The following is a 123,166-nucleotide window of genomic DNA, read 5'->3' as shown; positions in this document are numbered from 1 at the left end:
GAAATTAGTGTCTTTAAAACAAAACCCAGAAAAAAAACAACAAAAAAAGCCACCTCATATATTCAGATTCAGGAGAAAGCAAAGCTTCTATAAATGTGTTCATATATTTGGCATCCAGTAACACACTTCTTTTCTTAGACCACGGCCATTACTTCCTTTAAAACACCTGGACTTTCTGTGGTATTCTGAATACAGCATGTTCAGCTAATCCCCAGTCAGGCCACATCTCTCTTGATAGACACTTTAAGCTCCAAAAAGGATATTTTCAACGAAATGACAGCGATACAGAGCACAGATTTGCAAATGCTTCACAAACCACTCCCAGCTTTATCTCCATTCTGCAGCCATGAAATAAAGTGGCAGCATTTGGATCAGCATCCTTATCCATGAAATCCAGCTTGACTCTGAGCCCAATAAGCTGCAAACAGAAGGGGCACTCATGAGAATAGGGATCCAAACATATCACTCTGAGCAGCTGTGAAAAGGGAGAAGCAGTGATGGGGTTGACTCCTCTTGCTCAGATGAACTTCCAGAATGAACTGTAATTGCTGTTGGGTTTGGATGTAGCAAATCATGCAGAGCCATGCCTGAAATAAGCAGGTTTGGGGCTTGAAGATGGTTCATGTCAACTCTTATCAATGTAAACACAGCCCATCTGAAGAATGCAGGGGCAGTCAAGCATAGTAGCTAGGTTCTTCTCCTTGCAAAAGATACTGTAAAATGTATCTCATTCTTTGCCTGGAAATGTCCTGCAAATCCAGTCCTTGCTAAGCTTTTCTTGTTAATGCATCTCCCATCAGAAGCAAGTGTATGTCACACAAACATAAAATGTGTTATGGTGATCCTCCATGTCTTCTTCTGATGTGATTGTCCCCAAGAACCATACCTGGGGACTTCTGGGATGAAGCGCTTGTTAATTCTAAAAGCAGCGTGTGACTAAAAAAGGCTACAATCACAGAGCTCTTGAATTGGGAACAAAAGTTTCCTCATAATTGCATATCTTCTGGATGGTTCTAGGCTGGGAAACATAGCTGGGTAGCATGGATAGCCTCCAGATAAAAAGCTGAAATTGGCTATTTTTATATGAAACATTCCCAAACCATGAATCATCTGAGGTTTCCCCTCATCACTGATACTTGAGTACACACCCTGTGTTACCTCGCAGTATGGGACCTCACAAAGCAACAGCAAGGGCAAGGAAAACAACGTTAACATTTGTTCTTCCTAATTGAGAAATTTATCAGGGACAGAAGGTAGCCAACAAAGAACTTTTCTTTGGACTTCAGCCCTGGATTTTCATTCTGCCTGGCTGAGTGTTGCATTCTGTGTCATAATATATGTCCTCAGCTCCTCAACCCCTGACATTCGGGCTGATTAAGTCCCAGAAGGTCATTGGGAAACATAGCAGAAGCTTGTAACATATGGTGCTGATAAACATCTCAGCATCAGAGATAAGGAGCTGGTCAATGTAATCTTAGGAAGCTCAGATTTGCTTGACATTAAACTGTACAATGTAAAGCCTAATCCCTACACAGATTTAATTAGCTGTTAAACGTATCGTGTTCATGATGAAAGGTGTTCTGGTAACCTAGGTATTCACTGACTGCCACCAGTTGGTTCAGATGTGAAGTATCTTTGCCTTGCAGCTTGTTAGGATGACATGTTATGGTGAATGATGCCTGCTTTGTAAGCTTTTTTTGGAAGGGACAAATGAATTCGATTTCCAGACCCCCAGCTGTAGTGTCAGACACAGCCTCTGGTGCCAGGAAAAATGGCAATTCTGTGTGGTTTCCTAACTCTTGGTCAGAAAAATACTTTCATGAGGGTGGAATAAATGAACTGAGGTTTATTCTGCTTTCCAGGGGAAGCTGAAGCTGTCCAGCATCACACAGAACTGTTTCCCTGGACACTGTGATGTTTTCTCTTTCGGTGTAGTCATGCTAAGGGGCATGATTAGCAATGGTTTCACAAAAGTGAGTGGAAATGTAGCTGCATTTCATTTTTTTTCTCTTGGTCTGTTTTCCCACCACAATCAGAAGCACGACTGCAAAATGTTGTATGTAAGGTAGTTTTCGTCTTGCCAGGCTAAGGGGTTTAGCAGCCTGGACTTCTGCCCGTTGCACTGTTGCACATTGATAGTGTGGTGCACAGCAAACTCCGTGCTGCTGGCATCAAGCTCACTAGTAGAAAGCCGGCTGCAGGATATCCTCTGTATGTGCCAAAGTAACACCTTCAACTGCAGCACATCCACATGTGCAGCCATAGGGCTGCAAGCCATGTTTGGTTACTGGAGTTTCTCGTACAGTGGGTGCATGATTATATCTGTCTCCTGCACTGTGATGGCAAAGAATATGTCATATTTCATTTCTTTGGTATCAGAATGTCATTACTAAAATCTCTTCTCAGACTCAGTTGAGGCTGGAGGTTGCAGTTTGTTTTCCACCATTTGTTCCCAGTATAGTAGACCCTGGCTCTGTGGACCCTACTCAACCCCACAGCTGATGGGGACCAGTGGGCAGCAGTGGCCTTTGGAGTGACACTCTGCCTGTACTTGGTAGTGCTGCACTGGCATGGAGCAGGGGAGAGGAGCAAAAGGCTGAAAGGAAGTTTTAATAATTGTATGTGTCCTTTTCAAATATGCATAGGTCCTTATACTGGAAAGTTGTTCTTCAGCACCAGGAACTGAGGAAGAGCAAAGGGGAATTGTCTGTTAAGAGAGCATCAGGTTGTGACACCGTAGGACTGGAAAACCAGCACTGCTTATTACTAGTCATCTGGAGGCTGCTTTGCAGTCCATATTTCATACAAAAGTAGGGTCCCTAAGGGTTACTAGAGTTTCACTTGAAGACTTGCAGAGCACATTATTTATTACTCTGTTCACAATGTTCAGGCTATGGTTTAGGATCTCATCAGCTGGCCAAGGCATTTGAAGCATCAATGGACCCTCACATTTAATATCCTTTGACAGATTTTCCACTTGCTTTTTGAACCCATGTAAAAACCCTTCACACCTGCAACATCCAGCAGCAAAAACTTCTTGCATGCAGATTTTCACTTGATGACCCAAGTTATTTTCCCTTCAACTACCAAGTTTCCCTACTAATTTTCTCCACGTTATTTAGGATTTTGTGGACAGCTGTCCCCTCAGTCCTTCCCTTTCAAGACAGAATATTCCTAGCCCATAGTAATATCTGTTTGTATCTCCACAAACTTTTACATAGGGCCCATTGGTGAAAAGCTGACATTTGCTTGGCACAATTTCCAAGCAGGTCTCTGCAAGGTAGCCGGCTTTGGGTGGGAGGAAGGAGGGTGTGGGACAGTCAGCAGAGAACAGTGCTATGTCAACCAATTGGCGCGACGGATGTACCGCAGCATCGGCAAACATCAATGTCAAGATCCCACTTTGCTGGCATCTTCTCAGCATTGCTATTTTTGGCCTGTGAAATGTCTCCAAGGGTTGGGCTGAACTCATCTCCCGTGTGTGCAGTGTCGTTCCGTTCCCAGGCTGTTTGCGCTGGCTCCTGGCTGGCTGCGGGGAGGGATAAGATGCAGAAAGCAGAGGCTGCATGGCTCAAATGCGGCACAAACAGGGGCACCATTTACCACTACAGACCAGCAGAACAGAGTGAAAGCAGGACCTATCTTATCAGTTACTTACTGAGTTAAGACTCTGGGGTATAAAAACTCTCTTTAAACTCTGGATAATACCCATAAATGGAGCCCTTAGGAGATAACTCTGCAAGTGGAACTTTTTGAGTGCACTTATGTGTAGTTTTATATTGCAATCACAAAGTCATCTTTATATTGTCTGATAAACTTCTTAAACTGGCAACAACTATTTAACATTACAGTTTAGTTAAGTACTAAAACAGCAGGGAGTGTGCAGCTAAAGCGATGCAATTATTAATGTATGGTTCAGTAACACTATCAAAACAATGGCTTTGGGCGTTTTAAACCTCCTCTCAGGCTAATGTCACTAATTTTTCAGAAGGATTATTCAGTTTTATTAGCAATTTGCATCTCAGTGTAATTATATGGATATTAGAGAAATCAATATTGTATAATGTAAAATCCCTTAATGGCTATACAGTTTGTTGAGTCTGTTACAGGAATAGCTTTGAAGTCAATTTAAGGAGGAATCTTTATAATTCTGCTGGAATTAGACTTTGCATGGTGAGATAGATGTCTTAGATATTGAAGAGAGGATTGCAAAATCTGTCCTTATTCTTGAATCTTTGCATTCAAGTGACACTTTTAGAGGTAGACTACAGAAAGATCATTGCTGTATGTTTCAACATCTTCCACCCATTATGACTTCTAATCTTCATTAAAATTCCTGACTACTACATGGCTTTTAAGCAAATTATTATATTCATTATGTATGTTCAAATCATCATGCCATAAACATGTTTGTCACCCATTCAAAAATTCACTTATCTAAGGTGATATAAAGTGGAGAACTGTCTGTCACAGAAGTGTTCGTGACAGATTTCTTATCTGAATTAATGAAGTGAAATTCTTTTCCACAGGTTGCTAGTATTTACATCAGTTCAGAAAAATGTGAAGCAAATCAGTGGAAGAAGAAAGCATTCAGATGTACTAAGTATAAAGATTCCATCACAAGTTCAAGGAATGTCTGAGCTGCAAATCACGGAAAACTAAGATAGGGTATTTGGGAAAAGTTTTCTGTGCACTTATCCTGCTCTTTTACTCTTCCTTAGGCTTCCACTATCAAATACTAAGGTTTCTGTAAGGGTGCTTTGGTATACTGTGGTATGATCCGCCTGAAGTCTTTATAAGTTAACTTGTAAGCTGTTACAATCAACTAAAATACTGGCTCAACAGATTAATTCTCTGCAAGAGTTACAGAGTTCAGCCTGCACATAAATGATCATAAGTATGTACTTTTCAACACACACTTCAACTGCTCTGCACTGAGTACTGTGTAGGTTAATAAAGGCAATTCTGCTAAAATTGTTCCAGAGCGTCCTGAGCCCTTGGAAATAGAGCATGTCTCCAAAGAGAGAATGCATGTATGACTGCAGCCTGAGGTCTGATTTCAGTGATGTTTCAGCACCACCGTTTACCAGCTGCAGAGCTTATACCTCATGTCAGTGGCTCGTTGAAGAGTCGTGCAGCTTCTGGGTGAGAGACTTTAAACCCTGATTTTCAGCCTTTTCACTGCAAATAAACAATGCATTCCTGACATTTCAAGTACACAGTCAGAATATCCTCAGCTCCAGCAGGCTGCTGACAAGCTGTGCACAGGAAATCTACTACAGCGTCAGGAACTGATGGGTTTCCTACTCATTCTCAACAGATTGACTAGTGCTAAATATATATATCCTGTATTTCCACACAATCTTGGTAAAGAAGTCAACCTGTTTACTCTTTTTTTTAAGACAGAGAAAAACATAAGGTGAATGTAAAGTGGTAATTAATAAAGCAACATCTAAATCACATTTTTCTTACTACTCCATGCTTCTAGCTCAAAGTTTGCTGAACGCCACATCAAACCATGCTCAGCAATGCACAGAGAGGGAAAACTCATTGACATCATTAGGAAGCATGTGTAGCTAGTAATTTTACGAGGAAAAATTTCCTGGAGACTAAAGCATGGAAGTGCTAAACAATTGCTGAAAGTCCATGAGATGTAAACACTGTTTACTTTGGTGTCTTTGGATGTTGCCTTGCCACATGAACCTTTAGAAGATACTCAGATATAACAGCCTTGGGAAAATCTCCAGTAGCAAAATGTAGCTAGACATAATGAGCTCAGTCCCGAAGCTCCTGGGACTCACACATCCACAGCTTGTCTGCAGACAAATAACTGTGCTGAGCATGAGCCTGAGCAGAAAAGCCGCATCATATTTGAAGCTTGGCATCTGGTGCAGTTGAGCACCCAATAACTGTCAGTATTGCTACAGGTCTGTCAGCCCATGCACAGCAGGTACATGAGAGTTCCACGGATCACATGTGGTTCTGAAGATACGTGTAATGCGTAAGGGTAAGAGACCTTCACGGCAGTGTAATGCAGCAGTTAACCTGTCTGATTCTTCCAAGCCTTTCCCATAAGAAACCAAGCAGACAGCCTGATGAAGCTGCACTCTGCAAAATCCAGCTCCTTGTTTCAGCTTACTCTTCACTATGTATGTGCTTTTCCAGCAAGCCACTGTCTCACTTGAAGTCTTCTCCCATGTGAGAGGTATGATACGAACTTGTAAACAAACTTCTTCTGCAAATATTGCTGTAAGTTTGGGGTGGGGCTCCAGCAAATTTCAGAAACAACCTACTTTGTTCCCCCTTTAAAAAGACTCTACCTTAGAAATATAATGTTAGACCTTAGGTGTTAACTACACAAATAGATTTTTTTTCCTTGCTTATTCCCTTGTTTCACATACACACCTTTCACATACACACCTTAATATTTCAGTCATCCTCAGCACTATCTTTAAATCAAGGCTGTATAAACTTGGCCTACCTTTCCTTAGTTATTGCTGGGGATATATGGAGATGCAAGTAAGACTGATTGGCATTGCAAAAGCAGGAGCTAATCAGGCCCTGCGAAGTAGTGTTTACTGTTCTGCTAGGAAAGCAGCAGGGAAAACTCAAGTTGCAGCCTGATTTCTCTAAACTCAGCCCTCTCAGATCAGGCAGTTTTAAAATGAAATTTATTAGAAGAATATGTTAATAGCACTTGAGATTGGAATAAAAGGGAAAAGCAGACAGGTCTGCCCTCTGAGCCTGGAGCCAGCAAAACTGGACTGGCTGCGGCGCCTGCTCCCATGGTCAGATTTCTTAGTGCCTAATAAGTCACCAACTCTGTTTGAAGCCTTCCCTCAGCACTGAAGTACGTATATAAAATGATAAAATGGAAAACTAATGGATTAAAATGGTCAGTGGATTAAAGTTGCTGTGGAGGCCAGGAAGGGAGAACAGGAGGACAGTGTGGTTATATTAGAGTGATTTCCTGCCTGGGGTCTGCAAGAACCATCAGGGCAATGTCAAGCAAAAAGTTAAATGCTGTACATAATATGCCACAACCATTGAATACTGAGGTTTAGAGAACACAGTTTTCTCTGAAATTCACTGGATTTTTGCCCTCATACAAACCTCCTCCCTGTGAGGAATATCACCCCGCAAAAGGGGCTGGGTGAAACTCTGTCTTCATTGAAATCCATGAGTGTTTTACCTTTGATTTTAATCCTGCAGAGATTTTAACTTGCTGCTGTCTCTGCAAGATCTCACAACCTGTGCATAGAAAAATCACTTTTCACTGGTCTCACAGTTTCTGAAGCCCATGGGACAGTATCTGTGGAAAAAAACAAGGCAAATTAGACAACAATAACCCAGGCTTCTCCCTACAAAACAGCAGAACAGCAGTCCGCTCCCTACACAGCTAAAGGAAGCAACAAGCCAGATGAGGAAGGTAAACTTGGGATCTGAAAGGAAAGAGTCTCTGGTATTTATAAAAGTCAGAGGTTCACACGGAAACTTAGTTCCAGCACTGATCCTCTCCAGTCTATTTCAGGACACGCAACCCTTTCTCAGCTCTAGTATTTGACTCATTAGGGTTAGAATATTTCTCCTCTCTTTAACTCTTTGAGTGGAAAACCTTGCACTGATTTGAAACCATATTGACAGCTGGAATACACAAAGTGGGAGCTAAGCACTGAAATCCGTTGCCTGAATTAGAACAGACAGAAAACTAAATCACAGCTTTAGAATGCGACCTCTAAGTGATAGATCCATTTTACTCATTGTGGTCTTCCGTGATTAACAAACCCATGGCATGGAAAAAGAGAAACTGCCAGCAGTGGGTACTGTGTTGAAGTGCAAGGAATGCTGCTGCATACTGCATTTCAGATGTTAATATCCTCTGAAGGAACAGCCTGGGTTGCATTTAATGCCCTCTCAAAGGATCATGGGGCAAATCAGGATGGAAAGTACTGCAGAAGGCCCCTAAAGCAGGACCAGCTCTGATATCCAATTGAAGTGTACTTCACCACCGCCTTCATGTCACTGGTAGAGATGTTAAACATAAAAGGTTCCAAGATAGACCCCTGTAGGAGCCCATTTCTTACCAGCTTTTAGGTGAAGGATGACCCATTAACCCTCTAAGCCTGATTATCCAACCAGCCTTTTAGTCATCTAGTTATCCAGCCATCCAGACTGTGATGTCCTAACTTAGGATACAAGAACGCTTCTAGTCTCAAAACCCTTGCAAAAGTCAAGGTAAATGACATCCACTGTTCTGCCCTCATCCACAAAGCCAGTTATTTTATCACAGAAGACAATCAAGTTGAGTAGGCATGACTTACAAATGGTAAATCCATATTAACTGTTCCAAATCACCTTCATACCCTTACATGCCCAGAAATATCTTCCAACCGCAAGAGGACTTGCTTCAACGTTTTCCCAGGAATCAGAGTGAGACTAACCAGTCTGCAGTTCCCTGGACTGGCCTTTTGGCCTATTTTGAAGATATGTAACTGAAGCATGTAGCACTTGCTTTTCTCCAGTCATTAGAAAGACTTTTTGAAGATGATAGAGAGGGACCTTGCAGTGACAGCAGCCAGTTCTCTCAGCACCTTCAGATGCAGCTCATCTGGTCTCTTTGTGGCACCATCTTTTATTTGGCAAACAGTTAGATTCTCTACATACTGATTGTTATGTTACTGTACTAGTAACCTGCAGTAGAAGTAACAGTATTGAGAAACAGCTAAATAGGATGCTAGAATTGGAAAAACATACACAAAAGGATTTCCATTGTGACAGTGGATGAATGGTGCCAAAGACTCAGTGACTACACTGTATGTGGGGAGAGGAGGTTTTGAACTGTTTCTGGTTAGGTATCATAGCCTGAATGCCCATTAGTGGCTGGGACATCAGTTGTGTTTCTAGAGCTCACCTTTCTGTCCAGTGTCACCTGAAGGGACCCCAGTTTTCACACTCTACAACAGTGCCCCAGCATGACCAAAGTGTTCACCCATGGGGAAAGTGGAAGATTTGCTTCCCTTTAAGAAAGGAACAAAAATACTGATGTCAATGCAGCCTGAGTTACCCATTGTGAATATTGTTCCTGACTGTAGGAGTTTCCATATCACTGTTAGTCCAGGACCCTCTCCTTACCCAGACCCTTTCTGAGACTTGTTAATATAAGCCTTTAGCTTTTCTCAACAAATTGGTTTGAACTTTCTAACCTCAAAGGTTAAGCCTGAGACTCAGTGAGTATCTCGTATTATCTGTCTTTATAAACTAGAAGAGGGCCTGTGTCATTCCAGCTGAGGATGTTTGCTCCACTCCTGGCAGGATTTTAACATTGCAGGTTACACCTGTTTATCATCTGGAATGAGAAAAGCAATGTGACTCTCTCTGTAGCAGCACTGTGTTTATCTGAGAGCTCAAGCTCAGGATCGTGAGAACCTCAGGAGACCATGTCTCAACTTGGTATCCTGATTTGTGGCTTCTAACTGTTTGTTTTGAAAACAGAACTGTCATCAGCATCCCTTGAAAACAGAGCTCTGGGCTTTAGCTATGTTGTAGCAGTCACTTGATATTACTGCTAAAATGAGAGTGCATGTCAATGTTAATTGAGGTCAGCGTCAGATGTGTTTTATTGGCTCCTGATTGCTACCATTACAACTGTTGTTACTACTGCTTACCTTTCTATAACCTCCTTGCTCATCCATTAGGTAATGTATCAGTTAAGCAGGTTTCTTTTCATTGTACTAAATGGCAAATGAGAGATAATAAGAAAGCTTCTGCTCCTTGAGATAAATGGAAGTGTCATCATTTCACCAACATAATACCAAGCTAATAGTGCTGAAAGAGACATTATAGCATTTCCCTCATTACAAAAAAAAAAAAAAAAGGAAGAAGGAAAAGAAAAAAGACAGGATTATGCACTTATATCAGTCCTAAAACTTAAAAGCTATACTCCCAAGGGGGAATAAGGGAGAGGGGGGCACCTGTCAGCACGATCACCTTGAGCAGTACTGGCTTCTGGTCTCATGATAAGCACGTTTCTATGCTTTGACTTTAGGAAAGCAACCTAGTTTCTGAATGCCTGAAAATAGTCACAGGGCATATGCATTCACAAGTACATTCAGGTATGTCATAGGGAAATTGATATGTAAGTAGCACGATGTGTTGGACAGAAATGCTGGGGACTGTCAGACCATTCTAAACCATTCCAGGGAATCTCAAGCAAGATCCTGAGATAGTGGAGGAACAAGCTAACATGAGTTAACAGGAACCCCATGAAGTTCAGCAAAGACCTGCAAAGAAACAAGATGTTCTTCATTCTGATGCAGTAACCCCACACAGCAGCATGGGCTGGGACCAGTTTTATGGAAGAAGGGGAATTTGCTGGATGAGAAATTGAACACAAGCCAGCAGTGAGGAGATGCTGAGGGAGCTGAGTCGGTTTGCCCTGTGAAAGTAAAGGCTTAGGGGGACCTAATTGCTGTTTTTAGCTACTGTTATGGCATAGAGAGAAGTTAGAGCCAGGTTCTTGCAGGTGAAAGGACAAGAGGAAATAGTCACACATAAGACCAAAAGACATTTCAGACAGGTATAAAGAAAAACTCTTCACCATGAGCACCGAAGCAGGTTGCCTAGAGAAACAACTTTACAGATTTTACAGATTTGATAGAGACAAGGCTCTGCATAATCTGATCTGACTTTGAAGTTAGCCCTGGTTTAGGCAGAAGGATGGACTAGGTGACCCCCAGAGCTCACTCAAATCCTAAATTATTCTATGACTAAAAGTTTAGGTTGTACTGGGAAAATATTTCTGTAGGAAGCTTTCCATAGAACCACTGTGTAAAAATGAAACTATTTCACATGACCATGTGTGTTTTGAGATGAAACTTCTCAAAAATCTCAAAAATCTCAAAATTGCATTTGTAAAATTCTGAACTAAACTAGGGCGTGTTATTTCAGTTGTTACATTATCTGTATAGTTTTTACAAACTCATACTCCAAGTGTATACATATATTCTATTGTAACACTGAACTACTGTGGAAAGGAATGTAATTCTACATTATCAAATTACTGTGATAAGGTCTGGCTGTTGTTTCCACATTCACACCATTTGGAGTATTTTCTGCAAAAATTTACAGACTTTTAGTTATTTTCTGAGGAAAACAAAGGTCATATTTCTCTGCAAAGGGGCAGATAGATCTACTGTCATCCATAAATTGTACACTAACTCACAGAAGTGACAAAATGTATCACATCAAATCCATCTTACTTGTATGCTGCCTCACACGGAAGCCACCCATTTTTTTGTTCCAGAGAGAAAATCTCCAGTAAGAAAGCTACTACCACCAGTTGCTTTCAATTCTGATCTCAGTATCATCTGAGTGATAAAAGGGATGTATCACCTCACTGAGGCAGGAAGTCTTTTTCTGCTTCATGATTCAGAAGTTATGCCACATCCCCTTTTGATGAATTTCTCCAAAGAAATAGGATCTTCTTTTGAATGAGCTGTTGAAGTACCAAGAATCCATCCTTAACGGAAATTATGAACTCGGCCCTTCGTAAGCAGGGAAGTTCGAGCAGCTCTGGGTTTTGTGTACGGCATTGGCACTCCAGCTAAGTTGAAAGTGGTTCCCAACACTGTGTTCCTCATTTGATAAAGAGGATGGTTTCTTTTCTTTCTGCTCTTGAGAACTTGCATTTACCTGATCATCTGGTTTTGCTTCCATTTTCCTAAGCCAAGTTCCTGTTGTGTTTTTACTCTTTGTGGTAGTTTTGATTTGTTTCAATTTAGTTTTCAAAATTTTATAAAGCAACAAAAGAGATGGATTTTGCAACAACCCAAATCACATTTGCAGGGACATGATGGAGTTTGAAATCACGCTTGAACGTTTACTTCCCTGTCCCTGGTAAGTAAGGCTGAGAAGTCACCAGCCATGGGCCCAGGGATGGAGACAACTAGATTAAGAAAATTATGTCCTTCACCTCCTGGATGAAGTAAGGACAGTAAAGATGAGGAGGCAGGGTAGCAGATATGTTTCTGCCCAGTTGTCTCTATTACCCAGAAAGACTGGAGGAGTGCAGTGAAAAGAAGACAAAACTCACAGTGATGTGAGGGCTGTCTCCTTGTGCTGTCCAAGCTGAACTTTTTAGTTAGGACAAACTCTCCAAGATGCTTGGGAAAAGATTAAAGAAGTGTAAGAAACAGCCCTCTCAGTCCCTTTCCTCCAGCCAATTTGGGTAGTTGGAAACCTCATGTTCTTTTGCATTTAGTGTCTTTTCCTTCACAGCACTGGAAGTGAATTAACTGAGAAGTGCGACCAGAATAGAGTTCACTTTGGCTGGTCAGGGCTTTGTGTTCTAAGCAGCAGGGACAAGTCCCAGGAACTGAGGGGTTTGAAATGAGATGTGCTTAGAGGGATGAGGTTTTAACACTGAGCAATGTTCAAGCACTTAAAGTATAAGGGTTCATAGACTTCCACATGGACAAACTGATTTTGCCATGACCATTTGGGTGTCATTAACACCCACTTCATCTGTCCTGGAATTAAGCTGCATGCTTTTAAAATAAAACACTGTGTTTACCTTGTTAAGAAAATGACTGGCAATGTCCTAATCATGAAGTGTGATATTTTCACAGGAAAAAGAAATAAAGTTTGACTAACAAAACCTTGCAACTAATGACAAAAAACAAGTGGTTCATTCACAGAACAACTGAGCACAGCTGAAAAATGGCATCTTAAACTGATCTGTTGAAAGACCTTTGGAAGAAGAATATCATCATTCATCTTTGCACGTCTTTTGACTGGAGTTGCCTTAGGGATCGTCTTTCAGAAGGAAAACAACCTTAGCATATAAACCACTTTGGCCAATGTTTATCCAAGGCAAAGCATGAGGACACAACTTAGGTGTGTATAAACAGTTAATTTCATGGGGAATTAGACTGTATTTCAGGGATCAACAGGACAGCAAAGTACAATGTGCTACAAGCTGCCTTTGAAACTCAGAGAAGTTTTAGCAGAATATGTAATGTTATTCAGAATATTTATCTTTGTAGTCATTTTTTCCACTGTGATATGAATTTTTACCTGCAATGACACACAGCAACGAGTGAGGCAACAGCAAAAATGATAGGAAGTGTATAGGAGGTGTACTTGTGCAGGCTATGTCCTCTCCCACTTTTCACAAGTGAGAAAAGGAAGTGCAGAGATTGGAAATGGCAGGTTAAGTGCACGACTGTTCTGGCAGCTGAACCCCACACTAGTGTCACCTATCTCAGCGACTGAGTGAAAAGACTCCCACACACCAAAATTAATGGCATATTTAGCAATGTTTGCAGACCATCAGGTTGGAAAGCATCAGAAACCACCTTGCCCCCAGTGGTGAAAAATATTCCCACTGTAGAAAAAGTTGCATGAGAAATGTTTTCATGCTTCCTCTCAGGTCTTCTACATGGGCATCTTACTGGGACTAGAACCCACAACTGCACAATGGCCAGAGGGAAACTCAGAAAATTCACTTTCCTTACCTTGAAAAACTTGAGAGGACTTGAGTGAAAACTGAAAGAGGAAAAATGTTTAAGTAATACTAGTATGATGTTTTTAAATGAAATCTGAAAGAAAACCTTATGTTTAAAGAAATCCTGTACCTCTTTCAGGGAAAAAAATACCCCTCATTTTAATCCTTCCCAAACAGAAAACTACCACAGCATTAATAACATTTATATTGTGGGTTGGTTGTTGGGTTTCATTTAGCAAAACAAAAAATGTATTTAAGATATAATCAGTAGACAAGATTTTGTCTGATGGGACATATATTTTCAAAGTGCATTATGTATCTCCACCTTTTCTTAGTAACAGAAGAAATGGATGAGAATCAAATGCCACCTCCAGGTTTTGCCTCTAGCTGCTCTTTTTCACTTGTAAGTTTGGGAACTTGAGAAAGTGAACATCGAAAGAGCACGCAATGCAATTGGGAGCATGACTTTTCTCTGCCTGGTCTCTGCATTTGGATGACTGCTATTCATTGGGCATTAACCCTCTAGTCTGTTATATAATCCTGATTGCCCTGTTTTATAGCAGGTTTACACTGTGTTTGTTTGCTATGCCTATGCAATAATAATGGAATACCAAGAGAAAGTACACTTTCCACTTCAGCCAGTGCTGAGAGGTAAGCTTTGCCTGCTGGAACCTGCAAGTGAGCTTCACAGCTTCAGAGAAAGAGCTGCTCTCCCCATTTCTGAAGGTGAACTTTCCATCAAGGAAACTGCCAACAGCCCACAGTTATCCACCAAAGAAGCTGTCCTGTGCCTTTGAGCTTCAGGGCTTTGACATGAAACTGCACATGGAAACCTGCCTTTTACTGGCTGGGAACTGATAACGACAGTGGAACACAAAGTTGTTGTGGTCTTAACAGCTTCTGCTAGCTGGGGTGCCATGCTGTAAAATCATATCGATAAATGAGTTGGCCATATGTGTTTGGATACATAGCCCTTATGTGTGTTTTAAATTGGAGTATAACCTGTAGTTTTTTTGTTTGTTTATGGGGTGGTTTTTTCGTTTGCTTTTTGTTTTTTGAAATCTCTATCATTTCCAACAATATTCTTTGTAGGGGATTCCCCTGGAAATGCCCAACTTTTCAGACTGACACTTACTTCCCCAGACATTAATTATCCAGCAGAATATTTACCTTGCTCCTACGTGCGACTTTTAAGGCTAAGATACTTCTTTCTGGAGGTTCTGAGATCAACCACAGCCTATCACAGTATATTTTACATAGAAATGCATCACACAAAATAAATAGAATCAAAACAAAGTATAAAATTTAACATAATTTTTGTATTTCAGTCAAATTTCAAGTAAAACCAGGAGCTGATTGGCTCTGATTCTGTATGATAGGGCATTTAACGTGAAAAATAAGTCAACAAGACCATCAGGGTTCTTACTTCCAGGAAGCAATCTATTTTTAAAATTAGAAATGTCTTCCTGTTTTCTTTTCTCCAAGATTTCTCCAGTTCATATGAAATTCAAAGGTTTAAACATTTATGTTTTTCCTTGGCCATGTTATGCAACGAGGGAGAGAGGTCAACATTTGTTATTTATTTTAAGAAAGCTTCTGCTCTCTGTTAACTGAGCAGGATAGCATTGATAGGCTTTGCGGTTCACAAATATCACCCTTGTTCTAGGTGAAAAGCTGCTGCTGCTAGAAAGCTCGTGCACCGTGTGTGCATCTCGCGTACGTGGGATACATGTTCTGAGACTGAGAATGGTCAGGATATCTACTGATCTGCAATTAGATTATCTATGTTATTATTTTTAGTTCTTATTGAATTGTAAGCAAAGTGAGCTCAGAAAGAAACCATCAAATGGCTCCAACTGAGATCAGTGATAAACAACTGTTTTTCTTTTCACACAGCAAAAAGCAGAGTAAACACAGCCCTAGTTTGCTCTGGTCATGATGCTTGTTATAGGGCAAGAACATCCTTTTCTAATTCTTGCAGACTGCTGCAACAGGCAGAAAGCAGAGTGTGTTTAGAGAGACTTCTCCAGGCTTTATGCAATCTCCATGGCAGCTGCAGCACACCCTGGGGGTAACAGGGAAACAAAGAGAAGTATAGATACTCATGGTTGCATGAAGAGCAACCAAGATGCCCATGTCAGGATATAGCTTGATCATCCCTGGTTTTGCTTTGCAAGGTACCTTTCTCGGTGAGCAGGTGCTGTAACAGTTTCTGAAAATGGGTTAGATGTTTTGCTGAAAATTGCCTAAACCACTTTTTAAAACTAATCTTCATGTTTGCATTTGCCAGTGTACTATAACTGCTCCTGGACTATGTTGCAAAATCAGAAGCCATAATGCTATTAAAATGGATTTTTGAGTTCACCTCTTCACTGAGTAATGTGATGTCTGATTTTCAGCCCCAGTTTTTGTCAGAACCCCTTATTCTCCAGAAGATCTTGCATGTCTTGTCTTATGACTACAGTGTTTGCTGTTGTTGCGCATTGTGTACTCAGTAGTGAAAAGCCTACAATTGTGCTTTACATATCCAGACTTAACTGTAAAATCTGATTTTCATACCTTTAGATGCCTTTCTTTCTGCTCAGTGTTTGCTTCAGAGAGTGTTTCTGATGCTCCATCGTCTTCTGCCTTTTGACCCTTTCTTTATTTTTGAAACTAAATGGCTGCCCATTACAAACAGAATTTAATTGTTTCCTGGTTCCTCGTGCTTTTTCATGAGTCATACCAGAACTGCTGATTCTCAGCAAGACACAGAGCTGGAGTTCCTAGGCTCATCATGATCTGCACCCATCTTCCTTGCTAGCACCTGCTTCCTTTTCTGGTGCACTACTACAACAAAAAATGTAAGCAACATGGCAAATTCCAGAGCCATTTGCAGTCATCTGGCATCCATCCACTGACCTTGGTCCATAAGCTGAAGACCAGCTGAAAGACTGTGAGTTGATTCATTGCCAGTTTATCCTGGAAATCCTTGGTAGCTTTCTTATCTGCTATGAATACATGACTTTGGTGGTCCTCCAGCAGCTCAGGTAAAGTCATCCATTTCCCTCCCAACTGTAAGCCCCCAATGCCTTCGTCTTCACTCTCAGCTGTTTCAGCTGTTTCCCTCAGTTGCTTATTGTGCTGGCTGCCTCCAAGCCACAGGTTGATGGTCTGTACACCATCCAGATGATTCTGTCTGCCTTCCAGGGGACTATTCTGCAAGACCATGAGAGGTGCACCATTCATGCAAAGGCATTGACAGTTGTTCCTATCTCTGTTAATCTTCCAACAGAATACAATGAACAGAGATTAGCAAATTAAACGTCTTTAGGAGTGACCTTCATAATGGAACAGAGTGCACACATCGCTAGTTTACAGGCAGTACAAAATCACGAGGGTGCTGATACACCAAATCATTGTGCTGCCATGCAGAGGGACCTGGACAGGCCATAGAAATGTCCTGGCAGGAACTTCCTGATGTTCAGCAAGGGGAAATTCAGAGTCCTACACTTAGGGAAGAATAACCCCAGACATCAGTACAGGCTGGGGACCAAAGGGTTGGAAAGCAGTTCTGCAGAGATGACCTTGAGGGTCCTGGTGGACACCAAGTTGAACACCGGCTAGGAATGTGCCCTTGCAGCCAAGAAGTTCAACAGCCTCCTGGACTGAACTGGGAAGAGTAGAAAAAAAGGGGGAAACTCCCCTCTGCTCATGACTGGTGAGAGATATCTGGAGTGCTAGAACCAGTTTTGGGATCTCCAGTACAAGAAGGACATGGCCATACTGGACTTAGTCTTGCAAAGTGCCATGAAGATGATTAAGAAACTGAAGAATCTCTCATATGACGAAAAGCTGAAACAGCTGAGACTCTTCTTTCAGCCTGGAGAAGTCTCTTTGCTATGTGTATATATATACTTGGTGGGAAGGAGTAAAGGAGAGGGAGTTGGGCTTTTCTCGGTGTTGTCCAGTGCCAGGTTCAGAGGCAATGAACACAAACTGAAAGACAAGAAACTGAACATCAGGAATCACTTCTTTACTGTGAGAGTGATCAAGCACTGGCACAGGTTGTCCAAGGAAGCTGTAGAGTCACCGTTGTTGGAGATACTCAAAACCTGACCAGGCATGGCTGTGAGCAACCTACCATGATCAGGGGAGTTATACTGAGTGATCTCCAGAGGTCTTCTTCAGCCTCACCCATTCTGTGATTCTGTGAACTTTGCAGTATCTGAAGTGGGATGATCCAATCTATCTCCTTTCCATGGTTAGAAACAGATTGGAAAACAGTCATAATAATCATAAAATGGATCTGATCCTTTATTCTTGTGGATATTCTTGTTATTTCCTGGTGCTTCCATGTTTCTAGTCTGTGTCAGTCAGGTTGTTGTCCTTGCTTTTCCAAACTGGGAGTGTTGCAAACGGGCTTCCCATTTCTCCAAGAGCTTGTTGTTTTTACCCATGCTTTAAAAAAGCACCTCAGGCAAAATACCTTTTCTGTGCTATTTATGTGAATCCTTCAGATTCTGTTTGAAAGACTTCTGCTAAACAGGTCCTTCTTTAAATTCATACATCATGGACCAATTTTAAGGTATGTGAGAACCTCTACTATTTGTTCATTCTTGTTTCAAGAAGACCACAAAGTCCTGTTATCTTTCTACAAGAAACCAGTCACAGTTTTTTACACTAGCTAATACAAGCTGAAGCTCAGGTCTCCCCAGGAAGAGAAAAACAGGGAATGCAGTCAGGTATCAGATATAATCTTGGTTTCTCTCAAGAAAAACGAAGCCCCTTTTTCCTGAATTTTACTGAATTCAAATAAGAAAGAGATTAGATCTTTCACCCAGAAGTCCTTCCTCAAACATAGGATTCCTTCAGTCGACTTAACTGCTTCTGAGAGCAGTGATAATGAGGTGTCTATTGCTCCTGCATCTTTATTGTTAGTACCTCTTGCCTTTCTGCTGCTTTTCTCACAATACCAGCTCAAAGAAGCAATGCCTGGCCCTTGGCATTGCTAGGTGAGCTCCTAGGACAAACATATGAGGTGAGCCATAGCAATAGGTCAATGTTTTTATTAAAGCATTCTGTGGGCTCCTGTTTTGCTAGCAGCTGCTTTGACCTGAGTGCCTAGAAGAGTTTGATGGCTTCTCTATGGTTTTCTTCCATAAGACCAAATTTAGAGAAGTTACCCAACATACAATAAGGCGTACTTTGCTATCATGGACCTGGGCTTGACAGACTCTGGATTTGGTAAGACCCGGATGTCATAAGCAATGCTCTATTCTCTGGACCTCACCTACGCATGTAGCACCTGACTGTCTCTGGAGAGACTGCCATTTCAAACAAGAAACCACTAATGACTAAATATACAAAGCACTAATGATCAGCACAGATTCACTCCAAAACAAAATACACTGAAATACCAATTATTATGCAATAATATGAATTTTCTCTCTTTTCACTGTTCAGGAACTTGCACTGTAGAAGTAACCTATGTCTCTAGCTGATTCCAAATAACTGACCCCTAACTCCAAAGGTGTAGGCACTGTCCATGGCTATTTAATACAGAAAACCACTGTGCACTGGCATTTGCAAGCATGTTTCTGTGGCTGACATTCTCTGCTGTATGCATTAATTTTTAATTCCTTCACTTTCATTATCTGAATGTAGTGATTTTTCCATTATATTTGTAAAGGTGCAGCCAAAAAAAAAAGTATGAAACAACAAATGGCCACTGGGCAGGAAATGAATCACTCTGGCTTTGAATGTGCTAACTACAGATACTACAAATATACAGAAACACTTTGAAAACTTTCCAAGGACAGTGCTCTGTTAAAACTATAACATGTATTCTGGGGCTCTGGATGTATTATTACACAACTTCTTGAAAACAGAAAACAAGCAAAGCACACAGTGAAAAGCCTGAGGATGTGTTTGGATGGGGACTTTTGTTTCAAATGGGTTGGTATCTACTACTCTCAAACAGCACACTATAGCCAGATCTCCATTCTCCTTCCTAGGAAGGACTCAGCAGACTGCTGAATGAGAGTCAGCTTAACTCTTGCCAGAGAGTTTTCTTTCTGCACATCAGTCTCATCCCCACAGGGTGCTGCAGTAATGTGTTGGCATGTTTTGTCAGAGAATATGTGACTATTTTTTTCCAAAAGGAAAGTAAGGGATTTCTCCATGCCCTGCTGTGATACTTGGCATTTGTCAGAGCATGTCTTGTCAGTTTCCATCACACTGACAGTTTACATAATGTTTGCAGTTTGATTTGCTTGATGAGGTCCCACTTGCTCAAGAGGGCTGAAGATACGCAGTTAAGATCAAAGGTTGTTTCAGAAACTTTTCATTCTTCTCTATTCCTACGTTGCGATCAGAGCAGAATATAAAGAAAAGCTGCAAACTGTGGGCAAATTCAATCCTAACTCATCCTCTTTGATTCAATTTAGGTGATGGGAAGCACAAGCAGTTTGGATACAATCAGTTACTTCCCAGCATGTTACACCATGTCTTCAGTAGAGATTATGTTTATTTCATTATCTTTTTAGGTATATGCAGAGGGTTATCTCAAAATCAAATAAAATATTGACTTTCTTTTGGATACTTCTTCATTGTGACTCCTTTTTGAGCTGCCCAGATCTGGATAATAGGTGACTTAACCAGGGGATAAAAAAAAACCCAACAAGGTAAAACATCTGTGGTTCATTTTTAAAACATCATAACAAACAATATAAAGTGTGAAAGTTCATGCAGCTTTATTTGAACAGCCTACCTCAGACCAAGCTGGCTGTATTTCTTTTCCTTCAAATCACAGCACAGAATGAGGTTTGTCATAACCATTTGGCCTTCAGCTGGGGCTGCAGCTGGATCAGCTCTCAAATGTGGAGTTGCTGAAGAGTCTGTTATTTGAAATAAGCCCAAGGGAAGAAAAACCAGTAAGTGACAGCTGTTACTGACTGTTTTAAAACTCTCTTTAATTTTAAAAGAAAATTTTAAACACAGGTATTTTGGCCATGTTTCAGACACCGGCTTGGCAACAAGAGTAAGGAGTATGCAGGTTTGGTTGCTAATCCAGGATAATGGATGGTCTCCCTTCCCCCTCTGACTGCATGCTCCTCTGTCACACAGAGTAAGAAGCACTGGGTGCTATCTTGGGTTATTAGACAGATAAGGCAACATCACTGTAACTTGTATCCAGCTGGCACTCCTGGCTACTCTGCTGTATGCAATGGTTATGATGCCTCAAGGACCTTAATGACTCCTTTGTAACCAGTCTGGCTCTACTAATGAGCTGTAGAGGATCAATACTTAATGACTTGGTACATATATGAGAACCTCAAGTTTCACTGAGTAGTATTTGCATGGAGTATGGCCAACACAAGAATCCAGGCAGGTGCAATGTGTTGTGCGTGCCTTTGGGTGCTGCTGCAATGTTCTCTCTCACCCATGGCATCCCTCGACACAACCAAGGCGAGCAGGGATCTGTCATGCACCACATTCACCTTCACTCTTCATGTGTGGCTATTTCTTCTCCTGAGGGTGCTACTGCCTTGGCAGTTCCCAGAAGGGGTCCAACGCTAGTCTGAAGTCAACAAGAGGTGGAGAGCTCACCTCTTACCAGCAGTCTGCTCTCACTGATAACTACCCTTGTTCAAACACTGTGATCAGACATGCATAGCTTTGGCTTCCAGCTGCCAGCTCTTGCTATACCTCTGGGCCCTAGAATTTTCTCCCTGTGAAGGCAAATTCACCATAATAAAATCACCTTTCTTTTTTCTGTTTTCCTTCTTTCACTGCAGTCGTCTTCTGCACTTTCCCCTGAACTGCAATGGTCCTCTTAAAATGTGATCACAGACCTGTACATTGCCTCCATTACCTCTGCTTTACACAGAGAAAAATGGTCCTTTGCTGCATCTCCATTGGTTATGCCTTCATATTAAACCATCTCTGTTAATATGTGATCTGTCAATACGTGGCTGCTGTAGATCAGGATTAATTTTTGTGCACAGTGACTCCTATAGTATCCTTAGGTACTGAATCATCTGAACCCAAGGTAGCAAAGCAAGGTCTTTTCTTCATTTTATCTGTTAGGTTGTGTTCAGCACATGGAAAAAAAAGGCACTAGCTTCAATCTCATGATGCTGATAGGGAAACATGCAGGTGTAAAGCTTTTAGATGTACGGATTGTGTCTCACTTCCATTTTGAACAGTGCTGTGGGAACTTATTCTGCTTCTGTGCTCTATCATTAGAACATAGACAAAAGAATAAATTTAACACTAAATAATGGGACCAATGATTCTTCATCAGGTGCTTCACATTTTTCTTCCATAAGATCAAGACTGTGGCTTGTTGCTGTGATCCCAAAAGTGCAGTGTGACAGAAGAGCTCAAGAAGCGACTGAAATATTCCAAGATTTATAAAACTTAATGTTATTTCTTGCAATATGGAGACCTTGCCTGGCCCAGAAAGAAATACTTAGTGCTGTATGTAAGACTGTAGTTGGGTTTTAAGAGGAAAAAAATGGATATTTTCTAAGTGAGGTAGTCTTCAAATAACAACAAAGTGGAGGTTATTAGTTCACATCTCATCTCCCAGCAGAGCATGCACTGTAGGCACGTTTGGGTCTGGTGCTCTCAGCAGGGATTTCCCTATTGGTAATGCAAAAAGAGGAGATGGAAGGTCGATAGAAGGTGGCAAATGTAAGCAAACAGTAACTAAAGGGGAAATTGTCTGACACAAAGAACAGTGTCTAAATGGAGTTCAATCTCTGTTGTGCTTAAATCCAGGTATATGATACTGAACACTCATATACATGGCTTTGAGCATGTATATTCAAATGTACATACTCATATACAGGAAGGACACTCCAGAAGAGTCATAACAGTCTTATACATTGCACACATTGATCTCCTGCCTAGCTTTGTGAAGCCTTCAGTGCCTTTTGTCCTCTCAGAAACCCCTTCACTCAGATTTCTCCTAGACTTTTATTACACATTTCTTCCTTCTGATACATGACATCAAAACTCTAATTATGCCATCAAGAGATTATTGAAGAATGAAACAGGTAATAGGCACAAAACCAGGAGAAACTCTACTTGGATATGGTAATCATAGAGATTTAAAACTTCACAATCTGAAGAAGTGTTTCTCTCTCAACCAGATGTCTAAGGAGTGCAATGAGAAAACTCTGATCTGCAAGTCACAATGTAATTCATAGAATCACAGAGCAGTTTGGGTTGGAAGGGACCTCAGAATCATCCACTTCCAACTCCCCTGCCATGGGCAGAGACACATTCCACTAGATCAAGAGGAAGCTCCAAGCCCCCTCCAATCTGGCCTTGAACATTTCCAGGGACGGGGCAGCCACAACTTCTCTGGGCAAACTGTGCCAGTGCCTCACCAGTCTCATAGTGAGGAACTTCTTCGTAATATCTAATCTAAAATTACCCTCTTTCAGTTTAATTCCATTGTCCTACCACTACACACTCTTGTAAAAAGTCCCTCTCCAGCTTGCTTGTAGCCCCCCTTTAGGCACTGGAAGCTGCTCTAAGGTCTCCCTGAAGCCTTCTCTTCTCAAGGCTGAACAACCCAACTCTTTCAGCCTGTCTTCATAGCAGAGGTGCTCCAGCCCCTCTGTTCTTCTTCGTGGTCTCTTCTGGACTCACTCAAGCAGGTCCATGTCCTTATGTTGAGGGCCCCAGAGCTCGATGCTGTACTGCAAATGGGGTCTCATGAGAGCAGAGAAGAGGGGGAGAATCACCTTCATTGACCTGCTGGCCACACTCCTTTGGATGCAGCCAAGCATACAGTTGGCTTTCTGGGCTGCAAATGCACACTTCTGGCTCATCTTGAGGTTCTTGTCAGCCAGCAGCCCCAAGTTCTGCACAGGGTTGCTGTCAAGAATGGGTGGGGGTGGTTGAAGCAATGGAAGCAGAGCAACTGGCAATGCAGAGGTAAACCCATCTGGGCTGCTGCACTGTGGAAAGATACTGCTGCCCGGGTGGTGAAGGTACACCATGTAGATGCCCATGTACCCAAGAGTCAGGCCACTGAGGAACACCAGAACAACCAACAAGTGGATAAAGCGGCTAAGATTGAAGTGGCTCAGATGGACTTAGATTGGCAACATAAAGGTGAATTATTTTTGGCCAGGTGGGCCCATGACACTTCAGGCCATCAGGGCAGAGATGCAACATATAGATGGGCCCATGATCGAGGGGTGGACTTAACAATGGACACTATTGCCCAGGTTATTCATGAGTGTGAAACATGTGCTGCAATTAAACAAGCCAAGCGGTTAAAGCCTCTTTGGTATGGAGGACGATGGTTGAAGTATAAATATGGGGAGGCCTGGCAGATTGACTATATCACACTGCCACCAACCTGCCACGGCAAGCGCCATGTGCTTACCATGGTGGAAGCAACCACCGGGTGGCTGGAAACATACGCTGTGCCCCATGCCACTGCCCGGAACACTATCCTGGGCCTTGAGAAACAGATTTTGTGGCGACACGGCACCCCAGAGAGAATTGAGTCAGACAATGGGACTCATTTCCGTAATAACCCTATAGACACTTGGACCAAAGAGCATGGCATTGAGTGGGTATATCACATCCCCTACCATGCACCAGCCTCTGGGAAAATCGAACGGTACAATGGGCTGTTAAAAACTACACTGAGAGCAATGGGTGGGGGAACTTTCAAGCATTGGGATACACACCTACCAAGGGCCACCTGGTTGGTCAACACCAGAGGATCTGCCAACAGGGCTGGCCCAGCCCAGTCAGAACTTTTACATACTGTAGAGGGGGACAAAGTTCCCATGGTGCATATGAAGAATTTGCTGGGGAAGACAGTCTGGGTTATTCCTGCTTCAGGTAAAGGCAAACCCACTCATGGGATTGCTTTTGCTCAGGGACCTGGATATACTTGGTGGGTAATACGGGAATATGGGGAAGTCCGATGTGTACCTCAAGGGGATTTGATTTTAGGGGAAAACAGCCAATGAACTCAATTGTATGCTGCTGCCTGCTGTGTAATACTGTTATAGCCCATCAACTAGATGTCTTCAGGTCACCAGCAACTAGCCCTGACTTCCCTCCAACCATCATCCCAACAGAGAATGAACTTTGATAGAACCAGATGAGTTCCGCAGTAAAGGAACGACCAGCATCAGCAGGCAACGATCCAATACTGCACACAGCCTTTCCTGCCCTGAAAGACTGTTACAAGGGATGGAACCTGACATCATAGACCGAATGGACTCGACAGCATTATAGGGATTGGTCCATGCACTAAGAAAATGATCTTTTTCTCTTGGTCTGTATGTATATGGACGTATATCTGTGGGAGGGCGATGGTGTATTGAAAATGTGGGATCTGAGCATGACGTGAATGGTATGGAATAAGGGGTGAATAATGTCCTGGGTTCAGCAGTAGCAGTCATGTTTCTCCTTCTTGGTAGCTGGTGCATTGCTGTGTTTTGACTTCCAGCCTGGGAACAGTGCTGGTGATACCGATGTTTTCGGTTGTTGCTAAGTGATGTTTACCCTGACTAAGGACTTTGTGGGGCTCATGCTCTGCCAGGGAGGAGGGGAAGCCATGAGGAAGCAGAGACAGGACACTTGACCCAGGCTAGCCAAAGAGGTATTCCATACCACAGCACGTTATGCCCAGGGTGGGGGGTAACTGGGAGTTACCCAGAAGGACAGGGGCTTCTGGGTTGGACTCGTTTCTTGGCGGGTGGTATTGTATTCTCTTCCCTTGTTATTTTCTCTTATCGTTGTTGTTGGTGGTAGTGGTGGTGATTTGTGTTGTACATTGGTTTCTGGACTGTTCTTGTCTCAACCCGTAGGAGTTGCAGTCTTTCTATCCTCCTCCCCATCCCTCCGGGAGCGGGGAAAGGGAGAGCCCAGGCCGGGGGGGGGGGGGGGGGGGGGGGGGGGGGGCTTGATTGCTTCCAGCCTGTCACTGCTCAGTGGGAGTGAGTGAACAAGCTGTCTGGCTAGGGGTTAAACCACGATACCACTCTTCACCCAACTTGTAGGGATTGCTCTGACTAGGTGTAGGATCTTGCATTTCTTATTGTTGAACTTCATGAGACTGGCATTGGCCCACCTCTCAATCATGTCAAGGTACCCCTGTATGGCATCCCTTACCTTCAGCATGTTGACAGCACCACTCAGCTTGGTGTCATTGGCAGACTTGCTGAGGGCACACCAATCCCACTCTTCATGTGGCTGACAAAGATGCTGAACAGCACCACTCCCAATTCTGACCCCTGAGGAATAACACTCCAGCATCGACCTGTTGACCACAAGTCTTTGAGTGTGGCCACCCAGCCAATTCCTTATCCACCAAGTGGTCTGTCCATCAAATCCATGCCTCTCCAGTTTTGAGACAAGGATGTAATGTGGGACAATATCAAACATTTTGTACAAGTCCAGGTAGATGATGCCAGTCACTCTTACCCACCCACACTGTAACTCCATCATAGACCAGACTTGAGAAGCATGATTTGCCCTTGGTGAAGCCATGATGTTTGTCACCAATCACCCCTGCTGTGTTGTCCTCCAATAGATATCGGAATGGTTGAAGTCCCCCATGAGGATCCGGGCTTTGAACATGAGGCTGCTCCTACCTGTCTACAAAGAGCCTCATCTGTTCTGTCTTCCTGGTTGGGTGGCCTGCAACAGACCCCACTGTAATGTCCCCTGCCCCTGCCCTCTCTTTCATCCTGACCCACTCTCAGCCAGCTCCATGTCCAACCCATGCACTCCATGCAGTTTATCTGGTCATCGACATAGAGGGTGAGACCCACTCTGCATCCCCACTACCTGTCCTTCCTGAAGAGTCTGTATCCTTCCCACTACATCTCCATGATGCCAACAAGATCATAGCCTGCAGGTGCGTGCATGTCTCTAACTCCTGTTTATTCCCCATGCTTTTGCATAGAGGTCCCTGGTGAAGCTGGTGTGGCACCTCAACTCTGTGAAAAGTAAGCAGGATAAGTGGATCAGATTTTGGGGGGGAGGAGGGGGATGTGAAATTGACAATACTTAATGATCAAATTATGACTGCCATATTAAGTCATTAGTTAAAACTTATTTCGTCATGTATTTTAATCCAAGTTTATATTGCATATATAGCAATGCAATATATATTTTTATGCACTACATCAAATAACATTTAATAAAATATCTTAGCCGCTGTTATGAAGCACGAAGCGTATGTAATCAAAATACATAACATAATTAAACTCCTTAATCTAGAAGAGAAGATCTGCAGCTGCAGTGTTGCTGCTCTTTAATAAAGACAGACTAGAAGCATTCTCATCACCACGGTGTCCCTTTGCTACGTTTTCGTCCCCCAAGGAAAATGATGTCCAGCAAAGAAAGCTTTCCTTGGTGTTGCAGAGCCATCTAGTGTCGGAGGGACAGGGTTCCCGCAGACATAATTTCTTTCCATTTACTCTTAATTCCCCAGACGTTTCCCCATTCCATCTTTTAAAATTTTTATCCCTGTTTCGCAGGCTCCTTTTTGCTTTCTGCATGAACTTCCTTTCTCTCCCTTTCCTTTTCAGTCTTTAGGAGTCATAGGGCATAAAAGGATTACCCTACACCTGTACTCAAATGATGGTAGGTCCAACTTACTGTGTTTGCTTCTTCCTTAGAATAGAAAAGCTTAAGAAACAAAACCCTGAGAAATATAGGGATGGAGAGAAACAAAGATGCTTTTATTGAATCCCCTGCAATACCTATACCAAGATACAGGCTAGCCCTAATAGATCTTGGTCTATCCTATCCCTAAAGACTTCCAGACCATCCCTATACCAAAGCCAGGAATTTATTTTCTCTATAGCCAGCCTTTCCCCTATGGTTACACATTTTCACTAGGGTGGTTTTCTCTCAAGTCTAGCTTCAGTCTGCAAATTTAGGTGGCATCTTTTTGTCCTGCCTTGAAAGAACCAGGCATTTGACCAGCGCTGTCTTCGTTGTAATATTTGCCTGCTGGTGGAGGCACCTCCTCCACTGCTTTTTCTCTGTACAAAACAAGTGTAAATCTTACAGTCCCTCCTGCCCACTGGGGTTTGCAGGACCCCTTTGCCATGCTTTCTGCCAAGGCTTTGCTAATGCAGCATCAGGACGGCGCAAGGACTGCCAGTGCCTCACGAATTATATAGCTGGTTCTGATGTTCGGTGGCCACCCAAGGTCGGGTAGAAACAGTCTGAAGGACTGCAGGACCTGCAGCACATAGAGAGAGGGTTGAGTGCAGGGTGCTCAGGAAAAAAAGGACTACAGGGTCAAAAGGGAAACATTAGGGGCAGTTCCAGGTAGCTCATGAACACTGGTGGCCACTTGAGTCAGGGGAGTAATACATCTAACGTAATAAATGCACATTTCTCACTGAATGTTTTAGTTCACTCTATACAAGATAATGCTTAATTATTCTAGACATGGAATAAAACTGTCATTTAACAAACTAGCTGGAGAACGGGTTAGCTAAACGCAAGTATAGTTTTATTTTGTGACTTGTTTCAGGTAACAGCAAGGGTTTATTTAGATGTTGGTTCTGGGTCTATTAATCAGCAATTAAAAATGAATAAAAAGTTTGGAGCTAGAAAGCTCTCCTATTTCACAACTAGGTTTGCCCGCATGACATTCACCTACTGGTGATGCATTTGTATGTGTGGTGATATATATTATTCAATATGACCTGCAAAAGATAGGCAGCTCTACCCTAAAAAGGGCAGGGCCTCAAAGGGATGCCTTTTATACTCAACTCCATTTAGAGCAGATTTCAGTGATCCACTTTGGAAGTGGTGAATAAATAAATGACAAACAAGCAGCCATCCAAGAATAGGGGCAAACATAAACACAGAGTTGAAATAGTCTGACAATAGGAGGGATGCAATTACTTACACGTACAAACATCCATACTAGGTAAAGAATGGCATTTATCACCCATGCCTCTTTTTAGGATTCTGGAAATACAACAAGTCCAGCAGGACTTTGAAAGTAATCTAGCAGAAGGTGGGTAACCTCAGATTTCCACTGTGATGATTTATTTTTAGGCTGGTTTCCTAAGAAACAAAGTATGTGTGATTACACTGCCTTTCTCCCACTAATAGCTTCTGAACCTGCTGGCCAGGTTTGATGGAAGGCTAGCAATCTCCAGGATATGAAATTCCTGTGTGTTCCATGAAAATCAGTGACTGGGTGGAGGAGAAAGACCCATCTCCATGGAGAGACAAGTCATCAGATGAAGTGAGCTGATCTTGGTACAATTTGGTCCACCAGCTGGGAAATAAGATGGTACTGGGCAGACAATAAAGAAATGTGTTCACATTGCAGACCCAGGCACAGCACAGCACTGGCTGCTGCCTTTTGGGGCTTCATTGTCCAGTTGCTGGTCAGAAACTGGGTGTCCCAGGAGGAAAGGAAGTATATGAAACAGATGGTGGCACTGGAAAGGGGAGCTCCTGCTCATAGGAATATGCACTACAGTTAATGTTGCTGGTGAATGAAAGATGCTGCACCCTCTACAATGATGTAAATAAGATGTCTGCTTCCTCCTCTGCTATTTTACAGAAAATTATAATTTGGTTAAATAAAATATCTTAGATTTGTCTTAGCTTTTATTTTTGTATCAGCTACTCATCAATCAGCAATTTTATTAACTGGAGACTGCTATTTTAGGAAAAAATCACCCATTTGCTTATCTTAAAATAAAAAGTGTTTGTAAAAGCCTTTGGCTCACAATAGCATTTAGGACAAAAAGTACCATGGGAATGGATGTGCTTTCAGACAGACTGACAGAATACATTAACAGGACATACAGTGGCGCTTTGCACATCTGCCCACTGGAGGCCTCCCTCTCTCAGTGCGCCCGTCACTCCTTGGGAGAAAAGAGGTACCACAGAGGTGCCAATGACCTTGGTAATACAAAGCTGTGCCAGTTATTGCCTGACAGGATACACCAGGAGATGAAAGTCTCCATTAACTCCAGGCCTTTCTTCAGAGGCTGCGGTTTCACTGAGTTATTGGGAAATAAGAAGTCTCTGCCTTTGAGGGGGTTTCCTATTTTGTTGGGGTTTGTTTTTTTGTGAATTCCTGACAGTTCAGGCTGGAGTGAGGTAGAAAAGGTACTGTTATATCCTGCCATGCTTTTTCCTTCATTAACATCTTGTGGAAGTAAGATCAGAAAGCAAAGTTTAAGACCAGAAAACAAGGTTAAACCACAAGCTATTATCTATGAGACCCTAATGAAGAACTCCTTGCAATTCCCAGACAAGTGTACGGATTATTACAAGGATACAACCAAACCTAGTGTGTTTTCCCCCCTTATTCTTTCCCATCCTTGCTTCTGTGGCATACCTGAGGGGAAATGTGATTTATCAACAAAAAATCTGCCTTCTGACATTTCTACATTTTCTTGCTTTGCTTACCCGTTTTCTTACCCATTGCTGGCCAGTCCCAATCCCTCTCTACCTTCCATCCTTCCTACCTTCTAAAAGTGGCAGGGTGTGTTTGACCCCTCTACTGTTAATACCAGGCATTAAAAGCCTGATCTCATCATGGTGCCAGAGTTTCCCAGGAATCACATCTGGCTGACAAGCAAAATCTGTTTGGTCCAAGTTCCTTACAGACCCACCAGCTGCAGCTAGTCAGCTCCCTTCCCCTTTTCACACCAAGGCACAGTTTTCAGCGCCAGCATCACACACCTCTGTGCAGACATGAGCTGGTGTAGCTAGGACAGCAGTTCACCCTGAGTTAGGACACTGTTCTCTTTCCTCTATACCTGAAGGCTGGGTCATGGCTCTGTGATGCAAGGAAGTCTGATTAGGTCACATGAGATATCCATCAGCATTTGAACAAGTCTTGTTTCCCATGAAAAGGAAACAATGACTGGACTAAGCAGGCTATAGTCTTGTGCCCTTGTTCTCTATGGGGTACAGGGTAGATAGCAGGGGAGAGGATATGGTAGCAGATCACTGCTCCTTTTTAGTAATAAGCCCAGCAAGGGAAACAACATCTTTTGTCTTTCAAACAATGTCAACAGCTAATTCAAGAGAATTACTGCAATATTGCCCCATGCAGTGAGTGCTCCCTTCTCCCAGTACACTGGAATGAAGCAATTGTTTCTGAATAAGCATGTCTCACCAGACCCTGTGTTTTTCTGAATTAATAAAGAATTATTGGCAGCAAGTTTCTCTGCCATTCTTTTGGAACCTTCTAGCTGCCACTCTGCAGCAAGGAGATAAACACAAGACCTAGGATCCTCTCACAGCTTTCCCACTGACTGTATCATATTCTGAAGATCTAGAATAACACAGTAGATAGAATCCAGTGGAACCGAGCTGCACTGCAGAACTGCCAAAACTGAGGAACTAGCATGAGGCACTGCCACTGCTTCTCTTATGCTGCAGGCTTAAGTTGCTTGGTGAGTTTTGCACTGCCCTTCAACATTTTTAAGCAAACGAGCAATTCTCAAGCATTTAAACTTCAGTAAATACAGAAGACTGAAAGCTCTGATTTTAAAACTCTTTGCTGTGTTATACACAGCAGAGTAGTAGGAGAGAGATGACTCCTACCTGACTTTAGGTGCTCTGAGGCACATCTACATTCCAGCTTGGTAACTAAGCACCCTTTAGATTCAGCAGCATTAATGAAATACAGAGAGCAATTACTCTTGCCTAAAGTAGTCAACTAGATTTGGCCAGGTGAGCTGCAAGACCTCAGTTGAGGAAATCTTCCCTGGCGGGATGGGCACCTCTAGGCACCAAGTTCAGATACAGGCAGATGCCACTGTGGTTAATGTCTAATGTCAGGCAAGATGAATGCAGTCCAATATCTAGTCCCTCCCTGAAGTGACCAGGTACAACTGTTAAAAGAATAGTAAAGAAGATGCTATTAGTAACAACCAATACAGTGCCAGAAGCTTTTCAGAAAGAGTCAATTTCTCCCCTACTCATTGACAGAAGTAGGAATCAGAGAGCCTGAGAATACCAACAAAACTCCCAGAGAGCTTAAACAGAGGAAACTAAAGGATTTGCATGACCATCAGAATTCAATTATTTATAACCCACTGGGAAAGCATGTTCCTCCAGCAGCACTCATGGCAGACCTTCAATTCAGAGCTATTCAGTGGAGGTGAGCAGGGATAGGGAAAGGAAAGGGAAGGCAGACAGCACATGAGCAGCAGCACTTGCAACCTCGGTGAAGGGACATGGGTCTGGTGGTGGGATGATGAAGACTCTGCCCACTGACCATACCCAGCCTCAGGGGGGTTGCCCAGCGTTAGGTGCTGCCCAAAACACCTGCATGGTTCCCAGGAGCAGTAGTACCAATGTGCAGAATCCTCATTAATAATAAAGAGCAGTTAGCTTTTTTGTCTCATAGGGCTGTACTTTTCATAGTCACTCACTAGTTGAAGTTCACCATTCCTTTCACAGGCCACAGAATCCTTGAAGCCCTTTCTCAAGCATCGCCTTCCTTTTCTTTCTGTCTCTGTTGGTGGAGGGACCTCCACAAGGCCTGAAGTAGAGATGCTCTGTGGTCACAAGCTGACAACAAAACTTCTTTGTGAAAGAACTGTGGTTTTTTAATTAGAAATCTGTCATTTGTGCCCTGCTTTAAAGAAAAAAAAACACCAAAAAAAAAACCCACCAAAAAAAAAAAAAACAACAAACCAAACCCCCAAAAACCCACCCCAACCCAAACCATTTATAAGTGAACTAAATTAACTGAGGACCACAAGTTACATACACATATATGTGTGCATGTGCATATTCTGAATCTGGAAACATTCTTCCTCTGTTTCCTCTCCTGACTTTTTTATATCCTAGCAGTGAATAATTTAAACATTACTAAACTGTCCATGATCATGGAATTACAATATAACTACAACTGGCCTGAACAGAATGCAGATATTTGTATAGATCACTTCTGTTTGTATATGACGTACATCAGGAAGTGTCCCTAAAACAATACTCAGTTCTGGCCAGATTTTGTTTTAAGAAACAAGTGGCATCAGACAGCATTAGTGTATTTAGACTTGTTTTAAACAATAGCAAGAGCTTTATTTAAGGAAAATCAGTCCATATTGTGAGTAACACAGCATGACTGTAGCACAGCCAAACCATACCAATTCAAAGCTTCCCTCACTTAAGCTGCCTCATAGGTTACAAATGTCAGATGAATAAATAATTCTAGCCTGTGTTTCTGAAGCCTCATTTCTCTGTGAGGAGCCTCCCTGAGTGAAATGCTAAAGAGAGCTGTTCAAAGATTTACATAGGTCAGGATGTAAATCTTGGGGGAAGTAACAGATTTTTCTAAGGAAAGAAACAGGAAAAGGAAAAACAGTAGCTTTCCTTCTTCCGAGAGGGGGAAACAGATAAAGGGTCCTGGTGGCTCTTGCCAAGTCCTCACGCCTGCTGTTCTGCAACAGTCCTGCCTTTCATAGACCATGGAGTAGCAGCCTTTCATTATTAGCAGAGAATTAACTGCTTTTTCCCATTTATTTTTCCTTTGAAATTATAAAAACTGGCTCCTGGGAGAAGCTAACACTTCTGTTTGCTGTATCCTGCCAATAATGATCAACCAGGAGCATTAAAAAGCAGAAGCAGTGATACATTTTGACTTGGCCTTTTTTCCCACTCTCCTGATAATTATCAGCCTCTGTGATTTAATAATTAAAGTTAGAACGTTAGAAAGAGCGAGCACCGCCTGCCCTGGAGCTGTGTGTCACGGCAGCCTGATGTCCCCAAGTCCCTGAGGCCAGCGGGCAAGAAGTGGTGCGGCACTGACAAAGCGAGACTCCAGGAAGGATGCTTTTCCTGAGAAGCCCTACCATCTTGATGTCTAGGCACTTTCCCACGCAGGATGCTTCAGTAGAAAGTTCATCCAAATCTGCTTACAGGCAAGCTCATCTCTGTAAGGCAGATGTATGTAAGCCAGGAAAAGGCTTTGGCTGGCAAGGAGGGTTTCTATTGAAATAGCGAAATGTTGACCCTTTGCTTGTCTAGTTGCTCTGAAATCTTCTACTGGTGAAACATGCTGCAGAAGGTAGAGAAAGGAGTCTCCATCCCTTCCCAGATAATCAACGCTTTTTGTGATCTCAGGCTTCCAAAATACTTGTTATCAGTTTATTATAAGCCCCCAGACAGGCCAAGGGCAAAGGCCAAGAAAAGATTGCAGTGTTCAAAGTGAAGCTCGGTGGGACTTTAATCCAAGTTAAAGCATCTCCGAAACTTTGCTCCTCGATCTGTGTCCAGTCAGGTTTGCACTGCACTTCTAAAGCACCTCACTTTTTCCCTGCACAAAATGGGAGGTCAAGTGCCTAGGTCTGGGCTTTGCATTTCCACTCTGTATGTTAGCCAACATTTGTCCTGCAGGGGTATCTCTGCTGCTCCATTTCTGGCGCAGGCTTGGCTCCTGCTGCCCTCTCCATTCTGTAAACACATCTTGGCCATTCCTCTGCTCTCTCCCAAAGTTTCTCGGAGCCTGAACTGTGACTTCCAGCTCCCTCTCTCCTGTGTGCTTTCAATGCCGTGTGCGTCTCAATCCCTCTTCACACTTGTGAAGCCACTGCTTCCGGTGTCTTTGTGGCAAATACAACGCAGGACCGTGCTCCTCTGTTAATAACTGGGCGATGTGCAAGCCCTCAGCTCCTCAAAGCACAAGGAGGAGTTTTTTAGGTGCTTTGCAATGTTTTCTTGCAAGTTTGTGAACATTCTCCCGAGTGTACTGATGGCCTTGCACGTTTCACAAGCTGCAGGCAGGGGGATTTTGCAGAAACCTCCTTTCATACAAGCTCTTGCCACAGAGAGGCAGCCTTCACCACTAAGACAGAAAAACATACAATGAATGGGAAAGAGGAGCTTTGTAGGAAGCATCAGCAGACGGAATAATAGTTTTCATAACCTATGAAGGCAAAAAGAAATTCTATCTGTTGCGAAACGACAGCAGTGTCTTTGCAGCAGCTGGTTCTCAGGGCCACAGCAGCAGCAGTACCTATCCTGATGATCGTTTCTGTGCCCTCACTGAACAACTTGAGGGATTCCTGAGCCCACCTTCTGCAGCCAAAGGACCTTGTTGGTGGAGGCTACTCAGTTCCAAGCATGGTGAGCACTCTAAAGAGAGCATGCATAATGGTTTACATCAGGTAGGGATTTAAAAAAAAACATGAAATGCAGATAAAGATTTTGTGCCTTATATTAAAAGAGGACTTGCTGGTTGGTTTTGGTGTTTTTTTCCCTAACTCAATATACGGACCTTTGTTCCTTCAGGTTTTCTGTTGCTGTTGTTTTTGGGTTTTTTTTTTGTTGTGTGGTTTTTTTTGGTTGTTTTTTTTTTTTTGCTGGGAACTCTGTGATATCAACATTCCTGAAAACAAAAGTCTTCAGCTCTCCACCTGCAAGTCAAGGATGTTTTTCTATTAAAATCCTAATTGTATCAATGAGGTTTATTCATTGTTTCAAAGCTACTAGTAACAATCAGCATGCTGATGTTCACTGATTAAGAGAAGAAGAAAAAAATCCCCTCTAAGGTAAATAAATCAACTTAAAAATTATCCCTTTCTGCAAACAGCAGCTGCACAGGAAAAGGAAGACTGTTAGCCATCTTTCACTGATGTACTAGGCTGATCCAGTAGATGCGTTTCAAGTACTCTGCGGCTGCAAGTTGATATATCCTACACTCCACAGGAAAGAACCATGCAGGAAAACACACAAAAAAAAAGGCAGAACAATTGTGTGAACCAAACGCCCCATCTTATTCTGAAAACATCTGGGCCTCTGAGCATTTCATTCATTCATTTGGTTTATTTGGTGCAAAAGCTACCTAAGCATCAGCAGGCTTAGTTAGTAATAGAAAAAGCAAATGGTGGTATAGAGGTCTTTTGCCTTTTATTCAGTAGCACATGGACTCGGAAAACAGGAACCGCTCAGGGGCTGAGGCTATGAAGAGATTCTTCAGTACGGGGCAATATGGCTGCAATGCACAGTGCTAGGATTATGGAGGGGCTAAGCAACGTCAGGAGTTTTAGAAATACTGGTTTGCGGAGAGCCTTAGTTCAGCACAAAATATAGGAATGTTGAAGAAAAAGACTACAGGGGTGAAAGAAATAAAAGGAGGATGAAATGCAGGCTCAGAAAGCCTGGAGTGATTTTGGCACAAAGATCCCCAAAAACCAGGATTTTACCAGTCACGATATCACAGCTTCTGACATCTGCTGCCCAGCTCAGCATGGGATTCTGCTTCAGTGCTGAGGAGTGTCCTGCAAAGGGTTAAGTGATGAAAGAGCAACTGCTTCATCTTATGTAGATAACACAACAAAGCCTGGAAATGCAAATGCATTCAGAAAAAGCCTTTGAACATTTTTTCCCCCCTCTCAAAGTTGTTACCTTACAGATGTTTAAGGAAAGTCCTCACTGTTTACCTTCGACTGTTTATTACTGCAGACGTCAGGAGTGGCTGACAAGTTTACATAAAAAATTCCGGATCTTAACATTTTCCCGGTTGTTACTTTTCCTTTTCTGCTGCTTCATCTTTACAGAAGAAAGGGATTAAAGTGATGTGTTTTGTCACACTTTTTCCTGGGCTGAATTAACCCTTGGCCAACAATGACAAGGAAGATAGCACACCTAAATGGAAATTAACTTGACAGCCCATAAACATAAGGGCCTGTTGTTCACTGGATTTCATTTTAATAGGCATTAACAAGGCTTTTGGGTTAAGTAAGCAAAGAGAACTAGCCCTGAAACTATCATTTCATTTCATAGCCCTTTTCACAGGGGTTAGCTATAAGTCTGAAAGGCCTGTGAGGCTTCATCAGTCTTTTTAATACAAATTGTACTGAATCCATTGCAATTCCCTTTTGCTTCTAAACTGGCTCAAACAAGTAAACAATATCCCTTGTGAATCCTTACATTTCTCGGTAGGTGTCAAGTTTTTAAGGAGAAATCTGAGGTTGGAAGGGCGCAAACTTGCTCTGTTTCACCAAGGGTAGAGCCTACCTACTCCCAGATCTTAAGTTAGTGATAATTTTTATTCTACAAGGATAATTTTGCATTATAGAATGTGAAAGCTGCACACACAAGCTTAAGGAACAGTTGAGCCCCTCCTCGAATTTCAGGCACAGTTTGTGTCTGGGCATGCTGCAGGGATACTGCTAAGTCAGGGCTGAAGAATGGTGGTCAGAGGGTACTGATGTTAGAGCATGTGACAGGAGGATAAATTCAGTGGTGCTACCATGTTCACTGTTCTCATGCTTCTCAAAATATTGAGTGGATGGAGTTGCATGATTGATAGAAAACTATTTTCCCAGCGAGTCACGATTCAGTCAGCCTTGCTTGCATCCTTTTCACCTGCACTCCTGCAATTGCTCATTTGTATAGATATCTGTGAAGAGTCTTCTCTTTATGGGTAAGTACTATTTACACATAAATGAATGTATTGACACATGAACAAATGGGTTCTCAGAAGCACAAGCACCCTCTGTCTGGAAATTATTACCCTGCTACCCTACACATACACATTCACTTGATGAGAACATGACTAGAAAAACCAAATGTAAAACATGCAGGACATCCAATAAATGTCATTTATGTGTCCCAGTCAGGAAGGAAACCATCTATTTTTAAAACAGGGTTTTATAAATATAGCCAAATGTAAGGCATGCTGTAAAGAGGACAAGCAGGAATCAAAGATACTCAGTGGCTTTCCTGGAGCATGCAGCTTGTTCACCATCCCTATTACTGGCCCAGACCCAAGTAGAGCAGAGCCTTTCTAACATCCTGTTAATGTTGCTTCTGCTCTTTTAGCTAATATCTTCAACACACCAACAAAAGTCTGTAGAGATATGTAGGACAAGGCTTAGCACTTCTGCTTGGCTCTCCTGCAGATTTCTGACTCATGAGCAGCAAAGGGGTTGAGAGTGGAGTTTTCTGTGTGTCTGCCTCTTGCTTTCGTGCATAGACACTCACAGAATCTTGTGGCACACATGAACCTCAGCATGGCTCTTCCCATGCTGGGCCAAGATAGCGTCCCTCCACTTTCTTTCCTAATTTGAAGAATTCAGAAACACCCAGATGGATTAACTCGTCCTAGCAAAATCCCAGTGTAAGCACCTGTGCCTTACAGCTCATTCATCACTCCCAAGTCTCCATCTATATCTCCACTGGAGGATCCTGCCATGCAGCTCCTGTAAGAAGGGTGTCCTCCAGGGAGGTACATGAGCAGGATCCTCAGACAGCAGTGTTGCCTGAGACTCAGGAATAAGAGAAGCTCAGTGCCTGGACAAGTCTATATTTCTGTGCTAAAGAACAGGAATGTAAATATTGTGTTAAGATCTTGTGTTTGACATCGGTGATCTCAGCAAAGGGTAGGAGAAAGAGAAGAAGGAGATTGTCAGGAAGAAAACAGCAGTGCTTACTACCTGGAGGTTTCTATTTCAAAGGTTTTAAAACATACTTCATTTGTTATTTGCAAAGTTATATACTAATTAAAACATGTACTGAAATATTTATTAAAATACTGCATCTCTCTCTTGGATCCCTCTCTCAAGCTGACTTGGAACTCTTACATTAGCTTTGGGGGTTTGTGTACAACAAACAGCCCAGAGGCTTAATTTTGTGCAGCACTTCTCAAAAATCTATGACTGCAAGCTGTGCTTCAGCAGAATGTGTGGTTGAAAGGTAACAAGTTATTGCTGTTTTAATGGTCCTATCACATGGGCATATAAGGCATGGGAGGTAATCAGTAGCTGGTTATTAAAAATCAATTTAATCCAGTGTTCTACAGTGCGGACATCCACCATCATAACTAATGTAAATGATTTAAATTTCGTTATGAATCTCCTAATACATGGATTAAATGTCCTGATTTTTTTTCTTGGAGCAGCAATTCCTGGAAAATGAGGACTTGACATTTTTGTGGGAACATTAACACATTTCTGTGACTGATAAAAAGGATATGGTTGTTGTCTTCTTATTTTCCCACTTTGAAACCATTCTTATGATTTCACATCCTTTAACAGTGAATTCACTTATTAGTGAATTTTTGGGTTTCTGAGTCCCACCTGCATTAACTACATGCAATAATTAGCAATTAAAATGATGCTTGTGTTTTAAGAGGAATTTTCCACTCTTCCTAATTTGAAGACTTGATTTTATTATCTAAATTACAGCTATAGCCCATAGCATGGGCTTTTACTGGGGCTGTTCAATAATTATGTTTTTAGTATCTGTTTTCAGTAGCTTAAAAGACCATTGAATTTCAGTGTGTTTGGGGATGTTATTTTCTAGTGTGGAACTCAATCTTCCCTGAACAAATCCTGAGAGAGTCTGGAGAAAAAGAGGACATGTTTGCTGAAAAAAGATGGTGTCCCATAAGAAAATTTATTGTCTTCATGCTTTGAAACAATGGCTTACTTTCATGCTCACAACCCTGCCATGTTTAAATGGCGTTATTAAGATGGCAAACGCATGCAAAAGGTCAGAAATGCCAGAATAAGGACAACATATTTTTTGGGGGGAGTTCTTTGTATGTTCTGATGTTGACCCTATGGACAGGATCGTGTGCTATTTCTCTGTAGATGTTACATCTTGCCTAGCAAGTTGCTTTCATGTGACTCAAATGCGCCTAATTTAGTTACAAATACTGGAATAGAGGAGGTTGTCCGCTGCAGAACAGGAGAGAAGCTTCTCTTGTTATGCAATGGAGTGGACACCTCTTTTCATTATCATCACAAAAATCCAGTGGTGTTACACCTTTGTGTCCTTCTTATTAGCCCACACAGTGCTGTGGAGGAACCATTTGCTGTGAAATTACAGGTATCTATTTAATGCCAAGAAGGACATTTGGTATTCTAAGAGCTGGATTGTGTCAAGGTAAGTGACATTTCTTTCAAAGCTATTCTAGATTCACATCAGTGATAGTTTGAGGAGAGGTGAGCCTCAGTTACAGGCTCCTTCCAGGCATTTCTGCAGCCTCAGGGCTCCTTGGACTCATGTGCTCGCCACAGCTGTCTCCTTTGGACAAGGAGCAGACACCATAGCCAGTGGCAAGATCTTCTTCCCCTTCCCCAACATCCCTCACATCACCAACATTATCAGCCCTGCAGCTGGCTAAGGACTGATGCAGCACAGGATGTGTTCAGTGGTCACATACCAAATTTTTTTTCCCCCAAAAGCAGTCTCAGACTGATCTCCTGTCTGAATATCAAACCCAAAGCAGATATGTTTATGCAGGAATTGTGTGAGCCTCATTCAGAGCCAGTTTGAAATGCAGCAAGCCCATCACCTCCAGATTGTGTGGACTGTGCTACTGCTTCTGCGTGTGTACACTGGTTCTTAACTGTATTTCTTCATTGAGGACTTTTTGCCTTGTGTAGTTAAATAGCAAAAAAAATGCCAAACTAAACAGCATTACAAAAGGTACCAAAATAAGACTGCTTTCCAAATGCCTTGTGATTAGGACAAGAAGTATCAGCAAAGGAAACTGAGGTTAAACTTTATTCCTTTCTTTCTACCCATACAGTGAAGTACTTCAGTATTTAATGTAGGAAGCTGTGGAAATGCCATCCTGGAGAGCTGTAAGGACAAGTTAGCAAATACCTCCCAGAAACAGGTTAGGATTTGCAGATCCTGCATGGGGGTCACACATCATCCTCCCCATGGCCACTGAGATTGTTGGTGGTGTAAGAAGGTGTAAAAGCTTTAGCTTAACCACTGCACTGTGCTAACAGTAGGCACTAACAAAAAAAGGATAACCAAAGGTTTTTTTAACTCTCTTAAGATCTCATTTCAGATTTTAAGTCTTAACAGAAGAAAGAGTGAGAGTTGGCTCACACCGTCTTGAGGGGACAAATGAGCACAGACAACTCGGCAGACAACGAACAGAAGACGTGGAGCTACTGAGCAGGACAGCTTGATGCCAAGAGCGAGCAGGGAGCTGATGTGCCACCAGCTTCATCTGAATATTCAGGAAAGTTAGCTAAACGGTGACACCTTGTCCTGGCACATGTCCCTATCCTCTCTTGTAAAACAAACCCTGGCACACAGCACATGTCGTGTCACTTGCCTTTTTACTTTTGGAGGAAGAGCGAAAAAATTCTGCACATTTGTGAGACATCTGCATTTAAAGCCACAATAGCAGCGAATGTAGATGACTGTGCCCTTCAAAAAGAAATATCAAGGCATATTTTCCCAAGTGCTTTGTGACCTATCCTTGCTAGACGACGGAGTCGAAAGATCCACAGACACACAGGTTAAGGCTGAAGCCTTGCATAAACATAGGACTTCATAGAGGCATCTGCCGCACTAGGCAAAGATTTCAGGATTATGATGCATAAAAGCTAGTGGTAACCGATATGACAGAGATTTAATAATGCTCCTAGAATTGCCTGTGTGCTTTTCCTGGCTGTTTCTGGCCTAGAGGAAATGCTTTCTAGGACAAGGGTGGTGTATGTGAATCATCAGTTCACACCTGCCAGAGATTTTGTGGGGGAGCCATGTAAAAGTGGGATGAATTGGGGAAGCTGTGGTGCAAGGTGGCAGGCACAGTAAGTTCAGCAAGTGTGGACGAAGGAGTGAGCTGTTCCAGGCTGGGTAGGACACAGGGAGGTTGGCAGAGGAGCAGGGCGCCTTTTCAGAAACAACTCAGGTGCAGGTCTTGTAGGGCAAAACAACCTCTTTCTTAGTGCAAAGTGAGGGTTGTGGGGAGGGTGGCAGCTTCAGAGGAGCTCATCCAGAGCTGAGTCCTCTTTTGTCCCTGTCCCCTGTTTGCACTTAGAGACATGGAAAGTGCTTGGCAGTGCTGTGTTTACCCTCGCCCAGCTCACCCAGAGGAGCCCAGGCAGCATAACAAAAACACCTCCTGTAAATCCTCCCTAGCACCCTTCATGTCCATGCTCACCCCTTGGCACTGCTCAGGTTGCCTGAGTGGCTAGCATGGTGGCTGGACCATGCCCAGGACAGTTGGTCCCAGAGCAACTGGAGCCTGCCAGCCCTACAGCAGTGGCTGCTGAGCTGGTGTGGCTGCAGTTAACAAAGACTGAGCTCAGGAGCAAAGAGCGCATTTTCCAAGGGGATTATATGGTAATTAGTGGCTTGCCTCCCCGATAACAGTATCGGTCATTGTAGCAGGCACTGTGCATTAGCTGGCTTCAGATAGAAGTTCCTCTTGCAGGTAAAACCAGAAAAGGTGATCAGAAAGACAGACTCTTCAAAACTTGTCTCTGGCTTGATGAAGCAGGTTTTTCTCTAGTAGCAGGTAATTATTCTGCGGAATATAGATTTTGTGAAACATCACCAAACACTCACGAAGGCTGAACTCTAAAACCTCACATTAGAGACACTGAGTTCAGGCTTTCCCTAGAAAAAGCCCTCTGGATTTTTATCCAGCCCAAATCCAGGCGGAGCAAGTATCCACATTAATCCATTCAAGAGGGAAGATCACAGCAAACATGTCATGACAGCGACTGACCTTACAAGAATGCCTCCTTCAGTATGGCAGACTTGTCATAGGTGCCTGAACATGAAAAGTATTTGTTATTTGGAACTGCTTTGCTGTGACAAGAGTTCACAACATACTTGGGATCCTCAATTGCTCTTCAACCTGAAATCCAGTCTATTCAGCAGAATTCAAGTAAACGCTTCACAGTAGTCATTTTCAAATATCTGAGCTGACTTGGGAAAAGCAGGATCGAGCTCCCCAGTAGTAATTTCTCAATGGAAATAGAAGGGAATTACTTTTAAGGAAAACAAATAATTGTTTTCAGCAGGTTAATAATGAAAAGGATTTTAACCATGCTGGAGTTTGTGTTGTTAGGTCTATTAGATATTAAGTGAGAAAGGTTGCGTAGCGTGGCTCCATGTTGGGACAATGATGCAGCATTATCCTTGCACCCCTCTGTTACAGCTTTAAAAATAATCTGCGGCCTGCACCTCAAGGCAGCTCAAGACAAAGGGTCTCAGGGAGCTGGAGATAAGCACCGTGTTTTATCACTGCAAATTTGTTCTGTCTCCTGCCTGACTCAAATAGATGCAATCTAGACTGGAGGCCTAATGTTCATGTAGCTTTTGATGTCTTTCTGACTGTGTAAAGAGACTGCAAATGGAGCATAAGTGTAATTTATACACGCTATAACCTCACTTTTTATTGCCCCAGTGGAAACTTGCTAACTGTGAGACTCAGGCCCAGAAAGTTCACATTAATTCAGGCATTTGTTGTTTCTTCAGAGTGTAAAATGGCAGTTGTACAGCTGAAGATCCCAGTGGCAGCACCAAAGCTTCACAAGGGGGAATAAACAAAGCCCTCAGTGTTCAGAAATTACCACAAGAGCCAGTCTCGATGAATCTGCTGATCTCCCCTACATCCGTCAAGCAAAGCCGTCTCAGAGAAAAAGCATCTGTTTGAGAGTTCTCATACATCTGACAGCTCAGGAGGTGACTCAGGCTGGGGAAGGGGGCTCTTGTAGTCAAGCTGGATAACTTTGGTCAATACCAGCTCAAAAAGAGCAGAGAGACAAGTGAGAAGAAAAAGAAATGTCCCCATTGTTGCAGCCGCGCCGTGTGACACGGTCATGCTGCTTTCTTTGCCTCCCCCCCAGACAACCTTGGCTTTGAGGTGTTTTGACTTTCCTGACTGTGGAGCAGGCAGTGCCTTTGGGCTGCACAAAACTCTGAGTCCACACTACCAAGGAGGGATCAGTGCTGGGCAAAGGCAGGTGGTGGCTGCTCACAGCCCACAACTGCTGTGCCAGGCAATGCCTTAGGGATCATGGCACTTGGTCATTTGGTGTCAGTAGAGCTACGATCTGTTTGCATTTGCTGTACCCAGACCGGCATAACCTGGAGTGGGGAGGAGGAGCTCCATGAGCAAGGGAGACCCATGCAGTCAGCACAGAGTGAAGGAGCTTTCTCGGGTCTGATACTGCTCCCTTTAGAACAATCATCTCACCCACCTTAGTCTTCTGTACCAAAAATGCTGTTCACAATTAAAAGCGGTTCTTAAAGGCATGCAGGCTACCTCTGCTGTTTAACAATAGATAGTAGCAATGCATAGATAACTTCTATTTATCTTCTTAATCTTACACTAAGCTAAAAATGTGTGTTTACATTTAGGATTTCTAAATATCATGCTTCTCATGTGTGCTTGATTCTTAATGATCTCCTGAATAATTCATTCTAAAAGCCTCTTTATTTTCTTCTCTCCAGTTTAATTAACCTCTTGGTGCAGTCAGTGAGATTTTTTCCATAAAAGCATAATGCATTTTGCATTAGAGTGTAACTCATGCTGGAAGAATTTGGGTCCAGCCACCAAAGAGTTAATAGCAGGTTCTGACTTAATGCCATTTTATTATGGATGATGAATAATAGCAGAACATTTTCTTTATGTGCCTGAGTGCTACCTTAGGATACCCAGGAAAGAGCACTCATCCTGCCCAGCACCCTTGGGCAGATATTGGCACATGGCTGCCACCTCGCTCTGAGGCAAGGGCAGTATCCTGTGTTAGTTTTCTATGGAGTTCTCCCTACTCTTCCCAAAAGGCTGAAGAAGGCTCCCAAATCTACACTGATCCTCTGCCAGAGCACCAGGTGACAAATGTTAATGGGTGATGTGACTGCAATGTCAGAAGGCTCTTGACTGATAAGTGGTTTTGGGTACCCAGGTAGAGCCTTTCCAGATTCCTACCATTGGACCCCATTGACCATCTCATCCAAAGACTTGGACTTCATTAGCAGAAAAAATCATTTCTTTGCTGTAAGTTGACAGTGATTACCAATAACTGTAAACTAAAGCTTTTTGTTCGAGGAGCTAGACTGCTTTCTGCAATGAGAAATACTTTTTTGCTTTGCAAATGGAAGTCGCTGTGTGGTAGTGGACAAGTCTATATGAATGCCTATGTATGAGGGATCTTCTAATTTCCAACATACCTTCTGTTTCAGGGTTTCTAACTGCAAACTCACCTGCCTAATTTCATGAAGTCTGGGGGCATTATTCTTTCTTATAGGAGATCTTAGGAGATTTCGAAGTTTAGGAAATGGAGATACAAAGCAGTTAAGAAATTCATCCCCGGTCCTGTCACCTGGGTGGGGACAGCAAAAGGAATCTTTGCTTCCTCACCCCAACATGGTGCTTTAACTACAAAGTCAGCTTTACTGCAACACATCCCCTGTGCTCATATGTGCCCTCGGCTGCTACATGGGCAACTCACATCTACAAGTGCTTCAGAGGGAGAAGACTCTCTTGACGTCTTCTGCCATTTATTCTGTCTCTGAGTAAGTTTCCATGCCTCTTTCTTGGTAGCTAGTTGTACATGACAAAGTCATGCTTGGGTCCTCTTAGTCTTAGTGCAATTTATTCACAGTGGACCAGCCAAGCATCACTTTAGTCCTGTGGTGAGGGATGGCACGGCACAAGGCCACATCAGGCTGTGCTGAGCTACAACCCAGATGTGCAAGAGGTTGCAACAGCAAGGAGCCATGTTTTTCCCTCGGCTCGTGAAAGATAACCCACCATTAGATAAAAGCCCATCTCCAAAGACTAGAAAGTGAGTCCTTAAATAGTCAAATGATTAAGCCCCAGCTGTTTTGGTCTGGACTAACTATGGCCAAGTCTTTGTCTGGGAAAAGTGACATGGGATTTAAATCAGCAGTGCACTGTTTCAGGAAACAGATTCTCTCATGTTGTTTTACTTCCCCCATAACTATTGTCCAGGTTCAGATTGTAAAAACATGCAGTGGCAGTTATTTGCTGTTAATTATTTGATCCTTTCTTAAGATCCTCTTGTGCAACCGCTTCGTTATGCAATGAAACAGCAGCAGGTTGCCACACACCATGCAGACGACGAGGAAGCCGGCCATACCTTAGATAAGTGGCAGGGGTTGACAGGGCAGCAGGAGCAGGGGGTCTGGGCGAGGGGGGACAAGGGGAGGGCAGTGTTTCCTATGCACAAGCCACACCAGCGCCTTGGCTTCCTGAGCATCTGCAGCTCACAGGACTGGCAGGCCTCTCAGCTTGCCCTGTAAAGGCCTTTTGCTTCCTTTATGCTGAGACCAAAATATCATAAACCACTTACATTATGCAACAGGGCTAAACTGAAACCGCCTGGGTCAAGGGTTTCTCTTCTCCCTCTCTCCTCACATACACACACATGTAGGCACACATATCCAGTCTAAAGAGTGCACGGTAGTGGTGGTGCTTTTCACAGTGGCTGTATATAATGGTGAGAAGAGATGGTCCAGTTACTATGTTATTTTTCACATAGTTTGAAATTTTTTGTAGTTTCTTTACAGGACCATTTAGACATTTATTCTTTCCTCTGTGTACAATGCAGCTTGAGCGTTAGAGAAGCAACAACTGTCTCCATAAGAGAAGCAATGGCTGAATTATTTTGCTCCCAGTGGTTTCTGAAGACATTTCATAAAAGCATAGGATCATAGAATGGTTTGACTTGGAAAGGACCTTAAGATCACCTAGTTACATCCCCCTGCCATGGGCAGGGACACTTTCCACAGGTTGCTCAAAGCCCCATCCAACCTGACCTTGAACGCTTGACAGGGATGGAGCATTCACAACTTCCTGGGGCAGCGTGTTCCTGACGGGAAAGAATTTCTTCCTTATATTTAACCTAAATCCCCCATTTAAGTTTGAACCCATTCCCCCTTGTCCTATCACTACAATCCCTAATGAAGAGTCCCTCTCCAGCATCCCTATAGGCCCCGTTCAAATACTGGAAGGCTGCTATGAGGTCTCCACGCAGCCTTCTCTTCTCCAGGCTGAGCAGCCCCAACTTTCTCAGCCTGTCATCATACGGTAGGTTTGAGTGGTTTGTATCCCAGCTTTCTCCAAATATGGATGAAAAGCCAACACTTTTAGAGTCTCTGATAGTGCAGACTGCAAATTGTCCCCTGCATGACCTCTGGGGCTCACAAAGGGACAGAAATGGCACTTGAGCAGCTCCATTCCTTGTGATTTGAGGGAGCTCAGAGAGGGGGTCACAGAAGCTGAGGCTGGGCTGCCTTTTGCTGCTTAGGCTCTCAACCAGAAGGGTCTTTCACCTTGTCTTGGGCAGCAACTGGCAGCGGTACGCCAGCTAGAGATGGGGAAAGCCTTACTGCTTTCTGTCAGGTGCTCTCTTCTGGTATGTAAAGCCTGGTTATCAGCTTATTTAAGGAGAAATTCGAAGGATGGGTTTTATCTGTCAAGCTTTAAGTAATGTGGTCCCTGAGCACCAGTGCCTGCCTCTTTCCTCATAGGACACCATGGCCAGCCTAGGCACACATGCTGGGAGCCAGGTGTTTCACAGGAAACTTGCTGGAAGGCGGCATCTCCAATAGCCCTTGGTACTTGCTCAGCATGAGAATCAGCCCTACACTGAATCTGTGGCTCTCAGACCCTATTTCTGCAGCTCCCTCCCTGGGGAGAGAGATGATCCTAGTATACACATGGTTGCTTTTAGGCATGGGCATTTGTCCAAGTGTATAATGCCAGGGTTTAGTTTATTAGGATGCACATATATTAGGATATAAAAAGGCATTTTATTTTAATGTATTTTACTACATACCTAAATGCTTCCAGCTCCTAAAATTTACCTGAAGACTAGTTTAAAACTTTTTTTGCACTGTATATGAAGACCATCATACTGCTGCGCAAAAGAGAACAAACTCACAATGATGTCATGATAAGCTGTCTCTTGGTGTGTCTCTTCAGTAATTTTTGGTACGACCTTTTCTAATAATGCACATAAATTCAAAAAATTACTATCCTGAACTGGAGCTTCAAAATGAAGAAAGCATTCAAAGACTGTTTGTCTCTGAGGGCTTCAGAATGGTCCCAAGCAACAGTTCTTAGAGAAGGGAAATCATCAGTTTCTATTTTTAACAGTTTAAGTGATTTTAAAATTTAAGGAAGTTCAAAATTTAAGGGATAAACTTGTTTACTCAGATCTGTTAAAAGCTGAACTGTGTGTAGAAAAGTTTGGGAGTATTTTAATTCTCCCTTGCCCACTGTGTAATCGAGTAAAGATCATACAGTCATAATTCAGGCTTATTGTGGTTTTGTCTTGTAATAAGGTGCTATTTATTCCGACAACATCCTAGCATCAGACACATATACCAAAAGTATTGCTTAAATTCTAGCCACTTTAGATTTTTTATCTTGTTTATTCCAAAGCTTCATTCTTAGCCAAGAATTAGGTTTCTATGTTTTAGGAGATTATTATTAGTAGTATTTAACCTAGAATTATTTACACTGAATGAAAACATATAGGAAACACAGATAGCTTGTGCTCTTTACAGATCACTACGGAGGAAATTCCTTCAACATAGAATCTGTCTGTCCAGCTGTAGCTTGCTATGTGTTGAAGCCTTTATATACTAAACAAATGGCATATGGTTTAAGACTCCTCATGCTATGGACAGCACAACTTTGAAAGCATAACTTTAAAATGTTCCTTTGCTTGGGAGACCTACCAACATGCAGCAGCGTTCTTTCCTTGGGCACATTGAGCTGATGGCCACTGAGCCTTTACCAACAAACAAACTTTAAGGGGTGACAGGCTCAAGCCCTGCATTATCATGGTTTATGTGCTGCAGGGAAAGCCCTGAAGCCCCAGCAGGGACTGTTTCACAGAAAACTTCAAAAGCTGAGCAGAGCTGGTGTTTACATACCAAAAGTGTGATTTTTCAATGGAAAAAAGGACACAGAAAATTTCTGTTGCAGAAGAACAGATTTTCCTTACCAAGGCATATGCACCAACACGTACAAAGTTTTTCTAAATCCCCCCAACATGAACCTGCTTGCTGAATTTTCTAGCTGGGGATCAGCTTTCCAAAATCTCTAACTACCCCATGCATCTCTTTATGAAATAACATTGGGATGTTGCAGGAAATATCATCTAAAGAGCATAGCATAATCTTCCACCATAAATTATCTAAGTCTGGAAAGCTCAATTGCCAAGGGCAGTACACCACCTCTTTGTGTCTGTCAAACTGGGGTAATAATACTTACCTATACTACAAGGGTTCATTTAGGATTAATCACCCTTCTTCATGCCAAGGATGAATTTATCCCATGGTGTTTGGTACTGCCACCCATTAGTGCTAATTTGTATAATTATTGTGAGACCTGCCTGCCAGTGTTTTCACACACACACATATACACATACTCTACATTAACTTCTTCCTAGCAGACTTTCTGGCACTAGCAGAAGTTTCGAGCAGGCTTTACCCAGATAGGTCTTCTTCATGTTTTATCTTTAAAGCATTCTTGACTAATGAGTCCTCAAGCAGCTGGGGCTACTTGTCCATAACACACAAGTATTTCCTGCTGACATTTTCAGGTACATTTTCAACCATTTTTGAGGTAAGAAAGCGGAGTAGGACCCAGAGAGATCCTGCCCCGAAACCAGACTGTGAACCTTTCTTCCAGCTGGTGGCATTAGATTACGGCATTCAGCTCAACAAGATGACTATAAAGCTCAGTCACGTCAGGGCTGAGGTAACGCTTCCCAAAATTAATTGGAAACCTAGTTTCCATTTCCGGAAGTAATTTACAAACTAACTGAAACTGTTAACGATTGAAAACTGAAACGGTTAATGATTGAAGGGTTTACCTCCCATAGCTTCAGCAGTATAAATGCCAGCTTTATAGGCTTGAGTGATTCATCCCATCCCGGGATAAGCATCCAAGATAGGTGAAGCAGTCCCCCTGTTGCCTGCAAAAATAAACTGGGAGGGAGCCTGCCCAGGATGCTTGGCTTTCAGACAGCCAGAATTAACCTAAATTAATCCAAGATACTTTGAAGATGGGAATTAGTTTGTGAAGTCACTGCAGCCCAGAACATCAAAGGCCAGTGAGCACCTTACTTGGGCTCTTTTCCCAGTTCTGAAATGTTCTCTCTACATCACGTGAAACTCTGGCGCTCAGTGAAAAAGCCTTGCCCTGTTGTATATCTGAACTTGTGAATACAAGGTCCTGTATACAGCACAGTGTACTATACTGTTTGCATTCGTTAAATCCTTTTCCACTGGAAAATTGGCTCTCTGTCTTGGGATATGCATGACACATAGGAAGGATGTCTGTAATCACTTACACAAATGTCCATATCCTTCTGTTCTTCCTGCTCCCTCTTTACTGTCTCTCATGCTCAAGCAAACTGCATCTCAAACTGGGAAATGACAAGCTACAAAGTATTTTCGATCAGTTAGAATTACATTTGGGTCTCAAGTATCATAAAAGCCAGAAAAACTGCATTTACTAAAACCTTTTTCTCTGAAAATGTATTAATAATGTATGATCATACTTGTGGATAATGCAATAATTGCTTGCTTGATTATGTAGCCAAAATAATCATTTTCAGAGATGTTTCATTTTTGCCTGGTGACTACATTTTGTATCATTTTCAGGGCAACAGATGCTCATCTATTTGTTCTGGTTCAAAAAAACAGCTCTAAATTGAAAGTGAATTACTGTAAACATTCCACAGGCATCTAATTTTCTTTTAAAAATACATGCAGCCTGAACAGTCTTATACTCAAGAGGGGAAAATCCACACACAAAGTCCATGCTCAGAAAACTCAGCACACTGCAATTAGCACCACACCCTGCCAAAATGGACAAGTTACGCACCCAGAGCATACACATTCTCACACACGCATGCACAGAAACATGTGCTGTCTTTCACATCTAGTTTTTAAATGTTGATTCTGCTTCTTTGCCTTGGCACGACAGTATATTACGTTAAGTTTTTTAAGTACATGCCTATTTCACTAAATAAATACAAGTAAGTAAATAAAAGAATAAATAAAGATAAGTAAATTAATATAAGTAAATAAATACAAGTTATAAATGTAAGTAAATAAATTACTATTTCCACCTACTTTGGTACCAACATGACCACAGCTTGGTGAAAGTCCCAGTTTACAACCTTGCCCAGACCAGCTTAAATACATAGGTGTGTTTTCACTGCTCAAATTCAGGGGCAAATCTCTCTGCAGCAGAGGCTTTCCCACCCCTGGTTTGATGTCGTGCAGCAAGAACACCGTGGAGACCACAGTACTGGTGGGCAAAGTCCACCTGAAGAGAACATCCATCCTCAAGCCAAGAGCTGGCACAACCAGTATGTCACCTGGCGAAGCTGAGTTTCCTGCTACGGGTATTGCTGCCCCAAGGAGGAGGCTGTTTGGAAATAAAACTGCACCATGCAGTGTTGATTTTTTATCAAATTCTGCTTGGTTTTGCCAGCTAGGTTTTGGTTTTTGTTTTTTTAACAACAGGTCAAAGTGCTTTATTTCTTGCATGGATAGGAGTACATTATTTTCTAGTTGTCTTCTCTCCCATTCAAGTGTATTGTCACCATGGTCTGAGGCAATTCAGGGCTTGGGAAGAGAGTTGTGACCAGATGTAGCTGCAAGTGTAAATGGTCTCCCTTCTACACAACTCCATTTATGAGATCCTCAATCAGGGTGTTGCAATTAGATGAAGTAATGTCTGAGACTAAAAGAGGGAGAGTGACCTTGTTCTAGGATTTTTTTTTTGTAAATAAAATATTGAAAGGAAATCAAGGCAATGTTGCACTGGAGAGGAAAATGCAAGAAAGAAGTGGCCAATCTCGTTAGTGAGAGGCTACATGGAATCTGTTTCTAAACAGGAACTTGGGGTAGAAAAGGAGAAGGAAACAACCTAAAAGGTATGGTTGGTCATGGTGTGCAGACGAAAGATAAGAGCGTCAAAAAGAGAATCTGTGTGCAGCAGGTGGAAGAGGCTGGTGCTCAGAAATGACCCCGTACTTGGGTGGGAGGCAATGACAGTGCCCTGGTTCCTATGGGCATCTATCCCAGCCTGGCTACACTGTGCTGCCTCCTCCTTGTGCTGCCTCTGCCAGGTCCCCTGAGACCCTGGAAAAGATTTCAATCAAAATGCTAAATCCTGGGAGACAAGCTTAAAAATAAAAAATCAGAAATAGAGTCAATCTGTGCAGTTATTAACCACCTGACAGAAGTGATCTTTGCAGTCATCATCTACCTGATTTAAAATTTTAGAATATAATGAAATATGGTTTAAAAAATTCCTCAAATGATCCACTCACAGCTACAGGTTGCTGAACAACAAGCAAATTGTAGGTTAGGATACAAAGTGGGAGCCAAGAGCTACTTCTTGATTTCACATGGTTCTTCATACCACACGACACAAAATCCTACCTGCTAAAGGACCACATGCTAGTTTGTGTTGTGCCTAAGCAGGAATTGAAAACTTTAAACAAAATGTAATGGGAACTACCTCTGTTTCAATAAGGCCCTTAATGGAACTGTGCAGGCATCAGTATTAGGCCTGTTTAATATATTCATTATTCATGATTTAGAATTTTACGAAGTAGTCAATTAATTACAGTTGCAGAAAAAACAAAACTGTACGGTACATTACTATGCTGCTGCTGCCAGTAGTTAAAGTCAACTCTTCCTTCTCCAGGAAGACTTTTTTCCTCCCAGCCAAAATTACCAGTGCAATTACCTCAGATTTCTCTGTCTCCTTATTCCCAGAGCAACTCCTTCAGGTGATGGATCTGGGTGCCACTGACCCTGCAGCGTGCCTCCCAAGGGGGTTGTATGTCTGATGGTGATGCCTGTGCCAGGAGCTGTGTGACTGTTCTTCCAGCTTGCTTGTTCATTCTGTGCAGACAAAATAGTACAGAATCTATGCCTTCTGAGCCCTCAGCACATGTAACTTACCTACTTTTATCCTTCCTATATATACTTCTTCCCACATACTTCTGGGGCGGGCATGCGGGAGAAGGGGAGCAGATACGCAAGGGGTACAGGTGTGTGCTGGAAAGCACTGGTGGGAGTGTAATGGAAAAGATGCTTTGGCAGGAGCTATCCTAGTAACAGTGAACATCCTCAGAGGTAACCAGTTAGTGTCGCAAGTTGCATCTGCAAGCAGTTGGTAAAACAATTCTCTTGGTGGACTTCTCAAAAATAATCACATATTTTTTTCATGACAAAAGACCTCTGGGCAGCAGGATGTAAAATAATGCACAAAGGCTTCATGGAAGAATAATGTGAATTCTGAAGTATTTTTTCTTCTTGCAAAGTCTCCACAGTAAGTCTGTCATGCATAGTCATGTCATATGCATAAGTCATGATGCATAAACTTAGAGCTGGCTGTCATAGCAGCCCTGTACAGCCCAGCTTCTACACTTGGGGTAAAAAGCTAAAATCTATTGCAAATGAATTATATTGAGTGTGTCTGCTTGGAAGTGATAGACTTTCTGAAGCCGTACTGATGTTCAGGAATGGTCTTTTCAAGTTTGGTATATACTTAGCTGGGAAAGAGGACTTGGGCATTATTAGACAAAATGAACCACATTCATATGGTGTTTATAAAATACATTTAGCTGTTATTTCCCACTGCAGCAGATGGTATACAAAATAAGAAATGACCTGGAACCTCATTACCAACTGCATCAAGTCTGCACAAAACTGCTCAGGGAAGTAGGAAAATATTTGACTCATTTTCATGTGAAGAAGGCTTTGCCCACCTTCAGACTCTTAGAAATGAAGTTTCACAGAAGATATTCATCACAAATACCCACTGTGACACTGGTCAGGATGGAAAAGTTAGGAGGAATATCCATCCTCATGCTGCAGGATACCAACCGTCAATCACTGCCTTGAGTTAAGAAGACACATCCCTGCCACAAGGCAGCTATTCCCAAGGTGCGTGTGACGGGTAACTTGTTTCCAGCCTCCCCCGAAGCAGCTGATGGGGCTGTTGTCCAGAACTGCAACACTAAATGCCAGCATTCATTTTCCAGGGAACCGTCTGGAGTCTCAGATGTCCCTAGAAAAGCATCCTGGTGTCATATGATGTGACCACCCCTCCTTTCCAGCCTCGAGGGCTCTTAAGGGATGCAGATAGGGGTAATTATCCAAAGATCTAACACTCAAGAGGGTGCCCATCTCTAACGCTTTCCTATTTTTGGTAGATTGCTGGAGTTAGCAGCCAAATGTGCAATCTCCATTTGCATTAGTTTCTGCCACTGTCATGAGTTACAGAGGACAAAGACGAGCATGAAGCACAGGACTGGTGTGGTGCCAAGCCCAGTGATAAGAGCGGTAGGATGCAGCCAAGGAAGGAACGTGAGCCCTTTCAGCAGCTTTCAAATCTGAAGCTCCTAGTAACCATCTGCAGCTGTGTTTGCCCATACAAATGTGGATCACATTCTTGCCTGGTATTGCTTCATTTGCTCTTGTTGTTTGACTCTTCACGGTGACTGCTGTGAAACAGCTGCGGTTGGTAGGGGCTAAGCCAGCAGCACCCAGGGCACAGGAGTTCTGACTTTCTCCCAGATGCTGGGAAAACCTTTTCCCTTCCCTACAAGTTTGCTCTTCCTCCCATGATAGCTGTAATCTGTCTACACAGATAAGATTTGAGGCGGAATCTCCCTGTGTTTTGGGTCTTTATTGGGTATCTGACACCACAGACTGTGCTCTTTGAATGGCTCTTACAACTCAGCCTTATTACAGAGTTCCTTCACTCCTGCAAACCACTGCTGTGTTTGATTCCATGTGAGGTTACAAGAAGTCTGCCCCTGCCTCCTGAACTAGATGGGAATGACTCAGCTACACTGGATTTCACAGGAGGCACAACCACCCCAATGCTGTCTGCTTGTCTGGCTGGCCAGGCATCTGCATCTCAGCCCAGCCCACCCAGTTGGCCCTAGTGTTGCCAAGTTTGGCTTTCCTCCCTCCTCTTCTTCCCACTTCTTGATCTGTTGCATGATTTCGCATCTTGATACTAATTTGAGCCTAGACAAATGTGTGCCAATGTGTAATTTGAGTTTAATGTGCCACCAGAAAAATTGCTCTTTTCACTTTAAAATAACCATCTATCTGATGGTAAAGCTTTTTAGTAGTTCTAACTGGAGAAAGAGCCATTCCAGAGAATAATAACACTTCACTGTAGGAAAGCTCTTTTCAGCCTGTTTCCTAAGACTTCCACTGAGACCCGGAGGCTGGTTTTATGTCATAGAGGAGAAATAGTTTTTGCTCAAGTTGCTTATGTAAAGGAGCAGAGACATCTCCTTCTCCAGAAGTTATGTTGTAGATCAGCTTTAACCATATTTGCAGGTATTGCTGGGGTTAGGCTTGTTTGTAACCACAGATTACAATTTGGGTGCCAAATGATCTAGACAGCTTGTCATAGGACCGTAATGATCTCACGGCACAGCACAAGTGGGGTCCATGGTTTTCTGTACCATCTTCGTTACTTTTGCACTGGCCACACACAAGTATAAAACTGCAACTTTCTCCTCTCTGCTCTTCCTTTGAAAGGAGAAGGCTTGGGGGGGCAAGCAAGGTTCACTGACACTCATCCACAGTCCTCAACTGTGCATATCTGTGGACTTGGGTGAAAACTTGGTTCTGCTCTGGAGAGGCTTTCAGCATCAGAAGAAGAAATCCTGAAAGGATGATGAATCTGCACGCATTCTCTGGGCTGGTGATACCAGCCATGCATTGCTCTACAGGTCTTGTAGGCGTCAGGCCAGAAAATGTCCTTCATGGTACTGTGATGTTATTTCTGAAGGTATTTCTCTTGTAATATAAGCGGCTTAAGATATTTTGCATGTAATGTAAGTGGCTCCTTGGACTGTCCAGATACTAGGTGGTAAATTAATGGGCTGAAATTTTTACTTTCCAACTGGTTAAAAAGTATTTTCTTCATAATTTGTAATTAAATTACTAACTGCACTGTACAATGCAAAACACTGACCTTCTATCAGGACCCTCATATTTCTCTCTGAAACTCTGAACTAAGGGTAAAGTGTGAGAAAGCAAATGTAATGGATTTAGTCCTAAATAATTTTCTGCCATGAAAAACATGATAAAACATGGTTCTTTTTCAGCTTTCCCCCTCCCTCCCCTCTCCTTCCCTTCAGGAACTGATGTTTTAAATGTTCTTTGCTTTGAATGGATGACAAGAGCAGGTCCAAAACACAGCTTCATGGTCATTTGCACAGCTGATAGCACCAGCCTCCCAAGGAGGTAGATCCATCTTTTACATGTGATAGGAAGGTGCTGGGGTGGTGATCGGCACACATGACCATCATATGGCCTGGGGGTCCTGTGTAATTGCAACAACAGCTAAGGAAGAATCTTAAAAGGATATTTGTTCCTAAAGCCATTTAAAGAGGAGGCCAGAGGGGCTTGTGTCAAACTGTGCTGCTGATTGATGCAGCAGTGCTTTTGCCTGCAGGACAGTGCTTTCTGCAGCTACCCAACACTAACACACACACATATACAACCCAAGGAAGGGAGCCAGAGCCTCCCTGTTATTGGAAAGACACCTTGAGCAGTTTGCCTAAAACCAGGATGTTCCCCAATGTTGTACTGCTAACCCTTCATAGAAAAATCGGAAGTATTAAACACTGCAAGAGCCAAGGCTGGTGAGGCGACTTTAGTAAGTAGCAATATAAAAAAAGTAAAAACCAAAGAAACGTTGAGGATCATAGACTATTTATTTTATTCCCAGGTCTTTGGGACAGAGGATGTAAGGAAGCAGGTAATATGGTTCCTGCTGGGATTAACTGGCAGAGTAACAGAGGCCACTTGGGAGGCAAATCCTCTGGGTCATCTCCTACCACTTCTAGAGAAATTCCCGTCCCATGTCAAGCACTGGTGGCTTCTCTGCAAGGGATCAGTGAGATATAGTGCGGATGTTCTCCTTGACCCTTGAAGCGCTGTCTATGGCCCCAAAGAAAAGTTGGCTGGTGAGAACAGGGCTGGCATTGCTGGGGATGCTCCTCTCCATGCTGAAATCCCATTACCCCTGCTGCCCTGGGTCCTCCTATACATCCCTGAAGGGGCTGGGCAGCAGGGTGCAGGCAGTGCAGCACAGCATGCAGTCGCTGGAGGGATCTTGCAATAATGTTTTTATGATAAATAATTTTGTTTTGGTTTTCCACTTCAGTGGCCAAAGTCAGCGTGGCTCTTTTTGCTTCACAAGTGAAACCCAAACAACCGATGCCATTCAAAGGAGCCTGAGAAATCCTAGGAAGTCTCTAATGAGCTGACAGTTGGTGGCCAGAGGACATGCAGAAAACAGCCAGTCAGCCGTGCCTTCTGGGCTGCTGCTGGAGCTATCTCCCTGTAACCCAGGGCTCTACTTTAGCACTGCAGCTCCCAATTGCCAGGCTAAGGCACACCCTGGTAATGCTCCAGGCCTCCCAAATCTCCAGGGGCTTGACTATGAGCTTTTGCAAAGTAATTATAATTCTGGGATTCTATTAATTTCCTGGGGGGGGGGGGGGGGGGGGGAAATGCAAAGGTACCAGTACTCCTTGTATTTTTATATTTTCTAAATGCCCCAAAATGCCAGAAGTTCTAAAAGAAAATAATCAAACTTTCAAAATTAGATAACTAATTGTAGTGAAGCAATTTGACTTTATACTACTTACTTCATTTCATCAAGATAGTTCATAGGATGCTGACAAGCATTCTCTTCAACCATTCATTTTCATTATTAAAAGGCATTCTAAAACATAATCTCCCCCCTCTTTTTAGTGTTTTAGTTCTCTCAGAATGAATAGCTAAAATGTATTACATCAGAAATTTTCCTCCCTTCCCTCAAAACAAAGCCACTTGCAAACACCGTGATCAGTGAGGACACCTCTGCAGGCCTGAGTTATAAAGGGATGAAGCCAACGTCTCTTCTTCTGCTGCTGCTGGGCTTGACCACATGCTGGTACTCAGCCTGAGAGGCTCATTGAGCTTCTGCTGCTCTTCGCAATGCCAGAACTCAAGGCTATCCTCAGGTTGACCAGCGGCTGCTCTTGGTAGAGCAATTGCCATTTTGATCCATTGCTTCTAGTCCAAGGAGAAGTCTTCCCTTTGGTGCTTTAGTTCAGAGACATTCTGTCTACCCGGGTGAGTTGAAACGAAAACATGTTGCACAAGAACTCTGGAAATTTCCAAATAACACTAATTTCTAGAACAACATTAACTAGCTAATGTTTGGTCCCAGCAAAAGAATAAAAGCTCAAATAGCTTTTGAATGAAAAATGACTGAAGGGGAACATACAAAAATATTTTCATTTCATAAATGAGTTTGAATTGTTTTGCCATTTTAACTCAAAAGAGGAAATGCCACAAACAGCATAAGGGAGGTTGCTGTTGCCCTTTTAAAACTTTATTTTAATGCACTGAATGGACCAGAGCCCTGAGGAATGTCTTTCACTCCTTTCATCCCCAACCCACCAGGCAGCTGTCCTGCTCAGCAGCCATCCTCCCACCCCGAGCTGGCAAGTCAAATGTCACATTCATTTCAGTTTCCAAAAGTGAGTGCTCAGCTGTACCACTAACCCAACTTCTTTTTGATGACCACACCAACCTCTCCCACAAACGTATATTAAGAGGAAGACCCCTGCCCAGTAACGGTACTTGGACCAAGTGAAAAGCAAGGGCAGTAGAATTTGTGGAAGTGCAATGAGCCACTGGTGCTAGTACTTCCCAAAAATGTACATGTCTGGGGGAAGCCAAAGCTGATTTTGCACTTTCTGCAGCTAGAGAAAGGACTTGTACTACCACTGATCTGTACTGATCTATAGGCAAGCTACAGACTGTGCCTTCCTACGTGGCGACCTGATGGGTGGGTAGCGTTAAACCTGACACACAAACCCCTTACCTGATGCTTCTCATATTGCTTAGTGAGGAGCACATGCTTAAAGCCCAATGGGCCCTTTGGGGTCAGCTGTTTTTCTACTTCCTGTCACAACCTAGCTAAAATGATTTCCAGGACATGGGCAGAAAAATCAAGTCACTGGAGCTATCACTGCTGGTAAATAATCTCTGCTACCTGGCTGGCAGCTGAGAGATAACAGTTCTCATGAAAAAGAGTGACTGATAATCAATGTATGAAATACGGACAATCTTTCATGAAACATAGTCTCAGCGCATTTTTTGGACATAAACTTACTAGTTACAGCAGAATCTTTTAAGAAATTAGTGCTCAGGAATCATGGCAATTTAAGGTTATCTGTAACCATTATTGAGAGTTACGAAAGTTTCTGGAAACCACAACAGAACTGTAGAGTAGGTTTGCATATTTTTGTTACAACTTCAGTTCAAAACTAGGGCCTAAAAAGTCTATGCAAGTGCTCCTTGTCCTCTTTTGAGACTCAGACCTCCCCACAGGATGAGCAGGAAGTTTCTTAATCCACATACAGGACGGGGGAAAAGTTTCACTCTCTTGGTTTCCGCCTACAACGCAGTAGAAATAGGGATGCTGTTATCCAACCTCTCCAGTGATCACTGTGAACATTTTGGTCTAGGGTGTGACTGATCACTCCCTGGTGACTTGGCCAGCAGCATCATGTCTCCATTGCATCTTTATGGCATACAACGAGAACCAGAAACAAAACATTCTGCTGGTGGTGATGTATATGATGCTGGTCACTACCTCCATGCATCCTGCAGTGTTTCGACAGTCTTTCTTCTTCTTTCCTATAGAGCTTACAAGTATTTTCTTCTCTAGCTAGTAAAGAGAATGGAGGAAGAATCACTTCCTAGCATTCAGTATACAGGTGTGATTTCCTTTTCTGCTTCTTGCTAAATGAATGTTACAGCTGAGGTTCTCTGAAGTGCCCTTGCTGATTGCAGAATTATAGAAGAGTTGAGTGGCAAGCACCCCTGGAGGTCATCTGGTTCACTGCATCTGCTCAAGCAGGGCACCTAGAGCCAATTGCGCAGAACAATATCCAGATGGCCTTTGAGTATCTCCCAAGGATGGAGACTCTGCAACCTCTCTGGACAACCTTTGACAGTATTCAGTCACCCTCACAGGAAAAAAATAAGTGTTTCCTGATGTTCAGAGGGAACATCCCATGTTTCTGTTTGTGCTCGCTATCTCTGGTCCTGTCACTGGGCACTGCTGGAAAGAGCACTCTGGATCAGTCTTGTTTGCAACCTCCCTTCAGAAATTCGGTCCATGATGGCCGGCGGTCCTGATGGTCCATGCCAGTAGCACGATTTCTGGTTTCTCTTTATATCTGGGTACAATAATGCTTTGAAAGGCAGATAAAATATGTACTAAATGCTTTCCTAATGTGCTTTTCCACATAAGCTATTGCTTAGAAGTGGCTCAAAAAAATAATTCAGGGGGAAATGGTCTGTGTAAACATGAGCAGGGATGGAGGCAGTAATCACTGTGAGCCTTGAAGCAAGAAAATAGCAGTAAGATTTTTTTCAGAAAGCAGAGACGTCGTATTCTAGGTTGCTTCAGAAGGGGAAACGTTTCAGGAAAATAAAATTAATGACGTGATAACTGAATAAATGCATAGAATAACTCCTTTGGCTATGCTAAGTAAGAATTCACTAATTATTTGTACCACCTCAGCTACTGGGATATGTCAGTATAAAGTCTACTTTGCTTGACACGGGGGGTGGATGAGACAGCAGAAAAAATGGTTCAGAATCAGCCACAGTCTCGGTATCTTCTGAAGCCTTACTAGAAAACACTGACAATGCTAATTGTCACAAAGCTGGCATCTCCTGGCTCCCCCCAAAAAATTAGTTTTTAATTTTCTTAATCAGACTTACCAAACAGAGCCAAGACCTGGGTGGAAGAGAAAAAGCCCATGAAGCCTTTTAAAAAGAAAACTCTGAAGAAGGGGAGCTCTTCAAAGAGCTTTTCTGACAGAACAGAAATGTTTAAGGACCAAAACAGTTGAGGTCTGTCTCTCATATGAGTTAGTAGGGGGTTTTGATAGTATAGTTCTAGAAACTTTTGCTTATATGCTCTGTACCTACTATTAACCACATACCAACTGTGCTGATGCTAACCCTTACACAGCAGAAGAGTAAGTATGAGCAGGTAAGTCACAGAATTCAAATCTGGAATAATTAAAACACAGAGTCTCCCAGTGAGATGCAGGATACCTGCTCAGCAAGGGAAGCATTACGTTTTCTCTTTCTGATGCCCCCAGCCAAAGCAGCATGAAGTAGCTCATCCTGCCTCCCTTCTTCCTGACAGATAGACTCCATTACCAGTCTACAGGATCAATCTTTCGTTGAAATTTTTCCAGAATAAACCTGCATCCATGTTTGCAAGTATTTGTCCCATGTATTCACAGGTAAAGAACTTTTATTACAATTAAACATTAAGTTTTTCTGTCACACAGTTGGAAAAATGTCTCAGAATGCCAAATTTGACCTGTGTGTGGCCAGACACTAAGATTTTGCTTCAACCCAAAAATTTATTGACTTACATGAAAATATTCCATCTTAACATAGTACACATTGGTAGCATTTGAATACATATTTACAGATTTATTTGAACTTTTCTGAACTGCAATTCTACAACCGAGCAACATATCCATAAGTGTTTCATAAACTTTCAAACACTTACATATTTATACATATAGTTTTTGCATATATATATATATAAAAAAATATTTTTGAGACTCAAGGACTGAGAATAGTCAAAAGGACATTATTGCTACATTTCCATATTTACAAAAACAATGCATAAACCCATTCAAAACACCAAGCCATTGCAAAATAAGATTCAAAAATCCCCAAATTATAAAAATATACATTTCAAGAACGAAAAACCCAAACCTCTTTCAGCTAAGTGTCTGTATAGTACCGAGACATCTATAATTATAACAACTAGCTTGTCTACAGTAGCTCTCAAAGCCAACACGTTACAAAAGAGCTTTTATAGCATTAAACTGAAAATGCTCAACAACAAGTATGCATAAGAGTGCCTCCAAACAACTGGCTAACTTTGGAAAGGTGCAACAGCCTAAGTATGTTCAGTGCAAATGGCTAATTTTTGACTTAACTCTGAAAGACAGCTTCCTGTAACAATAAACCAAATGCACAGTCATTGAAGCAGGGCGGTATTCAACATAACCCAAAATATACTACCAATGTGTGTATTTATAATTACCTTGCATTTGGGCAGTTAGTACAGATTTAAATTGCATGTAAACTCAATCAAAATCCTGGTAAAGTATAAGTTACAGAGTGCTTAAGTGCATTGTAAATAAATAGGTACTCCACTAGGACTCTGTCTCTGACAAATGCTTCTTTCAATGCCTTTACTAATTTCTAGGGGACAGAAACAAAAGAAGAAAATAACTAGCCCAGTCCTAGGCTGAACAGGTACAGATCCAAAGCCCCACGTCTCAAACAAGAATGAAGGGATACTTTCTTTTATCCCTTCACAGCTAGGCTCTTTTTTATGATCTCTGGACTACAACAGAAAGGTGAAACAACTCGGGGCGTGGGGAAATAGCCCTTTCCAGTTATCACTATCCAAGCCCGCCTGTGTGAAAGATTCACCTGGGTAGGACAAGATAAAGAAAGGGCCCCTAGGAGAGACATTTTTGCCTCTGCTCTTGCTTAGATAAGATGACTCATTTAACGGCCTCTCCTCCAGACACACCGTTTACTGAGAGCAGCCCTCCTCCTCTATTTTGACCAACATGGCAGGGCCCACCTATCTCTGGTGAACACTTTTGGATATAAGCAAAACAAGCATCCAAACCCTTGGGCTCTGAAAGCAAGGAGGTGTGGGAGTGGTTCAGGCTCTGTGGTGCAGAGACACCCTGTGATGGGCAGCTCCATCTGCCGCTGGTGGGGAATGGGCCAGTGGAAAGTAGTGCCTATATTTACAGAAACCTTGTGACTGGTCTGCAAGGCTGACAGTGTGGGTGGGAAATGAAGGTGAAGATCCATGTTCTTCTCCCCTCCTCTGGTTCAAACCCTAGAGCTCCCAGGAGGGTTTGCTACTGTGCAGACTAACTTTGGAAGGGTCTCGGTCCCTTCTCCTCTCTTGCCCAGATACATACAGCACCCTTGCTGGCCTCTATGATACTTGCCTGGGAAAGCTTCTCAGGCATGGCTGGATGTGGAAAGGGGTTTGCAAAGCCATCAGCTTAATATTAGTTTATTTCTTACATTTGCAAAACAAGATTAACTAGAAAATGACTGTAGGCCTTCCAGGCGTGGATCCAGAGAAGGATCACGGCAGATTTGGTTTGATATGCCATCATCTTATTCCACACCCTGGCTCAGGATTTCTTTTGTTGTTGTTTTTTTTTTTCTTCTTCAGATCTGGCTCTCTACTGCAAATACACACAATATAGCAAAATATATACAGCTTCAGTTAACATTGCAATGATGCGTGTAACCGTGCTCAGAAGATTGAGTTTATGTGTAACAGTGTGTGGTAAAGGACAGTATTACAACAACGTTTCAGCTACACAGTGGTAGTAGTGAGTAAAAGTAAGAGAAATTATTGAAGTTGTTCATCTCTCACCCCCTGCACAATACAGCTAATACATCTGGGCTCCTCTTCTTCCAGATGCCACTCAAACATCTTCGCGTACCAGAAGAGGCTGAGTAGATGAAGCACTACTACCCACCGAGTTAATCCTCACTGAGTGATCTGGAGCGTTTTCTTGACTGGAAGGTGGAGTTGAGAAGTTTGCGTAAACCTGCAGACACCAAAGACCAGTGTCAGTACTCCTCATGCATACCTGGAGAGCATTCCTTTGCTAGCCTTTTCTCGCTGTGTACTACACACCGCTGTGGAAAGGTTCCAGCTCAGGTATTTCTTTGTAAATCTAAAGAGATTTTCAAAAGGTCTTGGGCTTAACTGCTCTTTTAGAGAATCAAGAACCTCAGTCTCAGTTATTAACAACACCACAGCTTCTAACTGCATGTCAAATTTCAACTGAGCTCAAGAAACGCAGCTCAGGCTGTTACTAAACTCCCTCAGAAACCTCACTAACACTTCCTTCATATTCTTGTTTTTGTTTTAGTAATGCCTGCACCTGCCAAAAATATGCTACAGGATGCAATCGAACACCAGCAGCTTTCAGTTTCCTCTTTTCTCAAATTGTCAGGAAGCCATGTATTCTGTGTCCAAACAAGGCATCCAGAAGGTAAAAAGGAGCTTTATTTTTAAACCAGGATTTAAACCTACTTCTTTAAACCCCAGTAGCACACAATGTTATTGTGAGAAAAAATCCAAGTTTCTCATGTGCCTCTAATTTTCCTTCGGACTGTTTTGTCCAGTTACACTCCCACAAAAAGGTTTTACTAGAGAATGATCGAAGCAGCAGCGAGTATGGTTTGACATGACATACCTCCAAGGTTATAAAAACAGAGCTAGGGGAAGCAAGAGAGAAGAGGCAGAAGAGCATGGAAAGCTCAACCCCTTAGTCCACAAAGATGTCTAATACAAACAAATGTGAGTATACTTTACATCTGAGATGTTTCCCAGATCAATAACATTTTTCATAGTTTAAAACGAATTTACAAAGTAAATCAAAATTGTTGTGCCAGGTCTATTTTGAGTGAGAAAGATCAACCATACTAACAGTCTACACCAGCTGGTACGTTTTAGGTATGGGCTGACAGCTACTGTCTAGTGGCACAATTAAACAGCAGTGAGTAGCCCAGATATCATTCCTACCACCCAAACTAACAGTGTAAAGCTATTTAAGTAATGCTGGAGAATTAATGAAGCACCCAGTCTTTTTGCTCCTTACAGCTCTAGTGTAAAGTCTTGCTTGAAACTGCTTTGACTTCTGAAATCTGATGATCCATAACTCACCCGGGGGGCATTATCTGAAAGCTGCTGCTCTATCAGCTGTACGATCTGTTTGAATGTGGGTCTCTGTAAAGGATCAGCATCCCAGCAACTCTTCATTATGTCATACCTGCAAAGATAATGGAATTAAGTACCTCTCATGAGGAAGTCCTTAAAGCACCTATCTCATTTCCATCATTATTTCAAAGAAAAGTGTGACCCGGTCCCACCTTCTTTAAATGACATTTAAGAATAGAAATAGTGCTGATAACACCTGAGCTTGTGACAACAAAGGACTCAATACTCATCAGAGCCTCTGGACAGAGCTTTCTTTGACAGCTTGCTAAGTGCCAACCATTTACAAAACAGAGGATTAGGGATGGCTCATATAGAAGATCAGTAGTCAGTCCTCTCACTGTCAGGAAGTACAGTGCAAATACAGATGCTGTACAGTCTGGTAGTACATCTCTATGTCTACTTCATCTGAACTAAAAATGTTTAATTATGTTCTGTGATCTGTCAATAATTCATCAACATGGAGCAGATGCCATGACAAAGTGATCAGATGACACAACACGAGTGTATTTCATTGCTTGTAACAACACATGCATGTATTCTGCTAGTTAGAGTACATGAATTATTTAAAACATGAAAAGAACTTAAACAAAAAAAGACAATGAGGCAGTGCAATAAGCCTTAAGGCAAGAATGGAAGCATCCCTTCCTTTGTGCCACTGCTTATGTTTGGTGATCAGAGGTGCTGGTTTCTCACTTACATTTCTGGTGGTGCACACTCAGGGCTGAACATTCTGTATCCCTCCTTGATCATTTTATAGAACTTGGAGTCCACAGGCATCCCTGGATAAGGGCTGCTTCCTGTTGAGAGAGCACATGAGCAACATGATTTCTGCATCTGCAATAAACAAAGATGAAATAGAAATCCCCTGAAGTACAGATCTTGAAGGAGCTTACCTAAAGAAAAGAGCTCCCAAAGCAATATCCCATAAGACCAGACATCACTCTCAAAGGTGTAGACACAATTGAAAATACTTTCAGGTGCCATCCACTTCACAGGAAGACGGGCCTTTCCAGGGAAAAGGGAATAAATTAAGACAATAGGCATAAGGAATACAAAATTAAGCTTTTCTACCTCTTACATGCTTTAAATGCTCATTAAATCAAGAAATCCAACCAATCTCAAGTATCCAACCAAAAACTGAAATCTCAGCAGTTTAGAGTCTCCAAGCGCTGCATGGTTATTGATCCATCTTTCTGCGGATCTACCAAACTCCTCCAGCTCCTTGCGCTCTCATTTTCTGTATACTGCATGATTCCTCCTGTCTTGTATGCAAAAGATGGCAGGAAGCCAGAGCAAAATAATATATATGACCGTAGCATGGTTCCTTATGCAAACATGGAAGTCCACTTCCATAGACTGGTTACCATAGGCACACAGGTAAGATTAACCTAGTCAAGATGCTTCAGGCTTTAATAAACAGTTAAAACACCTGCTTTAGATCCTCAGTGTATCAGAAAATCACAATAAATGAATATATATTGACACATATTTTGGGTGGGAGTGTTGATCTGCTGAAGGATAGGAAGGCTCTGCAGAGGGATCTGGAGAGGCTAGATCGATGGACTGACGCCAACTGTGTGAGGTTCAACCAGGCAAAGTGCAGGGTCCTGCACTGGGGCCACGACAACCCCACACAACACTACAGGCCTGGGGAAAAGTGGCTGGAAAGCTGCTCATCAGTAAAGGACTTGGGGGTGCTGACTGACAGCTGCTGAACATGATCCAGCTTGTGCCCAGGCAGCCAAGAAGGCCAGCAGCATCCTGGCCTGTATCAGCAATAGTGTAGCCAGCAGGGCGAGGGCAGTGATCATCCCCCTGTACTGGGCACCACTGAGGTTGCACCTTGAATCCTGTGGTCAGTTCTGGGCCGCTCACTACAAGAGAGACATTGAGGGGCTAGAGCGGGTCCAGAGAAGGGCAACAAAGCTGATGAAGGGTCTGGAGCACAAGCCCGATAAGGAACAGCTGAGGGAACAGAGGTTGTTTAGTCTGGAGAAAAGGAAGCTCTGGGGGGACCTTATCAATCTCTGCAACCACCTGAAAGAGGTTGTAATCAGGTGGGGGTCAGTCTCTCCTCCCAAGTTAACAAGCAATACGACAGGAGGAAATGGGCCCAAGTTGTGACAGGAGAGGCTTGGACTGGATATTAGGAAAACTTTCTTCATTGATGAAAGGGTTGACAAGCACTGGAACAGGCTGCCCTGGGAAGCAATGGAGTCACCATCCCTGGAGGTGTTTAAAACATGTTCAGATGTGACACTTAGAGACATGGTTTACTTGTGACCCTAACAGTGCTGGGTTTATGATTGGACTCAGTGATCTTAAAGATCTTTACTAACCTAAAAAATTCTATGATTCTATGATTTTTGATAAATTTGTGTGGGGACAGACATCCCTTGGGAATGCCAACTGAAGCAGAGGAAAGGGCACAGAAAGCCCTTTCTGTAGGAACCGGTCAGGCTTCTATCCTAAGCATTTGTCCTACTGTGGGAGAAACCTGTTAAGTGGTCTTGCAACGATACGTCAAAAGTTACATTTCAGCCATACCATTGAGATGAATTTGCCATGGGCTGCCTCACCAGACAGTCAACCAGAGTTGTTTATTTCCTGAACAACACAGACAGCAAGCACTCTTCCTGGGCAAGCCCCCAGCTGCTGTCATCAGCATTGCCTCCCAGCAGTATCGACAACCGGCAATGCCCCAGCACTCCTCATCTGCTTTAAGATCAGGCCAGATGCAACTGGATGCCTCCTGCAGCCACTGCTTCCTCTCTCCCTCCCCAGGCAGCTGCAGCCTATCCTCCTCTGACCCTTTCAGGCTATGGAATCAAAGAAAACCATGGCTTTTTGCCTCCCACTATGCCCTAATCAATAAATTCACACTTCAGAATCCAGTTTCCATTGTCTGAGTGATGTGTTACAGCACAGAAGAGGATGCAAGCCCCAGATTATATAGGTATTTTAAAAATGAACCATTTCAGTAATGCACAAACGTAGTAATGCCAAGAGAAAACAAGTTTCAAAATAATTATATTGAAGATTGGGCTACCAGCATATTCTAATGGCAAAACTTAGAATTATTCACACAGCTATAACTTTCAGTACATTCAGATGTACCAGAAAGACTTGGTGTTATATTGGTGCAGCAAACCCTCTTCTCCACTACAACAAGCATTTAGACACCAGCATGCTTTTTTCCAGTATAACAACACACACATACCAAGGGTTTTGTCAGCACACACATCTACATCAGGAATTGCCCCTGCTAACATTTCTGACCAGCATGGATATATACCAGAATTCAGAAATTTAGATTTCCGTGTAAGAAAGACTTTTATTTGCATGTCAAGACAACAAGAACTCCCCAAACTTAAAACAGGTGGCTTAAGTATCATATATACTTACATTTCCCTTGACCACATAATTGGAGTCATTCCTTATGTCTCTTGCCAGGCCAAAGTCACAGATTTTTGTTATTCGACCATGAGTTAGAAGAATATTTCTTGCAGCCAAATCCCTGTGAATGCACTAAATAACAAACAAACAAAGCTATTTTATAACATCTCAACAGGCTGTTGCTTGGGTTATATGTACACTCATCTATTCGACTTACTGCATTGTACGTTTTATGGTAAGCTGAAAGTCATAACGAAGCCATGTGACAATAAGCTTACTCAGATGATTAAACATTCTGGTGTAGTAAGTATCTTTACTATCATGACATTGATCCACATAGCTAAGGTTGTCTATGCATTTATTTTAGAAAAGAGCATTTGCAGTCACTTTCAGTTTTGTACTGTTTCACATTTGCAGCTCAAGTTTCATATACTTCTTCTTTGACATTTTATCAAGAATAATCACTGCCTTGTTTCCTAACACTGGACAAATAAGGAGAAAATGTGTTTTTTTTTCTAAAATAATTCCAGTCTTCCATTAATAACTATTGTGGTTGAGGGAAAAGTGCTAAAAAGATGAAAATAGGGAAAATTATGGTAGTAACTCAAAGCCAACAGCTTGGAAACTGAATCCCATTTCAGAAATACTCCTCTGGAAGATCTGAATTATTAAGTACCTATGAGATCTTTATAAGCAGACCTAAGCATTTGAAAATACCGTAAATTTTCACATGCCAGTATCTTTCAGTGTATAGTCATGTGTTCAGTGACCTAGCTAACTTATATTTCCATTTTCTGGAATACGTTTCCCAAGCTCCAGATGGGTGCTTGAGTTTTCCATGAGTTGTGTTCCTTTGTATGCAGCTGTGGAAGCCATGTGCATTTGTTAAGAGAACGGAGGCAGGTCCCTAACAAAATTATCTCTTTTTCCATCTGGAAAGGCGAGTGTTAAGCTCCTGTTTTACTGATGGTATATAGCATGCAGGCAAAAGCTGTCTAAAGAATATCTGAAGATGGTTCAATTTTTCTTTTTTCCTTGAAATATGAAACTTCAGGAATTCCCTACAAAAAATTACTTAAAATATCAAGAGTTATGCAAATCAAACTCAGAAAATAACTGCAGGTTGCATAAACCCCTTAATCTCTGCCCCTTCTGCAGGCTTACATGAGGAACTATTTTTAATGACAGTTATTGTCTCAGGGGACTCTCATTCACCTCCCAGTCCAACATATTCTGCACTTTGCATATGTAAAGGTGAGAGCATAACTGCACTGTAGCAGTAAAGTGAAGGAATGGTCAAGCATCCAGCATGTCTCTGCCTTGTTCAGTTTGCCCTGAATAAAGACTTTGTCCGTTGGAGGAAGCCCTGTCTTGTGATTAAGTCACCACATGCTTAATAAGGGAATTATTTCCCCATGACAGACTCTCATCCCAGCTCCTGCACAGAGGCACTTTTATGCGTCAGAGCCTTGATACACAAGCAAGTTGCAAAAGAGCAGCTGGGTACTCTGCGCCGCTGATCTGCATGGACCCTCCTTCCCTGAGGGTGTGAGGCAATCTGAGGCATCTTATCCATCAGCCCACACTACTCTGCATTTACTAGCTGGAGCTAGGAGCGTATATGTACGCTATGACTGAAGAGGTCCAAGCACAACAACGTGTTAGCACAGTGGAACTTAATTCTGTGATAAAGTTGTTTATTCTGCACTACCAAAGCAATATTGCTCATTATTTCCCAACCTCAAGTTCAGGTGGTGTTACGTTCATTATTGCCTTTGCTACTCAATGCCACACTGTCTGTTTGTATCAATGGAAAAGCTATAGAGAAAAGAGTCCCCAGGAATGATGCATACCGAATTCTGGGGCTATTCTATAGGAAGAAGGAAGTGCAGCAGGAGGGCCAGGAGACCTCCTTGGAGGGATAAGGAGCTCCTGAGGAAAATTCAAATGAAAAAAGAGGCTTATAATAAGTGGAAGCAAGGACAGGTGGCATGGGAAGAGTACAGGGATGTTGCCCGGGAAGCTAGGGACCAGGTTAGGAAAGCTAAGGCCCAGTTAGAATTAAACTTGGCTAGAGGTATTAAAGATAACAGGAAGGGATTCTGCAGGTACATAGCAAATAAAAAACAGACTAGGGAGAACGTAGGCCCCCTCAGGAAGCTCTCGGGAGAACTGGCTACACAGGATTTGGAGAAGGCTGAGGTTCTGAATGACTTCTTTGCCTCGGTCTTCACTGGCAAAGGCTCTGACCACACCACCCAAGTCTTGGAAGGCAGACACAGGGACTGTGAGAATGAAGACCTTGCGCCCACTGTAGGAGAGGATCTAGTTCAAGACCATCTTAAAAGTCTGAATGTGCACAAGTTCATGGGTCCTGATGAGATCCATCCGCGGGTCCTGAAGGAGCTGGTGAATGAAGTTGCTAAGCCACTGTCCATCATATTTGAGAAATCATGGCAGTCAGGTGAAGTTCCCGATGACTGGAAAAAGGGAAATATAACCCCCATTTTCAAGAAGGGGAAAATGGATGACCCAGGGAATTACAGACTGGTCAGTCTCACCTCTGTGCCTGGCAAAATCTTGGAGCAGGTTCTCCTGGAAGGCTTGCTAAGGCACATGAAAAACAACAAGGTGCTTGGTGACAGCCAGCATGGCTTCACTAAGGGGAAATCCTGCCTGACCAGTTTGGTGGCCTTCAATGATGGGGCTACAGAACTGATGGACAGGGGTAGAGCAGCTGATGTCATCTACCTGGACTTGTGTAAAGCGTTGAACACTGTCCCACACGACATCCTTGTCTCTAAATTGGAGAGACATCAATTTGATGGATGGACCACTCGGTGGATAAAGAACTGGCTGGATGGCCGCACACAAACAGTTGTGGTCAATGTCTCAATGTCCGGCTGGAGACCAGTAACAAGTGGTGTCCCTCAGGGATCGGTGCTGGGACCGGTCTTGTTTAACATCTTCATCACTGACATGGACAGTGGGATTGAGTGCGCCCTCAGCAAGTTTGCCGATGACACCAAGTTGTGTGGTTGCGTTGATATGCTGGAGGGAAGGAATGCCATCCAGAGGGACCTTGACACACTTGTGAGGTGGGCTGATGCCAGCCTCATGAAGTTTAACCATGCCAAGTGCAAGCTCCTACACCTGGGTCAGAGCAATCCCAGGCACAGCTACAGGTTGGGCAGAGAAGAGACTGAGGGCAGCCCTGCAGAGAAGGACTTGGGCGTGTTGGTTGATGAGAAAATGAACATGAGCCAGCAGTGTGCACTTGCAGCCCAGAAAGCCAACCGTATCCTGGGCTGCATCAAGAGGAGCGTGACCAGCAGGTCGAAGGAGGTGATCCTGCCCCTCTACTCTGCTCTTGTGAGACCTCACCTGGAGTACTGTGTGCAGTTCTGGTGTCCTCAACATCAAAAGGACATGGAACTGTTGGAACAAGTCCAGAGAAGGGCCACGAGGATGATCGGGGGCTGGAGCACCTACCGCATGAAGACAGGGTGAGGAAGTTGGGGCTGTTCAGCCTGGAGAAGAGAAGGCTGCATGGAGACCTCATAGCAGCCTTCCAGTATCTGAAGGGGGCCTATAGGGATGCTGGGGAGGGACTCTTCATTAGGGACTGTAGTGACAGGATGAGGATAACGGGTTAAAACTTAAACAGGGGAAGTTTAGGTTGGATATAAGGAGGAAATTCTTTCCTGTTAGGGTGGTGAGGCACTGGAATGGGTTGCCCAGGGAGGTTGTGAATGCTCCATCCCTGGCAGTGTTCAAGACCAGGTTGGACGAGGCCTTGGGTGATATGATTTAGCGTGAGGTGTCCCTGCCCATGGCAGGGGGGTTAGAACTAGATGATCTAAAGTTCCTTTCCAACCCTAACCATTCTATGATTCTATGATTCTAAGATAAGAAGAAATAAAGAATATGTGTGCTAAGCAGTGGATGTCCTGCATACTGAAGGATAGAGGAGCCTGACGAAAACCATTAAAATCTGTAATATGAGTTTGCCCATAGGCCTGTTTTGAAGCTGTTAATAGGTGAAAATTAAACCAAAGAGTTTGGAAGGAGGAACAGTAAGGGGAAAAACAAGTCCAAAAGCAAGTTTTAATGGGGACTTCCTCTGGAGCAGAATTAGACCCACATTTTCCACTGTTAACACAGGATCCTAGAATTATATTATTTTTGTCAAACTGCATGTTCGGTTTTGCTCTTTATCCTAGGTGCAACTGTATTACCCTATGTCTCCATTAGTTAGAGTGTTTACATGTTGAATGGCACTTTTCCAATATAATGTAAGAACAACCACTAGAACAAAACAACTATGCTGTGCTTAAGACTTCTATTATAAATCCCTTTCTGTTCTGCAATACCTCCCCTATGAAACCCAAAGAAATGCCTATTATGTTCAGTGTAGCCTGTGAAGATTCTTTGTGGGTCTCTAGGCTGGTTTTATCTTTCCAGAAATTAAAAACCAAGATATATCCTGTACATTTCACCATACTGCTAAAAAAAAAACCAAAAAAGCACACAGTGTGATACCTCTCCTGTTTAAGGAAGTATTCTGCATGAGAGGAGTAGCAAGTGCAGTGCTGTTTAGAACTAATGCAGACAGTTGCAAAACTGTCTCCATAGAGTTGTTTATTGTGTAAATTCTCCAGCAGAGGATGAATCTTAAACTCTCAAGATTTAATTGCTTTTCTGAAGGAGTCCACACGTTGGGTTTCCATTTTTTTCCTTAATTCCCTTTAATTCCCATACACCAAAGAAGACTGAAGAAATAACTCCTTAAGGTTTCCATTCACTGCCTTCAAAGCCATCAGGAGTTTTGCGTGCTCCAGGAAAGAAGGAAGGGCTGGAGATGAAACTCGTAAGAGGCACCAACCCAGTTCAGCAGGGTTCAGCTGTACCTGCCATCTCCCAGCACATGACATTATTAATCAGTGGAGTCTTGGGGTGCAGCAAACATACTACACTGCAATTCCTACCTTCTGTCTCTTCTCTTGACATTTCTGTGACTAGTTTCTGTTCATGAGCAAGGCCACCGATTGTACTAGCCTGAACCGTGGATGTCCAATAGCATTGCTTGACATTGACTACTGTGCACCCTGTATTCTGTTTTATGGGATATAAACCTCCACTTTCAGCCAATGAGCACAGTACAGAACTCCAACACTAGCCAAAGCCGCAGGTACATGAAAGAGCATGTCAGTTTGCAGTGCTTGTTGAAAAGAACACAGAAATATTGAGCATTTAAACACACGGATCACATTAAAACACTGAAAGTGATGCTAGAGGACATCAGAAATCTACTGACTCAGTCCAGCTCTGAAAAATTCTTAACTTACATTTTTGGAGGCAAGGAAGCTCATGCCCTTTGCCACCTGGTAAGAAAAGCTTAGCAAATCTTCAACATCTAGAGCAAGTTCATCATCTTCTGACACAGAAAGAGTAACATCCTTATCGGTGTAGGATCCTAGACAATATAAACAACAGCTTTTGAGTGGAGCAAGTGTAATAATTTAGAAACAGAGTTGTCTTAATGTTAAATAAAACAGTGATCTAAATAAGTACCAGACTACAGTCACATAAATAGCCCATCATCAAAAAGCAGAAAATAATTCCGATACTCATTTAAATGTGGAGAAACACAAGACACTGTAATTCAGCACACTGTTCTTTCTCAAGCCTTCTCATATCAATTAATGAGTTTTAATTGTCCTTGTCTGTGAGAGAAAAGTCTGATAAAACTGAAAAAATCCATGAAGCCCCTCTCTCGGCATGCCCACAGGCAAAAAGAGAATTCCTTATCAGTGTACTTACCAGACTTCGCTGGTCTTTTTTTATCAGGTTTTGGTGGGACTGCATATGACACTCCTGGTTTCATGTCCATGTACTCATTGGCAACATCACTGTAGAGGCAGGAAATGAAATGAAACATAGTTTAGTGAAAAAGGTCCCAAAAGGCATTCAAACAAAAAGCCAAGGTTACTCCAACCTTCTGAATATAATGCTTTACAAACAATCGGTAGATTGGAAACTCGTGGGTGTGTAAAAAAGATGCGGAAAGGCCTGTACAGTTTCTCAGTATAGCTAATGATACATCTCAAAGTTTGGAGTTTGGCTCAGGTGAGCAAACAAAACCTTTCGTACATACACTGTTTATACAGTCTTCACTCTCTATAAATTAACATCCAGATGTTTCACAGGATTTGCTAGTGCTTCCTTCTTCTGCTTAGGCCAACTTCTACCAGAATATTTCAGCAACTCAAGTGGCAATTGAAATGCAGAAGACAAATGGTAAAAAGTGTTAAATTCAGAGATCCTCAAGTACCATAGAGGATCCACATATATTTTGAAGAAGTCGAGGCTTGGGACAGCCATCTGCTACATTTTTTTAAGTTTTCTTACTTCTATATATAATTCAAATGTACAGATTTTCATCCTATATGGTTTATAAATACACAGTTGGGCACCTTTAGAAATTATGGATGTACTTTGGAATTTTTCACTTCATTGCCATTAGAACTCATACACATAGCCCTTCCTTAGCCTGAAATATCTGTTTAGTTTATGAACAATAAATGCAGCCACAGAGCTAACATGGAAAGGAGTAATGAGATTACCAATAGTTTCAGTCACCACCAGAAACACATCTGATCCATTTAGCAGCTGCAACTTTACAGTAAATACTAATATGAGAATTTGGTAAATACTCTGCTGTTTATACCTCAACTTGCAAATTGCGCTCAGTGAGGTTCTTTCACTGAAAAGAGGACACACCTCCAATGGCAACTCACAGCTTTATATTCATCGCCTCAATAGTTCCAACCTCTCTGGGTCATTACCAGCCACCCATGGTACAAACAGCTTCATCAGTACTACAGCTTAATGGGACAAAGGACTTTACCACCTCTTAAGGGTCTGCCTAGTTCTTTTGTGTCTGCCAAAACAAAGCAATGGTCCCACTGGGGTAATAAACAGGCTAAAAATAAAAATGGGCAGGTATTGCAACAGCCCCTCGGTTTTGGCAAATTATATCTCCCCTCACTTTGCAAAGGGAAGGAGTGAGCAGGAAATCTGCTTGGAAACGTACTTGGAAAGAGCTCTGGGCTGGTATCTAAAACTGAGTGTTAAAAATACACAGATGAAGTAAATGGAAAAAAAACAAAGTACAAGAGCAATCTCAGAATCGTGACACAGGCCGTGTCAACGCAAAATCTAGTGAGCTGTATTGGTGGCAGCTTGCCTCTAATACTGTAATGGGCTGATTTTGTAAGAAGTCATTTCTGAAGGCAGGGACTTAGGAGAACTCAGAGTATTAACACCCCAACACTGGGGGAATTGTCATTCAAGCTGCTAAATGAGCACTGCCAATGTTTAACAGGAACGATAAACACAAATACGTACAAAGACTGGAGCCAAGGAGTTGCATGAAATAACTACAGGAAATGTGATAAAGTAAAACAGAGAGTGTGTACAATCAATCGTGCTCTGTTAGAATAAACCACCCACTGTACAAATCGTCTCTTTAATTAAATTGTTTCCTTGCCCAGCAAAGATTCTTCAAAGCCAGCTGCATGGAAGGTTTCTCCACATCTCTTACCCCTAATAAACTTTGTTATCTCCTCCTTCTCAATCTTCTAAAAACACAAGGACATTTCAGCAGATCATACTTACGCTGCAGGCTCTGCCTGATGCAAAAGGTTCTCGTAAACTGCTGTTTCTGTGTGTTCTTCATGTTTTGGACAAATAAATGAATCTCGTTTCCGTCTCAGAAAATTTAAAAGATCACCATAGCAGCAATATTCTGTGATGACTAGAGTGGGACCTGCAGATGCACATGAGGTTTAGAAAGTAGGTGAGTATTGTTTCTAAAGCAGAAAGCCTTACATAAAGGTAGCATTCAGCCAAGTGCACAAGCTGGGTTATTAAAAATCACACTGCCTAGCACTGTCTAGACTTGAGAAGTTACAGAAAAGTAACACAGCATCTTCTTCTTTCACCGATCAGCAACTATGGTCCAGCTAAAGCTGTGTTGCTCCCAATTAATTTGCTCCACCCCCCCTCAATAGCATTGCATTGTACAAAGATTAAACAAATAAGGTCTTTTTCTCTTTCTTCATGTGATAATGTTTCTGGCCAGACACATCTGTCTGATTTTGCTCACTTCCTGACGGAAGTTATTTGTTCCAAACGTTAGAGTAATTCAAGCTTCATACATTAATCCTTTTGATTCACTTCTGTTTACAGTAGAGCTTCACACTCCTTCAGTAATGTTTTGGAAATGATGTAGGGTGTTATATTCTGCAGTATAATAGGAAAAAATCATTCAAACAGAACAGCCTGCTGTGACAGAAAGCTACATTGCACAAGGTCTTACAATATTAAAATGAAATCAGAAAGGAGAATCAAGTCATCTCCAGCACGGATGTTTATAGATCAAATATATGTTTTCTGAGTGAATGACTCCAGCTATAGCCCTTGAATGCATAATTGCACTGCGTGTTATTTCATCTGTAAGGTTATTCTCCACCACCGTTTCCTAACCTCACTAGTTTATTTCCATTTTTCTGCAGTTAAAAATTACAGCTTTCATAGTAGCAAATGCAGTGTTTGTGGTGTGATTTTCTTACAGATGACGTGTATTTTCATCTAAGACAGACACACACTCAGGCCAGTGAGTCTACTTTGTCATCTGCTTAAACAAAATTGTTTCATCCTACTTTTAAATCATTAAATGTGAAAGTGAGAAATGTTTTGCTTCTGTCTAAATCTGTGAATTTTTAGAAGCTCCTCTTTGAAAAATGAAGCGAAAACTTAAAAAGCAAATATTTGTGTAAGAAGCAACACCATCTTTCACATTAAAATGCACATAAATTAAAAATACAGGACTGTATCACTCTGTATTGACATTTCAGCTGTTTTGTAGCTTTTACTATGTATGAAAACAAACTTTTAAAGTTAACATTAAATGTGACACCTTTGTGTTGTGCAATAGTTTATTTAGAAAAGTCTTTTTCTCAACTTTCTGCTGCTTAGAATTTGTAATTTCAGTGGTGCCTTAATAGACACATTTACAGTTCTAACAGAAGGCTAGAAGACTATACAAGACAGGCCTGTTGACTTCACCTTGGATACCAACAAGGAACCAGCTCACGTATCTCTTCTCATTTGTGAGAAACAGTGTGCTTAAGGAAGAAACTTATGCCATGCATTTTTGCATTTTCTTCTTTCAAGAAGAAAGCACAGAGTGGCTCACACGAAAGACAGTAACAGCAAGCTTCCCGTTTAGCTGAGCTACAGTGGTCTCGTTACTGGGTTTAGGATGAGCCTAAAATGTAGGTTCAGTAATTCACAGGTGATAGTCATGATGACTGCGATCTGCCTAAACAAGAAATGTATTTAAGATTCCTAGACTTGGCAGCACTGGATTCTTCTTCACAGGGTTCCTCCTTCTGGCAGTAAAAGAAGGAACAGAAATAATCAATAATCAGCTGATAATCCCACCTCCAATAGTGCAAGCTCCAAGTAGATTCACAATATTAATGTGGTTTCCAAGGTAACTCAGCACTTTAAGCTCTGACATCAAAGCCTCTCTTTCTGTTAAATGGGCACTTGCTGCAAGACAAAGCACAACATTCAGTATGTAACACACTGACCACAACGAAGTGAGAAAAATTGTACAGTATATTAAAGCAACTTACTTTTCAACATCTTTACTGCTACTGTCATAGCAGCATCAGATTTAAACAGACCATAAGCAGTGGCTTCAACAACTTTTCCAAAAGCTCCAGCACCAAGGGTTTTACCTAATAAAGAAAACAAACAAACAAACAAACCTCTGTAACAACTTGGAGCACTTCTTCTTGAAGGGTTCAATATTTCATCTTGATATCAGGGAAGCTATTGTAGATATGCATGCTTGCTTTTTGTCCCAAGGTAAGTATGAGCAATTATCACTATCTGCGCTATTGCAGGTCTTTTCGACACAACCCGCCTGTGTTTGACCAAAGTCTCATATGAGGCATGAAGTTTTCACCTTGCAGATGAAGTTAAATAAATCTAAACTAACCAAAACTCAATCGGTTTCTAGGAAATTCCCATTTGTGATCATAAGGAAGTTGCGTTGGGTCTATGTAAACATAGTTGTTTCCATTTATTTCTTCAACAACTTTCCACTGAACTTCATATTTGGGTTTCTGGAAAAGAAGGAGAATAGCTGTCACTCCTGAAGCCTCCACAGGCAGCTCACACACTTTCCTAACTCAGGCAGAGGGGCTTCTGGTCTTACCTGCAAATATATGTACACCAGAATCACGACTATGATGCACATCAGTCCTGCAGCAACTCCAAATGCAATTAGTAAAGGGGTGAAAAGGGTATGGGTACGGATTTGTTCTGGAAAGAAACAGAAAATTCTGCTTCAGTACTAAAAAACTGTATTAAAAAGATGCAGGTGAATACCTTTCCTTGGTTCTTCCTTGTGAAACATGATTTGGGTTTTTGACTTTCCTGGATGTGCTCCAGATACACCAGAATAGCTTTCCTGAATGAGCTGTGGGGGACAGAGATGGCACAGAAACTATCCAGTTACTTGCATAAGGAGTCTCAGCTTCAACAATCAGGAGGCACGACTGATTAATGCAACAGACTTGCGTGATCTCAGTCAAGTTAGGTTAAAGAAAGCTTTTTTTTGAAGTCCTAATTTCTTCTCTTTTTTTTTTTCTCCCAGGTATGATCTCTATAGCACAGTCTTTACGCATAGAGGTTGTGACAAGCAGTGAAGGACTACCATTCCAGTAAAATCAACCTGCCCCAAATCTGGTTTATTTGTTTATATGTTATATGTGGGTGTAACAGAGAAAAAAGAAGCAGAAGAACATTTGATCCTGCAAAGAGCACAGATTTACAAGCACATTTCAAGTCATCTATGTTCTAGTACTTTTTTTTTTCCCCCACAAATGCTTCTACAAAACTCCTTTTGCAGGATGTTGTTACTTCTTTTACAGCAGCAGGGCCCTTAGTCTCCAGGGAAGTTCGGGACTGCATTTTTCTTGAGACATTGCAAAAACACTTAGAAATCCTGAGACATTGTAAAAAAATTTAGAACCCTTGGAAAAGAAGTGATGGACTAAACAGTCAAAACAGACAACAGGAAGAGGGAGGGAGAGAGGGAAAGACAGTTTAATACTGTAGGTGGTTTGCCCCTGTGCTGCAGAAGGGCAAACAGCTTTACAGAAGCTTTACAGAAGAAACCAACTACCTACCGTGCTGCTTATCTGGAGCCATAAAAAGATGATACCATAATATTAATTGAAAAACTTAGACCGAAAAAAGAAACATTTTGACAGTCAGCGCATGCAGTGTAATACGTCATCATATGATCAGCCACAGTACTGCAAACTTCTTTATGGCAAAGGTAAAGAACTTAAAATCCTCTTACAGAAAGAGCTGAATGGCACCCATGTTTTATGGTCTCATTCGTTCCAGCCGTTACCTTTAATAGCAAAGTTGAAAAAAGCAGAGCTCTTGTCCCCATTGCTAGAGGCCTCACAGCACACAGTGCCAGTGCTCCTGAACATGCTGGCGTTAATGGTGCTTTCAACCAGGATTCGTTCAAACGATGGCACTGATGAATTTGTGTAACTGACATTCATGGGGGATATTGCTGGTGAATCAAAACACCTAAGAGAAACAATACTGACAGTTACCTGTCACGCAATGGATGACAGATCCTGCTGTTGAGGCAGATAGTCACTGCCAGAGCATCAGGTAACTGAACAACACTGCTCTACACAGGGGTTCAGCTGACCATCTTATCTTCGAAACTTAGCCTACTCATGATGTCTCACTGTCTTCTATATAGTGGGTGAAATGGATATGTACATCAAGCCTGACCGAACTGGACACCATGAGGTCTTTGCGTTTGCTTTTGGCTAGATACCTACAGGTCTGTAAGTCCACTAAGGGTTATGTACCATTCAAACTGTATCTCCAACTTCACCTCCAAGCAGTTGTGCTCTATTACCTACTTTTGAAAACTTTCCCCAAACATAACTTTATTACAGCACACAAAAAAATATTCCATAATGTACACACAATACCATCAGGCTTATATGCAGCCAGAAAATAACCAGTACTGCTCTCTCAAGATTCTGCCTCTCTTTCATATGTTACATACTACATGAGGACATGGTTAAGACAAGAGAAAAAAGTACTATTAAAAAAAAAAAAATCAACAAAATAGCAATTATTTTAGGCACAAATCTAATTACACAGGTGAGACTGCGTACTTGACTTGCTAGTACAATATCCACAGTGGAATTCAACCAAAACCTTAAAATGTGCTTCAGAAATGCTCACTTCACAATGAAACTCTACAGTCTTTTTAGAAGTCTGGTATCTACACATCAGGTTATATTCATAATAACTTCACTCTTGTTTACTTGTCATATACTTCATGTGAATAGAAATCTAATTACTTTATGTCTTGAAAAATTATATCATTGCACAATAAATAGAAGATTCTGTGACTGTCATCCTGTGAAACTGCATACAGAATGTGTCATCTGGGCCAAACTGATGCAAATCTTAGCTAGCTTGCAGCAGAGAGAGAGTTTGGCTTCTACTTGTCTGTGGTAGAAAGCACTGATTATTCCCCTTTAAAGGACGGCAAGCAAAGGAGAATAATGAAACGTATCCCTGCCTTCTCTCAAACCACTGCAAATAATGCAATGCCAAAATGATGAAAAAAGTGATGTAACATTTGAACGTGTTATCAAGTCATTTTATGTTCTTAATTTTTAATTATAAATGGGTGTGTTGCATCTAGAATAACCTTTGGAGAACAACCTGGTTTACTTAACTCACCTCTGCTCAGTTCCTGGGCAAAAATACCAGTATATGGTTGGGGCTGGGAATCCAGCTGCTATGCACTGGAGAATACCATTGCTAAGCATATCCAAAGTGAGAATCTCAGGTTTTGCTGCAATAAACAAAAATGGAGGTCACACATTAGGCGTACACAGAATCTGCACTGACATTTACATTTCACCCCAGCAACTTGGGTGCATCATTATCTGTGGAATTACTTAGGTGAACAGAGCTTCGCATGCTCAAGCGTGTCCAGGTCTGAATCGGTGTCCTGCAAGCACTGATCATCTGTGAAAATATCAGATCTTACACTGAACGCTTGGGTTGGATTTTGGAAGAATACCTAACTCCACTGAGTGTTTGGTTTGATGAAAGATCCTAAACCAGCAAAGCCCAGAGCTTAAACAACCAAAGAACAACAGTGCAGTTCCCGTTCCTGCACAGCATGACTTTACCTGCCTGTAAAAAGGACAGTTTCTTCACAGTTACAAGCATACTAAATCTGTCAAACCACATCTCTCTTACATCTGCCCTGTGTATTAAATACTACACCACAAACAGAAAAGGAACTACAGTGCAACCAGCGTAGACCTCCCAGTCCCCACAGAGGACATACGTCCCTCTAAGATACCGCTACCAAAGTGCCCGACTGCCTGACTCTCCAACACACTGCATGCAGAGGAAGCTAGTATTTAGCTGAACATATTAGCTTTACAAATGATAATTCATGATTACTTTGGTAGTTTAGAAAGCAATCCAGCCAGCCAATGTTTCCTGCCACATCCTGCACCAGAGATAGTCCTGCACTTGGGTCAGGAGCTGCTGTTTCAAGTACAGCAGGAAATTAGAATGATCAAATGGACTTCAGAGTCCATTGTCATAACCTTCAGCAAAGGGCACTGCCAACACAACAAGCTGTTTTTCTCAGTGAAACTTGAATTAAAGGCCTTATTTTCCGCAATATTACCTTAGCTTCCTTGCAAAATCACCCAAAAAGAAGTTAATGGAGAAACCAGACTATATTGCAATGACACTGCTCACTTGACAGGTACAAGATTGCAAGTCTATTATCAGTTAACACAACTTTACAGGAATGTAAGATGAACTTCTAACATTCTAGAAAATAGTAAAGCTGCACAGAACACAGTAGGAAAACATGAGTTTATTTCTGATAAAATCCACGTACAAAGACTGCACAGCGTTAGTTTTTAATGAGTATTCTACTTGCTGATTAAATTAGAGGTAATAAAGCACACATATATTCTCAATCACATAGCATATCCTCATGACTCATGTTACAGGAACGAAATGTTCTTTCATTTCTAAATCTGCATGTTGTGTTTTATGCAAACTACCAAGAGCCAAACATTGTTGCAAAATGTTGAGACGGATTTTCAGCATTACCCATTTGGTGAGGAACTTTCCGAGAGCGCACAGCATTTCACCCAGTCTCAGTGCTCTTGGAATACACATAATTCACATTTCTGAAACTGGCTGGATTGCAAATTGTAATTAGATCATCACTGCCCACATTCAATTTGTTTAGGTATATGCTATATTTTAGGCAATGCTGTAACACAATGTAACTCAAGAAACGAGAGAAATTAAAAGTCAAATATAAGAGGAATAAGAACGTTAAGCCACAAAAAAAAAATATCATGCTAGAGTTGGGCTCCCATCTTCTACCAGAGATCTACCATCTTCTGACTTTGAGTGAAACAAAAATGCCCACATTAGTCAGGCTTCTTCTGGTGCAAAAACCTAGTGCAATAAAAGCTGGTCTATATGACCATAAGTCCATGTGGACTTATCCTGAAGCAGCAGAGGGGGATGTGAGGCCATGCAGGGATAATGCCTCTGGCAGCCCAGGCAGAGTGGTCCAGCCCTGGTGCCATGGGAAGCTGAGCTACAGCAGTCTGGTGAGAACAATGGACCCGAGAACACCACTACATGTGATGTGCCTGGTGAAACGCTGTGATGCGGTGATTAGCATGACCAGTCTCTCCCTACCAGCATGGAGGGTTCCCAAGCTTCCCTGGCACAGAGAAATTAAGGGATGCATTGCACTCTTGGCAGCAAACAGCTCCTGCAGCCAGTACCCACAGGGACTGAGGCAGCGGCTACTGCCATCCCCCCGGGCTGTGCCATTTGCCACCTCAGGCCACACACATGTCACAGCACCTGCACCCCTTCCTGGCAGCTAGAGCATCTTACTCGCCCACCAGCATAGATGCTCCAAGGGGTGCTGGAGCAAAGGTGGACTGGCTTTTGCAAACAGATGCCAAGCTGTCACCAAGCATCTTCTTTTTAAAAGAGATTTTACTGTTCTAGATTTTATGACTTTCACTGCCTCATTAACCCTGGTATCAGCAGGCTGTTAATGACTAGACTTTGCTTACTGTTTTGGCTTTAACCCTTTAAATATTTAATGTTTCATTACATTGCTCAGTATATATGCATACTGCCATCCATAGTCAGACATTAGGTGTCTTAAAACTTCTAATTTTATGAAATTTATTAACTGCTTTTCAGCTTTTATTAATGATTCTGAATGTATCAAAAGCCACTCCTACTTTAATTCAGTGCTCTGTATGACAACGTTGTGCATTTAATTGCTTTCTATTACTAATTTCCTTTTCTTCATTGTTAACAAAGTGAATGGCTAAGAAGTAACACTGAATAAGCATTGTCATCACAGACAAAGAGACAGGGCTTTCCTCCTGCAGCTACATTTTCTAGATGGGAACAAATCTTTCTGTAGTATCATGGTGACTCCTGATTTGTTCACTGCATAGTCTAGTGACAGGAAAAACCACTGAGCTTGGTTTCACACAATCTGTAATATCAGTTTTCTCTTTGCAGCATGAGCAACTGCATAGATAATATTTTGCTGACTATAATTAAGCTCAGATATTATCTTGCATTAAACTCAGATACTAGTTGGAAGATTCTTCTTCCAGTTGGTAGATGCACTGTACTTTGCCACTCTGGAGATTTCTACAAATTCTTAATTGCAACTCCATTCAGCATGCTACTTGTCAAGCTGTAATTTTCCATTTGGCTCATAATTTCAGAGCTCCTTTCTTCCTTACTTTATTTAACATTTACTATAAATTACTACTTTTTTTAAAGCAATTTTGTATTGTTTCAGATTAGCATATGCAATTGCTAAATGTGTTTAAATCCAAGGCAAGAATTTCTGCACTGGGTTCTTTCAGCAAATGCCTCAGCATTGCTTTTTGTTTATGTGAAGACACTCTCCTGATTACGAATCCTGTTTTACCTGTTTGATTACTTTCTGCTGATTACTTGCCCAAGACATGTAAACATCACAAGCTATATCCCAGCAATTTATGCGAAATCCCCACGGACAACATTGCCAGGTCAGGATGAACCATTAGATCAGGATCTGACCCACCACACATGGCTGACCTTTGGCAGTTACTCTGTTATGTCAGATAATATGGCATGCTGTCATGCAGTTTTTATTTCAAACCTAAATGATGAGCATTTTATAAACCACTAAACCCAGGTTATTTTTCTTAAAAACAACCCCCTAAAAGGATCAATCTATTTTATTTCTTCTTTTCAAAATGAAAAAATATTTGCAGGAGCTTAGTCAAAACACCAAAAAAATCCCTCTTTTTGAGTCAAGTGTGTCAAATCCACCTGCTTCAGCAATGGCTGTAGTCCACCCAAAGCCACAGTGCATGGTGATGAGAACTCTGTGAGACTGCTTAAATGTGCTCACTGGTTCCCAAGATTGAACTCACTACTTACAAGGCCAGTAGCTGAAGCAAGAGGGAAGAAGTCTTGAATACTGATGTTTGTATGGACAAGCCAATCAGAAGAAACAAACTGTCTATCGTCCCTCTTGCCTTGAGCATCCTCGAGCTTCACCATGCTCTTCCTAGTCTGGTTTATTAAACAACATCTATAGGGGTTTTCAGCTTTCATTCAGTAGCACATTCCTGAAAAGTGGCAACATGGAGCACTGCACCAGGAACTGACACCTGATGATGACAAAACTGTGGGTTGGGTTTTTTCAGTTCTTGTGACCAGATTGCTCCCAAGCAGCCTGCAGAGCCTGGGAGAGCGGGAAGGACCATAAACAGCCCCTCACTCCAAGCACTCGCATGATGCTGCAAGTCAAAAAACACCATCCAGCCTCATGTGAATCAGTAGTTCCACAGGCAACCTACAATTTCTCACATTCCTTCCCAGAAATTAAATTCTAGCTCAACAATTTGCTCCACTAATCTGTAAAATAGTAAAATTATCCCTTGTGACTATAACCCACACTCATCCATTGAGACAAAGGATATCTGAAGTCATCAGAGCCCTCACCTCAAAAATCACAGCTGGGAAATAGAAAAGGCACAAGGATACAAATGACAACATTCACAGATGAAGTAAGAAATGCCATGTTCTGAAAGAAGCCCAGTTGACATTTCTATACCCAAACTATGGCATTGCTAACGGTGAAGCTACAAGTGATGACCTTCAGTGATAAATGAGAAGAATTCAGAAAATAGTATCTAGGATTTTGTGTGTCTGTGGAAGCCTCAACAGTCCTCTGCATAAACCTATGCCTGCAGAAGGACACGTGGCTGCTAAAGCATAGCAGCAACACAGAACTCTATTTGCAGCACATTCACTCACTTTCTACGCAGTTCCTCCTGCGGGGCTTGAAGGCATCATTGCCTACCTCACCCTAGTTTCTCCAGTTTGCATGCAGTCCCCTCCTAGTTTAATTTTCCTTAAGCCTGGCCTTTAGCAGCTGCCAATATTTGTCTGCTGAGAGCATGAAACACTCTTAACAGGATGGCTCTGGTAAGAAGGACAGGACTTCCTGAAGGTTTGATTGAATTAATTTTGACGTTTAGCTTCTGTCTTGAAGAACACTGTTTGGAACTGAGACTGATGCTCTTTTTTAACAAGCATGTCCCAAAGATGACAGCACACGCATTTGTAAAGCTATGCGGATTTTTCTAAAACAATGGGGATCTATATTATTATACAAAACTATTTAGGTGCCAAAAGGCACAAGCGAATAATTCTCTTGACAAGCATTCAAACTCTGCATCCAACTCAAGCAAATTAAAGATGAATAATAGCTTAACTGTGCTGCCAAAAATGCAAATTATAATCCCTGTATATCTTGCTCCACCTTAAATTATCAAAGGTTTATGATACATGCTTATATTTGAGATCTTGTTTTCAGGTGCTGAAGTTTTTTTCCTGTATCTAGCTGCCCTCTGGTAACCTCTGGAATATGTTCGCTAGAATGTAAGGTCATGCTGTATAGTAGGTGGATTTGTGTAAGTACTCTGCACTTTTATATCTTGACATTTAAATAGTTTTCCAGCATGTGCTTTATTTCAGAAAGCCTTTCATATGCTGAACCACACTGTGACATCTTGTGCATACATTATGTTGTGTAAAATACAATGACTATGATAATGAAATATTTCAGACTGTTCATTTTACTTACTTTTCACATAGACATTAAATGTTACAGAGGAGCTGGCATCAGAATTGGACACAAAAAATGTGTAAATGCCTCCTTCTGTTCCTTTTAATCGGGTAAGGTGAAGTTCACTTGTATAACTGTAAAGAAAAAAACTAAGCATTACTGATGCTCACAACTTGCAGTGAACAGGCAATTGCTACACGGAAGCTGAGAAGTGAATCACTAGCACACTGTCTTCTGCAGACACTTTCCATGCAGACACTCTTACCTTGCATTACAACGGCTCTTGTGCTACAGTGTCCAGAAGTTCTGCCACTTCTAACACCCAGATTTGTACCCGGTGACAGCTCAGCATCAGGCTCAGACCTCATGCACCCACCACGGCCTCCTTTTCTTGCTGAGGGGGGAGCCCAGGTACACAACCCAGGCCATAGGTGCTAGGTGTTTCACTGGATTTTTGGAGGACCATGGCTCAGAAGACTATAGTGCCCAGCAGAATTAAAAGCATAAGCTTTTGTCTAGAGCACTGGGTTCTGCTGTGGTAGTGGGCAAGCAACTTTAAATTCTTGGTTTTTTCTTACTGGGCAGGATGGCATCTCGTGGGCACACCAGCCCACAGATGGTGTGGTTAGCTCAATGCTATTCCAAGTCTAGGTTAGCAGACTTTGCACCAGTTACTGTGGTAAGCCATGCATACTACAACGTCTTTTATAATCACAGTTTTCTCACCATCTCCACTTTCTTCTTTCCAGAGCAGACTCTTATGTTGCTATTCCAAAGTGAAATCTATAGCACTTACAGTCACTCATATTACCTGTTACTGCTCACAGTCTTGAACTTGACATAATGGTCTGATGAATTCTGTAATGTTTCATTCATGTACATCCAGAGTTCTTCCTTCGGTTTTGGATATGCCTCGTATTCTACTGTTAAATTTCCATTTTGTCCTGCATTTATATCTATTGTGGTATTCATTGTTGCAAACAAACGGACAAATCCTTTAACTGACAGCCATAAGAAGAGAAGAAAAACATTTTTAGGGCCATGTAGAGGATTGTCAGTACACTAACCACACACAGACTACTTCAAGATCAGAGATCAAGCATCCAGATAACTGTGAAAGAGGAAACCTTATCTACAAAGCAGAACTTGAACCCTCACCTGTCAAAACCAAGGCCACCAGCTTTATATAGCAATGAGACACAGGACTTAAAGCAGTCTTGAGTTCCTTAACAGAAATAATTCCATCTTATGGTGACAAATACCCTCTTTGTGCTTTTGGAAAAAGGCAAGCATGTGTTTGACTACTCAAGTATTTATATTTTTCAAAAACTCAGAGTTGCTAACTCTGATATGAAAGAAACACTAAGAAAACAAGGTGAATTGATCATTTATGACAATATAGTAGAGCATTTGAGGTTTCTTTATCAATTGTAATTAAGAACGACATCACGAATGGATCTATTAAAATCTGTAATTAGACACAAATGTGCTAAGTACACAGGCCTGGATATGAATTGTCTTAAACTAAATCATTTCTGTTCCATCTACTGCTGGGTCTTAGTTCAAGTCTTTTATTTGGCAAATACCATTTATCATTATGCAGTTCTGTTCCATAATATCATGTGGAGCAGCATCCTTACTGCAGTGTTTTTAATTTCATTAATAAACTCATCACCTTCAGGATTATTCACTTTGAAAAGACACATTTTTCAGTCCCATTACACAAATTCATACAGGAATTATCAGTTTGACAGCCAGATTGCAACTACAAAAAAACCACATTTACTGAGAGAGCTTGAATTTAGATCAAAAGTCAATCTCAGATCGCTGCTTCTTCCCACTTTCTAGTAATCAAACTGCTGTGGCCAGCTGGGCACTTGAGCTCAGGAAAACCAGAGCCAGTGGGGCTTGGTGAAAGCATATGGAGCTGCCGGAGCACTTGACAGATGCTTTGAAGAAGAAAGGATGAAGTAAACTCACAGCAGGCAGGTATGCTCTAAAATGCTCCCCATCATTAGGGAAAAGATTTGCATCTGGAAACTGAAGTTTTTTAGTTAATTCATTTTTCTTCTATTTTCTGTTTAAACCTAGATTATAAATTGGACCTAACAGTCTGCTAATAAAGTTTTATGATTGTGCTATCAGACCCCGAAACAAGGTTCTGAAAACTGTTTACAGTTAAATTAACTATTAAAAAAAGTAATTAGGAAATTTACCAAAAATACCCATTATTTCCTGTAAACCTTTGGCAAATGTTAAAGCCACAGTGATTCAGGATCTGATACAATCCCAGGATCTCTCCAGTACATGCCATACACTTCCCAGCACCCTGAGCACTGGCACAGTTCAGATAAATATAGTCAGTTTGACAATGAATGGTGAAAAGCATCCAGAAGGTAGAGTTTATGTTTTTTTAAGTCAAATTTGAAAGGGTGGGAAAGAAAAGTACCTCGAAAAGGAAAGATTCCAGCTTTTCTCTGGCATTTTTTATTAAATACAAACTTTGCATTTTACTAAGCACAAGCTTGTTACTTTATTTTCTACTTTTTATAAGGCTGTGCTTTGTTTAAGTTCCCAGATCTTAAGTCAACCCTTTTTAAAGACACATTTGCACATGCAGTCATAGTCCTAACAATTTCTGTAGTTAAAAACTTCCCTCCTCTTATAATAAAAGCTTTCATACTGTTCCCTTTGGGGAAAAGATTTTGTTTCATACTTCATGCTGTTTTCCTGTTACATATGAATTTTGTCTCTCCTGTGAAAAAGTGAGGAAACATCTTCAACATTGAGCCCTACCCCCCTAAATGTCAGATCAAGGTTAAGGACACTCAAACCGCTGCTGCTCTGACACGCGCAGGTTAGACACTTCTGTTTTCTTTAATTTAACAGAGAAAGCAAACCAAGCAATGAGTATCTGTGTGACCAAAAAACAGATTTGAAAAGGAAAAAGGATCCAAGACTTCCCTCAGTCACTACCCCCTTGAATGGTAAGGAACTGAAACAGCTGTAGCCAACTATGCAGATTTCTTCAGAACGATCTTATTAACATGTTCTTAATTGTCCTTAATTTATCAAATCAGCACGTTTTAGCAGCTTTAAAATCCAAAAGGCACTGTGTGTCACCCAAGTTAATATATAGCAGACTCTAACAGAGCCTGTTACTAAACAAGAGGAGAGAGGGAGTTTGCTCAGTGTTAAGGGACACGATCCAAAACCTGTGGAAATGATGGATAGTGGGTATACAACAGGGGTGAGCATGGGAACAATTTCATACTGTCTATGCACACTACAATGTTCCTCACAGCATTATTTTAAATAGAAGTGTATATAAAGCTTCTACATAAACAACAGTGACATGCTGATGTCAGTGAAATTTCCTGTGCTTGGAGGGTAGGTATTAAAAGATACACTTCGTGCTTGTGCTGCCAAATTACTTAAGTGTAGGGATAGCACCAGACAAAGGTAAATGACTTGCTTCATTAGGACTGGATTCGATTTAAAATTAAACCAGGAAGGATGAGACAAACCAGCGATGGAAACACTGCTGAGTGATTTTTCTAATATCACATTCTAATAACATACAAAGGGTTATGGAAATTAAAGCAGTCAGCCACACCACAACCATTCCTAAGCCATCCCATATGGTACCAGTTGGCAATAACGTTTCAGTAAAGCAACTTTGCTCGTTGCGATTTGGGGGAAAGGAGAGAGATGGAAGGCATGGCTCCCTAGTGTTCTCACTTTCCACCTCCTGCTCTTAGAAATGTTAAGATTTCCACAAGAACTATTTACCTAGTGCTTTCAAGGTTACTGTGGCATTGGTTTTTCCGAACGGGTTTTCTGCTTGGCATGTGAATTCTCCAGAATCATTAACTCCCACTGAACGGATGTTCAATGTTAATTTCCTTTCGTATCCATAATCACCCAAATTTCTGCTTTTGCTTGTAACAATCTGTCGGTAAAAAACAATTAACATCTAAAACACTGTGTATGCAGCATCTTTCCTAGATAAATTAAAAATAGAAGTAATTATAACTTTGCTATATTAATATTCATAACTTTAAACCAGAATAATAAGCCAGCACGGCAAACCTGTCACTAGAATCTCTCCATGCAAAACAAGTGTGTGATCAGCTGTCTCTGGGAGATAATGTCCTCTCCTAAGTCCTATTCCTTCCCCTTATTCTTTATCTTTTTCCTCCTCAAGCTCCAGTGTAAAGCAAGAATGTGTATGCATGTGTGCATGTGTGTGTGTGTAGAAAAGGGTGTTGTGCCCAAAGTCAGACCCAGCTCACTCTGTCTACATTTCTAATGCTGATGATGGTGAGGAACTGACACGTTCTATTTGTACTAACAATGACTCTAGCTGTGGGGCTTCATGCAAAATGGCCACTGGCTCTTGACTTTCTTAATGCTCAAAAGCTGCAGCTATTGTAAAAAGTCATTTCAACTCTGCAGTGAGGTTCACCACTCAAGTTGTGACTAAAAATCACTGAAGTCTCCAGTGGTTGCTTCCCAGCGAATGACAAGAGAGAACTTTAGGTGCTAGAGCTTCATTATAAACAGTGTTGCTCTATGGCATGAGGCCAAGCATCTCCTGATCACAGACATACTGCAGAAAGACCTGCCAGCAGCAGGTTTTCCTCTTGTATCGCTCTGACTCTTGGTCCATAGCAGTCTAGATTTCTTAACCTTAAAGGCAAGCAGAAACTTCATTCTCTTTTCAAAGCATTAAGTGTATTGACTCTATGCCTACGTATGCATAGAAAGAAATAAATGCCTTGATGTCTTGACTTTAGTTTTTGTGAGAATGCTTAGTGTGGTTGGAAAGACCGATACATTTACATTGATTAACCCAAATGCAGACTTGGACTTGTTACGATTTTCTAATGAGATTATCTCAGTTCTTGAGGTTCCAAGACTTCTAGATAAATTTAATCTTTCAACACAATTCTGATTCCTGCTGAGCTATAATAATCACAAATGAAGTTTGTTTTGTATGGATGTGTTTGTTTATAACAAGTCTCCTGATTTTGAGAAGTGGTGATACCTTCAGTCATATGAGGAAGAAGTGGTTTGTATTTTTTCCACCCACCTATTCAGGAGAAAATGTAGTTCTGCATCTATTTAAACATGAATTTAATGTTTTCTGGTTTAGTACAAAATTTAATTTGAAAGTCAGTATTTAAAAGATAGCATCACCTACTATTTACCAGAAAGGACACAAAGGTCAAATTTATTTGGGCAAAAATATTTTTCTCATGGATCTTAAAAAATGAAAAGTGAGAAAGCATAAAAACTTAAGGGAAGGCCACAGTTTCCTCATACCGTAACAAAGAAAGGGGAGGGAAGTAAGGGAACAAATTAAGTTCTCAGATGAAGGACTTGCAGTTGACCTTGGCAAAGAACCAAAAGCCCCATCTGCATGTCCCATGCCACCATCATTTAGACCCCCCCAACCTTCGGAGCTGAGAGGTGGGACTTCTGGAGCAGTGAGCACTTAGCGACAGCAGCTCTGCCAGAGGCAGTGGATTAGCTAACATGGCATACCCAGCCCCAGCGAACAGGCCTCCTGTTCGCTATCTGCCTGAGGAGATGTGATTTATCCAAACATCACAGCATCACCCAAGTCTTTTCTTCCATACACACATAGACATGTGGACTGTGAATTACACATTCTGGTCACCACCATTAGCAGTAAAAGACCAGCCAGTTAGCATGGGATCATATATGGCAGAAGTTACTAACAGGTCTTCACAAGGGCTTTTAATTAATAGAAATTTCAGGGTATACCCAGAAGACCAAGAAGCGTCCTTAGAAACAACCCAGTGCCTGCTGCTCATTTCAAAGGCAGAGCTGGCAGCATGCTGGCTGACCAGGGCAGCGGATCTCTCTGTCCTTTGCGTACAGAATAGCTATGCTGCCACTAATCAACTCTACTGGAACACTTAGCCTGCCAATAACTCAATTGGTGATGCCAAGCAGTAACTTCATCTGTCACTACAGACAGAAGCGAGTTCACTGGTTCATTTTTCAGAACTTCCCCAGCTCGTGAGGCACACCATGTAATTTAAATGAATTAATCATTCCTGCAAATGCTTACTACTATTCCTGTCACACACAGTCCCATGCTAATTAGCAGGTATTTTACTCTTAATGATAACGACTAGAATATGTAATTTGTAGTCCATGTGTTGATATTTGCAGCTCCCATTGATTGCAATGTGATGTGTAGGCACACCATGCTTCTGTATTTAGGCAGCCCAATAGAGGTCACCTAAACTTTACACTGAAGAGCCTAACTTCAGTTTCTGCTGGGGGGGAAAAGCCCATGCAGATGCTTTTCCTCCCAGCCATCTGGACGGGCATAGGACAGTTGTTGTTGGCCCTTCGTCAGTCTGTGGGATTGCGACCATTGGAAATGCAACAAATCCAAACTGATACAGCATCAGGTATCCAAGACAAGTATGTGAATATCTACAGAGAGTTTGCGTGCTGTGCTGAGGCATATATGATACAATTACAGGAACTCACCGCGCTTCTGTGAGAAATCCAGCTAGCTTGTACACTGCTGTCCACGTCCGTGATTATGCATGTAACTTCAAATTCTTCTCCTTCTTTGAGAAGCTCATGGCTTTTGGATAAGGCAATGACAGGAAGAGTTTTGTGAACTGGAAAACAATTTTGAAGTGTACTTTTCATTAGCTTCAGAGCTTCCAAGTTGGGGACAAGAAAAAACAGTCATTAACTTTTCAATAAAATTTCAGGCATTCGAGAAGCATCCAAATTTATCTAACATATTACACAGTTATTCCCTTACAACAAGCACACTTCTGCTTCAGCCCCCTTCAAATTACATTTAAAGTTAGATAACATGCAAGAGCACAGGAAGAAACTCAAATGATGTTGAACCATCAATAAGATGATCCATTCTATGACAGTGATTAAAACACTACACTCTAGAACTGAAAACATGGTGAGGATTAGCCACTGAAGAACCACAGGCTAGCATGAACTGCAACTTTGAATTAGAAAATACCACTGACACAAAGTACTGTCTGACAGGTCACTGAAAGCCCCTGATAGACAGCCAAGGACAGTACAACTCAAAGACTACAGCACACCCACCTCTGAAAGCACCACAACCCTCTGCTCATGGTGATGGTTCAAGGTGGCTGGAGCCAAGACTGTGGACAAGTTTGTCACCCAACAGTAGGTGACATGGGCTAGCTGTACCCCTGTTCTGCTACAGGGTGTCTTTTGTCAACAGTTAAGTATATCTGAGGACTATGTATCTCCTGTCTCCACAAAGCTCTTCAGCTTTTCTTCTGTTCCCTCTGCAATTTGTTTTTTCTGTTTCCTTCAACCTTTTCTTCAACTTTTTCTCATTTATGAGATTTATGAGACTCCAGTGAACTTCCCACTAGGGCTTTTATGCAGGAAGACTTACTCTCAAACTGTGAATGGAACTTATATCAGATAAGGTCTTTCAGACTCCTTCCTGCCTCTGACACAAGCTTTGTAGTTGTCTGAGGTAAATGACACAAAACTTAGGAAAATGCCACACTTTTCAGCCATTCATACTTTAACAATAATGTTTTCCTCATGCTGCTGTAAGCAGCTACAGAAGAGAACAAAGAAACATGTTTGCTCTCTTCAGATATAAAGGCTGACATGAAAATCTCCCCGGCATTCAGCAGTACCCAAGAGACAGGAGGAAGCTGGTGCAGAAGGCGTGCTGTGTTCTCTCCCACCAGAAACATCTATGAACAACAACAAAAAAGCCATTAAGTCCATAAAGCTCCGCATTGTTTTGAGAAAGGCTGGAAATAAACGCTCCCTGTGCTACTGTAGCAGGGCTGGTGTATGTCAGTATGCGTGCACAGCAACCTGTTTCATGGATGCTTCTTCTGTCCTTCTGTGCCAGAAGCCTGGGGGTCTGAGTGCCAGTTATGATTACAAAAACATCGCCCACCAAAGGGTCTCCAATGCATTTAGATCCTCACCCAAGGAGAAAGCGGGAGTTTTACCTGGTGAACTCAATGAGGACTGAACGCTGCAGCACACTAATTATGACACTGAGGATGGCAATGCTGTTCTGCTTTTGATGGCCTTCAGCAGATGCTTCCACTTACTTCATGCTTCCCCCCAAACAGAGAACACAGGCATATTGCCCAGGTTCCGCTAGCCACCAACAACCCACCACCAGTGGCTGGCTGGCAATGGATGCTAGGTCAGCACTTCCCATCTGAAGACACTGCTGTATTGAGCAGGTACAGATTTTATCCCACTAAAAAGTGAAATATTCCAATAGTAAAACTTGCACTTTCCTATTTCAGAGAAACATCAACAAATTTCTTTCTTTGGCCATCACTGGGAAAAAGAAAACCAAACAGCTGAAAGAAAACCTTGTTACGGAACAAACAAGAGAGACAGCAAGAACAGACTCGATTTCTGTCGTCAAAGGAGAATGGCTGAGATGGCTGTACTGATCATCCAACTTTTGCTCTTTTCTCATTAATTGAAATTTAGTATTCACTAGAATTCACTGCATCACAGTTCCCAAATCACCAGGGAACAAGTCTTCAATTTGCCACAGCAAACGCCACACTTGAGATGAACCCCACTGCCCATCCCCTGCCCCACTACTGAAGAGCAGAGCATCAAGCTGGCCGCATAGACCTAAGCCGGTCACACAGCCCCCACCATGGAGCAAACACCAATGAGTGTTTCATCACACACAGGGCATCTCCTCCTTCACCAGCATGAGGGGTGATGCTGGTGGTGGCCTGGCCTCAGCACAGAGCAGGCAGTGGGGGAAGCACACCAGCCCCAGCAGCCCCAGAAGCACCGCTGTGTCACCATCACTGATGCCTGGATGCCTCTGGAAGCACAAAGCCACCAACACAGCCCCTGCCCCTGCCCCTCTGCTTTCAGCAACAGAAACCCAATGGGACACCTCTGCTGCATGAACACAAGTGCCCTTGCAGCCAACAGAAACTCCCAGTGCACAACCTATGCGTGTGCACGGACAGGGAATGCTCCCTCCCCAGACCTCACTGCAGCCTTTGTCTCATGCACACGCCTTAGCGGGGACACGCTCTCAGCTGCACCCAGGGGTTACTTCATACAAAAGCCCCAGAGCTACGTGAAGACAACCTCATCTACTTGCCTCTGAGGAAATGCCGAGCCAGCCCGGCTTGATGAACCACTCCCTCCACTTCTCTCCTGGGTATTTATACAGTGGAATTATGACACTCAGGGTAACCCCAGGCTCCAAACTGCCCAGACAAAACCAGCCTGCAACGCCCTACACAGCTGGGCGCTGGGCTTCTACCTCCCAACACACTCAACCAGCCAACCCTAGGGCACAAGGGTGTGTGAAGGTCAGAGGCAGGCATCAGCAACAGGTTTGCAGAGCATATTGCAAGTGTTGTGTATCACAGCTCAGCCAGAACTCACTCCTCATCATGCTCTGGACACATGGTTGCTGTTGTGACCATCCTCACAAAGATGGAGACAAACAAGGGCCCTCTGCTCCCCCAAGCTCTGCTTCTTCACTGAATCCTTCCTCTTCAGTGCCATCAGTTCCTTTTGCTGTCACTTGTGGGCAACAGACATGAGAGTCAGGCCTGTGATTCAGACCCAAATCTCCACTTTGCATGCAGAAACCTGTCCAAACTTGAGGGTTTGTGCTCAAAACAACAGCATAATCCAAATTACTTAGAATGGTGAAAAAAAACACCTGGAAATCACTAGGAACAGAAAATAAACATGATCATGGCCAGAGCTGCTTAGCACAGCTACAAGTCAAGTGTCCTACAATCAATCTGTACCCCAACACAACTGCTCAGAACAAGCTTTCTAAGCCCCCATCTTCCTTTGGACAGCCTGTAGCAGCCACAGGAACGAGAGTAATCCCCTGGTGCGCAAGCATCTCTGGTTTTGAGTAGGAGAAGACTCCAAAAGCCCCCAGAGGAGACCACCACCTCCATCCTCCCCATGAAAAGGTTAGGACAAAGGTGAGGTTTCACAGCACTTCCCATCAGCTCCTGGAAAGTGAAGGGTAAAATCAGGTGCTCTACAAGAAGGCAACATTTTGGTGTTACCTGGCCTCACGTTCAGAAAAATGTGCTCGGATATTTTCTCAACTCCGTTGTGCTTAGCCAAGCACTGGTAGCAGCCCTTAAACGACCTCTGCACATTCTTTATAATGATGCCTTCCTGGGGATTGGGAATGAACGTCATATTTTTGGGGAGACGTCTGCCATCGCATTTTCTCAGCGTGAAATTTGAAACATCTGGATCTGTTAGTGGGCACACTAGCAGGATGTCACTGTCTTCTTTCCCATAGATGAGAGAATCAACAAGGAAGAGCACATTTGGATCTGTGAACAAACACAAAACCTGTCAGAGCAGCTGACATTGCATAGGGAACTTCTGATGACCCTAACTCTGCAGTTGGGCACCTACATCAAAGAAAGTTTTATGTTCAGCCAGTAAAAACAACTATTACCCAATTCATGTTTACCAAGAGACATTAAATTTTGTCCTAGGAGAGCAGCACAACAGGAAATGTGCAGTAGCATTCAATACCAGACACACGAAGGACTCATGTTCACTAAAAATAATCTTACTGCTTTTTTATTCGGAGATGGGAGATATCTTTTTTTGCCTTGTTTAGCTCCAAAACCTCCACCCTCCACCTCCAATAACAGTAAACAGATTTTCACAGACCATTAAAAGTAATTTGCTTTTAGCTAGCAGCCGGGCTGTAAGGTTTCATGCCCACAGGAGGATCTTGAAGAAATTTACGAGCAAATGGAAGTTGAAAAGCACCTAAATTACGGTTTTCACTTCTGTAAAATACACAATCTAAATGAACACACATTGCTACCAGAGGAAGCACCAAAGAACTTCTCTCTCTTTCTCCCCTCCCTGAAAGCAGGGGTTATTTTTAGCCTCCTTAATAACAATATATTAAAAAAGGCATACAAACAGCATATCTGATTGAAAAATCATCACGTAATCTTCACAGGGTAACTTTCCTAAAACACTTCATGTCAGCCAACCCCAGCACACAAATATACAGTGCTTTAAATACTTTCACAACTAAAGTTAAAGCCCAATATAGGTGACGACTTTGAAATGCTAAGAACCTGGCCAAAAATAAAGGATGGTGTGGCGACAAACACTCTGTAAAAGCTTATTTCAGCTCCCATCTGCCCTCCCTATGGAGTAGCATGAATTAGAAATGTAGAAACAGGGGGAGAAGTTTTGTTTCTTTTTTTGCGAACTTGCTTAATGCAGCTTGAATGATTAGAGGTCAACAAACCATGACTTAACAAGAAAGACTGAGAGAATCTGGTAAAGAAGATGGACAACGCTCATTTGGTTTAAGGCAAGTACTGGTCTGAAAATAAAGCACGGGACATTTGCACAAGTAATTAGGAAATACTAACTTAAAGGGTGCTCATCGCTAAACAGGGAAGTTATTGGCTAGTTTCTAGCTTAGAGTGAGGGTGTAGTTTTAACTTCACTTGATACTGGCACCCAAGATACCCCCACAAACGGAAAGCTTTAAAGCAACAGTCTAGAACTAGAGGATGGAGACTACTAATAAATGAAGTAAGTAGATGAAATAAATGAAATAGTAAAAATATAGAAATAATAAGTGAAAAAGTAAAGCGTGTTTGAACAGAACCAAAGTGTGACATTATGCACACAGAGATACTTACAGAAATGCCATGAACAGCTGTCACTCTTGGGTAGAGAGAGAATGGACTAGAGAAATTCCTAAATCTCTATCCCTGCTGATAGAGACTAAGCTAATTGGTTTCCTCTCAGTCCACTTTTTCTCCAGTATGGACAGAGACAAGATATCTTCACTATGAAGAAAGTATGGCTCCCCAAGGGAAAAAAAGACCAGAGATCAAGATCAAAATAAAGAGATCTTTCTTGTATATTTAGATGTCTGAACTAGCTTGATCTTCGCTAAACTTGCTCAGATAGGGACACAAACTGCTTCTATAGATACAACACCAACACTTTGTGCCAAAGAGGAATATACCTATAGTCTGTCTATACTGTGTCATCCTTGGTCACAAAGCATGGAAAGTATGTTCTTAGTAATTCATATGGATGTAGAAGATGAACAGCTGGCACCATTTTATGTGCCACTTGGGACTATCAGGATCAAGGTTCTTGGTCCTGTTCTCCATGCCCAGCTTTACAAGCAGAAAGCATATGGGGTACTTGTGGCAACATCACAAGCAACTGAGCTCATGGTAGCATCTTCAAGAAGATGTAAGGCATCATTAAGACAAAGCCAGTTGCAGAATAATGGCCAACCTCACAAACATACTTCATTGACTTTCAGGAACTTGGCAAAGTGAAGGTTGCACATTTTTTTCACACAATTAAGACAAAAAATTAACAACATGTTGCATGAGGGCCACACAACTTCTCTGATAGTTTGGTAATCATGCTCAGTGGGAGGGTTGCCTGTTATCCTGAGGTGAAGGAGTCATGTTGTGGAAGGCACTAACAAATCTATGATCACAGCTGCCCGGGATAATTACCATGACCTTCAGGAAAACAGTCATAGTAGATAACGTCAACAATGTTTGTCACACGTAGGTAAAACACATGCCAGATTTTCTTTAGCCATAGTCTCAGGGAAACACAGAAGGTCAAGAAAACTCATCCATAGAAGCCGTCTGGCTATTAAGACAACTCAGGAGCAGTTAAAGGAGCATTCTTTAAACTGTGTGGTTACTAACTCAGATATCTTCCCTTGGGAAAATACTCTTCACTTTGCCGTGCTGGTATTTCCCTGTCTTGGAGAACAATCTTGCAGTTAAGTCTCAAAGGATTGGCAGGGCTCAGAGGAGGAGGCTCTTTGAGACAACCCCTGTTGGACAAGGAATGATTTCTGCAAAAAAGGTGGATGTTGTAGGACTTTTTTCCATCAACAGAGAAGAAAGATCACCAGAGCTATGTGAAGAAGCAGGAAAATAACTGTCTTCCTTGGAAAGGAAAAGAGAATGCCAGGATTGGTACACTGTCAGCTTGAGGGCAGCTGATGAAGCCACGTATCAGGAGCCAACAAAAGATGAGAAGAAAAAACAGAGTAATAAAGGATTGCAAAAATGTGTCAGAGCAGGGGTGCTCTTCCCAAGTTGGACACTTCTGATCAGTCACAAGGTAGACCAGAAGCTGGAGGTGGAGGAATCATTGCTGGCTTAAGCCCTGAAAATGCAGCCTCAAAAAGCCAAATACTTTAGCTACATGTCTCAATAAATCAAGTGCTTGGGGCCAAACCTTACATGACTTACTGCTTGCTTCCTCACAGTACAATTGACTCATACAACTGATTCAGGTCACTTGGCTAGCTTCTAGAAAGACAGCTCAGGTATATTTCACCACAAGCAACAGGGATGTAAAGAGAAACTCATCCAGAACATTGCTCTCATGACAAAGCCATTACAAGCAAAGCTGGGAGTGAGTTTTCTTTCTAATGACAGGGAAGATGATTTCTTGTATCAGACTCTGTTCTCCCTTTGTTCATCAAATACATTCCCTCCTCCAGCATTTACTGTCCTATTATATTGAGAGTGGGAAAGAGAGGGAAGGCAAAAATAATGCCTTAATTGATATTTACCTTTAACAAAAACATAAAAGGAGTTGACGATACTCCCTTTGCTTTTGCATGTGTATCTCCCCGTGTCTCTGACTGTTGCATTTTTGGTGTACCACTCTTTCTCATTGGAACTCCTTGCTTTTGCAGATGGGTCCGAGTTCTGGAAATTCCAAGTCACAGGTCCATTCTCGTTGCACCTCAACCTTAATTCCTCCCCTTTATTAACAACCAATGAAGCTTCTTCATGGGGCAGTGAACCACCTGGTGGAAAAAAAAAAGCACAAAATACAATGCCTGTCAATACAACACTCCCCTTTTTTCTGCAGCAACCTGTTATTTATAGTTGTATATGTGCAGTTAACATTTTGGGAGTTATTTCTTTAAAATACCAAGCTGCAGTGGCACTGTGCAATTCTACTGACACCTTTTGGCTTTTAAGACTTTCGGTACACAGAGCAAGTAACCACTGCAGATAGAAACTGGCCTTTAAAAACCCATTTGAAACTCGTTTCAGATGCACCCGTTTCTGCAATGGTTTGGCTTTTGAATGGGAACAGACCCAAGCTATTTAAAAATTAAATTCAAGAACATATGAGCCTGATTCTACATGGCAGCACTTTTAATCATTCTTTGTCATTTGCTCAATATGTTGCCAAGAACTAAAGTTTTTTTACTTAACAGTTACCTTTTTTTAACTGCTCTCTCATGTATTCAGAAACTTCACTCAGACTCTTAGATTAGAAGTGTCCAGTTTAATGAAGACATCTGTACATTCTTTCCATGCTTCCTTAGTTTTTTAGTTGAAGTGCTAGCTCATCATTTCTTACCTCCCAAACATTTCATGCAAAATATTCTTCAAGCTTCCATCCAACTCTACCAAATTAGTTTTACCAACTCACCAATCTCCCAGTCACCAATGCTTCTCTAAATGACCTCTTAGCTTCTTTTTCACTGAACACACCACAACACAACTTCTAAAAAATTCTCAGAGAATAAAGCTGTATAAAATTAGCAGCTTCAAGTCACAATTCCCAATTTATAGTCCATACTTGGAGAAAAAAGCACGTTCAGACTTCTCTGGCTCGACAGTTAAGGTAACTCAAACAGGGGCGTTGCTGAGTTAGCATTCTTAGTGAACCTACAAAATGGAGCTCATAGCTGAAAATGCAGATTAAATTCTTACTACTACGGAACTACTTGAACACCAGAAGAACATACACAAATCCTGAGGTTGTCTAGCAGGAACAAACCCTTTGCTTTTCAGAGTAGCTCTTTAGTCCTTAGCTTTAGTAATCCTTAGCTTACAATAACAGTGCTGTAAGCTACCGTGCCTCTAATGTGAAGCATAGTTGTACAAGACTGTACAACAGCCATATGCAGTAGTAGAGTCATGCCACTGAAAATACTACTTGCATTCAAAACTACACTGTGTCTCCGTGCAGAGACTGAATTTCTCTACCCACGCAGATAACAACAGACGTTCAAGCAAAACAATCGGATAATTAGTTGGGATGAGGTTATGTACTCCAGACTTAATTCATTCATCACACAGCTTTAGTTGTTCTTAAGACATATACTGGATTAAGACCAGGTCAGGTAACTGCTCCTCTTCCTGACAAATCCACCACACAGCAGGAAGCAATGGACAGCCAGACCACCTGCAGAGTCCAATCACTTGGTTTGTGTTCTGGGTTTTGGAGGGAACCCTTGCTCTCTCCCCATGTCCCTGGGAAGAAGATTTATTTATCAGTGCTAACCACACAGGCAATGATTTTTCTAGCACTACCAGAAATTTTTCACATGAGATCCACTAACCCTGCATATACGCTTCCGTTACTGAACGCCTAAACAACCACCCTAGAAATAATAATTGCCAGAAAAGGGCCAGAAAATCCCCACTTTTAATTTCAAATCTGTTACCTCAAAGTGCAAGTGTGAACCTGAGCTGTGACACAGCAGCTCAAACAAGGAAAATTAAAGTCCTAGGTCTCAGGAGCACAGGTCCCAGCCAGCAGCGGCTCAGCAGACAGAAGAGCTGGAAAAACCCTTTGCCCTGGACACACAAGTGCCTGATGCCAGGTTAGAGGGAAGGAGACCTCTGATTTGCAAACCCCTCTGATCAGAGCCAGCCACTTTTGGCACATGAGAAGAGAAAGATGTCTGAGGTGGTCTCTTGGGAATGTTTTTGGCAGACTTCTCTGCTGCTCCCACAGACCATAGGGTACTTCAGTGACACATTACATGAGTGGCATAATACAGCAAGAGTGCAATGTGGTATTCCCACCCTGGCACTCAGTCCTCAGATGAGTCAGGGAAGGCTGCAAAACGAGAAGGTAAGGACATCTTTCTCTGGCAGAAAGGTATCAGCCTGTGCCCTGCCAGGGGGTGCATGTGAAGCCAGGCTGGGAAGGACCATGAAGCCCACTTTGTGCCACCACCAAGGAGCATGGCACCGGGTAGGTCACAAAGCCCCCACCATGGAGCAAACACCAATGAGTGTTTCATCACACACAGGTCATCCCCTCCTTCACCAGCATGAGGGGTGATGCTGGTGGTGGCCTGGCCTCAGCACAGAGCAGGCAGTGGGGGAAGCACACCAGCCCCAGCAGCCCCAGAAGCACCGCTGTGTCACCATCACTGATGCCTGGATGCCTCTGGAAGCACAAAGCCACCAACACAGCCCCTGCCCCTGCCCCTCTGCTTTCAGCAACAGAAACCCAATGGGACACCTCTGCTGCATGAACACGAGTGCCCTTGCAGCCAACAGAAACTCCCGGTGCACAACCTATGCGTGTGCACGGACAGGGAATGCTCCCTCCCCAGACCTCACTGCAGCCTTTGTCTCATGCACACGCCTTAGCGGGGACACGCTCCCAGCTGCACCCAGGGGTTACTTCATACAAAAGCCCCAGAGCTACGTGAAGACAACCTCATTTACTTGCCTCTGAGGAAATGCCGAGCCAGCCCGGCTTGATGAACCACTCCCTCCACTTCTCTCCTGGGTATTTATACAGTGGAATTATGACACTCGGGGTAACCCCAGGCTCCAAACTGCCCAGACAAAACCAGCCTGCAACGCCCTACACAGCTGGGCGCTGGGCTTCTACCTCCCAACACACTCAACCAGCCAACCCTAGGGCACAAGGGTGTGTGAAGATCAGAGGCAGGCATCAGCAACAGGTTTGCAGAGGAAATGGGCACATTAGAGGTGCAGAGGGTAGATTAAGGTCATGCCTGACCCACGAAATGAGTGTGGATCTATCAAACCACCCACAGCACTTCAATGATGTGCTGTGCACTTTGCACATCACTTGTGCATATGCTGACAGGTGCTGCAGCAACAAACCCTTCCCCTTCTGAAGGCTGTCTCTTTAGTCCTACAAATAACCATCACCCGTTTCCCTCTTATTCAGAGCATAGTATTGCACAGTTGGACTGGATGTACAATAGCGACACCTGAGCTAGGGAAAAGGATATTTCTCAAAAGCCAGTACCACTTGTGCTCAAAAACATACCATGTCTCCATCCAGAGGCTGAATTTCCCTACCCACACAGATAACAACAGACGTTCAAGCAAAACAATCGGATAATTAGTTGGGATGAGGTTATGTACTCCAGACTTAATTCATTCATCACACAGCTTTAGTTGTTCTTAAGACATATACTGGATTAAGACCAGGTCAGGTAACTGCTCCTCTTCCTGACAAATCCACCACACAGCAGGAAGCAATGGACAGCCAGACCACCTGCAGAGTCCAATCACTTGGTTTGTGTTCTGGGTTTTGGAGGGAACCCTTGCTCTCTCCCCATGTCCCTGGGAAGAAGATTTATTTATCAGTGCTAAACCAAACAGGCAGTCCACCAGCACCTGTTTCTTCCAGTGTCACTGGATATTTTCCACACGAGGTCCACTAATCCTCTACACAAACTCATGTGACTGAACATATAAACAAGCATCCCTGAAGTAATAATGGCTGGAGAGATTAAGAAAAACATGATTTAACATTTTTGCAATGTCTGTGACTTTCACCTACTCTTTCCGCTAGCCCTCATCCTGTGCATTAGGGTTAGGGTTAGGAGTACAAAATTTTGCACCACTTACTATCCACACTATCTAGTTGTTAGAAAGCCTTTAAAGGTGGTAAACAACACAGCAGACCATAACTCCATCCAGAGGCACACAGTACTGAGGAAAAGAAAGGCAAAGGGAACAAGCACACTGGCACTCCACAACAGGAGTCACAATACTCCGGTTGAAGCCATACTCAGATTCCAAGACAATCTTGCTATGGTTCCTTTTATGCAGCCTACATATTCTTAGCAAAACAATTTACAAACTGAACTGATGCCTTGTGCAAAGTGTTCCACCATGTAAAAGGGTTGGTTGGTTGGGGTTTTTTTGTTGCCCTCTGAAAAATAATGTACCTTCAAGAAAGTACGGCAATGTAAGGACAACAGGTTGTAAAAGCAAAGTCTATCAGATGTGGTTGGTATTGTGCACCTGAATATCGCCTGCCTTTTAAAAAGAACAATTAAAATGGTGCCTAGAAAGATGGGAATGACTTTGTATTTCACTTTTGAAGGAACAATCAAGTAACAGAAATCTGACAGTTTAACCAGCAACTTGTAATCCAGTGCACTAATCCCCAAAGCAGATGTCTATCTGCTATCTCTTGATCTTTCCTCAGACAGCTAATGCCTCGCATCCGAGGCTGCTTCAAGCCTAAGGCATGACGGGGCTCTCCCAGGCCCACTGTTGCTCCTGCGCACTCCAGGAACATCAATCATCAGCACAAAACCATGACCATGACACTAACACTAATAATGTGGAATGAGTTGTGTTGGCAGGGTATATGCCAGGGATCGTAAGAGACCCTCAAGTGCCAAGCCCCACAGCATATAACATCTGCTGTCTCCTCCCAGGCCTCCATGTTCACCCCAGGCAGGACCACAACTTTACCAGTCACAAGTGGGATTGCGAACTCTTTGAGTTGCAGGATGGAGGACCCCATCATTACACCTCCACTGAAGGTTTCCAGGTGTGGGTATGGATCCTTACTCTGTTATCTGACCCATACCTAGGCATGCACCCACCCTCTCTTTATACCTTGGAAAAGGAGGTGGACCTCAGTGAAGGCCACCCCACTACAGGTACCACACAAGAAAAGGGGAAGAGAGGAAAACCATCCTCTGCCACTGTGGCTCCTGCAGGCTAGTGGGAGCAGATGATCCCACTGTTGGTTACATGCTGTGGATCCCCCTGCCAAACAGTCAACACTCCCCATACACTGCATAGCCAGAGTACCACACTGGGATTCTGATGACCCTCTCGAGTTGACCTCTAGGGCAACTAGCAGGTAGTTATATGCTAACAAAGTATGTGGATAATGCCAAATATTTTATAATTAAAAATATTAAAAAAAAAACCTTCAACAAGCAAATTAACAACAACAAAAAAAAAACATTCAGAGTTGGACAGCCCAAGATGCATTTTGGATGTTCAAAATTTGTCCCACAGCTGAAAAGAGTCACTTCCACTATCCTAGCTTCCCCCTGTAAGATAACAAATCTGACTTAAAAACTACAATGCTGGGATCACTTGTGAACAAGGCTGGGTAACTGAAAAAAAAGAAAGCAACAGCAGAATGTATGACTATATTACAAGCAGCTTCCTAAGCCCTAAAAATGAAGGGAGATGGAGGAAAGAGGGGGAGTACAGCAGTTGTGACTTCTGCATGCAGCAGGAACATCTGGAAAACCAGGCTGGAGGAATAAGAAAATGAAATAGCTCTAGATAATACCGATAGGAAATGCAGGGATATGATTAAGGACAGCAGAATGTTCCTGTAACAATTAAGGGATGTGCAAACAAAAAAAGCTTTGGCTAAGGAGTACACTGTCCTGGGAAAAAATACAGTTTATGCTGGACCTTTTCAGCCTCAGCCACAACACTGCTGTAGCACGGAAAAGCACATCAGGTGCAAGTCCACATCATGCTCACAAGCAACTGGAAACCATCTCCAGCTGCCAAGCAAACAAAGGAAAAATGGAATAAGATGAAGAGTCAAGCTCTGTGGATATAATTCCCAAGCCCGCCACAGACTTCCTGCACAACCTTAGGCCAACAGGTTAGTCCCTCTGTGGTCTCTTCCTCTTTCAACTCTTATCTAAACATTAAAAGGAACAAGAAGTTTGTGGCAGCTCTGAAACACAACAGATTGCTTTCAGAGAAAAAAAAAACCAAAACAAAACGCAAAACCCATGTGCCTTATCCCACACTCTTCTACATTAAACTTATCTCAAACACGGCCCAGGACAGAGGCACAGCACAGCTTCACAGTACAGCCACAACCTGCTCATATCCAGCACCAGCCTTTCTGCCAAGCCCAAGGGACTGTCAGCCGCCTAACAGCAGGTTCATCGCTACCCAGCAAGAGCAATAACTCTCCCTGGCTCTCCCAGGGCTGGAACACACTGTAAGGGCATGACAGGCTCTTCTCATCTTCTGCCTCATCCCACTGTGGTTGTCCATAACCTTCATAGTCATCAGCAGTCCCTGTGTAAGCTGCACAAACTGCACAATGAAAACAGCGACCTGACTGTGACCTGATCCTGACCATTATTTCTAAACCAGTTAACGCTTTTCTGTGACAAATGCATTAAGAAGCTAAACTACAACGGACAAAATGCCCATGACTTTCATATATGATTGTGGTGACTAGATACAATTAGACTGCTTTCCTTTCAGAGCCTATTCATTCTGGGCACTGGGATCATTTCAAGGGCTATCACGCAAACCTCACTCACCGCATTTTTCAGTTTCTCATCTACAACAACATGAGAGAGCATAAACAGGAGATATGCTTTATCAGTTAAAGTAGTGGCACTGCTGCAGATGCAATGGTCTGGGGATATCAGCAAGACATTGCTTGCAGGGAGGTAATATCCTCTTTCAGCATACCCAGTGCTGCTGGAAAAATGAACGTGTTTTCAGACACACAAATCTCCCGCAGGTCTGAAAGAAAAGCAGAAGCAAAACCGTCTCTTTTACACAAGTGCTGAAGTCCTAGCCAGAAGCATGCCAGGTCTTCTTTGCAGTATTAGTTGGTCTAATTGAAGGGCATTGCCCTTCCAACTCTGTCACTTACTTGTTAAATGCACTATGACACTTGACATACGCTACGATGGAGATACATTTAAGACCTTTTCAATTATAGTTTCTCTGTCCTGACATTTCATGCCCCAAGGAAACATATAAAGTGTCAAACTTTCACGTTAATCACACTGAAATTACTTTCATTTACTCTTATGGATAAAATCTCCCAGATTTTTCACAGGAAAGATGCTATCACATGCTTACTTGTTTTGTTCCACTTCACTGAACAGACACTCTCCCTTACATTAGATGAAAAGTTTTGCAATAGCAAATGCCAATTTTAAATGATTTGATGTGAAAGCTACATCAGATCCCATTTCAGCTAGGCTGCAGGGGATAAGAAGGCTTGCAGTATAGACTCTTCCTTCACAAAAGAAACTATCCATTCCAACACCCATGCTAGTGTCTTCCTCAAGGAAACAGACCAAAAAAGACCAAAGACGTGATTGTCCGTGCAGCACCATGGAATTTTGTCACACATAAATGCCACAAATCCTTGCTGAGAGAGCTCCTTTGCCCTAACTTCATCTTGGAGACTGAAAAGTAACTTAACTGTCATTGGGCATGGATTACAGGGTCCAGACTGATTAGGCTTCCCTGCAGAACTAAGTGGTTTATTTCTAATCCATCTAACAGAGTCAGTGCTATCTGCTGACCAACAAACTCTTTGCACGTCTTGTGTTTCCCAAGCAGAAATGCAGAGCTCCTGTGCTTGTGCTTGATCGGACGTTTTGGATCCTCAAAGGCTGTATGTTACTAAGAGGGAGGAGGATTCATGAGGACTTTGACATTTACCCAGCTGCATGACGGCAACCACTGTTTTCTCACCCAGCCTTCCCCCAACTTAAGTAGACCCTTCATCCTGAATGGGAAGGGGGCAGAGGAAGGGCACTGTGAAGGGCAAGAGGCAGGAGCACACCAGCCCAGCACTCAAAGGAACAGCAAAGCCTACCCCATCTGCAGGCAGCGTGAAGGAGAAACCAGCATCTCACAGCACAAAGAGCAAGTGTGGAGTCAGCCAGCCAATTCCCATCCATGGCTAACACAAGAGAGGAAGTGGAAGGAGGCTGAAACAAAGGTTGTCTTTATTATCTGTGGAGGCACAAGTATGGGGAACCACAGAGGGAGCTGGGCTGTGGCTGAGACACCCCTCTTTGCAGTGACACCCCTTGTGAAGCTTTCAGCCCCATGGTTTGGGATTGCTCCGTGTGGACCTGTATCACCGAACACTCATGCCCTGCAAGGGCACTCCAGAGGACAAGTAAAAGGCACTTCTTGCTTACCCCTTGCAGGGAAAACAGATCAGGTGTCTGAGGAGACAGCCAACTACACCTAAAGAATGGTTATGCACCCCTCTGAACAAGATGTGGTTAATCAGAAACAGCCAGCATCAGAGGCAGGTGGTAAGAAGACAAATCCAGCCAGCTTCCAGCCCCCACACATCCCACTCTTCAAGACAGACATTCGCAGGATCTTCAGGCAGGACAAGCATGAGGACCTGGGCTGATCCCCTGCCTGTGGGTGGAAGCCAGCAGATCCTCCTGCAGAGGGTCTGATCACAGCAATTAGCAATGCAGATCATCATACTTCCTTATTTCGGAAACAGGCTTAGCAGAGCAGATTCTGCTCCTGACTTCCAAAGCAAACATGTGAGAGCTGCCCTACACATGCCAGTGCAACCCTCCCTCAAGGCAGGGGGCTAGAGGAAGTAACTGCACCTTCCAGAGACAGACTCTCCCTCTTCCCCCAGACACTCTGTTTTCCCTTGCTGGGGCAAGGAAACTCCAGACATGCAAAGCCAAGCAGCTTGCCCTTTCTGACTGGCATGCCTCGCTCTGCAGCTAATAGAGGCATTTGTCAAAGGCTGACATGTAACAGTATAATTCAAGTTTAGCACACATACCAAATGGCCACAGCACGATCAAACATCATGCTTCTTTCCATGGCTGGGTACGGTACCTTTTTGAGTCCTCTTTTTCTGGGAAATCCCAGCTTTGGTGCTTTTTCTCTTGCTCTGGAATTTCATTTTTGAAGGAGCATTCTGTGGACCTTCAAGTCACTTACCTTGAAACAGTATGAGATACAACCTGTTCTAGGTGATTAATTCATTTTATTACAGCATGTTGGCACAGTATGGTCTCTTACACCCAAACTTCCCACCAAAGAAGGAATCTACAAGCAATGTGCTAATGAACAAAACCAAACCCAAAGCATGACAGACCTATCAGGTTTTTTTTAAACTTAGAATGGCCTAAGCTTAAAACAACTACCTGCTAACTCTTATTAAAAAGAAGAAAATACAAAGGACAGATAAATACATATGTACGTACACACACAAATAGGATTTGCATAAAGATTGAAATGGTTTGCCACAACACTTGTCAGCACTGAGATTTATACACTTACACTGATCCTTACTCCTACTGAATTATTGCCTTCTTCCCTCTAATTTCTGAAATTACTTATTAACCAGCTGTTCTCACAGTTAGTTTTATCAGCTCCTAGACACATAAATAAACAAATTATAAAGTAAGTATAGAGAATCATTAGCAGGAATGAAAAAGCACATTAATGCACAGTGTATTCAAATTCAGCTGTCATGCATCCAGTCTATTACTTTAATGGCTTTTTCTTCTCACTTCTCTCTGCTGACATTTACATTAAAGGTGCAGTATCTTTCAACTTCCATTTTGAACGAATTTTCCTTGTGATGAGCAACATGGGCTTGAAAGTGTGTTTCCTGAAATGCAGTGAAAAGGTAGTTTTAATGAAGAGAAATGAGAAAACTGGAGAACAGTGAATCGTTTTGCAATCTCAATTAATGCCTGTTTGGAAAAGGCTCAACTGAGAAAGGAGATGTAAGACTTTTGGCAATGCAAATTCTAATTATTTCAAGTCTTGGCAGTAATTTTATCAAATAGTAGCAATTTCATTAAAAGGTGCACTGGTAATCATCTACATAAGGTCTCCAGAGGGGAAAATATACTGATAATTGCATAATTATGTTATCATTGCTCTTATGATGGACCACATTAAATACCACAAAAGAAGCACTGTTTTCCACTTTCTCCAGATATTTAGTTCAATATATTTTTCCTAGAAGATTACAGCAATAAACAAGATTTTCAGATTAATAAATACATTCACCAAATTTTGCAGGAAAGGCACAGCTATCTTTTATGTCCGTATTACTTTGTATTCTCTTTTCCTCCACTGGAAGAACTGACAGATTCTTGAGAAAAACGCTGGGTTTAGTAAAAAGATAGCTAAAGCATTTCTATAGCTCTGTTACTGAAATACAACTCACTGCATCACATGTCATGCATCCACATGGCACACGGATCCATTTAAGAAGCAGCTTTGGGAGTATTTCCATATTTGTCCATATAATTAACCCATCTATTCAGAGATTTTCAACAAACCTATAGTAAGTCAGAATTCCCTTGTCTAACTAGCTCACAAACTTTGCTACAAAGATGTTGGTAAAAAATTGTTGTAAAGGCCTGGCTTTACAGACAATACCAAGTCTAATAAACATATTTTTAATGGGGGTGGGGGGCAGCATATACTTATCTTTGCACATGCCCTCTGAAACTGTGACTAGGACAACTTCTGGAGAATTCACCAGCATGTTCTTCAGAACCTCCTTGGGTGAACAAATCTTACCTTAGGTAATCACACTAACACCTAGCAAGATCTGTCACTGGTGTTGTCTTGTAAGTGCCTTAAATACAGAGATTTTGATCTATTTTTAAGAATGCAGTTTCATTTCCTCAGTCTTCTCGCAAGGAGATACATAATTCAGCCATTGTACTTAATCTCCAGCATTAGCAGAAGTCACACTTGTGTATTTTGCTGGAAAATTGTACTTCATTTTTTATTAATAAACCCTGTCACAAATTGCATATACATGGCATATATACAGGTAGCTGCTTATTGAAAAAGTGGTCCTCCTTCCTACCACTGAAGAGATACACAAGAGGGCATGGTGCTGTGAGCACAGCTTGCGTACCTGCCTAAGCAGGGAATGAATGCCATTTCAGCATCCCTTCTGATAGTATCTAGTTTACGTATGGAGATCAGACATAGAGGGTTCTCTTCTGCTCGTTTTATTTGACCCCTTTTATTGTGCTGCATACCTCAAATCCAAGGTATGATGATAATTAGCATTACTGCAGAGTCAGCAATTTTATGTATAATACCTGGAAGTCAGACATGCTATGAAATAGGAAACTTCAACAGCTTGTGTTACAATAAACACTACTGGGAGGAAGCTTTTATTTTGTTGAAGATCACATAATTTCTTTTCAAAGTTAAAAAAGTTATGCTCATTCACTCATAGAAAGCACTTCTATGACATAAAACAGCAAACAAAGCAGCAGTAAAAGTAAAGAATCAGGCAGTCACTGAGTCGTGGAAAATGAATGCCTCAGTACCAGGTCTTAGTGCAGAAGAGCATCTAAAGCATATGAACAGAACCAATTCAGGTAAAAATACCCTATTAAACTGCATATTTAATATTACATTAAAAGTACTAATGTAGCATTTCTATAATGCACATTTTATTTTTAAAAAGTAAAAATATTCAACAGTGATTGTGAAAATATAATTATGTAAATTTAAACTTACAACTCCACTAATCATTAAAAAAAATTAAAAGCAAAAAAAGTTATTCAAGCCATACATTTGCTGCCAACACTTTAAAGATAATCAAACTAATGAATTCATGGAAGTCAGTCACTGAGCACCTCTAGGCAGGTTGTGCTGCAGCAATAAACCAGCCTTTGGTATCTGGCATTTCCTAGCAGGTGCAGAGAAAGCTATTTCTTTATTTCAGTTCATTCAATACAACTCAATTAAGCAACCAGTCCATTCAAAGAGGAGCTACTGATCATGAGTTGAAAAAAAAAAAGGAATGTTTTCTTTCCGTTGCCATTCTAAGAATAAAAAGAGGATGAGATGAACTAGCTCTAAAATTTTCAGAGCACAGTGATTAGAAACCACCAGTTTTGACTACAGATAGGCCTTTCAGTCATTAATTCTTTATTTCAAAACATTTCTCAATGAGTTTTTTCTTCTGAATTGGCTGGCTTCTATGTGGTGCTATTTATTTAATGGAAGAACATTTCAGAATTCTCATTTCCTTCATTGTAATCAATGCAAATCATCAGTAAAAAAATCAATTACCTAATACAAGAAATGTCAACACTTTCTATTTTCATACTAAACATAAACATGAAGAATCAGAATAAGTGTATATCTAACAACCTATATAACTGCTTAAATACAGGCACAGTGATTAATCAAATAGTGTTACACATTAGTGAGTGTAACACTAAATGCAAAGGCTATATTTAATTAAAACTCTATCTCAATGGTAATAAAGGAGGTTAAACCTTTCTTTACAAAATGATTAAGTACAAATGCAAAACAGTTAGAATGAGGCTTACTGTTGGCTGATTTAAATCATGATTAAAATCAGATTTACAATGCCTTGAATCAAATTGAAGCACATAGTACATGGGGAGGTAACTATTTTGTTAAACCTGGAAGACATTTCTTATCTGGATTCAGCCATCAATTTTACACCTCTTATCTGGAAGAAATATAAACGAGTTGGTGAGGACTGAGAAGAAAAGAGGAGTTACAAAAGATACACCAAAGAAAAGGCTGAAAAAGGTTAATCACAGAAAATTCAAAGATGTTATATTAATTGTGAATGTGTAAAATGGCGTTATAAAGAAGACGATAATCAGCAGTTCACTAAATACACCAGAGCAGGGAAAAAAAAGGACTGAATTAAGCAACCAGCAAAGGATATTAAGGTAAGTATCAGGAGCTTTTGACCTTTAACAGCTAGTTTTGTCCTTAAAAAATGGGTGGTAGACTCTGCACCACAAGTCTGCCTTAGAGCAGATTCGAGCAGTTAGTCTGACCCAGGGGGTCTGGAAGGGACAGAACAGATGAGCTCTACAAGTCCACTCCAGCCTTACTTTTCCAGTTCTGTGGGGTCTTCCCAAGACTTGATGTGTCTCTCAGAAACCCAGCTGCAGAAGGCAGCTGAATGTGTGAGAAAGTCGTATTTCATTCAACAAAGAATGAAGTTTCCAGTCCTGAGAGCTGCGGACAAAACCTTCAACATGTGATGTCAGTGTAGCTATTAACTCCTGAACAAAAAACAGGTTAAGAGAGCCAAGCGCAAGTTTTTAATCTCCTGATACCATCCAGCAAGAACCTAGTTACTTCTGAACAGCCTAGGTATGTGCATACCCAAAATACTTCTATTAAACACCTCACTGGGACTTTCCTCCCCCCTGAAAAATGCAGGCTCTGAATGACATGTTATAACCAGCAAGTTTGATTTCTTTTTCCTGTGTGGCTTTTGTACAAAGCCTTTCTTTAAAAGACATCCACTCCATGTTATGAGGAGCATGTTCACCCAGAATGAGCAGAGGAGCACTACTCAGCTTAAAGGACAATTCCTGATGGGAAAAGAAAGGAGATGCAGGACTAACCTAGCATTTGCCACGTTTCCAAAGAACCTGTAAGAGATACATCTCTCCGATTTCCAAATTTCCCTGACACAGTTTTCATCTCTTCTTAACTTAAATCAGCCCATGCATCCTCTTTATCACTTAGATTTACAGCCATCAGTGCCTAGTTGACCAGAGAATTCTTCTCCGTATCAGGTATTTAATGATTATGTCACATGATTATGGACTCAGCTGTCAAGATGACATTTAAAATCATAGACATTTAATGCTGTCAGCCCTCCAGTAACAAACCCCCCTGTAGCTGATAATGTTACTAAATGATGCTTCATTTTAGTACAATTTCCAGGAAGGATCCATATGGAACAGCTCGGGAGTTGCATAGCACACTAGCAACATTAGAAACTTTTCTGTTATTTAAACGCCTGATTACTGTTATAGATAATAAAGAGCCCTATGTGCTGTGCAAAAAAAAATCTGTTGCCATATGAAAAAGATCATTAAAAATCCATTTAAAGACACATCTGAAAACCTATGTTTTCAGAATAAGTCAGTATAATCCCCAAGAGTAAATCCATTGAGAGATTAACATTTACTGTGCTTTCTAATTGATATACCCTAGAAAACAGGAGTCACATTCTCCCTTCAAACACAGATGTTTACACTCCCGTTACGCTTTTATCACTAACGGCAGCAATCTTGGCCAGTGGACAAACAATACTCTTCGGTTGTCATTAGGTTTGGCAACCAGCCAAGGAGGCTGTTCACATGCCTAAAACTATGTTCATTTATGACTGTTTGCAGGGTTAATTGTTAAAGACAATTTCGGAAAAAAAAGCCTTTTAGTTTCCTAAAAGTCACTGGAAAAGCCATGCACAGTACTTCTGCAGTAAAACAATACAAAAGAGGAATAATGATTTTTAAATTCCTTTTATGCCAAGTCCCAGCAATCTGTATATGCATTGTCTTCAGGGGTTTTTTTTTAATAAATGTCGAAAACTATATAACACACTGAATTCTGGATCACCACTTTCATTAGATGACTTTAGCATCAGCATTCATCTTTCGCCTAAGGTTACAATGAACACCTTAAGTTCTGTTAAGGCTTAAGAGCCTCAACCACGGCCGATGAGTTTCCAAAGGACAGAAACAACTGCAGACTCTTTCTTGTGCACGAGAATATTCAGAAGACATTCAGAAATTTAAAAAAGACAAAGTTTTACACTTAAAGTGAGAGGGTACTTACAGTAAATGCAATGCATTAGGATATTAGACCTCATTTCCTCTAGCCATTCTCTGAACAGCTGAAAGAGACTTAAGGAAATGAGTCAAAATCCTGGAAGATGTTTGTACTAGATGAAAAAGAAAACAACATCTGTAAAATCATGTGTCACATGCATAGAGCAAGACAATGTGCAAAGCTTGATCTCTGCAATGACGTCCACCTTCACGGGGAAGACAGAAAAAGCTGAAAAGTGGCTTAGCCTTGAGCAATTACTGCCTCTCTTCCACAAGATTGATATGAGATTAGATTGGTTGTCATGTATTGTAGATAAACGTTTGTGTTGTTGAAACTCTGATGCTGTGTGGTTCTTACTTCATCCAGAGTTTGCTATTCCTTACCTTCAGATTACACCAGTGTTTACTGGAAGTTCAGGCTAGAAAGCAGCTTTCCTTCAAACTACAAATGCGAAGTACTTGGTATTTAATTTGACTGATCAATATATGCCTTAAAAATCTATCCAAAGAATATAGAGGTATCACTAGAGTCTCGCACAACAGACCAGAGAGAAAGAAGAACAAGTTTCACAAGGAACTCCTACCAACTGGAACATGACTCAGAAGTTCCTCCTAAGACTAAGACCTGTCCTAGTTCATACTTACATATGCTAAAGACATATCCCTTCTGATTCCACCTGTGTCCTGGTGCAACATGTCCCTTCTGGAGGTGACTCAGGATCCTTTGATGAATCCAGGCAGTTGCAAAGAACCATTACTGTTTGGACAATCAGCGATAGGTTTCAGGGAGGGCTGAAGCGAGGTGGAAAGCCCACAGGGAGCCAGTATAACCAAACAATACTACAGCTGCAGTCATCTGTTGACGAGAGGCTCTCTCTTGCAAAATGAGCACATGGAAATGCCTCCAGTCTCTGTGAATGGTACTTACACAGGATGCAAATGGGAGTCTCACTTCTTGCCAAATGTATCACATTCCTTATTATAAAGCCTGAAGAAAAAAACACGCACTTGCTGGGAGAAGGTTCCCAGTTGTAAAGGAAGGAAAAAGAGTCAAGCACTGAGCAATCTTTGACACTTCCATTCTGCCTCTGGCAGTGGCCTTGGGCCATGTTTCTGCACAGGAGAATCTGCCCTAACGTGAGGGAGAGAGGAAAGGAGGAGAGAGCAGAGATGGAAACAGGGGAGTAGGGAAGGCATGATACTCAGATGGTTTGAGGGGGTCAAGACATCAACCGAGTGACAGCAATCAGAATCCTTATCATTCAATCTTCCTCCTTCAAGCTCCTCCCTTGTGGCTGACAGGTAGAAGGAAGCATCATAAAAACAGACATTCTTCCCTCTGGGCACAGGGAGAGTCTCCTATTACTCTGCAGCTGACTGGAAAAAAAAAAAAAAAAAAGGCTGTACTGATGGATGCTGAAAGGAATCATGTCCAGCCTTCCATGACCATGGGATGGAAAGGCCACAGACACCCTGGCAGAGTACTGGGGGTGAGAGGCAGGGCAAGCCTTTGGGGAGGACAGCAGAGGTACAGAGTAAAGATTGTTCCAGAATATCACATTAAATGAGGACTAAGGCAATACCCAAATGGAAGGAAAGGTGGAAGTGTATGTTAGGATGCAAGAAAAACAAAAAGCAAGAAGGTGCTGCGGACAGAAGAGATGCATGGTTTACCCTCCGAGAAACTACATTAAGCTCTTTTGTCCACATCTTCCTTCCCTGTTTGCAAACAAAGGAAGAAGCTCTTGACTAAAGGCCAAAGAAGGACACTTAATATAAATTTGTATAATGACAGACAACAGGACTGGTCTCAATAGGGACTGTGGGAGATCATCCAGTCCAAGTGGCTGCACTGAGGCAAACCCAAAAGTACCGTGGGGTCACATTAGCTCCAGAGCAATCCACCACAGCAGATCAGCTCTGTCCTGCCTGTCACTTCTGATGTCCCCTCTGTCGCTGCCAGGACATGAACCATCACTCTGATACCTCCTCCAACACAAAACCATATCGGAATATTCCTCCATCTGTGTGATGCATAGATGATGCGCACACATACCCAAAGACAGTTGTCTTTTGAACAGCAAGTCATTTTTGCCTACTACACAGTGTATTTTGGTCTACACATTTGTTTGATGTGCCCCTGAGCTGAAGTCTCCCACAGGTGTCTGAACCAAGAACCAGAGGAAGGTTCTCTCCTTGCCTCTCCAGTACTCTGGAGCCTGCATCTCATGTTTTCCAGGACAGTCTGACCTGTTTCTCAGTCTTCCCTTAAGGACAGTCTAATCATATGATGAAGGATAACTTTCAAGTTCAGGTAAGAAACACATGAACTAAAGAAAGTTGGTGAGTATTGATAATTTCAATATGGGGCGGGGGAGTTACATATTTTGAGGAATAACCTGTTGGTAGAAGACTTTCCCACCCCTGTGGCCACTACACTAGCATTTTGTGGGTATTTCTAAGTAGGAAAGTGCCCAAATTGGCAGACGTCACACTTAAATTCAGATTATCAATAAACAAAGGGAGCAAACCCAGAAAGTTACCCAAACAAAACCATTAACAAAAATACTTATAAATCAGCTACTGCCCCCTCTCACCTCCCAGAGTAAAACGCTCACAAAGAAGCATGAATCGTCACTACTGTTAGCTCCTGGTACGTTAGTTTTCTTTGCTCCCAGCAGCATGGGCAGTAGCTTATGGAGCCGTCCCTGGATGCTCCCTGCGCTGGCGGCAGCGGGCGTTAAACACCTCGCACTGTGCATTGCTTCCGGGGATCCTCAGCGTGCTCAGTTAAGTAGCAAAATAACCTTTCGTGTTACGCACTTTCAGACTTCGGTGCCCAGGCCCAGATTCCTCCCCGGGTGCAGCTCCTCGAACACCAGGTGCGACCTCCTTACAGCACCTTCCTCTGTAGACCTCCAAAATGCCTATAAGCCTACGAGCTGCACGGCGACTGCGAAAGCCATGTGCAAAGTTGCCCAGCCCTGCAGGCAGATGCTGTGTTTAAAATCACCATCCCTGTGCGCTAGTGCTGCAAGGTTGGGCAAGGAAAGCCCCTTTTGTCAAGGATGTGGAACGGAACCTTTGAATTTATGCCCGACACACTAAAGTTTCAGCACTGACAGACCTTCCTAAGGCCAGAGAGACACCGCTCGCCCTCCTACTCAACGCAGAGCACCGGCAGTGCCGGAGCACAACGGCTCTGGTGCCTAGTCCCGCGGTGAGCCGTCTGCTCAGCCCCTCCAGACCGCTGGGCACCGACCCACTCCCGGTCGCACCGAGGCACCGACCCACAGCGGGGGCGCACAGGGTCGCCGAACCGAACCGCAGGCCCCGACACCCCGGCCCCTCCCCGGGGAGGCTTCACGGCTGCTGGGGAGCGCCGGACACCTGACGGCAGCGGCTCCTTCCCTGCCTATTGTTCAAGGAGCACTTAACCGCGGGGACATTTTGTACTGATCACCAGATACTTTATTGTCAAAACAGCCCGGCCCGGGGAGGTGTGGTGGGGGCTCCCTGCCGGCCCCTCTCCCAGCCCCGGATAACCGCGCACTGCAAACAAAGGACTTACTGCCCACCACCACCCCGGCGGGGCGTCCCGCGAAGGCAGCGCAGGGCGATGCCAGGGCACTGCGCGGAGCTGCCGCCGCGACCCCTGGCACGGCGCTGCCCCTGAAGTTTTCCCCGCAGCAGCCCGCGCCTGCCCCGGCCCCGCGGAGCTCCGCGCCCTCCCGCGCCCGCGGTTCCCACCTGCGGGGAAGAGGCTCAGCAGCAGTAGCACGGCGTGCGCCAGCTCCCAGGCGAGGTACGCGCCCTCCATCCCGCCGCCGCCACCCCCTGAGCCCGGCGCGGCGCGGCTGCCGCTCGCACCGCCCGGCGCGCAGAGATGCCCGAGCCCCCGCGGGCGGGCTGCGGAGTACAGCCGGCTCCGCCTCCGCCGCCCGCCCCGCGCCGTGCTGCGCGGCCCCCCGCGGCCCCCTCCGCGCCCCCGCCCCGCCACCAGGGGATGGGCGCAGGTGAGAAGCTAACCCCACCACCGTCCCCGCCCCCCGGGGAGATCCTGGTTTGCCTCTGTAGTGCTTACCATGCAGACCTCAAACACCACCCCCCTAAAATAAAACGGTCTAACAAATAAAAACCCCAGTGGCTGAATATGCACACAGTGCCGTAGTGGGGGAGAGATCGCCCTCCTCTCGGAGCAGCGCTTCTGCCGTGCTGGGCGCCAGCAAGTGCTGCGAGGAGGGGTCGGGGCTGTGGGGGTGGGGAAGCCTGGGTGTGTGGGGGGCAGAATCCTCTCTAATAGCTCTTTGAGGTGTCACAGCAGATTCTGTGTGCACCAAAGGTAACGTTTATGCCCTGGCTCCCAGAGCTGGGATCTCAAACTGTGTCTGCGCTGGGATCTCATGTATTAAGGGTCAGTCAGAGCATCAGAAGTAAGACTTAGTGCTGTGACACAAAAGGAAGGATTGAAAGAACTGACTGGTTTGGTATGGAAAAGAGAAAGCTGGCAGGGAGATTGAACACGGAAAAGGTTCTTGCAAAGAGGATTGTGAGCAATTGTTTCTCATGTCCCTCAAGGGCAAGATAAAAAGTAATCCATTTAGTTCTCAGGAAAAAAAAAAAAATAGCTTAAATTTTAGAAAGCACTTGCAAAGAGTAAGAAGAATTTAGTCTACAAATGCATTGTGGAGACGAGGTTGTGGAAACCCACAGAGGGAGTTTTTTAAGCACCGCTGAGGCGATTGACAAGGAGAATCTGGGAGCACTTGCTTCTGTAGCTGCAGAGCTGCTCTTCAGGCAGAAATAATCCAAACTACAGAAGTGCCTTAAACACTGCTTTGTCAGTCAGTGTCACATACTGCAGAGGTGCAGGAAAGGTGTATGGGTGACCCAGGCAAACGGGTCATCCATGCATGCACCAGCTGCCCTCTGCCCAGGTATCCACAGGCAGCAGGCAGATGCAGCAAGGACACACTGGCTGCCAGAAAACCCATACCAACACTTCTGCATGTACAGAAAGAAGTAAGGGACACATGGCAAAACCTTCACCCGTGGAAAAGCATAAATGTAGACTTCTTGAAACGTGTCGGTACAGATCAGAAAAGTTATTGAAGGCAAATTATTCCTTTTTCGTATATATACTTTCTTCATCTTCTTTTCTATTACACTCCTGTCAGATTTTTTCCAAGGTTAATAACACTGTCCCGTATGGTCCAGCATGAGATGAAAGTCTTGTCTTATATGTTTAAAATGTCTCTCTCTCCATTTCTTTACTCTCTTTCATCTCTGACAGCTAGTCTCTTTTGATGGGTGAATCCTTCCTCTGCTGCAAAACGGAGTACGTTCTTGTTAGCATACCAACAATTTCAAAATCAAACATCGTTTTAAAGTCATATTTCTCGGTAGGTGCTAGCCCCATCAAATTAATTCTAGGTAGAAGAAAAAAACAGCTGAAATACCTAAATTTTTAGTGTACTCCAGATTTTCCACGTATCTTTGGGTTTTGTTTTTGTAGGAGAAAAAAAAGGAGTTGGAATTTTTTTCTATAAATACATGGAACATTTACTGTTTAATTCCTTAAAGATGCAAAGGCAGCCCACAATAAGCATATGAGAGGTTTCCATTGAAACATTATCAAGGAACATGTGATGTTGTTATTGTGACAGGTTTCTTCTCCCTGTTGTTCTTGATTAGCACTCTTTCAGTTAGTGACCTGCCTTTATGTCCTGCACATCCCTGATCACATGAAGCCAAAGTCTGCATGGCCTTGCATCATGTGCCTTATTTTCACGAGCATTAACTGAATGTTAGACATCTCAAAATCGGAGTGGCAACAATATTCTCCATGTACTTTGCCTGGTTATAAATAGCTACAGTAAGTGGGAAACAAAGGTGAATTGGTTTTAACCTTGCCACTTCATTTACTTTTAATAATCACAATGATAAAAACATTTGCTCTTTCCACCTCTGTCCAATGCATTGCACTGAATGCTGTAAGTTCTCTCATCCATAATCTGCTTGCGTTATGGAAGAAAAAGAAAGTTTCTTAAGCAGTGGAGGATTCTCTTAGGGTTTTTTTCCATCTTTGTTCAAAATATGTGAGCTTAAGCCAGAAAGGGTTGTCTTTATCTTTGCAGCCAGTCTTTCATGCTGCTCTCTTTAGTTGTCACTCTGGTACTATGGCAGTATGTTAGGACAGGGAATGCCATCTCTCCTCATCATCTGGTGGAACTAACTTGCAGTAGGATGACATTTTGTGGGGGAAACAAAGAAAAGAGGGAGATCTACAGACTTTGGAGACAATGGATACAGATTTGGAGATAAGAATGATAAGTTTGAAGAATTATATGAAACCCTGTATTTGGAAAGTTCAGTTCATCTTGAAATCCTTGAAGTGATTTAACATTTATGGACCAGCTCCTTTAAATAGTCAGTTCAAAAGATTGCTGTTACACATCCATAGGACTGCTTACTGGAGTAAACATGAAGAGATCAATAATATTGGTGAGAGTAAGCTGTTGTCATTGAATAACTGGTGCCCTAATGAAGAGCTTACGTTATTTCTGTATCTGAATGAAAATGCATTTTGAAGTTAGCCAGTTTGATGGTTTCAAACAGTTTATTTGTCAGGGCTATGAAAAACTTTTTATTCTAAATCTTTATAGCATAAATAATCTGTGGGAACTGTTATCTGTGGCATGGCATGTCTAATGAGAAGAAAGGAAAATACCCCTTCTGATACAGCCAATCGATGCCAGCTGGAATTCTTCCTGATAGCCCTATGATAACAACTTCTTCTATAAGGTTACACTTTCCTTTTTCTAAATTGCAGATTGATAGATCTTAGTCTGGGGCACTGCTGTTCTATATCAACTGGCAGCCCCAGCAAGCCAGACAGCTCCAGAATTAACTCCTCTGTGATTCCTGAAGGCTTTGAGAAATTATGAGAGTTTGAAATGTGTATTGATCTACCAGTGTTGTTGAAATAACTTTCTAATCATTGGCATAAAAGTTTGTTAAGCCTTTTAAAAGTGAAAACCAGTTAAATTTCTGCCTTGTGCGTTCATCTAAACCAGGATTTCTGAAGAGTGGCTGTCAGTCATGTCATATGACCACCGTGAAAAATATATACTCAGCACTCTGCTGTATCTTAATTTTAATCGACAAAACCATGGCTGTGAATTTTCTGAGCCTTTTGTTTATTAATTAAAAAAAAGTGTGAAATCTGCTGGTCTAAATTGTTGGTACAGGAAGGTATAACCCAGCTGGACCTGTTTTCTAGAAGCCTTGAGAATTTGGGACATCCCATTGCATTTACTCTTATTCATTTCCAGTCTTCTACATCCTCACATTGACATGCATGAGGTCACACCTATAAGGTGGGATATAAGGTCATACCCATAACCACTTGTGATTATCCTCCCATGAGGGTGGGTAAGTGAAGAGAACTGGTAGTATTTGATAGGCATATGTCTTTAAGACTACCATCTGTAGATGGTAGGATTATAATGTCTTCCATGCAGTTTAACTGAAGAAACTTCTGCTGTTTTTAGCAGGGATGACAATAAAACAAATGCAGATAAAGTGGACACCTTTATCTCATTCCCTCTGGAATGAGACTTCAAACTGAATCCATTCAATCTTACTAAAGTGGGAGGTATTCCCTTTTAATCCAGTTTTGTAAAACACTCAAATCCCATTGTGCCCATGATCATAAATCAGCATTGCTGTCCTAGTTAATTAAAGATTTTTCCAGCATCAAATGTCAAGAGCCTAGATATAATCATCACTGAAGCTTGAAATGTGTGCTGCTTTTAAAGACATCTTGTATTATCACATGCATAGCACACTATTGTAAAAACTGCTTTATCAGTATAAGCTTAAGTGGAAAACAAAGGCTCTAATCTTCTTGATAGCATTTTTTGTTAGGTTATAGCCTGCAATCTTACTAAGAAAAGAGATTTGTCTATGAACTGCTAAGTATGATTCTTGCCTTTTATCGCTTGCTGCTTTATTTGCACAGGCCACAGTTGAGAGCTAACTCCACGCATCAACTCAGGTCTTTTCAAGTCTTGGTTTCTCTTACTTCATTTTGCTGCCTTTAAAAAAAAAAAAAAGTTTTAATATCAAAGTAATTGTGAAGAAACAACTGATGTGGCTTCCTCCAAAACGTTCTCCTTTCCCAGATTGCTGGCCTTCCCATCCTTCCCTGGTCTTCCCACACATGGCAGCTTTGGGCTGCAGAGCTGAAGAGCCTTGTCCTTGCTCTCTCTTCCTGCTCCCAACAGGATATTAGTGCCCTGGTTGCTGAAAACATATCCAGCCTCTGCATCTCGTGACAAGAACTAACTTTGCTTTGCAGTTCATAAAGAGTCTTTCTGTGTTTTCTCACAGTGCTTTTCCATATCTGAAATCTAAATAAATGGCTAGAGAGAGGTTTTGTCAGGCATTTTTCTGAGGTGATTAAAGCCACATGAGATCCACTTGACTCTGTTGCATTATTGTTAAACTCCACTAAGTTGTGTATTAATTTGGGGAGCAAATAAGAAGAAAACTGAACCAAAAGCAAAAGAATCCCCTTGGTTGAGATTGTATATATATCAAAAGTGTGATGTGGAGAACAGGGTGCTTATCTTGCCTGTGTTGCCTGAGTAGATAAACTGAAAAGCTTGTTTGTTTTATCATGTCTTCTTTGTCTCATCATCTCTCAAATTATCT

At 42.4% G+C, this 123,166-nt stretch overlaps 1 protein-coding gene across 2 annotated transcripts; it reads right to left on the bottom strand.

The window, feature by feature from the left end:
* Window positions 1-60,802: 60,802 nt before the first annotated feature.
* On the bottom strand, window positions 60,803-118,384 carry KIT (KIT proto-oncogene, receptor tyrosine kinase). Of its 2 annotated transcripts, XM_061472585.1 has the most exons (22): window positions 118,199-118,384; window positions 99,584-99,823; window positions 96,030-96,308; window positions 92,455-92,591; window positions 89,713-89,872; window positions 86,732-86,921; window positions 85,939-86,054; window positions 80,442-80,556; window positions 79,069-79,256; window positions 77,863-77,969; window positions 77,644-77,770; window positions 77,276-77,380; window positions 77,079-77,189; window positions 75,249-75,399; window positions 73,392-73,480; window positions 72,917-73,044; window positions 67,578-67,700; window positions 65,066-65,177; window positions 64,870-64,969; window positions 64,119-64,224; window positions 62,887-62,994; window positions 60,803-62,622 (listed from the first exon to the last, which is right to left on the bottom strand). In XM_061472585.1, exons 1-22 carry the CDS (start codon window positions 118,266-118,268, stop codon window positions 62,620-62,622), a joined length of 2,865 nt encoding a protein of 954 aa, XP_061328569.1. In that variant the 5' UTR covers window positions 118,269-118,384; the 3' UTR covers window positions 60,803-62,619. The 2 variants fall into 2 exon arrangements, with proteins under 2 accessions (XP_061328569.1, XP_061328560.1); XM_061472576.1 differs by having other exon boundaries at window positions 60,803-62,994; window positions 118,199-118,383.
* Window positions 118,385-123,166: the final 4,782 nt, after the last annotated feature.

Source organism: Pezoporus flaviventris, unplaced genomic scaffold (assembly GCF_033815535.1).
Source record: "Pezoporus flaviventris isolate CSIRO_AGI_PZ_B2104156 unplaced genomic scaffold, CSIRO_AGI_Pfla_v1 ptg000002l, whole genome shotgun sequence".
Classification (NCBI taxonomy): Eukaryota; Metazoa; Chordata; class Aves; order Psittaciformes; family Psittacidae; genus Pezoporus; species Pezoporus flaviventris.
This window is presented reverse-complemented; position numbering and strand designations above follow the sequence as displayed.

What these genes read in the sequence shown, in the direction of transcription:
- KIT (XM_061472576.1), bottom strand. Translation starts at nt 118,268, where the DNA reads ATGGAGGGCGCGTACCTCGCCTGGGAGCTGGCGCACGCCGTGCTACTG. An exon ending in GCTGAGCCTCTTCCCCGCAG is followed by an intron (nt 99,824 to 118,198) that starts GTGGGAACCGCG and finishes TTTTTCCACCAG; the next exon opens with GTGGTTCACTGCCCCATGAA. An exon ending in TGCCCAGGAACTGAGCAGAG is followed by an intron (nt 79,257 to 80,441) that starts GTGAGTTAAGTA and finishes TGTTTCTCTTAG; the next exon opens with GTGTTTTGATTCACCAGCAA.